At 39.1% G+C, this 125,061-nt stretch overlaps 5 protein-coding genes across 8 annotated transcripts; 2 read left to right on the forward strand and 3 right to left on the reverse strand.

The window, feature by feature from the left end:
• Nucleotides 1–6,461: 6,461 nt before the first annotated feature.
• On the reverse strand, nucleotides 6,462–11,818 carry MIP (major intrinsic protein of lens fiber). The gene is made up of 4 exons (XM_053455676.1): nucleotides 11,198–11,818; nucleotides 9,269–9,433; nucleotides 8,766–8,846; nucleotides 6,462–6,950 (listed from the first exon to the last, which is right to left on the reverse strand). The coding sequence occupies exons 1-4, from the start codon at nucleotides 11,555–11,557 to the stop codon at nucleotides 6,765–6,767; spliced, it is 792 nt and encodes a 263-aa protein (XP_053311651.1). The 5' UTR covers nucleotides 11,558–11,818; the 3' UTR covers nucleotides 6,462–6,764.
• Nucleotides 11,819–15,838: 4,020 nt separating this feature from the next.
• LOC128473460 (aquaporin-4-like) lies at nucleotides 15,839–20,756 on the reverse strand. Its single transcript, XM_053455678.1, has 5 exons — nucleotides 20,564–20,756; nucleotides 18,942–19,295; nucleotides 17,595–17,759; nucleotides 16,662–16,742; nucleotides 15,839–16,173 (listed from the first exon to the last, which is right to left on the reverse strand). Exons 1-5 carry the CDS (start codon nucleotides 20,576–20,578, stop codon nucleotides 15,955–15,957), a joined length of 834 nt encoding a protein of 277 aa, XP_053311653.1. The 5' UTR covers nucleotides 20,579–20,756; the 3' UTR covers nucleotides 15,839–15,954.
• Nucleotides 20,757–29,389: 8,633 nt separating this feature from the next.
• Nucleotides 29,390–31,950, forward strand: SPRYD4 (SPRY domain containing 4). Its single transcript, XM_053455679.1, has 2 exons — nucleotides 29,390–29,525; nucleotides 30,825–31,950. Exons 1-2 carry the CDS (start codon nucleotides 29,423–29,425, stop codon nucleotides 31,361–31,363), a joined length of 642 nt encoding a protein of 213 aa, XP_053311654.1. The 5' UTR covers nucleotides 29,390–29,422; the 3' UTR covers nucleotides 31,364–31,950.
• A 2,319-nt stretch (nucleotides 31,951–34,269) lies between these two features.
• On the reverse strand, nucleotides 34,270–54,795 carry GLS2 (glutaminase 2). Its single transcript, XM_053455677.1, has 18 exons — nucleotides 54,505–54,795; nucleotides 50,665–50,761; nucleotides 49,793–49,914; nucleotides 49,563–49,692; nucleotides 48,383–48,462; nucleotides 46,900–47,063; nucleotides 45,499–45,557; nucleotides 44,978–45,010; nucleotides 44,825–44,883; nucleotides 41,154–41,220; nucleotides 40,955–41,005; nucleotides 40,597–40,773; nucleotides 39,301–39,432; nucleotides 38,175–38,267; nucleotides 37,296–37,357; nucleotides 35,803–35,879; nucleotides 35,317–35,380; nucleotides 34,270–34,989 (listed from the first exon to the last, which is right to left on the reverse strand). The coding sequence occupies exons 1-18, from the start codon at nucleotides 54,657–54,659 to the stop codon at nucleotides 34,833–34,835; spliced, it is 1,779 nt and encodes a 592-aa protein (XP_053311652.1). The 5' UTR covers nucleotides 54,660–54,795; the 3' UTR covers nucleotides 34,270–34,832.
• A 17,969-nt stretch (nucleotides 54,796–72,764) lies between these two features.
• Nucleotides 72,765–116,356, forward strand: RBMS2 (RNA binding motif single stranded interacting protein 2). 4 transcript variants are annotated; one of them, XM_053455680.1, is made up of 14 exons: nucleotides 72,765–72,888; nucleotides 94,716–94,888; nucleotides 104,943–105,001; nucleotides 106,521–106,612; nucleotides 109,279–109,436; nucleotides 110,136–110,215; nucleotides 110,582–110,691; nucleotides 110,906–110,952; nucleotides 111,514–111,604; nucleotides 111,697–111,747; nucleotides 112,211–112,321; nucleotides 113,448–113,525; nucleotides 114,123–114,209; nucleotides 115,576–116,356. In XM_053455680.1, exons 1-13 carry the CDS (start codon nucleotides 72,823–72,825, stop codon nucleotides 114,192–114,194), a joined length of 1,188 nt encoding a protein of 395 aa, XP_053311655.1. In that variant the 5' UTR covers nucleotides 72,765–72,822; the 3' UTR covers nucleotides 114,195–114,209; nucleotides 115,576–116,356. The 4 variants fall into 4 exon arrangements, with proteins under 4 accessions (XP_053311655.1, XP_053311658.1, XP_053311656.1 ...); XM_053455683.1 differs by having other exon boundaries at nucleotides 112,256–112,321; XM_053455681.1 differs by lacking the exon at nucleotides 72,765–72,888 and adding an exon at nucleotides 86,601–86,874.
• The last annotated feature ends 8,705 nt before the right edge of the window (nucleotides 116,357–125,061 follow it).

Below are 125,061 nucleotides of genomic sequence, written 5' to 3' on the forward strand. Positions count from 1 at the left end.
GGGGGAAGAGGAAGTTCCCTGTGCTCCCAGGGCAAGGAGAGGCCCTGAAGAAGACAATCCCTTAGCCAAGTGAGGCAATACCTGCCTGGGCATTTTGTGTGCTGTCTGGGGGAGGTTTTCCAGAGCCTGGCGTAGCTGGGTCTGGCTGGGAGGTTGAGGTAGTGGGTGATTAGGCTGGTCAGTCTGGACCAGCATAGTTCAGTTAGAGAGGGCTCAAATTGGGAGCTAGGTTTTCTTTTGCAGGTTTCACAGATATGCGATACTTTTATCCAGCAAAAAGAAACTTCACGTCCGGATCATCAATAAGTCGTCACAAACACATCAAGGCCATCCTCCATAAGCATATGTATTTCAGCCAGCAATACACAAGGGCACATACCATGCAACAGTCAAACAGTGGTTTTTGGGGTTTGCCCTGGGGTGAAACAGGTGAGTGGGTCGCCAATTGCCCACTCATTCGCCTTTCCCATTTTTCAATGCTGCTGCTGGTGGTGGTGGTGCCAGCATCTCTTCTCTGCCAGTTCGCTTCCTGGCTAGAGTCATGCCCAAAATGTCCCTAATGGTAAGGGCAGTTTCTCCCCCCTGGCTGCGTCTGTTTGCGGTGTGGCAACGCCTGCTACCTCCGCCGGAGTAGCCAGCTTACGCTAGGGCCTTGTGTCTGAGCTCTGGAAGTCCACTGCCAAACGTCTAGGACTGACAGTGTTTGGATGCTTTGCCCTGGGGTGAAACAGGTGAGTGGGTCGCCAATTGCCCACTCATTCGCCTTTTCCATTTCCTTTTCCATTTCCATTTCATTATTTTCCTTCTGATACACAACCAACCAAACATAACACACACAATAACACAAATAACACAGCGACATAACACATAACACAGTGACAACACACATAACACACATAACACATACACGTACAATGCACAAATCACAAGGACCTTTCCTCTTGTTATTTGTCCTGGCCTTCACTTCTACACTCACTAGCATTAACGCTATAACTCACACTTCATACTATAACATTTTTCCATCCACATACCTGCCAACAGACCCAACTTTTTCAGGGACAGTCCTGCTTTTTTCCAGTCCTGTCCCATCTAATTTAGCTAAACTAGGTATGCAAATACACGTTGGTAGTTATAGCTCGGTAGGTAGCACTAGTATAAACATTAACTAAATATAATAAAGTACTAAATAATAAATCTAACTTTAAAATACATTTAAATAAACCCCAATTTTTTTTTAAAACCCATTAAAATTAAAATTAAATTATTATTTAGACATAATACATCTTTAACCAAACCAGTGCACTGCTACTAATCTTAAACTTAACCGTACATTAACCCTAAGCTATTTTTTAGTTCTTGTCCAACATTTTTCCATCCGCATACCTGCCAACACACCCAAGATTTTGGTGGACAGTCCTGCTTTTTTCCAGTCCTGCCCAGTAAAAGTTGGGTTGTTGCAAAGTATGCCATTGTAAATAGGTAGCAAATGTTAGGCATGTATTACAAGTGGTCCAAAATCAATTTAAAAATGTAAAATAATCCCTATTCTTTAATTAAACATCTATGGATGTGTGATTGTGTATGATAAACGGAGGCCAAGTTCCTTGGAGCATTTGTCTCTAGGTCATTTTGTGTACAGTACACCTCAGTACGTGTGTGCAACTCTATTGGTCGTTTCGGCAGGGGGCTGGCCTGCCATCAACAAATGAAGTGCGTTCTGCAATTCACTAGTTGATGCCAGACCAGCCCCCTGCTGAAACGACCAATAGAGTTGCACACACGTTCCTTCACGGCAGCTGCTGCTGCTCCGATGTGTTGTTAACCCCGTATTAACCCCTGCTAGGCAACCGGGAGGGAAACGAAGATTAAACGAGCACGAAGAATGTCCGCGAATATTCGCCCGAAGAGAAGACAGGAACGGGCGAATATTCGCGGAATACGAAGGTTTATTTTCCCCCGAAGACGAGCACGAAGACGAACACGAAGAGCCCCCTGGTGCCCAAGTCTAGTATTTAATAGTTCTGGAGGTGGTCCACCTGAAGGGGTGCTATAAGTGAGCTCAGCTAAGGACCCACCAAAGGCCAGATATGCCATCTAAAGTAGGGAAATGTAATAAGAACAAGGGTAGGGCGGGCAGGAGGCATGGGGGGACGCCACCCCGGTTGAGTGTGGGTGCCGGGGTTTTTGGTGAGAACATTAGGGAATACAAACACTTTCAGAACTCTGCAACATGCCTCAGTGACTGATCGCAAAGTATTAAGGAACCTGTGTCTATGCTCCCAGTTTCTATATGCTCTCGATATCACCGGGATACCCCGCTGGTTGGGTCTGTGCTGCAGCTGGGTTACCCTTTAATTTTAGGGCTTTCTGCTGCCCATATAAAAGAAGACACTGCTGAGTTTAAAGATTTACCAGTAAAATTTTTCCTATGTAGGAGTAGAGGTCCTCTCCTGTTGTTTGACGTCCCTCTCAGCTGTTGTAAGCTTGCATGAGCAGGGCCCCCTTCTCCTTTTGTACCAGTTTGTTATAGTGTGTGAATTTATATTCAGGATATATTTATGCCTGTCCCATAAATGTTTAATGAATTCCATGAATGTCCCATGAATGTTTAAATTCCCAAAATGGGTAGCCTCTACAACTTCTGATATGAGGTTGTTCCATTTATCGACAACCTCTCAGTAAAATAAAACTTCTTTACATGACATCTAAGGCTCTGTGTCACGACATCGGGACCCGTTGCATTGGTCCACAGTGTGCTTCACTGTCAGCTGGTAATGCTGTGAAGCATGGCTGGAGGTGGGGTTTGCCCAGGTACCCTGTTAAAGGTTCAGACTTTCTGCATGTTGATGTTAAATTCGTGTTTGCTGTTATTGATCCTAGGTTTGCCTGACTACTCTTCTGCCTAGTGGCTCTGTTCCTGCATTGCCCTACCTGTCCACTGTTGTGCACTGTACCTGGCTTGTCTGACTACCTGCACCGTGTACTGACCTCTGGCTTGTACGACTACCCGTTTAGTGTACCAAACCCTGCTGCATCTGACAATCCATGCCGCATTAACCCTTGGCATTTTGTATCATCCATCTGTGATTCCAGCCTAAAGGTTACCTATTTGGGTTCCTGTTTCTCAGCATTCAAATACAGTCTGATAAACCTCAGATGTTGGAGTTTGATAAGAGGTGAGCTGACTCTGCATAATGCATTTTTAAATCAGTAAATAGAGTATAAAGAAATCTCCCATGTTCAGCTCTCCTACAAATAGCTTCTTTAGAGAATACACCCAAAAATTGGTCCATAATCTGGACTAAAATGCAGTGTTATATTTTGACAACCTATGTCGAATTCAGTCTTGTAACAACTGTGTAAAAGTAGTATATTTAATTATACTGATTTTTTTAGCTGGAAACTGTGAAAGTTTGAAACTTTCAATTTCAGATGAGAGTAAGATTCTTTTGCTGAAAGATACTGAGAAATACATTTAAAAAAGATGGATTCTGTGGAAAAGCTTTTTATGAAGGCAGCTGCAGGAAGTTGTATATCTGAATAACTGAAACATTAAGCAATAATGAAAAAAATGGAACAATCACACATTGGCTATTTGGTTTTTAATAATGGATTCAGTTATGGTTTTATTTTACATGTTACAGTCCACAAATTAGGTGACACACTAGCATTTCTTCTTTTACCCATGTTCTGGAACCCATAGGATAACGTTTGCTCTCCAGCATACTTGGATTGCTTTGATACCAAATTGAAAAAAGCTACCATAGTATAGAGCCATGAATCTCTCATATTTTGGTTAATGTCCTACTATCATGATTTCCGTGTAATAGGTAGATTATAGGTGGATTGTTTTTATTCGTTAAGGGTCTTGTTTCCCATGGTAAAATTTTGTGTCAAGCAAAACACATGTTCATTTGAATATTGACAAGGCCAGATATCCACTACCGAGTCACCTTTTAGTTATTCAAACTTTTATTGAAGGAGTATCCAAATGACTGTTTAGGTAAACAGTGAGGAATTCCTATGTCCTGTGGCAAGCTAATGACCAGAGTTTCAGAAAAAGATATGTATACATCTAAGTGTTAAAATATATATACACATTTGTAAATGCATATGAATTTTTTAGTAGGCTAACAGGGAACAAAACAAAAATATATTTCTAGGACCCATTTAAATATGAATGCAAATAGCATTTGTAGAATTTCCTTAGAATTCCTGCAGAACTGTTTATTAAAAGATTCCATCAAGGATATTTTTCAATAATTCAACTACCATTAATTTTCCACAATTCTAACTGCTGTTCTGTAAGTCATCATAGTACCATTCTTTTGATGAAAACCAATAGTTTATTTAATAATACATTTTTTGGCACAAATGACCACACAACTGACAGTGAAAGAATGCATAAATTAACTATACTTATATACATATTTAATTTTGTTTGTAAACATCGCATTTTATCTTGAAACACAATCATTCTTATTTAACTGAATTGTTAAATATTTAGATAACTATTTTGTTGTAGACCTATGCATATTTCTTTGCGTTGTATATTGTGAAATCGACATATATTTGTAATTTCCTTAAATCCCTTTGCCACTGAAAGATGGATCGCCCCAAGAGGCAGAGACCAGACAGAACCTGAATTAAATAAGTACAGAGCAACCGAAGGTGAACAAGTCCAGAAGTGTAGTAAATCCTTCCACAGCAATGCAGTGAAAAATATCCAGGTATTTCATTTGAGGAAGCACTTCATTAGAATCATAGGCTACTGCGACCTACATATTTCTTCCTGTATATGTTTTCTAGACCAAAGAAGAACCCTTTTAATTTTTGAGTTTGACCATGAGTGGAGATGATTACTCTATAGTTTCTGAGCCATAAAATTCTTCGTTTTGCTCTCATAACATGGAAGCATTAGAGAGCCACTTCAAATATTTGGTTCTTCTTAGTTTGGATGTCAAGGAACCACATCTTTGCTGTCCCAGAAGATATTTAGGGTCCAATTTAATTGATATACAAGAATGGTGCATTCCCATAGATGCCCCAAAACTGTAGCTAGTACACATGCATATACAAAGGTATATTTTAAAACCGTAATTTACTCCTTTCATTGCTTGTTTCTGGAGTGTTCCTGCTAACAAAGCTATACATAGATAAAATGTTAAAATCAGTTCAGAAAATAATGTTAAAGGACCTATTTTTTTATATCCATACTCCAACAAGTAAGCTTGGTGCAAGGTGGATGGGTCTTGATTTATGTTATTTTATTTTGTGTTGAATTATGCTATTTTATTTTTGGTCACAATATTTAAAAGAGGAAAATTTAGACAGTTTGTTTGGAATAACCTTACATTTTGTTTAATTCATGTGAGATTAAATAACACTGATCTAGCCAAATTCCGCCAAAATGTGGACATCTTTATAATCGTTCTGAATATTATGGATTGCGGACTCAAGAATGATTATATATACACCTGTCCACACACATATATCTGGTGCCGTAGTTCACTCACAGATAAATATACATTACCTGAGTGTTTAGTAATGTATACAGATCAAGATGATGATCTGTGAATAAATATGATGTAACCCCCGCCAATACAAATGTGTGTGTGCATGTATAGATAAATATATAGATATTGCAGTAGTCACAAGCAATGAAGAAAAATAAAGGATTTTCTGCTGATATTCTAATATTTTGCCGCCTGCACATCTCAACTCTAGTGATTGTAGTTGGGCAATTCTAGAAAACATTTTTCGTCCTTTGTTATTATTCTACCAGCATGTGGGAAATTTGTATGTCCTAGATATTTGAGGAACACGTGGCTATAACTATGAAACATTCTGAGTTTATTTATGATAACATTTCTGCTAGCAAGGTTAGGTTCTCCTAATAAACTGCCTTTCATATGAATATTAAGCAGCCATTCTGTAACTAACACCCCCATTTGTCTCTGACATTATGGGAATATGAAAGGGTAGTTAACTAACCTGAGAAGTTCTAGGGGTCTGGAAAGCAATATGTTTCTTATGTTACAAGGCAAACAATGCCACAAAGAAGGATCTAAAAGGCAATATATATATATAAGTTAATGGGGATAACACCTTAGCTGTTACAGCATGTCTACAGATTTTTAGTGGGGCTTAAGGTTTTCGGCCCATTTGTTTCCTCCTCTTAAAAAAAAAAAAAAAACACAAAAAGAAAACATTTTCATAAACCAGCAAAAAATGAAACGCAGTAAAAAGAGAATAATGTGTCTGAGATGTACAGCAGCATCAGAGGAGCAGTTAGGAGGGCGGTTGGGAAGTTTTGATCAGGAACAGACAGTGCCTTTCTCTTTTATTTAAATATCCTTTGTTGACACAAGAACAATGCACTTAACTGCATTATATTATTGTGCCCACCTGTTTTTTTTTCTTATATTTATTTCTTTTTTTTTCCAGGGACGATGAATCCCTTTTTGTTACTGACAGTATTATGGGAAATAGATATTTGTTTGGCCCCTGAGTTTTGTGGCCCAATCAAACCCTCTCGCATCCATCCCCTCCATTTCCACTCCGATGAAAAAAAGTCAAGCACATTAACCGTTCTTTCTGTCTCTACTTCAACAAAATACCCACAGCCTGGTAAGAAAGTAAACATTTCTCAAAGATTATCCCGACCATCCCTCCCTTAACACACCTCTCACGACGGATATTATGCTATCTAGGCCCAAATGTGTGTGTCGGTGTGCTGCTACTTTGTTGTGAAGAGGTTTAGTTTATAGAGATTGTGTTTTCAGCTCTATAGGTTCGCCCGTCGCTTCCTGCTGGCCCTCAGGCTCTGCAGGCCGGGCCCCTTTGAGGATTGAAAGTCTCTCAGACAGGCCTCTCATCCTGGGGAAGAGGATAAAGTCATACACCAGACCCCCAAGTGCTCCACCGATGATAGGACCAACCCAATAGACCTGCAGCCAAGATGCAACAAAAAGTTAAGGCAAGACAACGTTCAATTGTTCAAAACACTAAGCAACATGTAAAAAAACACCTTTCCGATGTGTAATGTGTTATATTCTGGTTTGGTCTTTGTTATAAATAATGTTACCTGCATAATTTATGTTATAAAAAACCAGGGGAAATAATGATGATGAAGCACATGTATATAGTTACTCATTTACCCTGAAATTATCAACTTGGCCAAGGTGAAACTACTGGTCATTTAGTGAAAACCCTTTCTAAGAGTACAACTGTGCTGAAGTTGTTGCATATCTGCAACAGTGAAAATGGTCTGAAAACACAGAATTTCATACTTATCCCCAATTACCTTTAGATTAAACTAATAATGGCTATTTGTTACCTTTATGAAAAGTAAAATTAAGGTGGATCTGCCTTCCAAAGAAGTATGGATGACAGGGTCCACTGCAGGTAAGCATTAAACATTACATTGTTCTAGAAAAAGAATATATACATAGGAAGTTATGCTTACCTTCAAGCTGCTGGTGCTGGTTCCTGTGACTTTCCAATATGGCTGCCTGGGTGCTATGCATGCATGTATGCTCACCCAGCCTGCCTCCTGTTCAATTCCAATATGCTCTACACCAAGAGGATTGTGGGCGCATGCACAGCACACCCGACAGCCATATTTGCAGCCATGTTTTATATGCTGGCTTAGTGTTGTCAAAAATACATTGGATAGAAAATGTAAGATACTTTTCATCCATACACGTGTTAGATAATTGGCCAGCACACCATATATTTGATGAAAAGTTATTCTATAAATGTTACCACTTCATCTTTCCCTGCTTATCTATATTTAAGAATCCTCTAAATGTTGAGTTCATCAATATAAAGTTGGTGGTTTGCGTTGTCAGTCAATGATTGTAAGTCAGTCTAGTTTATACCATATAATATTACAAATTGTATTTATATGCATCAACATTTCTTTGTATATTGTACTTAACGTATCTTGTAGATTCATATGTTGCTCATAGCATAATACACTTCTTCAACGTATCCCTTATACACCTAGTACGTATCCCTTAACCCCAAATGCCCCGTCAATACTTTCATTTCCCTTCTTCACCCTATGACAACTTCCCCTTCCACTAACCGTACTAAACCGTAATAAATTTGAATTATCAGATGCTCAATATCTGCACAGTCCTCCTGTTGCCCCTGCCATCCCTTTGACTCTACATCCTCCCATATACTGAACTCTTCTTCCTTTGCTACATTAAGTCCTACCTGGATCCAACTGATCTGTCCAGCTATCATTCCACCTATCTACTTCCTCTTGCCTTCATGCATCTTGAACAAATTGTATACAATCAAATAACTAAGTTTCTTGATCCTCTTCAATCTCGATTCCGCTCTCGACATTCTACTGAGACCGCCCTTACTAAAGCTACTAATGACCTACTCACTACTAACTCCAAGGCCACTACTGTATGTTAATCCTACTGCTTTTGATGCTGTGCACCACCCTTTTCTCCTTCAAACTCTTCACCGTCTTGGTCTCAGTGACACTGCTCTCTCCTGCTTCTCATACTACCTTTCTAATCATTCCTTCAGCATATTCCTCTCCAGTAAGATGCCCCCTCTCGCAGTTGGTGTACCCCAAGACCCATTCTGTTTTCTCAAGGCCCCTACCCTCTAGAATGCCCTCCCATAGCCTATCCATCTTTCTCCCTAGCTTTGATCCTTCAGAGTATTCCACAGTATTCCTATGAGGAGTCTATTTGTACCCCAAATGAGTTCGCTATTATAATTCTCTTTATCCTTACCCAGTGGTTGGTGAAATTTCTGGTGAGTACTGCTGGGGCAAAAGATCGAGCTGGATTCATGCTGGCTCCAGTATAATACATCTAAACAAAGGCAAAAGGAGAACTTATACCCATGTGTAACAAATGTTTTGTTTTGAGAGCTGATTTGCTAATGCTAATAACTAGCTATGCACTTATCTCATACAAACCTCATTTGATCGTGTTTAGTGAATAAGCCCCTGACCAAAGAATTTGTTAGTGTTCTAAAAATAAAAAGAATCCGGTGGGGCAGTTAAATAGATAGATTAAACCAGAACATTCTTGTATGCACATTGTTGCAGAACCATCAATAATACTATGGATGGTTAATTGTTAATTACAGACTATATAAGACTGAATGTAAATGTACACTATTATGGCAATCTATTTGACAGTGGTGTGGCTGAGCTAGTATTTAACAGAAAACAGCACCTCTTGTCACAAGTCCAAATTATAATGAGCAGTTTGGTATGTCATGTACTTACCCCAAAGAGATGACCAAGTGTGAGGGAGAATCCAATAGCCAAAGCTACAGAACCCAAACGACCATTCCTCCTTTCATCATAAGTGGCAAAGATACAAAGCACAAACTGCAGGGTAAGGAAGATCTCCACTGTGGTTGCTTGTCCAAGGCTCACTCCAGGATGAAGCTATGGAAAGTGCCATAAAAAGAGTTAGCTTGGTTTAATTAAGCAGCACACAATACTTTTTAGGAAACTTTGTTCTCAGTCATAATCTGATCACTTTGACATACATTTTTTTCATCTTTAGTATAATATCATAGTTCATAAAACCTACATTGTCAGAGATAAATCACTTCAATCACACTGCGTACATTTATATTTCGTTAGCAGCAGGCACAATGCCTGTATTTACTTTAGCAGGTCAGAGGCTGTAGCCCTCAAATATATTGGCTCTTATGGAGTACTCCCATCTGATGTAGTTTTTCTTTTTCATTAAAAGTGACATGCAATTTCATATGGTAAATCAGGAAGCGCATATCCCATAAGGTCCAGTATTTTGCATCTATGTTGAAAATAAGGCTATTCTTTTACATGTGTAAGGACACTATTTTTTAAACAATTCATAGAAACATAGACATTTGATGGCAAGTAAGAGCCATTGCAGATTTGGTCTACATTTTTCCTTAAACATTATTTAGTCCTTGGTCTAAATTTCTCATGTATGAACCTCAGATACCTGCTGTATGGTTGCATTGCTTATTTAACACCTAAAACTTCCTTAAATTAAATCTAAGCCTGAAGTTCTAGTTTTAGAGTTTGACGTCTTGAATAAAAGGTGCACCTTTCACAATTTTATTATCTTTAACAAACATCTCACTGCTGCACCATAAACCTTCTCACTCATAGTGTTAGTTTGAATTTCCTTGGGGCCATAGATTACAGAATGATATTGAATTGGGGGGTGTACACGTGTATGACATCTCTCAATATATAATATCATATGATATCTCCCACAAACTGTAAAATTACCTTTTCTCTGCCACTTTTTTGTAAAATCATTAATCAGAATGTATGTTAATTTATCATGCTATGCTTTTCTGTTGCAGAACAATTGCCTTCCACACTAAAACATGGGGCATGGTAAGAAGTAGGATGCTGTGTTATAAAAAGATCATAACAGAGCCGTGCATTGAAAAAATGTGTTCACATGTAAATAAGCATGCACATTCACATTATGCGTCTATGCCATATTTGCATTTATAGTGAATTACTAACTGGAATGGCTCATTGTTTTTTAACTTTACAGTAAATCAACTATTTTCTGGAAGCTTTGCATCTTGTAATGTACACGTGCATAATTTTTAAATGCCTTTAAGCTGACCTTTTTAAGAAAAATGTATTAAACGAGTATATGCAATCTATCCTAAACATGTACTAAACTATTTACAAAAGGACGAGGCTCTTAAACACAATTTGGTATAAAGTATTACAATTCTAAATAATGTCGCCATGTAACAGCATATTTTCCATTCATTTTGTATAGATCAAAGAGTGTATTGTTTCTCTCTGTATTTAAGGAGGGACGGACAGTGCATTGATGCTTAAGCAACCAATCTGTTGGTGAGGAATAATTAGGCGGCTGATGATTTTTGACTAATGCCTTTGCTCTGAAATACAGCTCTGTGTTAATTCTTCTGCATGCCCCACACCTCAGTGAATTCAATAATTAACAAATAGAGGTTATATTCAAGTTATATTGAGTGACCGATAATTGTCAGAGAAAGGTTTTGTCTGACATTAGTCAAGTAGCATATTCCTCCTGTTAAGCATTTAAATTAGTAAAATAAGCAAAAATATAAGATCCACATACTGAGTAAGGCTAATCAATGGATACAATGTGAAAGCCTACACATTCTTCCTAAAACATATATACCCCTGGTGGGTAATTACCGTATTAAGAGCCAGGTTGCCACGGATTGCTGCAGGGGTAACGCCATACAGTACTGCAGCTCCAGCTACTGCTCCCAGCAGTTGTGCTGCGATGTAAAAAATGGCACGGAACAGCGACATCTGCGAGCCGATGAGGAAAGCAAAGGTGACTGCTGGGTTAATGTGGGCACCACTGACATGGCCAACAGATTGGACCATAGTTGCCAGGGCAAGACCAAAGGCTAGTGCGATGTGCAGGATGTTAGCTGGACCAGCTGCCCACTTCAGAGAGGCACCCAAACCAAAGAAAACATAGAACATGGTGGCAAAGAATTCTGCGAAAACCGCTCTCCAAAAGGAGAAGGAGCGGAATTCCCACATGATTGCGGGATGTGTGTTTGAGGGAAGGGGAAAAAAAACAAGGGTCAGGTAGAAGCTTAGGTAGTGGACGGGAGATACTCCAAAAAATGGAACTGGAGAATCCCCTGGATCCTTTTAAATAAAATGTAAATCAAAGTGTAACTTTGAATTTACTACTCAACAAAAAGATAACAAGAATTAAAACCTACAAGGAACTAAACGTTAAAAACAACTCAAAAAAAGCCACGGACAGAGTGACTGCTCCAAACTCCCAACTGCTGTGGAAACTTCCCCCCCAACCTGTTTATAGAGTGGCGGGGGGATTTATAAGGGGCAGAGGCTGTGACATATTTAATCCCCCCATAGAGGTTCACACCACCCCCAGATGGGTGGGGGTAAAGTGCATGTGAGCTGGTGTTTAACTCTTTGCTTAGATGCTGTCCCTCCCCTCGGTGGCACATGATATAAGGACACACAGAAAGGTTTGGTCAGATGTTAGTTTTAATTCATAGCTGTGTTCTAACGCTTAGGGAAAAGATGTAGCTCTGTTAAATTCATAACTACAGCTTTCATGAATGGGTTTACTCAAGGCAGCGGTGCCCTTTAACTAAACATTCATGGATGCTTTATAAACCACCAGCAGTATTTCCCTGACGATATATTTATCTTGAGCAATTACCATTTCTGGGTGCCTGTGTCCAGTTTTATCTTGCTGGGGAAGTGAAACGGTTACATTTTTCCCCACCGGAGGAAACTGTAGTGTCAAGCAATTTCAAAGGCATAAGCTAGATGCTGAAGTGCAGGTACTGCCTCGTGAATGTGTGGCCATCTCCCTAGATCTTGTCACCTTGTATATGGTGTAGAGGTGATCTCATTAAATATCATCTACTCTCAATTTGTGTTTTATAAAAAGGCATTAAAGGACATGTTTTGGAATTGTACCATAACAGGAATAATGTATTTTGAAAGTATAATGGCAATGACCCCTGGCTACCACATCCTTACATGTTTTAGTATCACAACAAATAGAAGATGCCATTACAGTCCAAGCCATAGCTACTGTGCCTTAAAGAGTTTACTGTGGACGGATATCTATAGGTGATTGTGTCACTGATGAATTCCGGAGCCACTGAAAAGAGACAGATGGATCGGTTTGTTTGACACTTAAGGAGTTGAATGTACCTGTATGTCACTGTGCTTTGAGTTGGCGTGTAGATTTTAACTTGTTAGAGGTGTCATGGGTTAACCCCCTTTCCACCCTCCTCATCTGGCATCCTTTACAGCTGATTTTGTTGCACCGGCAGTTTGTATCTGAGCTGGTATTTTGCTGCTTTGAATAATTATCTGGCTCCTCTTAGTCTGGGGGTGGTATCCGAAATCCACAGCTCCCCTATGGGATTATCCCGTGTGCAGTTGGGATTGTTTGGAAAGCGCTGTGCGAGCATCCTCTGGAACAAAGGCACTTGCTGTGTGAGAGGTTTCTTTCAGTTTAGATCCCTCTCTCTGTCTGTGTGCTGCACTGTCAGCATTCATCAGCCTCAAAACATAAATACCAATATGTATATATAAAGATAATATACACCTGAGTATAATTGCAGCCACAGGTATGTCACATACTGGTGTCTTTGCCACCAGAGGGGGTTGTAGAGCATTTGAAAGCATTGTGCAAATCAGAAGGCAAAATATATCTATCCTTTATTAAACTAATGAAAACAATTAAGATACAAATAAAATATGCAACATTTTAGCCACTAGTAATATAATAAATCATTGATTATACTGTATTTTTAAATTAGGCACATTGTGAAATGTTTATTTTCTTATTCAAATACATGCAGTCAAGAAGAATAAGAAGGCAGGTATGCTACATACCGTGTTCCTCCAGATGTTTGTTATGGCTTCTCCATTTTGGCTTTATTTTTGTTGAATACATCATGGCATAGTGTAATATGTCATATGTTATATTTACCCATTTTTAGACCAGAACAGATGATTGATATTATGTGTAATGTAAAACTATAGAATTCAAAGAGGGTGTACTTTCTTTTTCACACAATTGTATAAGTAGTGTGTAGATATACTGTATGTATAGTGTTAGAGTCTTTGTGTATATTATATATTAAAATACACACACTGACTAACACTTTTTATACATATTGATTCACAACAGTACAGTGCACAGAAATACACATATTCCCACATACACACACACTACTGCCTCTCTATGTAGTGGTATAACAAAAAATACTGAGGCCCTTTTGCACACACTCTACCTACATACTTACACACATATATATGCTTATACATATGCAGTGACATGTTCACAAACCTACACATACCAACACACAAACATACTTATAAACACAGTAACATACTGACACCCTTACTTACACACACATAGGAACATACTCACATACACTGTTCGGGGTTGGTGGAGCTGGTACTAGGGACCTGTGGGGCATTGGAGCTCAGCCTCCCTACTCTCAGGTAAGAGTCATATCCCCCTGATGTCAGCCCTGCATCTTAACATTTATTACTAAATACGAGCATCTTCTCCTTTCTACAGAAAACAGGGTATATGGCAGACTAAAGCCACCCTAATTAATTCAAAATTATTTTTTTTGAAAGGACCTTCCATATGTATGATACTGTCAAAAGTTTTACTATAACCAATGAGATTACTATCAAGTATTTAAAAAATGAACTCTATTGTTGTTCTGTTATGCTGTATGTATGCATGGTATGTTTTGTTTTTTATTTAACTTTATCTGCATTTCTTCTTAATTACTTATACCTTCCCCAAACCATCATTTCATCAGTACATCACTTGTCCTCTAGGGACACACCTGGCACGTCCATTGGTCACAAAGGGGTTAAGAGGTTTGTGGCCAGTGAAATATTCTTAGACTTCACAAAAGAAGTAAGCAGAGTCTCATAAGGTTTTGTTCTTTTCTTTTTAATTGGTTTGTTGAAGAGGAACTGTTCATCATTTTAGAAAAGACTGAGTATTTATTAAGACAGTGTATACCGTGTATTTTGTTCATGTCAATCATATGTGTTTGTTTGGGGGGGGGGTCTGGTTTACACATAGGGGCAATTTTCCTTACAGAAGCTGATATGTGAAGTGAAAGAGCCACATTATCAATTAATTTGCTGATTGGATGTTACCTCCCATTCTTCTTACCCTACCCAAACAAAGGCAAGGGGAAAAACTAAGAAACACAGTAAATGAGGGGAACATAATTTAGTGAGGAGGATAATAATTTAACTTCTGTAAGGAGGAAGTTAAAATGGCTGTTCCCACTGGTGTACATATAAGGTAGGTTTTCGATACATACCGTATTTCCCCATGTATTAGACACACCTTTTTTAGAAAAATTTGGGGTCTAAAAATTGGGTGCATCTTATACAGTGGTGGTAGATTTTTTTTTTACTGGAAAGGGGACCTTCTGCTTACCTGTGTTGCTCAGCAGCATCGTCGAGGCGACACAGGAACCCAGTGGAGTCACGTGAATGCACATCGCATCACATGACTCCGCTCCGTTCCTGTTTGAGCAACGCAGAGGGAAACAGCGGCCCCCACGGAAGTCTGCGAGCGGCACCAGAAGATCTGCAGTTCAGGTAATGGTGGGGGAGTAAATGAATGAATATATGTGTGTGTGATAGCATGGATCCGTGTGTACAGGGAGGCTGAAAGTGATGTGCATGTACTGGCTGCCTGAGCATAATAGCAGTGCGATTGCGAACAATTGCTAGCAGCTAACATCAATAACACTCATATTATGCCCAAGCAGCCAGTACAATAACTTTATGTAATTTATTTTTTTTTAAATTTCAGCCCCCAAAATTAAGGTGCGTCTTATTCTTGGGGAAATACGGTATATCTCGCATATTGAAACCTGTATACATCACTATGGTATGTTTATTAGTATGTTGAACTACACATTGTAATATCAGAGTCAATAAAAAGATCCATAGAACGCCCAAGCAGAAGGGTATGATATAAGGAGGGTATAAATACCCTGACACACATACATTGAAAGCCAATGCAGCCAACTCTCTGGGAACCTGTTCATCTAAAGTATCCAGAAAACATGCATTGAGGTTTGAGGTTAGTACATTTCAAACACAGCAACTGAAAGGGCAATTTACCGTAAGAACCATGAAATATATGGAATTTACCACCTACATATGGTTTTGTCAAATACCATAGACACATTAAAGAACAAACTCAATGTATTTTTAGATAAATTAACATTTAAGAGTGTTTTTATTCAGTTTAGTAGCAAAATAGGTTGATAGGTTGGATTTGATTGGCTTTTTTAATTGCTACATAAATATAACTATAGCTTTCTTTTGACCAATAGTTGTTTATAATGCTGCATTTAAGCCAATTGTTCTGAAAGCAAGATATTTGGTTAGGTCCGCTCCTGTTTGCGGTCAGATTGCTGGGTACGTGCTGCTGTTTGAGTGGCCGTAGAGAGGGAAGAGCGTGATACACTTGCTGTTTCCACTATTTCAATGTCCTTACAGGTGAGGCAGGCAACCAGTTTCTCACGTGAAGCACTTGAAGCAAAGAAGAACTCATAAGAAGCACCAGCAAGAAATGCACCAAGTATAGGACCTATCCAATATACCTAAGGAAAAATCAGAATGGGGTATAACAATACTGTGGGCACAAAAATTACCACTTCATATTACTTAAAGGATATCACCTGTGATTTATTAAGAAGTAGTGCTTAATGACTGACCATTCTATGCAAGACTCCTAAAAGCAAAAGATTAACTAAATACGTATTTTGCCGTATTTACATATAAGATATAGAATTTTACATACCTGGGAATTTGTGGGGATTCACCCGGAGACCCGGGAGAAGAGCCAGTTCTCCGGGTCGACACCTGAATCCCCACTCCCCGCCCATTTGGCCCTTAAATGGTGGTGTCTACTGACTCCGGGTATGGATTTTGGAACCAACCCTTCATCATGAGACTCTGAAATAAGGGTTGAACCCCGAGAGTTTCCAGGTATGCTTGTAGGTTATTGTTATCTTTACCTTTAAAGTTTTGACAGCTATTGTACCTTATTTTATTGAGACTTTTAACAAAAGCTTTTTACAGGACTCACCCAATGATTGTCCCAAATTCCTGTAACCACTGCTGGTCCTAATGATCGTGCTGGGTTCATACTGCCACCTGAAAAATGTCCCTAAGGTGAGAAAATAAAGGAAAACAAAAAAGGTAACCGGTAAAAGGACATAACATTTGGGTGTAGAATATGATGGATTCAGAAAACATACAGGCAACATTGGGTATTTAGTAGGGATACAGACTTAACAAGACCACAGTGTTACAGTCAAAAAATAAGACAGTAAACAAAATCATATTCAACTTTATTCTTAGTTTATTAAGTACTGTTACCCAACCAAAAAGGCTTTACATGATCCCCATGGCTTGTAGCATCTCTCTTTTACCTTAACAGCGATCTAAGATCCCATACATGACTAGTTAATGCTTGACTGTTTCTCCTACATTCTAGAATTCTGGTTATAATTATTATATTTTACTTATATAGCGCCAACAATTTACACAGTTATTGTAGACAAACGGCAGTGCGGTGTGGGCCGAGTGAAGGAATGAAGCCTCAGACTATTTTTGGAATGGTACCAAAATACTAATGGGAAACCATGTTCTTCACTATTACACACTATTTTTTCTAAATTATAGAACAATGTAATATCATTGTCCAAGCAAGATCGATAGATTTTAAACTTAATGCTGGTGGAGTTTGTTGATCACTATTAACTAAAAGCATTAAATAAAATTACCCCCAGAGAATATGTTTGTTCCTTCTGTATGCTCCTGTAAATCCTGCTTTGGTTAAGCTCAAATGTATGAATTGAGGGTGAAGTGCAAGATCACTATTTTTTTTTCCACATTCAGGGCACCTGCTAGGTAAAGGTTGTTTTGCTGCAGATGACATTAGGCAGGGTAAATGGGCCAAATGATCACATGTTTCTAATTATTTATTAGGTGTCAGCTTATGGAACACAATTCTTACCGCTGCTAGACTCCCTGCAGTGACAGAGAAGCCAATGGCAAGACTAACTGGCTCTGTAGTATCTCTACGCCGTCGATCATCCACAGCAAAGATCGTAAATGCCAGCTGGAAAGTTGAGAAAACTTCCATACCCAGCGCCTGTGCAGCATTACTGTGACTGCTCACCTGTGAACGAAAAAACACATTGGAGCATTTTGGTTCAAAGTTTTAAAAGTGTTACCACCATTGAAATCAATGGAAAGTATCCAGTGGGTGGTAACATTCTATTTATATTCTATATGTTACTACCGTGATAAGACTATATTTAAAATTCCTCCATAATTTATGTTCATAATCAAAACCTGTATTGTCAGAACAATGAGAACAACACCCTGTAGACTTTGGAGTTTAAGGTATATTACAGTCTCCAATTTCTTGACAAGTGGACTACTCACCAAGCATTTGTCAGTTCAGTTACCATTGCTTTTGAAAGGGACAAAATTAAGGAGCACAACTTATCTGTCCACAGCCAGTTGAAGAACTTATAAAAATGATGGATGTGTCTCCATGTGACCTCCATGAGTGTTTCTGTAAAAGTCCAGGTTGGCCTTCCAAACTCATTAGTAAATAACTCAAAATGATTATTCTCAGGCCAACTCTGTTAATGAATAGATCCATTTGTGGCCAATGCTAGTCTGGAAAGCAATGAGTTTTGAAGTATGATTAGAGTTAAATTTCCTTCCAGTATTTAAAAAAACCCGTACTATACAATGGACTCTATTCCATAGGTGATGAAAGGAAACTCAATTAATTCAGCAAAATGTTATGTCAAACTGAGTTCCCAAGCAGGACAAGCATAAACATGTAGGTGTTATGTAAATCCAACAAGTGTACACTGTAGTTTTTAACTGGAATTCCTCCATTAAGTATGATCTCTATGTAGTTTGGATGCCACCCACTAATTATATCTACTAAATCTTTATATCTGTCACCATGAAAGTTAGTAAGAACTCATCTTGGAATTCTTTTGATAAAAATGACAACAAAATAAGAATGTGCTGATTTATTCCTGCTGAAGGAACAACTGTTGGACACCTCGCATGCATAGGATTCAATAAACGAACCATACTAATGCCCTGGGACATAATGCAAATCTAGATCTACGGAAGGAATACCATTATGGCTGGAGCATCAAATCAACATGTATCAGATATTTCAACATGATTACATGTCATTTACACTATCTTATTGTAAATCATGCCACCAGTAAAGAAGGACATTTGGGGTTTAGGCAAGTGTAAGGGGAGTGTTATTTGATGATTTGAATTATGAATTGTATTACTTATTCCATGTACCTGCAGTACTTACACTGGTGACCAGCTGATTGCTGATGGCTGTTGGAACAGATATATAGAAAATGGCAGAAGAACATATGGCACCAAGACATTGAGCCAATGCAAAGGCCACTCCATGCAGCAGGTCCAATTTCCGAGCACACACTAGAGCAGATGTGATAGCCGGATTTAGCTGAGCGCCACTGATATCTCCAAAACATTGCACCAAGCTAACAGCTGATAGTCCTGCTGCTAGTGCTGGTTCCAGAGAGTGTGAATGTAGTGTTCCTAGAGCCAAACAGGATGCCCCCAGCACGACAGATACCAGCATAAAAGTTCCTAGAGCCTCTGCCAAAACTGAACGCCAAAAACGACGGCGCCTCAGTTCCTAGAACAGAAATTAGAAAAAAAAATTGTAAATTAAAACCTAGAATATACAAGTAAATGTTGTGCTAGTGTAAGTAATTAAATTACTTGTGATCTGAAACAGGGTCAGCCCTGGAGGGAACAGCGCCCCAGGCAAAAACGAAACCCTTTGCCGCTCTGCATCTTTTTCACAATTGTGCAGGCTTCTACTACAGACCTACTTCTACACATCAAGGACATTTTGTATAGTGACTGCTGGTGCCACCTTGGTCCAGGTACCTCAAGCAGCTGCCTGACTTGCCTGGCACTAAGACTAGCCCTGATCTGAAAGTAAACTACCTTCTTGTAGTACGTAGAACAGAAGAGACCTGCTGTATACTCTGATTTGAGATATTGTGCATCTAATGTAAATTGTTCCCTGTTCTGTATGCTGGATTTTCAGGGATGCCAAAATAGTTTTTGTTCTCCTTCTGTACAGTCACTGATTGATTTTATGTGTTACACAGGACCATCCAATGTACTTTCATATTGCTGTGAAGTATAAGTCTAATAATGGAGGGCTGTTTTGTTGGGATTAATACAGTAGCGCATGACTCTGCATGAGAGCTGTGGCTTCATACAACTTATTTGCTATGGTTTACGAAGAGCCAACCCTGGCAAGCTTCTACATCATAAACCACTGACATGGCTCATCTTAATGCCTTAATTGTGAGTTGACCTCAGATCTAGCAGCAACGGCTGTGATGCAGAATAGATGAGGGAAGGAGGACAATGGGGGTTAGAAAAAACACAGCCTCTTGTCTACACTCACCATCAGATTTTAAGGCCAAAAAATATGATAGTATTAAAATGTACTTTAGTCTTCAGTTTATGTTGTAAATGATAATATATCCCATTCTTTTATAATGGCTTTTTCATTTCCATATAGAGATCTATTGCAGTACACTATATCTCTTTTTGCTCCAACTTTACAACAAAAAGATGTAAAGTTACAGATGGAATGAGGAAGATATACCTGAGGTCCTGAAAGCTTATGTAACTTTACATCTAGCTTTTTTGTTAGCCCAATAAAAATGTCAATTAATGCAAGAGAAGGCAAGAACAATATAGGTAGACAAGGGACAACAAGCAAATAAGAGCAAAATGATAAGTGAAGAAGAGGGAAATGCCAGATGATAATAGAATAGTGATTCACATTAACACTATGAATTGCCTAAATCGAGTTTTCAATTTTGCGAGATTGTAACATATTGAACAAAATGAAACAGTGACTTGAGATGCTTCTCTTACCTCTTTGATAACCATCTTGTTGTAGTACCGACAGAGATGCAGCTGGCTTAGACAATGCTGTTTTGTTTAGTTCTTTTCCACATTATTATCATTGTCCATCCTATACTTACAAAGAAACATTTCTCTTAAAAAAGCAGAATCACTGTCACATCTGTCAATGGTTTTCTCACATTCCCACTTCTAACAACTTTTTCACATCTAGGAAAAAAAAATCTTCACACAATTTAATGATATAAAAAAAAAATGTTAGGAAAGTAACCATAACTTTTCAAATAAAGTATTTGATGAAAGTCATAGGTTTAACTGTAGCCCATAAAACATGATATGAAGAGAAGACTGTTAAATGTTACAGTCCTGCATTTCAGAAACATTCAAGCAGATTGATACCTTCTTTCCAGAGTGTCGTCAATTTACTGCCGGTTTTGTGATGGGGACAGTTTTAGAGATGTCTACTTCTCCATGTGAAGTGCTCTTAGCTATAGAAGGCCCCCAGTCGCTCAACTGACCAGATCCCATTAGAATGTGAAAGGAAAGGTAAGTACAGCAGATGTCTAGGACAGGGCTTCCTCTCTTAGGTTCTCTTGGAGACCATTGTGCCAGGTTTCACGTGTCACTTTCATCTTCACAAAAAACAACCATCAAAGCAAATTATTTCAAACATATTCAAATCCAAGATAATTAATTTGCATTTGTGTGGGCTATCACTCAATATCAGTGAGCATGATAATGAGGATTTCATAAAAAAAATCTTTTATCATTAGATATTATTGATTGTCCATTCTTTTATCTAAACAAAAAAAAATCAAAGCTGTTAAAATGAAATTTGAAAATGGTAAGGTAAAATACACAACATAAAGCCTTAAGCAGTACTGCAAACATAAGCATTGACCAAAATGTCTTGGTATGCTGAAGAATTAATATGTAATGAATGTTATATTAATAGTTTTTTTTTTTATCATTTAACAAAACGCAATGTGAGCGAACAAAGGAAAAATCTAAATCAAATCAATATTTGGTGTAAAGACCGATTGCTTTCAAAACAGCATCCATCACTTGCCAACAGCATTTTTAGGAACTCGGCAGGTAGTTCATTACAAACATCTTGGGAAACCTATTACAATTTTTCTGTGGATTTAAACAGCCTCAGTTGCTTCTTTTTATGTAATCTCAGACACACTTGATGATGTTGAAATCAGAGCTCTGTGGGGGGGAAATCCATTACTTCAATCAGATGCCTCCTTGATGGTATTGCATGATGCATAAGAATATATTAGTACTTCTCAGCATTGAGACCATTAATTCTGACCAAATACCCAACTCCATTTGCAGAAATGCAGCTCCAATCTTGCAGAGAACATGCACCATATTTCACTGTTTACTGCAAATACTCATTCTTGTATCGCTCTCCAGCCCTTAGAGAAACTATACAATGCTCCCACTGTTTAATAGGATGAAAATAATTTTAAAAATGTACACCGTAAATTGTATAGGCATGAAATAAGTAAAATTGTCACTGGTATGCTATTATGCATGAGAGGGGTGTTTTTTTCAGCTGTATATGGTGTGTTACATTTCTTACGACACATAGACATTATTTGATGGTCCAAAATGTGAGTGTAAAACATGTATCTACAATACATACGCTATTGCTCTGCACACCTCATTGAAATAATTTGCAGCTTCGTATTTGAGTTTGAAACACAAACCATGCATTTTCAAACACCTGATTACAGTGAAGGAGAAAAATATTTGATCCCCTGCTGATTTTGTATGTTTGCCTACTGACAAAGACATGATCAGTCTATAATTTTAATGGCAGGTTTATTTGAACAGTGAGAGACAGCATAACGAAAAAATTCAGAATATAACGCATTTCAAATAAGTTATACATTGATTTGCATTTTACTCAGTGAAATAAGTATTTGATCCCCTATAAATCAGCAAGATGTCTGGCTCTCAGGTGCCTTTTATACAGGTAACGAGCTGAGATTAGGAGCACTCTCTTACCATGATCAAAACTCTCCACCATGACCATGACCAGAGAGCTGTCCAAGGATGTCAGGGACAAGATTGTAGACCTACACAAGGCTGGAATGGGCTACAAGACCATCGCCAAGCAGCTTGGCGAGACGGTGACAACAGTTGGTGCGATTACTCGCACATGGAAGAAACACAAAATAACTGTCAATCTCCTTCTGCCTGGAGTTCCATGCAAGATCTCACCTTGTGGAGTTTCAATGATCATAAGAACGGTGAGGAATCAGCCCAGAACTACATGGGAGGATCTTGTCAATGATCTCAAGGCAGCTGGGACCATAGTCACAAAGAAAACAATTGGTAACACACTACCCCGTGAAATCCTGCAGCGCCCACAAGGTCCCCCTGCTCAAGAAAGCACATGTACAGGCCCGTCTGAAGTTTGCCAATGAACATCTGAATGATTCAGAGCAGAACCGGGTGAAAGTGTTATGGTCAAACGAGACCAATTTGGCATCAACTCAACTTGCTGTGTTTGGAGGATAAGCATAGTTACATAGTTATATAGGCTGAAAAAAGACATGCGTCCATCAAGTTCAGCCTATATCTGTTAATTTGTTGCTGCTGATCCAAAAGAAGGCAAAAAAAACCCAGTTTGGCTCTTTCCAATTTTGCACTAACCAGGGAAAACATTCCTTCTTGACCCCAAAATGGCAGTCAGATTTCTCCTTGGATCAATAAGCTGTTTCCCCATAATTAAAGATTATATCCCCGAATATTATGTTTTTCCAAGTATCCAGTTGCAGTTTAAACGTCTATACAGACTCCGATAAAACTACCTCCGCAGGCAGAGAATTCCACATCCTTATTGTCCTTACTGTAAAAACCCTTTCCTCTGCTTTAGACTAAATCTCCTTTCTTCCAGTCTAAACGCATGACCACGTGTCCTATGCATAGTCCTGTTTATGAACAGATTTCCACACAATGGTTTGTATTGGCCCCGAATATATTTATATAACGTTATCATATCCCCTCTGAGGCGCCGTTTTTCTAAACTAAACAGATTTAAATTTGTTAACCTTTCTTCATAACTATAGTGCTCCATTCTTTTTTTTTTTAATTTTGTAGCCCGCCTCTGCACCCTTTCTAGTGCTATGATATCCTTCTTTAGAATAGGTGCCAAAATTGCACAGCATATTCAAGGTGCTTGCATTGATTTATACAGAGGCAAAATTATATTTTTATCCCGCAAATTGATGCCCCCTTTTATACACGACAATACCTTACTGGCCTTAGCAACTGCTGACTGACATTGTTGCCTAGTTTGTTGTCTATAACAATTTCCAAATCCTTCTCATTTGCCGTTACCCCTAATTCACTACCGTTTAGGGTGTAGGTTGCTTGTGCATTCCCTACCCCGAAGTGCATAACTTTACATTTATCTACATTGAATTTCATCTGCCATTTGTGTGCCCAGTCCCCCAGTCTATCTAGATCGCTCTGCAGCACTGTAATATCCTGCTCGCCCTGAATAACTTTACCTAGTTTAGTGTCATATGCAAACACAGAAACATGACTTTCAACGCCTATTGCCAGGTCATATAACAACTCTCTGTACTCTATCTCTAAGTCAGTGTTTTACCCAACAACAAGAATTTGCATCTAGACCAATTTCCTCCAGTTTGAATACTAACCTATTGTGTGGAACCGTGTCAAACGCAAAATCCAAGTAGATTACATCCACTGCAACACCCTGATCTATACTTCTACTTACTTCTTTATAGAATGCAATTAAATTAGTTTCACAGGACCTATGTTTCATAAAACCATGCTGATTTTTGCTAATAATATTGTTCTTCCCTATGAATTCCTGAATATTATCCCTTAATAAGCCTTCAAATACTTTCCCAACCACAGAAGTTAAGCTCACAGGTCTATAATATCCGGGCACAGAGTTTGAACCCTTTTTGAATATAGGAACCACATCTGCCCTCCTCCAATCCTCTGGTACAATTCCTGAAAGAAAAGAATCCCGAAAGATTAGAAACAGAGGTTCAGTTATTTCCTGACTCAGCTCCTTAAGTACTCGAGGGTGAATACCGTCAGGCCCCGGAGCTTTTTAACATTAACTTTCTTTAGTTGCTGCAGCACCTTGTCCTGAGCCATCCAATCAGTTTGACTGCAATTTTTTTCAGTAGTCCTATGTATATCCATTGCCATTGGTTCCTCCTTCATATATACTGAGGAAAAATAGTTATTTAAAGTTTCTGCTTTTTCCTGGTCCTCCTCAACCAATACTCCCATCTGTTTTTAATGAACCTACATTTTCATTTTTTGTTTTAGAATGTATATACTTAAATAATTTTTTGGGGTTAGTTTTGCTCTCTTTGAGCAAAAAGACAGCAATGCTGCCTATGACCCCAAGAACACCATCACCAGGGGCGGGTTGGGCCAGGGGGCCTAAATGTTTATAAAACGGCCGGCCGAGTGGCCGTTGCGGCCGCACGACCGCCATGACGTCTTTAATGCGGGACAAAAGCCCACATTAACAGTGATCGCAGGGGTCACAACCCATGCGATCACTTCCACAGAGGCTCTGCCACTTACCTGTGCTGTGCAAGCAGCGTCTTTTATTCCACCCAGGACAAGCAGGAAACCAGCGGAGTCACATGACTTTACGCCATGTCACATGACTCGCTCCCTTCCTGCTTTCCCGGGCGGTACAAGAGAAGAACGCAAAAGTCTGCAAGTGGCACAGAGTGATCTGCAGTTAAGGTAAGGGAGTGGGGGAGGTGGTATGAATGAGTATGCGTGATTGAGGAAATGAATGAGTATCTGTCAATGAGTGAATGAACGAGTATCTGTAAATGATTAGTATCTGTAAATGAGGAAATTAATATATGATTGAGTGAATGAATGTTTGTGAATAATGAATGAATGAATGAATGAATACGTGTGATAACATGGATGTGTAAGCGGGCTGAAAGCATTGCACAGGGAGGCTGTTTGAGGATACCACAGGCAGGTTGTTTGGGGGCAAAGGTGGGAAGTCCTATGCTTCCATTCTAGGTGTTGATCCTGTGAGTGAAATCTGGGTGGTGGGGGGGGCATTAATTCATGAGAGGGTGCTGGCTGGGACATCACATAAATCAATACTAAAAGGTGGGAGGTGGGATAAATATACAATGTGGGGCTAGCTGGGGGCAATACACAAGGGTGTGGGCGCATTAGGGTGACTGCATTGGCCATATTTTCCAGGACACATATAGCTTTTACATTCTGCTAACCAGCCCAGATAAAATGCTACCCTGCAGCATGGGGGATTTATAGACTCATGGAAGGAACCAACTATAGGACTATAGTCACCAAGGACTATAGTCACTTTAAAGGACAACATTTTCTAGGCCCAGAAATTAGTGACCAGAAAAGTGAAGGTTTTGTGTTATTTAATCTATTTCGATCTGCATATTTTATTAAATTTGTAAGCTTGCGAGCAGGGCTCTCTCCACCTAATGTATCGGTTTGTCTTAGTCTGTATATTCTTGTCTTTTCATACCCCTTGAATATATGTATTGTATTAAGTGCTGCGTAAATTGTTGGCATTATATAAATAAAAGATAATAATAATATTTGTGGCTTTAGGCGTCCCATGTATGATGACTTTTTTTTAGTGTTCTGACTTACTCCCAATCCCATCACCATTACATCAACATGTGTTAGAAAATCAGGGAAAGATGGGCATGGATGGTGGGCTGATTCGGTGGCGCAATGGGCCAGCCCTCCCATCAAACATGGAGGTCGAAAGATTATGCTTTGGTGTTTTTCTGCTAAGGGGACAGGACAACTTCACCGCATCAAAGGGATGATGGATGGGGCCATGTACCATCAAATCTTGGGTGAGAACCTCCTTCTCTTAGCCAGGGCATTGAAAATTGGTCATGGATGGGTATTCCAGCATGACAAAGACCCAAAACACATGGCCAAGGCAACATAGTGGCTCAAGAAGAAGCACATTAATGTCCTGAAATGGCCTAGCCAGTCTCCAGACCTTAATCTCATAGAAAATCTGTGGAGGGAGCTGAAGGTTCCAGTTGCCAAACCTCAGCCTCAAAACCTTAATGACTTTGAGAGGATCTGCAAAGAGGAGCTGGACAAAATCCCTCCTGAGATGTGTGCAAACCTGGTGGCCAACTGCAAGAAACGTCTGACCTCTGTGATTGCCAACAAGGATTTTGCCACCAAGTACTAAGTCATGTTTTGCAAAGGGGTCAAATACTTATTTCACTGAGTAAAATGCAAATCAATTTATCACTTATTTGAAATGCATTATGCTGCATATTTGTTCAAATAAACCTACCATTAAAATTATAGACTGAACATATCTTTGTCAGTGGGCAAACATACAAAATCAGCATGGGATCAAATATTTTTTTCCTTCACTGTATATAGGTAACTAATTATGGGTATGCTCTGAATTCTTGCTTTGTTTTGTGTATTTATTGGTCATTGTAGCAGCAACCCAGGAATCTGAATATTGTATGCATTTTAGGTTGTGCACTCTCCCTTTTTTATATATAGTTTTACTGAATCATGGTGTCACATACTTGTCAGCACTGGGGAATCATATTGCACATTCCTTTGTAAGGACTATTTTTTTTTTTCCCTGCATTCATTCGTCATATGCTTATAACTTCCAAAAATTGTTACTGTACATATAAAGAGTAAGATCCCTGATATCACAATAAACTTTTTTTTCGATTTTGTTTTCCAGTGGATCAGGTCACAGAATCAGAGTACAGCTTTAAGCAAAACCACAAGCATCAGCAAAATGAGCCCAGTGTTAGGGTGAACCATACAGAGAGAAAATCTATTGTCATGTGGACCATTATTCTATTCTGGCATACAGGGTAACTGGAGTGGAGCGAGAGTGATAAAAGGTGGGGGCCTTTTTTAATTGTATTCCAGCAATACTGTGTGGTTATAATGCTGATGCATTGCGTTCTTCAATAGAAAACCCCCAGAACAATCAGACAACTGCTATAAGCATTAAACCCATAAAAAAACGATCAAGTTCTCTGCTAAAAACATGATCACAAACACTCCACCCCATTTTGTGATGTGTCAGGCCCTGTTAGGGTCACTTGCAATAGAACAGCTTGTTTGCTGCCAGTAGTTATGCATGGCATTTGCATAGGATTCTCTAGACACCAAAATAACTTTCTATATCTTTCGTTCCCTGATATTCGGATTCACTGGAACATAAAAAACCACTCCAGTCTTCTATCAGACAAGAGCTTCAGTATATTGTGTTAGAACTAAAAAGGCAAGATAGGCAGGTCCAATAGTAACCCTCTTTCCACCTGAAGCAGCTCTGGACAGGACTATTATGACCTGGCCTAAATTCAAGACAAAATTAACAGCCGTAGCATCACTTGATTTTACATATTGGTTGTTGAAACAAGATGATACTTTGATTAAATCTGCTTATAGGCATGAATTTATATCTCGTGTATATATATATATATATATATATATATATATATATATCTATAGGAGGTTTTCATTGTTATTCTTGGCATGATCCAAGAATCTGATGGTATGGCCTTTCCAAAAACATTATTGCCCCTTTGCGGCTTGGAATGGCTACAGACCACATGCCTGGTGGGCCTGTTTTTTAATTCCATATAATTATTTAATTGGGCTGGTGTCCTTCAAATGCCCAGGCAAGTTTTTGCACATTGTCCAACCCTCTCCTCTCGTTTCTCCTTGATCTTATCCGAGATACACTAATAGTGCAAACAAGATACGTGAGTTAATGTGAGCCCTAAATGACATAGTTTAAAAAGCACTGATCTTTATTTGGGGTATGCCTTTAAGTAGTAAAAGCTGATTAAATTATTATATATCCATTCCCATGAGAAAACATAGTCTATTTGATGACAAAGTGGAACATATTATGAGGAATGTATACAAATATAAGTACCAAAGGGTCAACCTACCTTCTTTTGAAGTTTGTTCGGACATAGTTTTTGTCTACTTGCCTAAATAGAGAAAACAGGCATTCATATATTTTTACGCCAGGTCACACTTCACTAAAGGGATGTTTTTTTAAGGTATTCCGAGAGAGGTGCAAAATAAATCTATAGGTAAAACGAAGCTAGAAGTGACCCTGTGGGCTAAGGAGGCTGAAGCCTTGTTGGGAATATGGGGGATGACATCAAGTAGAATGGAAGCCTCCATTGTTTAATAATGAGATGCGTTTCGTGAATGTTGAGGGTTCAAGTATAGTTTTTGTGTTATGTGTACAGAATGCACGCGTTAAAAAGTAGTTCTGTTGCATCTTTTCAGGTGTTCAAGCATTTATGTCCCACTTCTTCTTTTATACACTTTTTTTTTTTTTAAATCTCATTAAATAACGTCTTTTGCCCATACTATATCTCAGTCATTCCACTCACAATATACACGTTGCTAGGTGTTACTAACCTTTTGTGATCTACCGAGTAAAACATTTACAAAAAGAAAAATGTATGCTATTTAAGTAATTCACCTTCTAAACAGGTGTCAACAAATTACTATGAGTTTTATAGTTGTAGATCACTGATATCTTAATACCTTAACCTGGCAAATGCCCCAAAACAATAGGACTTTAGGGGAAAGGGAGACAGAAAGATTAAGTAATATAGTAATAAAATCCCATTCAAACCGCAATGCAAGTAAAGTTGTTTTAGTCAGCGCTAAACGTGTGTGACGCTGCAACCACAGCATAGCAACACAGAATACACCGAGCATAAAACTGGTCGTGCCTCCTCCAATATGGCCGACTGCTTTTCCACAGTTTTCAAATGTCAGGTGACGCTAAGGCGGATTCCGCTCACATGCAAGATGGCGTTGCCCATGAGGGCAGTGATGTCGGGGAGCCGTGCTTTGCGGTGTTTGGGGGCTCTCGCCCCTTTAAGGGATTTTTCCCGTGTCCCGTCGAGGCGGGGTAAGAATTGGCCCCGTGTATATAATACAGGGGGGTTAAATAAGACGGGGCGGACATTACATAATACGGATTTGGCGTAAACTTGTGTATAGTGGTGCTGAAGTCATTGCACTAGACTGAGCTTACTGTCCTCCTCAAAGTCATCGACTTTTATGTTTTCTCTCTGTTGTCCGGCCGGAAATAAGCATTTATTTTCCATGAAGCGGTTTAAAAACCTGGATCCTCAACACGTGACCTTTACTGGGGACTTTGGTAGAAAGTTGCAGTTCTTTCCCTGCCGTGTGTTTATTTAGTGGCGGCTTTAAAGCTTTTCCACATTCCATATTTAGCGCTATTATAATATATAAGCTCGTGTGTATTTAGTGCTATTATAACATAAGCTCGTGTATATTTAGTGCTATTATAATATATAAGCTCGTGTGTGTGTTAAATTGGCTATTTCCTAAATAACATGTGAAGCTGTTCGGGTGGAAATAAATAGGCACCCATGCTCCTGTAGGATTAACATATTGGAATGGGAAGGTTTATTGTAGTCCATTAAACACACACTACGGGTTTAGAGTATATTGAGTGTGAGCAACATATTTATAACTAGTCAAAAACACGTAAGGTACGCCTTCTAGAGTTAAGTGCCTCTAGCAACCCACCTAATAATTTAACTTTAAAAGCATCTTTTTTATAACAAATACAGATACCCTAATTTAATTGGGCTAAAACACATCACCGTTTGATAGAGCATCGTTTATCGAGCTTTAGGGGAGTCGCGTGTAAATTGATATAATTAAGATGAGCGTTGCATATGTTTTAAGAATTTAATTGATAAGTAATACATTAGAAATGATCAGAATGTATCTAAAATATTGCTTGTTTCTCAATGGTAGTATTTTAGATGTAATGAAAGGTCCGGATCCTGCTTCAAAACATGACAATAATTGTATTATTACCTAAAAAGGATGGAAAAATGAATACTTGACTGGGCTTTAAGGTTGATGGATCAGATTTCTTTTTGTACAGGGGCACTTTAAGTTTGTTGCTGCCTTGCAGGGGCATTCTTGACTAGCTTCCCGCCAATCTGGTCACCCTACTATAGGGTATATATCTTTTTGTTCTTAGTTTAATATAGCGTAAGCATCAGGCATATCATACTGTGCCCAGATATTAATACATAACAGTTACACATTTTTCCTCCACAGTGGCAATATCATTTTTCACACACAGTATCAGATAGTCTAGTGCTGGTAGATTGTGTATAAGCTTTGAAATAAGATAAATTATGTGCATGTGTTAATGTCATTTCAGAAATCTCCTTCAAACTTGATGAGAAGACTGCACATAGCAGCCTTGACTTGTTCAAGAAAGACACAGGCGTTATATATCGAATACTGGGCATAGACCCATCAAAGGTTTCCCAAAACCCTGAGCGTTTCCGTGAATGGGCAGTAGTCCTAGGTGACACTCACGTAGCGAGTGGACGCCATTATTGGGAAGTGACGGTGAAACGCTCACAAGAGTTTCGCATCGGTGTTGCGGATGCCGACATGTCCCGAGATGAATGCATTGGTGTCAACAACTGCTCTTGGGTCTTTGCCTACAGCCATAAAAAGTGGCATGGTATGCAGGCAAATAAACTAATCCCCATAACAAACATCGGCCATCCAAGCAAAGTGGGGCTGCTCCTTGACTATGAAGTGGGGAAGCTGAGCCTTGTGGACTCTGAAAAAGGCTCTCTAATCCACACTCTTACTGCCAAATTCCGAGGTCCAGTTGTGCCTGCGTTGGCCCTGTGGGACGGAGAACTAGTCACTCACTCAGGCTTGGATGTCCCTCATGACCTGTGAGACCGATAGGTGTTGACGCAAAGTGCCTCTTCTCCAAGCATCATGTATTCTGCAGTGTTATATTTCACAAACGTTATATTAACCATGTACAAAATTTACGTTTTCCAATGTAACAAAAAATGTCTGCACTACACAGCTTTCTCCTTTACAAAACAATGACTTTGAGCTGGTGATCAATGTACATGTACATCTTTCAATTGCCAAAGATACATATGCAGTAATAGCTCTGTTTTTTAAATGTAATTTCACATATACAGGAAAACATAGCAGTATCTATTATATACGGATAAGCCTCAGACAAATCTGTTTTGCTTTTGATGGATGATACATTTTTATATAGAATATTGCAAAAGAAGCCTATTGGCACTTTCCAGGCTTAGAGGTGTATAACCGACTGATTCAAGAGGTCACATTTATGAAGGGCAGTTGGGCAGATTCCTAAATGGTAGGAAAATCAGACATTTTTATTGGGACTTGCGCACATTTAGGAGCTGGTTTTGGAATTCAGTTTTGTTATTGCCTACTTCATGCAATCTAAAATACAAATATTTTAGACCAAAGTATTGGTTTCACTGCATCCCTCTCTGCTTTAACCCCTTAATGACAAAATGCAGTTTTCAATGGGTTTAGGGACCGCCCATTTTCCTTAAGGGGTTAATGTGGTCCTTTTGGTTTGCAGTTTGAAATTTACCTTAAATTACCTTAGTTTGATCAGTGATAATTGTATTAATTGTATTTGAGATGGAACACTGCATCTCAGTGGCTTAACTATGTATTATGAATGGTCTTCCACAGTGAGTTTCTTTTCCTGCAGTGGATCCTTCATAATGCGGCTTGGTTTAGTAAATAAACAAAACAGACAGACCTACCAGTACGGTATCAGGGACATTTGCTGACTAAAACGGTCAAACTGTTTTATAGGGTATCTTCTCGCTGTACCTCTGATGTTTAAAGTTTTCTACAGTTCCTATACATGCTGTAGAAATTGAATGCATTTATCACTTTATTATGTTCAGCAAATGGGGATAAAGTACATCAAGGGGTGGGTCTTTATCAGGGGTTGCCAATCTATGTTTGAGCTTTGTGCTAAACAAAAACCTGTTTGACATTATTAGTGTGTCTGGTTATTCATTTGACAGAACAGTAATAATCAATTTTATTGACAGACGTACATTTCCTATTAGTAGTACTACTTTCCCGTTCCCCTCATTCTTGATTCTTATTGTTGTGTGAGCTTTTATCATACTTGTTATACTTTACAGATGTTACAGCTGCCTTATTGTGAGGTTAGTTTGCATGTCAAGAGATTTTAATGTATTTTAACGGCTGCAAACCTGCTCCTACAATCTTAACAAAAACAATTATCTATACCAAACCCTAATATGTAAATAATAATCAGGCTTTTGATCAAAATCTTATATTGATTTATCTGATTGTATCACTTTTTGGCTGCTAAATTGTACTAATTTTGCCAAGCCCTATTTTTTCTTTTTGTTGCCTCCCTCAAATATGGGGCATACACTATTGCTAAAAAATGAAATATATAATCATTTTGGAACAGTAACATGCCTTTATGGTAGTATTCTTCATCTGTTTAACGATTGACACAAAATATGTATTTAACTGTGAAAGTCTCCATGTATCATCTGAATCTTTTTATAGTACCATCAGCTGTCCAACAAATCTCAAGTATTCCCAGTGACTTCTGGATCTCTAGCCAACTGGACATGGCTATATGAGCTGGAACCTGATTTGATTTAGAACATTTGCTGTAGAGTGCATTTAACTGAACCCCCTCGAAGGTTTGTTTTTTTTATACAGAATACCTGTTTGCATGGATTATTTGATGAAACTATGAACCAATGTAAAACAAACTGGTATGAGCAATTCTCTTTGTGGTTATTTGTCCCTAATACAAAAGATATTGTGTCCAAGTTTTATCTGTCTCCATTTTTTTCTTCTTTGGTCACTTAAATGGACCATGACCACCACCTAGTGGTCTTTTTTTTGTTTATTGATAAGCATTTTTCCTGTGGCTGTGATCTTTCGCCCTGCTCCTTCTCTCCCGTACAACTCAAGTAATGTGTTTTCAAGAGACACCAGTTAGTGTTTACTGTGGGACTCTGGCAGGCCCCCTGTTTTATCAGACCGCCTAGCTGGTTCAGCCCTGCAGGAGCCAGTCAAGTAAATGTTCATAAAATATTGAGGTGGCTAAAATATTTCTGGATCTAAAAGAAAAATTGTGTTGAGTCTTGAACGGTCCAGATGGAGTCATTGCCTGGTCGATCATAAATTCCATGCCGACTAGACTATTCATGACCTCTGGAAGGAAGCATACCTCCATTTTATAGAAGGTCATTCAACCTTTTTGTACATGGGATAGTACGGATTCCACATGGCAGTCTTTAGGACTTGGGAAAATATTTTGCATGGAAATCTGTTGAGAAGTTAGTCTGACGATGCTATGGGATGGCTTATGTCAACCATTAGGGTAACACTAAAAACACAGATACTCTTCGTAAGGTTTCCAATATCCTTTAAGGGCAGAGGATCTCTGCTGTTTTCATCCCAGGAATGGCCAATTATCAGATTTCGAAAATGAAACCGAGACATTTGAATATTTTATTTATAGAACCCTTGCCTGTTACAGGCAAAAGAACAGGATATATATGGAAAAGTATAGTATGCCTAATTCTCGTGTTCACAAGTGTTATTCAAAAATAAATAAAAGTGATAAAGTTTTGCTTTACTTCCCTAATGACCGCAGCAGCCCAAAAGACACTCTTCCTCAGGGTGTGAATATACAGATAAGCAAATGGTTGGGGCGCAGGTACATGTAAGGGAAGAAAATAAATATATAGTGTAAAGAGTATAAATTCTAATAAAATATATACCCTGAATTTGGTGAACAAGTAACACTTCCTTTATTATGGACATGTTATCAGAAATAAACATATTGTTTGATGAATAAACATAAGCAAATATTTTTTTTTTAAATCTCTTTCAGTATTACTGATCTTATTTACTCCCAACATTATCCTGAACCTGGTTTCCATGACTCAAGGCAAACTATATTTCTGATGTCTTGCTCCGTTATGTATTTGCTTGTAAACATAGCAAAGGACCTAATTTAAAAGACGTCTTTTAAAGTGTAATAATCTATACCAGGTTCAATGTGATTCTTTTATGATGAACTTTATAGGGACTGTTGAAGGCAGTGAATTGCATAGACCTAACAAGAAGTAGCCTGTGCGCCAATTAAGCACTGATTCTAATGCACACAGCTTTTTTTTTTTTTTTTTTTTTATAAAAATGTTAACCATCCTATTTTGGTTGAGCATTCTAAAATGAACCTCTATTACGAGGCAGTAGGAGGCTCTGTTTTTATACTCAACCACCTTGAATGTAAGCATGTTTTGTTTGTTATACAGTCTTTAGCTTTGGACTTGATCCATTTATTTAACTGTAGCTATACCATACTCTTAAATGTCTCCAGACTAATCTGTTCTTCTGGAATTCTGATTCCTATTTGACATTTTCTGTAGAATTCCTGGTATTCTGTAAGGAAGTTCACCACATCATGTCTGCCAAATCGAGTTGCATCTTGTAAAGGTGTGTTTCCCCACCTACGAGAGACAAGCAGCCGAGGACGCTAGTTACGCAGAAGTTATAAAACCATACCAATACAATAATAATAATGCAAACTCACTAGAGCAGGAGTATCCCTAATACTTTTTTAAATTTCTCAGCTATTTCTTGTTTAAATGATAAAATGTATAGCTAGTTACTGGCCACAAAATTTACATATTTGTGCAAAATTACTTTTTTATATGTACATGTTTTTAGGTACAATATGACAAAATAATGGCTGCTTTTAAAGCATGCAGACTGGGATTAGTCAACTACTGTCTATTGGTCTATCCAGCAGCAATAAAATATGACTTCAAGCTTACCGGTCTTCTACAAATGGGTTCACTCTGCAACCTTCTGCTAAGAATTTGACTACATCCAAATGTCCTTTAATGAAGAGAATAAAATATTTAGACTGACATCTCAGTATACCGTTGTACTGTATGTATGCCCAATCCACATTAGTCAGCTGGCAGTGTCTTAACACAAAATACTCCCTTGGTGTATGGAATATGTTGATGTGGAAATTAAGCAAATAAACTCAACAATCCAAATAGGAATGGAAAGAAGCCAATTATATGATGCCAAATACATGGCATACATAATTACAGAAACTACGTGCCTGCTTATACACCAAGAAGCCCTATGTTACACCTATGTCACCTTGGTTATACACAACATTGTTATAAAACCAGTAGCTTGATAGCTATGAAAATGTCTCAGTGGTGTGATGGTCTCCACCTTTATATATAAAAAAAATCCACTGATATTATAAAGCACCTTAAACAGGGGGGGGGGGAGGTATGTACCTTCAGCAGCTGCTACATGTATAGCAGATCTAAAATCATAGTCCTTCTGTTCCATGTCCACAGCTGCCAGTGCAAATCTGTAACACAAACAAAACATACAACTTATACATCTTTCCTCATACTTCCTGGAATGATATGCAATTATTGAAGTTGGATTTAAATTTAACTACAGATGGCTGAATGGGCATACGTAGTTACCAAATTTCCAAATTTGCACTTTTTACTCTCAAAAATGGTTCTCAAACTTCAGGATCAACTGTGTTCGAAGATCTGCCTTGTCTGTAACCACATGTAATAACCCACTCAGCATACTTTCCGTATGATATATTGACCAGTTGGTTCTTATCTGCAGTCACATACTGTCTCTCTCATGTCATCTATATAGGGCTGCAACAACTAATCGATAAAATAGATAATCGATAATGAAAGTCGTTGACAACGAATTTCATTATCGATTAGTTGAATCGATTTTATCAAATATAACATAAATTTTGTAATCCAGCTCAAACAAAAGTTGGATAATAACACTAAGATCCAGATCACCCACAGCGCTGCAGGGAACCTGGATCCTCCTCTCTGGCAGCCGGTGGGCGTCTGTGTGATGCGCGCAGGCATCCTCCGCTGCTGAAGGCACTTCCACCAGGTTTTCTTTGATGGAGCACCAGCGTGACATGACCTTCCGGTGCTCCACCATAGAAGCCCTGGCGAAAGTGCCGGCCAGCAGCAGAGGATTTTCTATGTGCATCGCGCAGGCGCCCACCGGCTGCCCCTACTAGACACCAAGGAGTATGGAGCACGGAGGGGTAAGTTTGGGGGGGGCAGAGTACCATATCAGGAGCACAGTGGCATATTTGGGGTTATAAAGCATATCAGGGGGCAGAGTGGCATATTTGGGGTATAAGGCATATCAGAGGGCACTATGGCATAAAGGAGGTCTGGGGGGGCAGAGGGGTATATCTGGGTGGGCAGAGTGGCATATCAGGGGGCAGAGGGGTATATCTGGGGGTGTAAGGCATATAGGAGGTATAAGGCATATCTGGGAGGCAGTGTGGCAGCCTGGGCTCAGATGTGCATAACTGGGGGGGGGGGTCAGGTTGGGATATAAAAACAAGAAATGCATTTTTCTCAGTTTTTTTTATTCTGCTGTTTGTTTAACAACCAGTCTGTTAATTAAATTATTTTAAATAAAACAAAAAAAAATTACTAATATTTTTTTTATCCGATTAATCGAAAAAGTAATCTGCCAACTAATCAATTATGAAAATAGTTAGTTGCAGCACTACATCTATATGCTGTGCAGTTTATAGTTTTTATGATGATTATCGCATTTTATTTATAGAGTACCAGCAGATACCACTGCAATTTTACAAGGAGGATAAATACAAATAAACAATAAGACATACTTATGTAATGAGAAGGTGGCTCTGATCTTTTGACCTAACAGTCTAATTGGAGGTTTAATAAAAATGAGGCAGAATGAAAGGGGTAGCTACCTTCTTAGGGCAGACACGTCACCACTGTAGGCTGCAAAGAGAAGATTCACTACTGTCGTCTTCTAGATAAAGAAAAAAGGATACACAAAAGAAACATTTACTTTCTGCAACACGGAGTAAGGAAGTGCATATAATAAATTACTAAATAACTAAATACTATTCGCCACCCTACCTACCTATCTGAATAGTTATTAATGATTTCTGGATTCTGCACATATTGATTGTAACTCTCTGGAATGAAGTGATTAATGAATTGCTTAAAAACGGTTTAATTAACTGTCAGGACTGAGTATGCCAGAGTGGCATATAGGGGTATAAGGCATATCATGGGGCAGAGGGGCATATAGGGGGTTAAAAGGCATATCATGCCGCACAGTGGCATATAGGAGGGTGTAAGATATTTCTGGAGGCAGAGTGGCATATAGAGGGTTCAAAGGCACAACATGGGGCAGAGTGGCAAATAGGGGGGTATAAGGCATTTCTGGGGGCAGAGTGGCAAGCCTGGGGGCAGATGTGCATAACTGGGGGGGGCATGTTGGCAAATAAAAAAATATATATTTTTCTCAATCATAGCTTTTATTGAATATGAAAATTAGTTTACATGAATTAATATTTACTAGTAAAACTTTTTTCCTATAGGGTAGTCTTATATTCAGGCTTTTTGTTTTTTTCCTAAATTAATATTTTGATTTTGGGGGGTCGTCTTATAATCAGGGTCGTCTTATAATCAAGCAAATACGGTAATACATTTAATTATTGCAATCTATAGCGTGAGCAACCCTAAATTTGCTTTCTATTTTTTCTACACAAAGCACCACATAACACCATCCTTTTTCTTTACGCCATGCTGAAAGATATCTGTATTCATATCCACTTTACCTGTACCTCCCCTCCTTCTCTTCTAGGGTCCAGTTTTTTAACACAATACTTCAGGTTGTCGTAATTATGGAAATTAAAGACAGAGACCAATTCCTGTATGGTAATGAATAATTGTATATGATTATCCATGTTCCACTCAATCCAGTTATTGCGTTAGTTACTTATAACTAACCTAGTTAGTTAATTATAACTAACTTTAGATCTTTATAAACTACTTAAAGATATATGTATCTCCACTCGCTATTTTTAGAAGGATTTTCATGAATTGACAACATACATTACATCATTGGGAATCAAAGTCCATTTAGCAGAGAGGGTAAGTTTGGCTCCACAGACACCTATTGAGGGCCATGCATTTGTAAATACAATTATTACACTATAAAAATAATCCAATCTAATTACAGCCATGTTTAGTTACATGATGCAAAATATACATCATAACCTAATAGGCAATAAAAACTCACAATGCTTACAGAAAAAGGACACCATTCACCATTCAGAGACAAACTTAGAAAAGGACAACTTATTGTGTTCATATACCCATGAAACACATAGTGAAACACAGGACAAGGTGTGAAATATATTTTGGATTTACACAACCCATTTGTAGACATGCGGTATAAATCTAGATGTCATTACAGCATGCATTTCATTGCATTGTGGAGTATGCGTAGATTACAATTGGGCATTACTGACATCCAGTCATCCATCTGGCCTTGTAAGAAAGAAGTCCTGCAAACTCTCACAAAGCAATTCACCGAGAACTGGAAAAGCTCAATTCATTTTATATGGAAAGATGATATCTCACAGACCATAGGACATTTCCATGAGTTGCATAACTGAAAAGAAACTGAAGCCAACATGGCTACTGTGAGAGGAACTCATCAGGTCACTCCATGGGAATTCACATGTTAGATACAATTGCATTAAATACATATTTAGAGTGTCCATAGAGATCCTTTATCCATTTTCCAAAAGTACTGCCCCAATCTATATGGAAAAGCAAATTATTATCCAGTGGAATTGTTGCTATAAAAGAATAAATAAGTTTTGGTTTCCAATGTAACGTTTGACAGCTAGTTTGAGATATGTCTTGCTCCAAATGACTGCCAATACTAGTTTTTACCTGGCAAAAATGAATTCCCCGCACACTGTTTCCAACTCTATCTAGAGGAGGAGACCAGCAGAATACTCCCATAATGTTAGGTACTACCAGCAAAATAGCTCCTGACACTCCAGACTTGGCAGGTAATCCTACCTAAGAGAACAAACACATTATGGACAAAAGCGAGTCAAGAAAACACATTTTTCATTTTCTATGCTGACTGAGACACACATGAAACTTTATTCTAGTTGTACGAAACCTATGTCGTGGAACACTGAAACGTTTATGCATGCTATAATACATGTGTTCGTCAGTAACTACAACTGACCATAAGAGGGCAGTAGTTGCACAGCTATAAATAGCATCAGTCCACATATTTCTATGCTATGTATTTTATGATTTACAGGTGTGTGTACAAGATATATCACTCCAGAAATACCTTGGTGCATATTTTTATGAGGTTATTAGAGTTTAACTGTCACAGAGAACTGTATAGTTTTTAGAAATTGAAGTTGTTAACATGTTTTGCTCTTTTTTAAGGGTAGTAGTGGAGGCATTTTTTGTATGCTCTGTAAATATATATAAGTTGAGTCTCTGTTACTTGGTTATTCATTAAAGGGAGATTTGAAATTAGTTGTGGTATCACCTCTCCACTTCACTTCACTTTTCTTTATGAAAGGCCAACACTGTCATGAAGGTCTGAGCTTGACCTGCAAAATGTATAATCTAATGAAATTAACTGCATTCTACAGGGCCAGCCAAGGCCTTTCATTATGCACGGTAAAGTTGGTGAGTGGAAATGTTGGACTTGTCTGCGAACTTTCAGCTGGGCAGTACATTTCATTAAATATTTCACAGACTAGCAGTTTGGGACCAGGACTGTGCATTGACCTTTTATGGCCTCTTGCTTTTCACCCATAAGATGAGTACCTATAGTCTGTTATGATGACTTCATGACTGCCAGGACAAGCCAAGAACAGGGTAACTGAAAAGAGGTTGGTGCCATCCTGCTCCCTCAAATAGATACTGCTGCCTTTACCATTTTACATTAAATCAGTACAGTCTAAAACTGCTACTACATAGATACAGGTTAATATGTTATACCATATCATTAACATTAGATAGACACAGGCAAGGCATCATTACATACAGTGGTGGTACTATATAGAATATGGCCCTGCTGCATGACTATTCTAGGGACCCTTTCTGGAAAAGTGAAAATACATTTTAATTTCAGCAGCATTTTCCAACGGGATGCTACTCATGGGGCCCAATGCACCAAACTAGATCAGTATGAAATGTATCAAGAAGACTCACATAAAAGGCAAATTGTCCGGAGAAGTCATACATTCCACATGAGTGCATCAGGCTGAGTGTGTTCCTCACTGCCTCAGCACTCAGGACTCGCTCTCCTGTGATAGGACAGATCCCACCATTAGCCAGAGTGGCAGCTATAACACTGCCCGATTCACAGGTCACTTCAATGGAGCACAGCTGGACAAGAAAGGAATTCATATTAAAAACTTTGCTACCAGCAAGCTGAATTTGTATGACTCCCATTTTATCATCTTTATGAAAAAACTGTTATCAGAAATCATGATTACAAATGAGATCTGGGGATCTGGAGATAACACTTTATGTTAACTTTAATAATTATTGTGTAAGCAACACTAACCTGAAAATAAAGGTCTAAGGCAGCCATCATATCAACTGTAGATGAAAAACACTATAACAGAGAAAATCAGAAATTAAGGTTGTGTGTGCTACACAAGTTAGCGTTATGTATACGTGTGATATTGATGTACCACAAGGCAGATATACATGTTCTTCATATATTAAAATGCCAAAAGACATATTTAAATCATGCCATTTACCTTCTTCTCTTTCAGATAATAGCCAATTGCATAGTTCCGATCTCCTGTCTCCTTCTCCGACTGGAAACTGCACAAAACACACCCATACATAATTATATACCGTTTGTTTATATTAAAAGTTGAAACAGATGACGTATATAAAGTCTTACCTGGTTTGATCACAGATACTTGGTTTGGAAGTCCAACCATTTTATTTTAGTTTGACCCTGTATTTCAGTTAGGATTTACCCCTCATGGGGTGCAGGGTCAGACTGGCCTACAGGGTACCAGGAAATTTCCTGGTGGGTTGCTTGCACTGGGGCTGGTCTCAAGGATGTTCATCAGGGGGAGGGGAGGATTACTGATTTTAAAAAAGGTGGGAACACGGCGAGGGCACAAACAGGATTATATGCGACCCTGTGGTCAAAGCACGGCTGCATGAGTGTGTACGTGTAAATATGTATGTAAGCATTAGAATGGGTGTGTGTGTATGTAAGTGCGAGAGTATATGTAAATATGTGTGCCATATGCAATTATAATGATTGTGGATGCAAATGATGATGGGGCTATGAATGTTATGGTTGCAGGGCAATGATTGTGATGAGGGATGAGAATGAATTACGATGTGCCTGGGCGTTATGATGGTCAGGGGCAGATCTACATTTACACATACACACCCGCACTCACATCATCCAAACTAAAGCTAGCCGGAGCGAGGTTTACATTTGGATGTTGCCTACCTGATGCCCGTCTCTTGCACGGCGATGTCGGAGAGCTGATGTGCTCTGTATACCGCACTTGGCTATCCCTGACTATGTCTGAATATCCTCTTAGTGTACCGAACCCAATACTCTTTACCTTTCCCCAGCATCCTGGGACTACCTGTTCTGTGTATCTACCTATTCTGTGTAAGTCCTTGGTCTCCCTTTTTGGGCTCAACACTTGGCTAGGTTAATCAGAGTGAGTAACTCCTGTGGTGTGCGCTCCTGGGTTGAGGTGTTGTGACACGCTCACTCTCTGTGATCATCCATGCAGCTCATACACTTCTCCCTACCTCAATCTTCTACTTTTTAGCACTACATTTTTTGGGGAAGCTTTGGAATGTTTATTATCTACTGTGAAAGTGATTTCTGTGTTTTTAAGAACTTTGTTTTAAAGATTTTTTACAAAAAAACCCTGAAAATGGTTAATTTCATAACAATGTTTTTGCATTATTCGGACTGTACCAGTGATCATCTAGTTGGTCTCAACTAGGGCTGCAACTAACGATTATTTTAATAATCGATTAGTTGGCCGATTATTTTTTCGATTAATCGATTAATCGGATAAAAAAAACCAATATGCAAATTTTTCGTTTATTTAAAAGAATTTAATGAACTGGATGTTAAAAAACAACTTACATTAACATTCTTATTTTGTTATGATGTAATAAAAAACAATATTTTCAAAGTACAAGAACCCAAACACAATATTTATGAAACAAAATAACCCCAAACATTCTGAAAAGAGGTGGACTATTACTGTTCAAGAAACTTTGCACCCAGCACTTTGCACTTTGCACCCAGCACTTTGCACCCAGCCCTGGCACTTTGCACCCAGCACTTTGCCCCAGCCCTGGCACTTTGCATCCAGCACTTTGCACCCAGCATTCAGCACTTTGCACCAGCACTTTGCACTTTGCACCCAGCCCTGGCACTTTGCACCCAGCACTTTGTACCCAGCACTCAGCACCCAGCACTTTGCCCCAGCCCTGGCACTTTGCATCCAGCACTTTGCACCCAGCACTTTGCACCAGCACTTTGCACTTTGCACCCAGCACTTTGTACCCAGCACTTTGCGCCCAGCACTTTGCCCCAGCCCTGGCACTTTGCACCCAGCACTTTGCACCCAGCCCTGGCACTTTACACCCAGCACTTTGCACCCAGCCCTGGCACTTTGCACCCAGCACTGGCACTTTGCACCCAGCACTTTGCACTGTGCCCCTGCACCCAGTCTCCAACTCTGCCCTGCACCCAGCCCTGCCCCCACATTCTGCCCTGCCCCCACACTCACACTCTGCCCTGCACCCACTCTGCCCTGCACCCACACTCACACCCTGCCCTGCATCCCCACCCCCACTCTGCCCTGCACCCAGTCTCCCACTCTGCTCTGCACCCACACTCACACCCTGCATCCCCACCCCCACTCTGCCCTGCACCCAGTCTCCTGCCCTGCACCCCCCACCCCCACTCTGCCCTGCACCCCCACTCTGCCCTGCACCCACACTCTGCCCTGCACCCACACTCACGAACCGCTCTGTGCGAATGGAGCCACTCGCACAGAGCGAACCGCTCTGTGCGAATGGAGCCACTCGCACAGAGCGAACCGCTCTGTGCGAATGGAGCCACTCGCACAGAGCGAACCGCTCTGTGCGAATGGAGCCACTCGCACAGAGCGAACCGCTCTGTGCGAGTGGCTCCATTCGCACAGAGCGATTCGCTCTGTGCGAGTGGCTCTGTGCGATCTGTGCACATAGACATGAAGAATACTTACCTCCGGAACGCGTCACATCCGTCACGTAGCTAAAAGAAGGCGGAGACTGCAGAGCGTGTAGCAGAAGCGGGGAACGCTCGCGGAGGTAAGTAAAAGGAGCCGAGTGCTCCAACAACGAATCGATCACTCGATTAATCGATAACGGAAATCGTCGACAACGATTTCCGTTATCGATTATTATCGATTTTATCGATTCGTTGTTTCAGCTCTAGTCTCAACCCATTACATGATGTCATGGGCCACAGTGATATTAGTGATTATGTGTTTTTATGTTTTCTTATTGATGTCTAACGCGTTCTTGAAATATACTTTGAAAATGTATGGTTTGGTCCTACTTATCACCCCTATTCAACAAAATGCCTTGTGTCAGTTGCCAGTCACACTGTTCAAGTAAAAAGATTCAAATGTGTAATATGTTTACAGAAAAATGCGGTGCTAGTTAATGTTTGTGGATATGTTTGATATGTGCAAAAGTGTATTATGTATATTATGCTGTGCTACGTTCTCCTTCTATAACCACTGCCAAATACCTCTAGTGTCCAATCTCTTTCTTATTATTCCCTGCGCCTTGTCCTGAGTTGCAGCTCAACCAACATACTTACATACATACACAGGCCTTTGTGTAACAGTTTCCAGGGGTTTGTGTTGCTTATTTGGAAACGTTGTTACAAGTTTCCCATCGCAATTCTATGTAATCAGCACTTTTTGCATTTTACCTTTGACCTAACTGGTGGTTAAAAGGTTTGGACGTTCTTACGGCACACGTTGTGGAGTGATTATGTGATATATTCACTTACTACTTATGTGCAGCTTGGTCGTTCATTTGCTTTTAGAATTGCTAAATTTATATTGTTTAGACTAAACTAAAATTCGCCCAATTAAACCGAGCCCAATGTAAGCCTATTTTTAGTATTTTTTTTATCTAGCTAGCTATGTGCATTTTAAAATACTGGAATTGTGCATGTTGAAAAGGTTTATTTTCAGTAGAAACTAAACCATTTATTGGAAGTTAAAACCAGCTTAAAATTTATATCAGAATCTTTGATTTTGTGTAATTAAACATAAGCCACCTGTAATAAGTGAGACATGTGGGCCCTCACACCATATTGTTGCCCCTCACACCATATTGCTGCCCACACAGACACATTTAGGGCACTTACGTTGCATTGCTGAAGCCAATGTGTTCATTTCCAGACATCTTTTTCAGTAACTGCATGATCTAATAATGTAGGCACAAAAAGTGGCAAGTGGGATGGGGTTTTGGTAGAATACGGATCCACTTCAATACATCATGTCAGGTAGTGTTTACTTACATAGTCAAATTTCTCTGCCTTATTTGAACCTGGCTAAATGAAAAGAAAAATATAAATGCATGCTTTAAGTCAGACGCATGGATATAACCGTTTTCTATTTATGTATATGTTTTTGGGGATATCATTTTATTACTCTTTTTTGTGTTTGTATTAAAGGAATAGGTGTGTTTGCGTGAAGGACAGAGAATGGCCCGACTAAGCTTGTAAGGAGATAGAAAGCTTCCCTGCTCTTGGTCATTGAGACATCCAAGAATCAACACCCTAAAATAGATACCGCCAATGCGGCACCTATGCCAGCAGTTCCAAGTCCTCTGCCTTAAGAAGTGTTTTTAATCCTCTCCACACCTTAGCAATATGAGGGAAACACATTGGATGTGCATCTTTTTCACCAAATAAGAAAAAAAGTCTGGCTACACCTGGATCAATATCTTCTAATCACTAAACGGGTACAATGACGCTGGCAAAATACATAATCCAAGCTGCGGTTCATAACACTGTATTTGTACAACATACTCACTCACCTTTACCAAAGAACACACAACAATGGCCCCGGCATTCACCATAGGATTGTGGGGTTTACCTGAAGCAAAGGATAGGGCTGTTAATATAATACATCAGTATCATTCTAAGGAAAGAAAATTATTTTGACATTATGTAATTACTATTATTATTATTCTTTTATTTACTTTGCACCAATAGTTTGCACTATTAACATAGTGCTTCTTACAAAACATAGATTAGACAAACCAATACAATATATAGGTTGCACATACGTCACCAAATGTACTTTTGTACACATTAGAAAGAGTCAGATAATGTAGAAACGCATTGAGAGGAGTGCAAGGAGTAAGGGAGTGTGTTTCAATAACGTTTTATGGGTGCTAGCTGTCAAAGAGCAAACCACTGAGACGTACAAGGTCCTTTGGCTCTATTGGCAATTTATTTGCAAAATGTCATGTTTTAACAAATTAGATATTAACATTTGGACTGTATGTTGTGGCAGTCTGAATCTTTGCCAGGTGCTATGTGATTACATAGGACTTGCCATTATAGAAGGGAATCACATGGCATCACCCCTACTACTCCCCAGGCAGTCGCCCAAAGGGTACATCGCTGACTTATTGAGATTGATTAAAGACTGTTACTATTCATTGGATGACACGTAGAAGTTGGTATTTAATAAAACAAGGAGAATAATACCGGTATAAGGATCAAACGTCATTTAACACTAACATTATTTCTGTATCTACATGGGTATTTCGATTTCAAATGTATACAACATACATGTTATAAACCCAATTTTGGCTCACGAATGGAGCGTGTGGGCTAGTTCAGTAATCTGCCAAGGGCCAATACAATTTCATCCAGGTTTTAAATTGAATAGGTCAGACACCATGAGTAGAGATGCATTTACAGGCTAACAGGGACTGATGTACTTCATATTTTGAACCAGTTCTGAAATTCCTTGCATTCTTTGTCTGCAATCAACAAAAATATTCCACCCCCCAAACAGTGCAGAAAAACCAGTTTTTTGTCCTTGTTGTTTTATAGTTTTCGTTCACAGTCAAACTGTAAGCTAAACGTTTTTATTGAAGTACAAAACAAAGTTATCATAGCACACCCTTTTCCTTCCCCACTCAACTGTACAAAGATCAACTGCCACAGTCACAGGGTACTCTCAAGTGTAGCAAACTGCTATTTACTGCCAAAATCCTCAAAGTATTTACCCCTTGTCTAATATATTCTCCATCATCACATCGATGAGCCTTTTTATTTCTGTGTCTACAGGGTATTTTGTTTTCAAATGTACACAAGGTTTCTATAATATCAGTAACAACTGCAAACAAGTTTTAGAAATATACTTTAATGGTAAACAATTCAACAATGAAGATTCAGATGGCTCTGTGAATCGACTTCCTTACCTTGGTGGTTCAGGGAAAGTTTGTTGAATCGGTGGCCACTGGGCTCTGTGCCCATATGCTGGTGGACATAGTCTGTACCAAGGTCATTTACAGCAATGGCATACTTAAGTGGCTTCACGCATGACTGCAAACAGAATGGAATACCTGTGTCTCCTATAGAGTACCTGGTAAAAAAGACAATGGGAAACAGATTAGGTCTTTCCTGGTTAAATATACCCTAAATAGCTTTTGGAACTCCTATAATTCAGATAAAATAAACACACATTCCATGACCTATAGCTGGACCCAAGATAAGCCTGGGTAAATTCCATGACCTATAGCTGGACCCAAGATAAGCCTGGCTTTGGTGACAAAAATACATACATGTTCCAGAAGATGCAGAATTCTAGGAATCTAGTGGCAGACACAGAAGTCATTGCATTATTTTTCATTACTGATACTAGCCTGTGACTATTACCTACATGCAGCAGAGAGGCCCAAATACTTATGAATTTGACAGGCAAACAGAAAACTTTTCAAAATCCAAAAGCACTCTTGTATCCCTATACAGACTTTAGGATTAGGATACTAATTGCAACTGGTTGGATTTTCACCTGTGACAACACTCTTTCCCTTTTTGGTTAATCCTTAAGGTTAATCCTTAAACTGGGACACGGCTGCCAACCACAAACTAGATACCTAGGCGGGAGGAGGTTCTTGGCAGCAGTTGTAGTAATGGGTAGTCTTTGGGCAGGATGCAGGGCTACTGGGTAATATTTAAGCATACCTGGGAAAAACCCAGATACTCTGGGTGAAGCACTGATACGGGGAAACTCTGGGTCGCGGGCTCACTGGCTGTCAAGCAGCAATCTATTCACGAAAGGGAAAGTTGACAGGAGTTGTGGTCTTAACTCTCACTTCACTATTCATTATGAAGGGCCAACACCACGAGGCCTCTTCAGCAACAGCTTAGCTGGGCCTGCATAATACATAATGTAATGGGTGTGGAGACTGGATTCGCTGATTTAACTATACATTATAAAGGGCCAGCTAAGCACCTCCTGTGGCAGAAGCTCACTGTGGATGGGTCTTCATAATGTATAGGAGCTGAAAACAACATCCTTTATCGAATAGATCCCAAAGTCTCAGATTTGTAAGATACCCAACGGTCTTGATATCCTTTCTACCATAATCATAAAAGTTTTTAAACACTGCAAAGTAGGGCTGAGAAATTTTGACAGATGAAAAGACCTAGGAGAAACCCCACTGAATTAGTACAGAAAGGTTTTAGCTAGATTCTAAAAAAACAGGTTACTTGCTATTCCAGGCGACCCTTCTCTTGATTGCTGTTAGGTATAAGACTAGAGAACTATTTCTGCAATTATGCTTGATGAGTACAGCACAGTTATCGCGACAGATTAAAGTTAGAACTGTTGCTAATTATATTGAAATAATAGGATAGTTTACAAAAAATAGATATTTTTTGCACTTATGGCATCCATACCGTTGCCCGTCTACTGTGCATAGAGACACACCCCACCGGTCAGGGCTAGATTTGGCCAACTGCGGAATATAGTTTGCCACCTATTTGTAAGGAACAGAAAGATCATAAACTATAAATAATTACGGTGAGAAATGAACAGATGCATAAGCATTCAATCAAAAAAAGATCAAAAGAGTATGTATGAAAAGAATGAGCCGAAAGCTAGTTTAAGATACAAAGAATAACAGGCAATGCTGTCCAAGCCTGGTAATCAGGTAAAAATGACAAATTTGTAGTACTTAGGCATTGTTGTTTGGCCAAAGCTTCAAAATTCCATCACCTGTCACCTGTTTTTTTATTTTTTTTTTAAAACAGCAACAGATACAGCCAAATAGCCCGGAGAATGCATTAGAATGCCTGTATTTATAAACTTCCATTATCATTCTCTTCTCTTTCCCCACTCCCCATTGTCCTGTCAACTTTGTGTTCTTGATTTTGTAATCCCTACCTCCCCCAGTCACATTCTCTTCCCTAATCATTTTTCCTTCTTTCCCAATGTCTCTCCGTTCTAGCCAATCTCTCTAAGCCACAATACGGTAAGGAAGGATTTTGGGACATTTTCCATCCCTATATACGGGACAGAAATAATGAAAGCATTGTCGTGAGATCAAGGACAGTAATATTATTTACTAAAAACCATAATATTGGTTTAGGGTGACAGCACCTATTTGAAATCAGTCATAACTGTCAATTTAATGATATGTGTATGAGTTCAAGTTCAGTCAGTGTTGTTCCAACCCTTTTTAGAATGTAGAAAAAAACCCAAAAACAATGGGGAATGATGAGTTTTTGCCATATCTTACATTATAAACAGGGTCTGAATAGGCCGTTCAAGAAAACATTGGGATAACTTCTGGTTCTGCTGGCTGTAGTTTACCCCATTATATGAACTACCCTGAGATGTTTGGTTCAACCAAATTATCTAAAACCCTGATAATTATCCCTATGATTAGTTCCCCAATTCTACCTGCTATCTTTTGTAGATTTACTAGTCCCCTTCAACACTTTAGTTTTCCATTTAACAGAAAGATTGATGACATGCTCCTTTAAATTTCATACAAAACAACTTGCACATCCACTTAAATAAAACACGGCCGCAAAAGAGAAAACTAAAGATGAGTTGTGGGTGCTATTTGCTTACCTCTCCTTTTTGTATGGTGTGAGCATTCTCGTATAATTGCTTAACATGTAATGTGAACTGTTCAAAGTCTGGAATCACAAACTTCTTGCAGACAGCCTGGGTCAGGAGTACAATATTACTCTGAACACACCTGTAAACAGGAGAGACTATCAGCCAATGCAGATAAAAAGGTTGTGGCCAGTGAGATGAGATGAGAAAGCAGTATAAATGGATGAGACTAAGGAGATTACTTCTGAAACGCTTCTTGGTCCATGGTAGCTCCTGCTACTGACTCTTGTACAATTTGACGCAGCATGTCCATGCAGTCTTTCAGTCTCGGGTCTGAAGTGAGGAGGCCATTTGCTTTTAGAGTCTGTAAAACATTAGCACGGAATTTCAGAATCCAAGTGTATTATGACTTTGTAGCTGTAATTGAGTCATTTGCTCTAATACGTAGGTCGAAATAGCTTGACCTAACATATACGAACTAGGAGGACACTCCAATCTGGCAAGGAGCTGTTGCTCCAGGTAGGATTTTCAGGTACATGTGGCCAAAATAATTATGCTATACATTGCCTAGATCTAGACCATTCATTACAGTATAAGATTATTTTTGTGTGAATAATATGAGTGTATAAAGGCCAGAAGCTTTTGCAAAACAGAACTTTATTGAATAGATGTGATTCTTCTTGCACTCGCATAAGGGTAAATATGACCATCCATGCAACTATGTTTTTGCACACTGCTCATTGACATGATTTAATTGAATTACTTCATTGATATTGTTCACATAGATCAACAATAACTTTTATATATGACAAAGACTTGCATTTAATTGACTTCTCTAGCAGTACCTACTACTATTTTTGCAACTTATGTTCCTTCTTCAGTGTTTACCATGCCTTGAAATTTAAATACCTCTAGCCAAAAATAATCAACCTAATACATTACATATATGTTTGTCATGTATTTTCTTCAAAGCAATTCTGTGGTTTTTTTTTTTGCTTAGGGCCCATAAATAACCTAGAGCCATTACACGATATTACATTTCAAGACAACCACTTCAAGTCGGCTGATTCTGAATCTCCTATGCTTCTAATCATTAAACAGATTATGATCTTACATTAATGAATTTGTGGACTGGGAGACACTCCTGTCCTTCCGATATGGTATAAAACAAAAGGTTGCTGAGACGCTGCAGCATTGAAACACTGTGCCCTCTAGAGAAAACAAGGAAAAAAAAGAGTTAATCTACAGATGCTTTTGTATACTACATAACAGACATGTGCAAATGGGCCAAAACCGATTTGACCACATTTTTTGCAGTTCATTTGTGGCCCATTCATTTCCCATTCAGTTCAGACAAAAATCAGGGGCATTTTTAATTCGGGAACAAAATTCATTGCTTGGTGCCCACATTCACTCTCACTCTATCACACAATCTTGCTCACTCTCTCTCTCTCTCACACTCCCTAAACCAGGCAGCCACTTCCGCTTCCACTTCGCATCTTCTCGTTTTTTTGTCTTCTACCTTCTCTCTTTTATCTTCCCTCTTCATCCGCATCTTTGTGGCTATAACCTGGGGTGAACCCCACCAAAGCGCGGCGATTGGAGGATCACGGGAGAGGACATCACCAGAAGCACTGCCCTTTTCACGCCAGGTTATGTCCACAGAGATGCAGAAGCAGAAATGATAAGGTTGGGAGAGCATGAGAGAGTGAACAAGAATGAAAGTGTGAGAGAGTAAGTGAGAGTGTCAGAGAGTGAAAGGACCCATGAATTTCAGATAAAAGTTATGAGCTTTTTGCAGCGTTTTTGTCCACTTCGTGGCTTTGTTTTTTGTGTCTTTCTACGAATCACCGAATTTGTCAAAATTCAGGGAAATTTGCAATTCATACGAATCCGAATGCACAAATCTACTACATGAAAGAAAATATTGAATAACTTATAGATTTATATAGCACCATCATATTTTGCCGCCACGTACAATGGGTAAACAGGACATACCAAGTAGTAGGTTAACCTTGGGAAAGAACAGAAAAATTGATTGTAAGAGGGCAAGACGGATATGAGGGAGACTAGCTAAGAAAGAGAAAATTACAGTAGTCAAGACAGGAGATAATGAGGGCATGAACAAGAGACTAAGTTGCAAATGTTTGTTAAGATATATACGTTCCAGGCTGGAGTGAAGGGTGGCCAAAACAGTAAGCATGTCAGAGCAGAGTAATGTTTGCACCGTTGAGATTGAGGGAAAGAGAGAGGGAAGATAAATTCAGTTTTGGAGAGACTGAGGTTTCAAAATTGTGCAGACATCCAGTTAGAAACAAACGCAAGACACTGAAGACAGTTAGTGATACAATCAAGGAAGGAAGGGAGAAAAAGAAAATCAGGGAGGATAGGTCAGGGTCATCAGAATACAGGTAGTACTGACAGCCTAACAAATAACAAAAGCTTTGTGTAAAAAAAGGCTAGATGGCAAACTCACAGACAGAGTTCTTAATCTCTGATGAGTCTGTATGTATTAATGTATATTTCTTATGTATATGGTACCTGCCCCATTTAAATTGTACAGCTCTGCATAATTTGCGAGCACTAAATAAATAAAAAGGTAATATTAAATAATAATATAAAATAAATAATATGCTTCCCATGAAAGTTTAAATTCCCTCATTGTGTTAGCCTCTACTAGTTTACCTAGAAGATTGTTCCACTTATCTACAGTATCTCAGTAAAATAATGACTTGTATGGCAACACAACTATTAGAGAATCAAATAAACAAATTATATTCTATAATACCTAATAATTCAGATTTCAAACTAAGTAGCCAAGTTATTCAGTTGGACAAGATACAGAATACACTACGCAAGGACACTATGTGGGAATTCTAGAGAAAAGGGCATATGATGTGGACACATGCCTGGCCTCTACCTGCTCAATCATTCACCTCCAGTAAAAAAAGGCATAGCAGGCTTCAATATGGTCTTTGTTTAAACAATTTTAAATTATGCAATGTTGTGCTTTTTCTGTCCTATACAGGCTCACAGAAAGAATGGCAGGCCAGATTTAACTTTTATTATTTTGTGGAACTACCACACTCCAGATTTTATCTTATACCGATCTCTCTCTATATAATACCCTTGTCACTGTGGGAATGGTCAGTCAGATTTGATGGGTCTTAAGGTGAAGGTCCAGTGAGTGAAGGTGGTGGAGCATGATTGGATGTTCACAGTAAGCCCAGCACGGTGTTGAGGCAATTCAGACTGTAATGTTGAAGAAAAAAAAGAGATGGGTGGTAGGACGTGATGAAGTTATGATAGGTGGTGTGGTAAATACCGGTAATAACGCAGAAGAAGAGGTGGTGTTGGGGTGGTACAAAGTAATCTGGACAGTAGGTGTGGATAGGCATGGGCAATTTGTGATGAAGATGGAGAGGTTGCTACACGATGCATGGGATGAGATGGATGGTAGGCATGAAATTAAAATTGTCAATCCAGAATGGAGTGGAATTAGAGGAGATATGTGGCGTTGAGCAGAATGGCGAGCAGATAAGTGGGGTGGAAAGTTGGGCAATGGAGAGACGTGAAGAGGAAAGAAGTAGCGTTGAGCGGCGTGAAGAGGACAAGAAGAAAATGTACATCATTTTAATGATGTGCAGATAAACTATTATACATTTTTGTTTTAAATGAAACCTGAGGTGAAGATGTAGAAGTGAAACAAAGTGCCCATAGGAGCCACAGTGGATAACCAGTTCCCCATATCTTCATCTCCTTGGGACCACACTCCACAAAGGAATATGCGACCCCTTCCTTCCCTCCAGGCCAAGGCTCCTGCAAGAGGGCTGGATATTCTTGTAAAAGGAAACCACTAAAATCTTTCCAAAAGGGCCACAAAAAAAAAAAAAAAAAAAATGGGGATCCAGGGCCACTGTGGCCTTTTCAGTAAATAAAAAAAATCTGAATAAACAATTTTTAATCAAAAACTTAAACATTCCATAAGCACAAGGGCCCAGTAAAAAACAATGCAATACATAACAGGCAAATTACAAAATAAAAGCCTCCAGTCCTAAGGCTGGCATTATAAAATGTACTTTCACCTGTGAACCAAATGGGGAGGGCCGAGGAGGTGAAGGAAACTTGAGTACCCTGCACCAACACACTCATGCAACATATGCTAAGATTGGACATTTTATGGGGGGCTTCAAAAGCATGCTGAGCTTCACGCAATCCTGCATCAACCTTAAGGCTAAAAGAATGCCCACAGAGCCCTTGATGAGTCTTTCACTTCCAACATTGTTGTATGATTGTCCTACAGTGGGATCATGGGAACGAAAAGAAATGTTCATAAAATGCACTGATTATGCCTTTCAAAATTATAAATTCCTCAAATCCTTCTGTTCCTCTTGTCTACGAGTTTTCATAAAATTCTATAAATATTCACAACTTAAGCACCATTTTCCATTCTGAGATTCTAGATTTATGGATGATAATACTTTTAAATTCTACAGGATTTCCAATTCTTGATTCCGCAATGTTAATTGGATCAGCATGGAGTTTTCTTTTGTTCTTTGACACCCAGACAACCTCTGCCTGCAGCACATTGTATCAGTAGCCACATTATTAACCCATTAAAGCCGGCACCAAGGAATTACTAATATATCAGCTGCTGTGGACTAAAACTTTCATCATACTCATCTAGACCTAGAGCTAGTTGTAGCCATAGCAGCTGCATGATTAGAGCTTTGGTGGACATTCACTGCACTAAAAAAGTAAAACATCCTGCATTTAGGAATTCAAAATGTTAGAGCACACAGGTAATAAGTAATTCATATTATAAAACAGGTATGACCAACAGCTAGATTCAATCAGATACATATAACATGAGAGTTAGTACTCCCGAAAAGGGAGAGAGTTAATACCCCTATCATAAAACACATGTAAGTCCCCTATCCCTTTCAATGCTCACTTCTCTGGGATGCGTTGGGAAGATGTTCCTGGGATGCCTGTAGTGTATTTGTGGCTGATGTGCCAGGTTGTCATCTGCTCCTTCCCAGAAAGAGACTTCAAGAACCTGGGCAGCTTCTTCATGTTGCTTTTTCTTATCCATGTAAGGAACGGCATTGCAGTCTCAAGAAGCAGAGGATTTACAGTACACTGCCTTTTAAAGACTCCAGTTAGACACAAGGGCAACTTTCAAATGAGCTTCGCTGGGAGACAATATCACAGTTTGGTGGGCTTTCAGAGGCGCTGCTCAAGAACTGACATTAAAATATATGAATAAATTCCAGGACCACGTGAAGTGGAATGGAGGTAATGCTCACTGTGCACTCTTTGCTCATACGGTCAAGTAAGTTTCGGATGATCTGGTATATCCTTCTAAAGCATAGGGTCCCTTTAAGGAGCAAACAACTGCTACACCGTCGCTATTTCAAGACATGTGGCAAGCCTCCCGTAAATGCCTTCCACGCGCCCAATCAGAGGAGAGTACAGGCGGGACCAAATTAGTACTAACTCAAGCACGGGCAGGTGGGAGGAAATGGAATTTATGATCCTGTTCTGAACTCCACGCGTCCCTGATTCCTTTCATCATGTGCTGACATTCACCGTTTCAGACACCAGCCTGCTTTATATTATATATATATATATATATATATATATATATATATATATATATATATATACATACATACATATATACATACATACATATACATACACACACATACATATATACACACACACATATATATATATATACACACACATACATATATACACACACACACATATATATATATATATATATAACACACATATACATACATACACATATACACACACACACACACACACACATATATACACACACACACACACACACACATATATATACACACACATATATATATATACACACACACATGTATAGAGAGAGAGAGAGAGAGAGAGAAAAGTATAGTTAAAGTGTGAATTGTGCTTCTGTATTTAGAAACTTGGTCTCGAAAGCTCGCAATTAAACTCTCAGTTAGCCAATAAATGGTATCATATATATATATATATACATACACACCCACATATACACGCAACTTATACAGGGATTACAACTGAACCCCAGCTGGCCACCACTTCAGCCAGAGGGACCATTCCCTACTACACATACTACACTAACTTCTATTGAGTTAGTTTCAAAATACATTTAAAAAAACCTTAAAACCAGCTTTTGTTTAGGAAGTTCTTTGTCACTATTACGTTTGTGTTTATCACTATGACTTGCTTAATGACAATATTAATGATAATATTTTAGGTGGCAAGCATATATTTTCCAAGAGTCCCGTTGTTATGAGGGACATCCCTCTTTCTTCATCCTTATTTTCTAGGAGCTCACTTTGTTGTTACAAGTGTTTTAAAAACCTAAACATAACAATAACGTATATATAAACAACACATGTCCCAATGCAGTTTTTCTGATTTGAATTATATTGTATGGAATGCCCAACTCATGGCGGCCACGTAGCCCAACAGTCATTATGTCTGTATTGAAACGCCATGGCAGGCACACAATGTGAAGACCCTGGTCTGACAGTTCAACTACAACTGGAAACATTGGTAATGTCAATCAATAAGCCCTTGCCCATAGCTTCCATGTACCAGGGGAGGGCTAGCAGTATTTAGCCCAAGGGATAAGTCCAGCCTAGTGACACAATGATTAAGCAGTCCAAAATAGACTTGGCAGACGTTGTGCACTTGTATCCTATTGTGTCCAAAACACATTGGCACAAAGTGACTGCATGAAAAACCCCTGCAAAGAGCACAGAAAGGAACTAGTTATCAAGTAATGCTGCCTAAAGTCTTTACTCTACAACCCCTGGTAGCAACCTTGACCCAAAATCAAAGCAGCGCGGTGGGGTTATTGCCCCTCATACTAGCCCTCCCCTGCCAGGTACAATATTGTAACATAATCTTGGATCCCATGGGCATCTGTTTACAGATTTCTGACAGGCTATGCTCTTAGTCCCCAGTGGCTGAGATACACTATTGCAGTGATATGATGTTCATGGCATTATGTTCTTTTATTTATATAGCAATTTATATAATAATTTACGCAGTGCTTCTTACAACAAATATAACAAAACTAGAACTGACAGACCAAGACAAAGCAATATATTAGGTAAATATAAATTAGGTAAAGTTTGATCGCAAACTTACAACCTAGAGGCTGGTTGACGTGCTACATCCTGTTAAGGCATTATGGTGCCTCAGTATCACAATAAAACTGGTGTTATATTACCTTCTATTTTTACCAACAAAAGAAGACATTATCCATGAATTGGATTCTTCACAATAAATAATAAAATGAAGGAAAAAAGTCAGAATACAATTTATAATAATTGTACTTTATAACACACCTGATAATGCTGATAAAAAAGAAGTAACTAAAAAAGTATTACCTGGAGCTCTACCCTAAATTTTTATTCACTTTTGACATTGTTTTCTCAACCCTGAAAAAAAAACCTGTGTCCACTGGATGGCACCATTGTACTTTATATCAACAGGACAAAAATAGCATTAAAGGGACAATGTTCCATGCATCCGCAACAAGAGTGGAAGTACGTTAATATGAATTCTTCTTCAACCTTTTATAATTAATATATGACTTGCCTTAAGGAGAAGCAATAGCTCCAGAGCTGCAGTGCAATGACTCGTCCATGGTCATATTTTCATGTCACTGATTGGCTGCTTGAAAGCAATGGGAGAGCTTTTTGCGTACATGTGTGATGGGTCTTGTTAGAGCCCCTGGAACTCCCGCTTAGCTAGTGCTGGAGATGACTTGTAGTGTCTACACCATGTGGGAGCAGGCAGCAGGAAATGCCTTTGTTGGCATTACAAAAATTAATCTTCGACCTGCCAGCCAACAATGCTGGTATAGAAAAAGAAAATATATAGTATGAAGGTCCCCAAAGTGCTCAATGTGCTTACTAGTGACTGTTATTGGTGAAATGTGCTTGCCCAGGTTGAACCTCCCTAGGGGTTCATAAGCACTTTGTGCTTCAAGCTATCGCAACCTTAAGACCAGTGGATCAAATGTTTCTCCCCCATAGGCTTTTATTTTAAGATGTTTTTCTTTTATAAGCCTGATGACTTTTAGTTCATCAATGAAAATTGTAAATAAGGTACTCCAAAAGGTGTAGGGCCTCAGTGTGTACCAGATCCTCAATCTTCACCTTCCGGGGATCTGCGCTCCTTACAGGGGACATGCAGCCCCTTCCCTCCATGACTGAAGTCCCGGGAGGGCCAGATCTTCTAGGTTCTCCCCAAAGAGGGAGCCACTGAAGTCTTTAAGGAGAAATGGAGGGCAAAAGGCTCAGCCAACCCTTACCAAAAAACAGATCTTTGAGTGACCAAAAAATGAAGTGTCAAATTAAAAACCAAATGTGCAAGATATGACATTTTAAGTGATGGGTGAATGCAAAAAACGTGGTGCACTGAAGGGTCCAAAGTGCTCTTACCGACATAGTGTGCAATGCAAAAAAATACCCCCATAATAATGTCACTTTGTTAGCACCCTGGTGGACAAAACCAGTGGGCTATGTAAGCACCCCAGGCTTCAAATAACCCAATCGGCTGGATTAGCCATACTTTTTTTTATACAAGGCAGTGCAGAATGCAAAGACTGTCAGCTTCACCATGTATATACATGCATATAATTTGTAAGATCATCATCATCTTTCCCATCATAAACAGTTATACAATTGTAGGTACTTTTTGTGTTGCAGCATTGCACCAACATTCATTTTAACATTAGTGTGGAACATATTATTAAGAAGAAACAGTCTTTGTTAGCAGCCTGAAGGCTTCACCATGAATTGAGTCTGAGGCAACCGCTCTGAGCAACCTGGCCTGGCAACCTGGCAAAGGGCAGGGAGAGGTACACCTCAGAGCAACTTGGCCTGGGGAGACCAGGCTTTGGCTCCAGGATTTAAAAGGTCCGTAAGAGCGACTCTAACGGTCGCCAACAGGGAGCTCATCTAGCATCAACCAATGAAGGACAGCTGTTCTTAATTGGTTGGTGCCAGACCTGCCCCCTGCCAGTGACCAGTAAAGTCAGACCTTTAAATCCTGGCACGATCCTACAGATTCCTGTATTAACCCCTGCTACAGAAGACAGGATAGAGGCATTGACTTATATGGGGGGGGGGATTAGCTAGGAGATATTTAGGACTTTTGTCTTAACTAATAGGCTAGCCTTGTATATATACGAAGACAAACAAGAAGATTCTTTGTGTTGTATGTCTGCCGCCATATTAGTTTGTTCTTTATTCGGTTTCAACAACGAAAACGCAACATTCGTGTTCGTTTTCATGTTCTCCCGAATACAAATGCAGTCTAGTTTTGTCTCAGTTGGGAGGAAGTAACCTTCAATAAGAACCAGCAACCTGATGAACACATAAAGGTGAGCTGACCATTTTTCTGGGGACAAAATACAACACTATTGTTGCCAGCTGATTAAATATGTTCCCACCTGAAATTCTTCGGAAAACATATTATATCACACAAGGCCACCAAAACATTTATTGCTCGTTTGTAGAGGAACTTAATCTCTTCCTTCTTTATGATTCATACCGTAAATAATACTTCACTTATCTGCCTAACATTTTAACGACCACTGTTTTTGTCGGCAACTGGTAAAATATGTTCCCACCTATTATTCCTTGTAAAATGCATAGTGTAGTACATACTGCCACCAAGACATTTATTGTCGTCCCCCCCCCAACCACCTTCACCGGTATATAATAATAATTATCATACCTCCCAAAATTTCAAAATGTGAAAGAGGGACACTTTTTTTTTTTTGTTTAAATCTCGCGGAACTCACCGATACAAGCAATTGCACTTTACAATGTCACGCTTGTATCGCCAATTAAAACACGCTTTGTTTTTGTTAGCAGTCATGCATATTAAAAATAATCAACACATTGAATTGAATTCCCATGAGGCTCAGCCAGACATACTACTTCCATGATGATGGCTGAGATGCAGATGCTAGCTGTGAACTAAAATCCCCATGATTCTCTGCCACCATAATGCTGGCTGAGCATCATTGGAAGAGGAGTCCACAGCAACAGATATTTTTTTTTAAATGAAAAAAGCCTAATGTTAGCCTCCCTCCCAGGACCCTTACACACTGCCTTTACACACACCTGCCCATAAACACACCTATACACATACACTGCCCTTACACACACACGTATACATATACTCTGCCTTTACACACACACACACATATATATATATACACATACACGTTCACTGCCCTTACACACACACACACACATATACATGTACACTACCCTTACACACACATATACACATACACTGCCCTTAGACACACACATATACACGTACACTGCCCTTATACACATATAGATGTACACTGCCCTTAGACACACAAACATACATGTACACTGCCCTCACACACACATATATACACTGCCCTTACACACACACATATATACACTGCCCTTACACACACATATATACACATACACTACCTTTACACACCAGCTAACAAATACACCGGCTGTCACGACCGAGGTACGGGTTCTGGAACCGCGCTGCAGAATCGGCGCCTCCTGGTGGAGAGAGGACGCACTGCCACCAGGGCACAGGAGATACAGGCCGTTCACCACCGAGAGTAATGAGTAGGTGAAACACAGGAACAGTAAAATAAAAAATAATAACGGTATCCAAGGGGTCAGGCAATAGAGTAGTCGGGGTCACAGGCAAAGGTCAGGGCAGGCAGCAAAACAACGGAGGTCAGGTTCAAGCAGGAGTCAATACCAGAGAGATAAATCAGGATTCAGAACGCTAGTGCAGGCAAAAAGGTACTAACACAGGCAAGGGTGTAGTGCCAAATGAGGGTTTAAATATCCCTCCAACAATACAGATCCTCCTACCCTCCTAATTAGGGGGAGGAGGAAAAATGATAAATGTCACTTCATTATCTACGACGTAGAGGCGCGCGCCCCGTCACGATCCCTCAAACTCGCCAGGGACGCGCGTCTCGAAGGAGGACGGACCCGGTGGCAGCTCACCGCGACGGCGCGAGCAGGGAGTCGACCGTACGGGCTGCGTCTCGGCGTCCCTGCCGGCGGCAACACGACGGGAGCGATAACACCGGCCCATACACACACATACATACACATACGCTGCCCTTACACCCCTTTCTCCCCATCTCTTACCTCTTCCACCATCCTTCATCCTTCTTCCTCCATCCTGTATCCTGCAGTGGAAGCTCGAGGTCTGTCACTTCAGACCTCGCTTTACTACTCCCTTATCACTACGTGCCGGCTATTGCTGCCGAGCACAGGGATGATTTCATATCTCTGCTCTCGGCATTATTTGCCGGTGGGTAGTGATTAGGGAGCAGTAAAGCGAGGTCTGAAGTGACAGTGGCTGTAAACATCTAGGAGTAACAACAGGTCAGCCACAAAGTGGTAGACCACATGCACTCACAGAGTAGGACTACCAAGTGCTGGAGTGCAAATCACATAAAAAAATTGCCTGTCCTCTGTAGCATCACTCACTACAGAGTTCCAAACTGCCTCTCGAAGCAACATAAGCACAAGCACTGTGCATCGGGAGCCTCATGAAATGGGTTTCCATGGTCGAGCAGCTGCCTGCAAGCCCAGGGGACGGATGGCACCTTTTGGCCCAGAGGGGGCATATTATTTGTGCGGGTAAAGTAAATAGGTGAGAGGGAAATCATAGTTCAAAGAATACAAAGCAAAATAAATACAAATGCTTTGGTCCTTAAGGGTAACGACATGTAAAACAGGCTTGGTCGTTAAGGGGTAAACGTTTTCCATGGAACTTCCTCTTTAAAATAATTTAAAACAGTTTTATTATCACCAACAAAATCTTATTGTTACATATAGTAAGTGGCGTCTCCAACTTTCATATTTAGGGGGGCACAGGGACCAAAGTGGGGAGGGCAATTATAAAACGTTATATATATATTTATGCAATAAAAAAGAACAAGAAAAGAACAATACAGCGCTGTTATTACTAGTGTATATAGATAATAGGTGTGATTCATGTGTATAAATTAAATATAAAGTGTATTAGGTGGAGAGAAAAAAGGAGGCCCCCATATTATTCAAAAGCAAATCTATTAATAGAGAGATCAAGTGATAATTACCGATATTATCATTGTCGGTAGCAATAATGTGAAAGGGATAAATAATATTCAATGTTTGGGGGCTTGTGAACAGAGCAGCTAGTCCTTAGAAAGATGTGGAATTCCTCTTGACATGGGAAGACCTATGGTAACAAAGAATTAACTAAAAGAAGACAGGGCTCCAGCAAAATGTTAATATAAAAATATATAATTTATTAAAAGAAAAAATACACATATTGTACAAAAAAAATAAAATAATAAAGACATACAATAAAAATCTAAATATAAAAATTAAACAATGTAAAGAACAAGTAATCAATAAAAAAATGCAAATGAGGTCCTCTCCTCTGTACTCATCCCCAGAGTCTCTTTGTCCCTCATTCACTAATCCATACCTCTCATTTACTTAATCCCTGCAGTTCAGGTATAGATCAAATAAACAATTGATCAATGTGAACAGCACATGCATGTATAGATCAACTGAATAAGACATAAAAACTCTGTATTTGCAGGTATACACAAATAATGTATGGAAACATAGCATAGCGGGTATAGATCAACATAACACACAAACCCAGCATTGCAGTTATAGATCAACTGGAAATCACATGTAAACTCAGCACTGAGGGTATAGATCAAATAAACAATACATGAAAACAGCTTTGCAGGTATCCATCAACTGAATAAGACAAACAAGCCCTGTATTTGCAGGTATACATAAATCATGTATGGAAACATACCATAGCAGATATAGATCAACAGAATAGCACAAGAAAACAGCTTTGCAGATATAGATCAATTGGAATTCACACCAGCACACAGATAACACACATAGGATTTGCCATCTTTGTCCCCAAACAGCCCAGCATATGACATCTTTGTCCCCAAACAGTCCACCCTGTGCCATCTTTGTCCCATAAACACGCTACCTGTGCCACCTTTTACCCCATAAAGACCCTGCCCGTGCCATCTTTGCTTTTCCAAAAATCATTATTACATCTATAATACACACAGATGCTTTTACAGTCACTCACTAATTCACACAATCATTAATTCTCTCACTCTTTCACACAATTTAGTTACACATATTTATGAATACATTCTCACAAATTAATTCATTCTTTCACTCATTCACACAATTCTTCCACACATTAATTTATTCTCTAACTCATTTACACAATTCATACACAAATTAATTTGTTCATTCTCTCACTCATTTTGACTCTGACTTTATTACAATATTCTTATTACCCTCTTTTCTCACAATCTACCCCCTCTCCCCTTCTTACTATCTACCCCCCTCCTTCTCACTATCTACCCTCTCCCACCTTTGTAGTTCACTTACCTTCAGACGTCCTGTGGTAGGAGCGCAAGGCTTCTGTCTTCAGTGTCTTTGTCGCGGTGCGCGCTGCTTCATTGCTCAGCATGAAATGCTGGCACTGCGACGAAGACACTGAAGACAGAAGCCTCGCTGAGGAGAGTGAGGGGCAACCTCTTGGCGCCACTCTCTCTCCTCCGCATCTAGCGCTTCCTCCAGGCTGCAAAAATAAACAAAAAATGGCGTTTCATTTGGGGGGGCACAGCATGATGTAGGGGGGCCATGGCCCCGTCTTCCCCCCCTGCATATACTCCACTAAACATGCAGTGATGATAGTATCAGTCCCATTCAGCTTAAGCAAGAAAGAGGGAATGGTTTAAGTCCTTTCAACGGGTAAAAATTAGACAGACTAGATTGTTCTTATATGCCATCAAATAATATTTTTCTATGTTAAAGAAATATCACAGCTACCAGCTACCTAACCTCGGCATTGGTATGGCTTAACCTGAACTCCGGCTTCCTCACTACTTTACGTGTGCACCCTTAAAAAATGGCTTGTAAACAGCTTGTAATGGCGACTACACTTTTGCAATTTGTTTTTACCACTTTCGTCAAGGATCTCCCCCGTTACTGGAGATTCATAAGAAACAGGCAATTTTCATTAAATAAAAAAACAAGTTCGTACAAATCCGAATGCACAAGTCTAGTGCTGTCCCTGTCTTGCAATGCAATCTACTGTTCAGGGTACCATTTGAGACATGCAACTCAGGGGCTCCAGAGGAAGACAAGATCCTATTTGCATTTTCCAAAATTCCAAAAGAGATTTAGCTTGTTGTCAGAAGTTTGACATATTGCATTAGGGGAATTTATTTAGTATATGTCAGGAGAGAGATGTTTGGCCACTAGCGTCACCCATGCATTTAAGAGATGTATGCTGGTAAAGCTTGTATTCTCATAACACAGAGTTATATGACGCCCAATAATGTATCAGAGAAAACATCTAAAAACAGAACATGTGGAACCAATTTCCAGTTGATGGTGTGAACTGTAAGCATACTAATGGCCTTAACCATTTGTAGACCAAAGAGCTGGGAAGATACTGCCTAGCACTGCATTTCTAACCTCTGAAATATACAAATACACATCGCCTGGGGGGTCTGGGAATCTCCTAGAGGTGAATGTAGCAAAGGGATCAGTAACAGCCAGTAACTGATGTAGTTTACACTAAAAGCCCTGCCTTCACTCCAAACATAAGCTGTTGGTGATGGCCTCTACCATGTAAAGTCATTCTTTCAATGGTTGAGTGTGATGGCAGTTCAATTATTTGATGCTGAGTTTTTCCTTTCTTTGGTTTATTCAACACCAAATGGTATAATATGCCTGAAAAAGAGACCCAACCTCAAAGGCTTCTGATCTATCATAAGTCAGTTAGCCAATAAAGGCATCATCTTTAACAAATGTGCTTTCTTTCTATGGCAAACATTTTTTCTTTGCTTGAGCTGGACAAATTGTAAAGGCCATTGGTTAAACTTAATTTCCCTCTCTTATGGTAGTTGATGATATTTCTTAAACTGATCCTGTATTATGATAGACCACAGAAGGGTCCATTACTGTAGAACTACAGTTAAACCATAGAAAGCAACAACAGCCAAACAATAAATGCCCACATAATTTTTTTGGGATGTAAGATATAAAAGTTAAGATGGCAGCATTCATGTTGCACACATAATTACTAAATATTTATTGCTTTCTTTATCGACAAACATTATTTAATGCACAGAATTGCAAAATGTTTGATCAAGAAAACTACCAAATCCAGCTGTGCTGTGCGGTGAATCATATTTGGATTACTCAGTGCATGTGATATCAGGTTCTGGTATATTTGGGTGACATAATGCTCTCACAAGGTTTTTACCCACAGAATGCCCTGCCTCGCAGTGCTAGGGCTCAGGGTATAACCAATTGTGCTGGTCAGCAACCTCTGAAAATTATCCAAAGCACATTTTGTGATTTTCTCTTCATTTGAAAAGATGATGTTATCACCGGGCACATTCTGCATAGTCATAACCGTACTGATTCCTTTTTTCAAATACAATCGCCTGGAATATTTCCTAAGGTTGTTCAAGAATAATTTGTCCCATAAGATCTATCCCTATGACTAGTATTTTCATATCAGCTATTTGTTCCAGGACACATTTAATGTATTACTATCAACTGTAAAGTACTTCATTGCAGTATATAGCATGCACAAACATGATTAAGTGGCCATGTAAAAATTAGATGTGTCCTGGAAAACATGGCTTATATGACAACCCTACCTATAACATCTATTCTTTTGATATATAAAAATATATGGTATTTGCAATAATTTTGCACTTGGTCCTGGTTAACACAAATGAAAGACATTGTCCTAACATGGACACAATTAACTCACCATTGGTCACCACCTGTGAATTATTAATATTGCTGTGAAATTTCAGGTGCAAAATCTCCACATAGAAGGATCACTTGCTAGTTGTCTACTTAAAGGAAAATTAAGACCAATGAAGAGCATTCTAGAGAAATTAAGGATAACAACACAAATGCATAGATTATCAAACAGTTAGATTGCTTAAATACCATAGTGAGGACATCAACAATGATAAAGTGGAAGCTCAATTAAATCAGTGAAAATTTGGTATATACTTACCCAAAATTACCCAAAGTGCATTAGAATTAGTGCCTGGAAGGGGTTAAAGTACCAGTATTTAAAATACCCTGGGGGTCATTTTAACCATGGTTTGATGGGGGTAAATTAAAGTGGCTGGCTTCAAAGATGTCCCAAATAGGGCATGGGGGCTGTATGACCATATTGGAAAAAACAAATGGTTTTGAAACAGCAATATGCTACTTAGGTACGTATTCCCTATAATGTGCAAAAAAAAAAAAACAACATAAAAACATTGGTTATTTCTAAACTCAGGACAAATATTGGAATCTTTTTAGCAGTCTTTTTGTTAGCTTTTGTAGATTTTTTTATGCTTTATATAATAAAATCAAAATGATGGCATCTAAAGAAAGCCCTTATTGAAAAAATAATATATAACTTCTGTGGGTATAATTAATGACAAAGAAGAAAATTACAGCAAAACACAAGCACTGAAGAAATGTTAAAACAGCCACTGTCATGAAAAAATATTAGCTATTGTCACGAAGGGGTTAAAAGACACGCGCACGCACGCACACACACACACATACATATATTTCTAAATAGACCAACATAATAAGGAAAACTTGCACACATTGATAAATCATAATTTTATTTCAGGATCTGAGACAAAGGAGGGCTTGTAGCTTTTAATTCAAGTGATAAACCCAGCCAAGCTCATATCTGGACCTGTCATGCACAATTACCAAGAAAAACCCCATTAAAAGCCTAAAAAGGTTAGAAAAAGAAATGGAAAAAAAATGCTACTGAAATTTACCCTAGATATATAGGTGGCTGTGTTTGGAATTAAACAAATAATAACTTTCTTGCCTAAAATTATCAATTTTGCCTTTTGCCCATTGGCTAAACGTACTCTAATCTGAGACGTAATACACAGTCTGTTGGTGTGTCAAATCTTAACTAGAAGTGTTAGTTTTACTATTATTGTGCTTTAATGAAACAAAGTTGAAAAAAAGTTATACTACCCTGTGCAGTAATCCTGATATTCACAATAGACATTGTATCTCTTGCTGCATCATTTTTAATAAATGCAGATAATAAATGCAGATATGATAGTTCAAAATTCTTAACTGGTGCATCAGAAATGTAATTTGGTTGTCTTATTAATAATTTTAAGCAAAACCTGGTGCACAATATCAATAGTTAATTTACCAGCACTAGTTTGTCAATGTATTTTCAGTTTGAAGAATTCTTAAACTATTTTGCTTTCAACAAAAAAATGTATTGACTAATGTCTGAACATTAATCCCTTTACTGGGCCCCAATGGTTCAAAGGACTGCGAGAGGCCCCTGAAATCTGTGAACTTGGAGATATGCATGGAATTTTGTTTGGGGGGGGGGTCTGAATGGGTCCCAGCTGTACTTACTTAAGCTTAGAAATGTTCTCCCCACCACTCCCACAAAACAGTCACAACACACAGGCAACACAACACATAGTGTGTTATAGCTGCCACATGCCCCCAATTTCAGGGGACAGTCCCTGGAATGAGACTTTCACCCTAGCTCCTTTTTGTCCCTTGAATACTTTTTTTAATTCTGAAGGTGAAGTACCGTATTTATCGGCGTATAACACGCACTTTTTAAACCTAAATACGAAGCTGAAACCCTACCTGCGTGTTATACGCCGATAAATCCTAGAGCTGCACGATTTGCAGCGACGTCTCCCTCACTTCCGGTCCTGGGGAGGGTGCGTGTTATACGCCAGTGCGTGTTATACGTCGGCAAGTACGGTATATTTCAAAAGATAATTTTGCTTTAAATGTTAACAAATATATCCCGCATTATCAATGTCATATTAATCCTTGCCATACAATCTAGTTTATAGAATATGACCCTGAAATAATATATGAGTAATAGCAAATTTGAAAGAAGCTTGAATTTAACTGCTTCAATGCCAGCTACATGTATAGCAGTCAAAGTGGGATCAGACAGCCAACTGCATATCAGAAATGTAGCAGCACTCTCATTCCTCTAATATGCAATTACTCAAATCAGTTTTCTGTAGTGTAATGAGGCTCCTCAGTGCCTTCCCCTACCTCCCCCAGTGCAAGTCATGCATCTTCATAGAGACTTTTTTAAAGACAGGTGCCTCACATTTATTCTTAAAGTTGAGAAGCACACCAATCACTCAATGCAAGCTACTGCAAATTTTTTTACAAGACAAGGCCCCAGGAAGGCTTGACATAATACTTTAAACCTAGGAGTGTTCAGGCATTTTGGCTCACAGAACCTGTACACCTCATACTCTACACGTTAAACTGGAAAGTGTTAACTACATAAGTGTCCAATAAATCATGGTAATTCTAAGGAATTGTGTGTTACTAGTCTGCTGGGAGACTAGATCTAAATTGATCCAAGCGTCACTTCCCTTTGCCATTCCTTATGGTCCTTTCTGCCCTTTTTGACACTGTAGAAAACACTTCTTCTACTTCATCCCCATCACAATCTTGAAAAATTAAAGTTTCAGTGACTCCTTTCATGAAATCGTATCCTCTTAAATAGTGTACCCCAAGGCTCTGCATTAGAGGACACCCAGATTTATCACCAGAACTCAATGATTTCCTCCATAGCATGGTGTACGCAGTGCTGCGAGTCCTTCTAAGTAAACTGCCAACACATAGTGTTATATTTCTGTACCCAGCAGTACGGACAGTGACCTCGGGCAGCTGTCTGATGCTCTGGTTAAGACCTGTTACAACACTCAATGTACTTTACATCACCACTTCCAGTGCTAACATTCCATTGACAGTTTCCCTTATTGCCAATGATGCAACCCTCATTACCACTCCATAAGCTTTCTGTCTCTGTGTCACTATTGACTGCAACCTCTCATTCCTTGCCCCTCACATTCAATCTCTAAACTGATGTGCATATCTTAAAAAAAAACATTTTATTTGCCCCTTCCAAGATTCAACTAAATCTCTTATTCATGTACAGTACCTCTCACATTTTTGTAAATATTTTATTATATCTTTTCATGTGATAACACTGAAGAAATGACTCTGCTACAATGTAAAGTAGTGAGTGTACAGTCTATATAACAGTGTACATTTGCAGTCCCCTCAAAATAACTCAACACACAGCCATTGATGTCTAAACCTTGGCAACAAAAGTGAGTACACCCCTAAGTAGAAATGTCCAAATTGGGCCAAATTAGCCATTTCACCTCCCCAGTTTCATGTGACTTGTTAGTGTTACAAGGACTCAGGTGTGAATGGGGAGCAGGTGTGTTGAATTTGGTGTTATCGCTCTCACACTCTCTCATTCTGATCACTGGAAGTTCAACATGGCAGCTCATGGCAACTCTCTGAGGATCTGAAAAAAAGAACTGCTGCTCTACGAAAGATGGCCTAGGCTATAAGAAGATTGCCAAGACCCTGAAACCGAGCTGCAGCACGATGAGCAAGACCATACAGCGGTTCCGCAGGACAGGTTCCACTCAGAACAGGCCTCGCCATGGTCGACCAAAGAAGTTGAGTGCACATGCTCAGCGTCATATCCAGAGGTTGTCTTTGGGAAATAGACGTATGAGTGCTGCCAGCATTGCTGCAGAGTTTGAAAGGGTGGGGGGCTAGCCTGTCAGTGCTCAGACCTTACGCCACACACTGCATCAAATTGGTCTGCATGGCTGTCGCCCCAGAAGGAAGCCTCTTCTAAAGATGATGCACAAGAAAGCCGTTTTGCTGAAGACAAGCAGGCTAAGGACATGGATTACTGGAATCATGTCCTGTGGTTTGATGAGACCAAGAAAAACGTATTTGGTTCAGATGGTGTCAAGGGTGTGTGGCGGCAATCAGACGAGGAGTACAAAGACAAGGGTGTCTTGCCTATAGTCAAGCATGGTGGTGGGAGTGTCATGGTCTGGGCCTGCATGAGTACTGTCGGCACTGGGGAGCTACAGTTCATTGAGGGAACCATGAATGCCAACATGTACTGTGACATACTGAAGCACAGCATGATCCCCTCCCTTCCGCGACTGGGTATTCCAACATGATTATGACCCCAAACACACCTCCAAGACGACCACTGCCTTGCTAAAGAAGCTAAGGGTAAAGGTGATTGACTGGCCAAGCATGTCTCCAGACCTAAACCCTATTGAGCATCTGTGGGGCATCCTCAAATGGAAAGTGGGGAGCGCAAGGTCTCTAACATCCCTCAAGATTGTAAGCTCCCTCAAGATTGTAAGCTTGCGAGCAGGGCTCTCTCCACCTAATGTATCGGTTTGTCTTAGACTGTCAATTCTTGTCTTGTCATACCCCTTGAATTTATGTATTGTATTATGCGATGCGTAAACTGTTGGCGCTATATAAATAAAAGATAATAATAAGAATCCACCAGCTCCGTTATGTCGTCATGGAGGAGTGGAAGAGGACTCCAGTGGCAACCTGTGAATCTCTGGTGAACTCCATGCCCAAGAGGGTTGAGGCAGTGCTGGAAAATAATGGTAGCCACACAAAATATTGACACTTTGGGCCCAATTTGGACATTTCCACTTAGGGGTGTACTCGCTTTTGTTGCCAAGGCATGGACCTTAATGGCTGTGTGTCGAGTTATATTTGAGGACAGCAAATTTACACTGTTATACAGGCTGTACACTCACTACTTTACATTGTAGCAGAGTGTAATTTCTTCAGTGTTGTCACATGAAAAGATATTAAAAAAAAATTACAAAAATGTGAGGGGTGTATTCACCTTTGTTAGATACTGTACTTGTCATCTAAAATCAAGAGTACTACATGTGAAGTCCATCATGAACCGTCAGGCTCTTCACTCTCAATATAAAATCCTTACTCTCCCCTACACGGCTCTTCTTAGGAATTCCAATACCCACACCTCCTCACTTATTTCCATGTGTATCTGCTTGGGCCCTCAGTTCATCTGATAATCTTGGCCGGTCCTCTGCTCTGATTTTGTTTTACCTCTCAGGCGTGTATAATACTTCTCAGGTGCTGTCCCTGTCCTTTGGAAAGTCCTACCCTGTCTAATCAGACTCTTCCCTAGTCTCCAGTCCTTCAAAAATCACTTCTCTCTCACCATAGATTCTTACTTTTTAGTCAGTCTATACATGTGCCCTGGGATATATTTGTGTGGCTTAAACGGTTCCACTTGTGTAGTATACCCTCACCTCCTTCTTCATTGTAATCTCGTGTAAGCAGGTCCTTCCTACACTTTTGTTTCTATAAATCCAATGTACTACTCTTTATGTCCTGTTTGCCTATTTATAGTGCTGCAGTATATGATGCAATATATTTATCTGTTTATCAATAAATAAAAATAATACATTGCACACCAGCATGCAGAAGATTTAGAACACGCTAATTTCTGAACAGGTAAGATTTAAATATAAATATCAACTAATCAGAGAAATACTGGACAATTCTACCATTAAAATAAAAATGTATAAATACATTTTTTCTTAATCGATTGCTGTTCTCTCTGTTTCCTTGCTGTGATACTGTAAATCATGCATGCATTATGTTATTTGAACTGTATAAAGAATGCACGGAGTTGTGTTGAAAGTATAAAGATACATATGAAAAAAATGGGAGCATTGTCTGTTTTGATGAATGAACCAATGTCCTCCTGTCTGTACCTGCCTAGAGTCTGCTCAGTGTCGGTAACTATCATCCTGCTTCCCACAGCTGCAGTGCTAAGAGCTGCTTTCAGAAACAATCCGCTATGCTTTTTGGCTGTAACAAAAACATTCTTCACTATGGTGTTAATTTGAGGAATTTGAGCTATACATACAGTCAGGTCCATAAATACTTGGATCACCACAATGGATTTGAAATGAAGAAACCAAGATGTGATTGAAGTGCAGCCTTTGGGTTTTGAGTTGAGGGTATTTACTTCCAAATTGGGTGAATTGCAGCTCTTATTATATGTAGTCAACTCCTTTTCACGAGAAAGTAATTGGACAATTGACTGAGAGGTTGTTTCATGGCCAGGTGTGCGCTGTTTCTGCTTTATTTCATTAACAATTAAGCAGTTAACCGGTCTGGAGTTGATTCCAAATGTGGAATTTGCATTTGGAAGCTTTTTCTTTGAACTCTCCATACGAGGTCCAAAGAGCTGTCAATGAAAGTGAAGTAGGTCATCATTAGGCTGGCAAAAAAAACAAACACATCAGAGAGATTGGGGAAACGTTAGGGGTGGCTAAATCAACAATCTGGTACATTCTGAAAAAAGAACGCACTGACGAGCCCATCCACACCAGCCACAAAGCCTGGACCCTGTTAGATAAATGTAGAGGGTGATCGCAGAATTGGAGAGACTGGGCATGTTGTAGAACAGATGGAGGCATAGCGGAGAAAGAGTGGGTCGAGTAAGAGAGAAACTGCATAATGGTGGATAATTTAGCAGAGAGTGAAAAAGAAAGAAAAAATGTTTTTAGGCACACAATTAATTTAATTACATGCACATACACTAATAATGATAATATTTTAGAATCACCAGGAAACCTCACCCATTATACATCCTATCAACGGGACTCGTAAACCAATAGGTGCCCAAACCAGATAGTTTATCTGTCGTTATTCTGGCAATACCTCTTAATAGAAGTTAACTATTTGGAAGAGTAATTTTGATGGTAGCTTACCTTCCACTGATTGGCTGCTCCGCACCGGTTAGATGAATGCATATGAAAGTGTTTACAAAGTACTTTAATGTGCATTTATTGTTCTGGGACACCAGATAAACCTTAGCGGATCTGTCATTTCTACTACAAAAGCCTATCCGTGCCTTTACGTCAAACCACTAGCATTCCATTATGGGACTCTTTAGCTAAATGTTTGATATTATACCCATCCTGTCATGTCTTTTTTCTATTATGAAAAAAAAGACTTCCACACACACCAAAAATATATCAATATATTATTATTATTCTGTAAAATATATTTATAATTATATTATTATTATTATTATTTCCCAGCGTATGCAGAACCAAAAACGTCCACACACCAACAATAATAGTAGACGGCACTAGGACCCCGAAGACACCTCCTGTAGTTTGTGTGACGTCAGAGGGCTGGACAGATCTGCCAGTCTCCTGTGTCCCATCTCCCTGTACCTTAAAGGAAAAATGCTGCTGTCTGTCCCTCCAAGGGCAGGAATCTCGTCTTTCAGCTACACCAGGAGCCATAAGAAGGTAACCCAGCTCGCCATATCCGCCCCGGATATACCCAGATGTTATATACCCAGACACATACACACAGCAGCAGGCCTCCACGCATGATCAGCCCGTGGGTCAGTGTACCCTTGTCCGTGGAGCTGCTGTGTAGCGGAGCTTCTTGTGACAGCGTGTACTCTCTGTGTGCATTGTGTGTGCGCGTATGTACCTACATACGTGCATTTGCGTGTTATGTGTCGCTCGCCAGGAAGTTAAGGCAACTGCGTATAGGAGATATGCGCTATGTACGATTCTAAAGGGCAATGCTATTCAGTTGACTGTTATGTAACGTACATTGTGTTGGCAGCTATGGAAATAATCAGATTAGAGACGCTGCATACGTTGTGTGACTTGTTGTGTGTGCGTGTCTGCTGTGTGCGTGTTGCTAGACGGTCTGGTAGTAACATTGAGAGACACAGAGGAAGGGCATTGAGAGAGGCGCACCCAGAGGCAGGCAGACAGGGAAGAGACAGTGTGGCAGAGCAAGGACAGGAGGCAGCCAACAAAGCCCAATGAATCAAGAGACCGAGCAAGGCTGCTGTGAAATAGCAACTTTTATCCTGAGGAAGGAATAGAGAGATGAAGAAGTGGGTTGTTTGCAGTCACTTGGGATTTGAAATGATGGATCCAATGAGACCTGTACATAGGAACAGAGAGGGCCACATAGGTAACAAAGAGATAGATACTGGGTCCAAGGACTGGACACAGGCAGACTCTGGGTGTAGGGAGGTGCTGCTGGCTGGGGACCCTCAACATGGCAGGATGCCTGGCTGGGGGTGGGAAGGGGTAGATCTGCACATCTGGCCAAATCTTGTGGCTGCTACTATATCTTAAAAGTCATACTGAGGATTTTAAGGAGAGGGTCACCTGTTGACATCTATACATGCGTCACCATTCGCACTACCAAATAACTTCCCTACATTTCTAAGAAAAAAGGAAATGAGGTTTATTGTAATTTAGAAGTACTTATTTTTCATTGTGAATGTTTATGTCCTATAATCCATTGTGAGTTATAAACATTATTTCTGAATGTCTGTATTACGCTATATTGGAAAGGCGGCTAATTATGAGCTTATACTCGTCGGCAATAATTAAAAAAAAAAAAAAACATTTTGCAGATCCACCTAGAAATGGTTATGTGCTTATATGAGAAATTTTAATTAGAATGCTATTTGAGAAAAAAGTGGTTTTTTTTTAAAGAAATTTGTTTTAGAAGCTGTATTCGGGGGTCACGAGGCAGGACTGTTAATTCTGACTGTGGCAAATAGGCATGTAACACATTGCGAATCAATGAGTCTTCACCCACCTGGCACTCATAGGCATACATTCCTAATTACGGGGTCATTGGGCATTGCACAAATTTGTGAAATTGAGCCAAAGATTGTGAAATAATTTATGAGATGGATGCAGAGTGCCGCAGTTTGCTTACTATTTGTCTCTTTGTGGAGGAACATGCATGGATGGCATTTTTTTTGGGGGGGGTACGCTTTGCACAGTATATGTAAGTTACTAATGGTGGTTACAATGAAGCTTTACAGCGATAAAAGGAATGGCACACAATGTATGTTAAGCCCAGCACCCTAAAAAGTTATGTTATACTTGCACACAATGTATTGTTATCTTTCAGTCATTTCCCGATTCTGGTACTTACCAAGACACACAGTAGTTAAACTATATTAATGAATTGAAACACATGATATAGATTTTAAATGACTCTTAGTAGGCCTTTTTTTCTTTGATCTTGAGCATTTGTGGAATGTATTAAGATTAAGGAATGTATTAAAAGTAGCGTTTACCAGAAGATGCTCATGTGGGTAAAGAGCTGTAAAGAGCAGCGGTCAGCTCCATATTGCATTCCAAATGGATTGGCCATTTGGTAAGGTAGGCTGTAGCTGAGGAAAGGTCAACTTTCAAGCCACCGACTTAGTAACACATTGTGAAGGACCATGGTTAAATCCTTGAAGAAATCTTAGTGAGATAACTATGCATTATGCAGGGGCATCTCTTTATGGAGAAACTCACCAGAAGCATTCAAGTAGGCGAGATAAGACATTTTTCCCTGTATTCAACTTTCTTTTTATGGCATAAACTTATGAGGTGATTTGTGGCTCAGTGATAAACAGCTTTTATAAATGTATATCTCTGATGGTAAAGTGATACCCTATTTAAGTTGTGGAGTACATTTTTTCAGTCCATTTTATTTATTGATTTTCAAATATGCCAATGTAATCAAGACACATGATAGTAATAATAATTGAAATAATACAAAATGAATCCAGTGTTTACATGCATCAAGATAAACATAGAAAAACCTGTGTACAGCCATTGTTCTTCTATTAAATGAGCAGGCATCTCTTAGACCTGTCTTCTTTTTCTTTGACTTGTGTTGTCACCTAATCAGATTGTGGGGGGTATGGTCCCCATTCCTTGGACAGTTCTGTATTAGGGTTCTGGGGCCGTTGAGAGCCAACATACCTATGGTGTCCAGACTGTATAAAGTGCCTCAGGTGTCTTATTTCAAGTTATAATCTACAAAAATACAGTTTAAGCTGTTAATAGAAGAGTTACTTAACTATACCAAAACTATGAAAATTGGCTCAGCCTCCCACAGGGAAAAAACATTAGGCCTAAATCATATAATAGAAAATCTAAATTTACCAAAAATAGACAATAATACACATGTTCCTAGACAATACTAAGAAATATGACCCCATGGCATGACAAAATATCCATAAAATTATTATTTGTGTTGGAGCATACAAAACGGATTCATTTATATCTGCCCAGAATCTGTTAATGGTGCTGCTTTACAGAAAACATTTTTAAAAAGGCAATCTACAACATACAACTGAAATGGAATATTAATGGAAGATTAAATAAAAAATAAAAAAACTCAAAAATGCCAGCTGGCTCTTATGATTAATAACACTCACGCTGAAATAATTCAGTAACATTTAGTGGCTCATTCGGCTGCTGTTTGGAATATTTGATACGTTTTCAATATAATGATTTCTAAATAAAGTAATGTTGAATGCCACAAAAAAAATCACTGTGGTCAATGTATTAATCTTCCCCAAATGATTTTAGTTTCTATTCTTCTACATGACTTGAAAAGGGTTGCTTGACCTCAAAACTTCCTGTTTCTTAAGCTGAATTCTTGCTGGAGGTTTATCCGTATGGCAAACAGGGGGTTCTCTTTGTATTGTTTTGTTTTGTTTTTTTTTTACTTTCCAGTATCCAAAGTTCATTGCATCTCTTCTCTGATTGCTGAATTGTTATACCAGTCGATACCATGAAAAAAATGTCAGTGTCCCATGTAATAATAAAGAATAGGAATAACCAGTGCCATACTAGTGCCACTAGACATGGCATGGCATACAGACGGGAATGTACTTGCCACTAGAAACACCTTATCTCGAGCACAACCTTTGATGTACCGAGTCGAAAACAATGGTTTAATGTCATGATTTATTTAAATAAATAAGATTGATTTACTAAAAAAGAAAAAGGGAAAGACAAGTAAATGGCAACTATCCACTGTGATACAGTAAAAGGTTAATTATTCACTGCATAGTTAGGATCAGACTGAATTACTTCCTTTGAACAATTTCAGTGAACCCCAAATTAAAATAACAAAATGATAGGATTTTTTTTTCTAAAAATGAGGCATTCATGGGATGTAGACTTAACCTAGTGCAAACCTAAAGGGGTCTATTCACCGAACGAGTGATTTTAACCTTATGAAGGGCTGTATAATAGTATAATACATTTAAATGGGCGAGGATACTTTCAAGAAACATCACTGCTTTAACTGTACATTGTATAGCGCCAGCAAACTCTTACTGCAGCAGAAGTTCACTGGGGTTGGGTCTCCATAATGTATGGTGAAGTCAAGGAGCTGAAAGGCTATCCCTTTAGTGAATAGACCACCGAGAGATAATATAATTTATAACAATATCTATATATTATTGGAATATCATAAAATCACATAATATTCGAACAATAAAATAAAAAATATACGGATAAACCATTCATTTCATGCCAGATGGTTGCCACACACACATTGGGGGCTATTCACTAAAGAATCAGTTTGCAGTTTAGAATTTCAGGTCCTTGTTTCCACTTTGTGTTATCAAAGACCTGCTTAGCCCTTCAGAAATAGCTTACTGGGATTTGTCCCCAATATGTTGGCATTCAATTTATGGTGTTAAAACATGTCAACTGACCACAAAATCCTATCCACAGCCCAAGAATTTGATACATAGTTTCACTTTGAGCTACCAAGTTCCCTAGAAAATACAAAGGACAAAGTGAGCCTAAGGCATTTCAACACAATGGCTGCACGCAATACTTATACTGGAATTCAAAGCATACATGTGAACCATGATCCTTGTACATTGTTATAATTAGACTTGTGCATTTTCATTCGAATTTTAATGAAATATGTGTCTAAAAACAAGGAGGGACTCCCAATAAAACAAATCGAAGCGGAGAAATCAGAATTTTTGATTGCATTTTGTTGTTTTTGTTGCTTTCACACTCTTACACACTCTCTCACACTCTCTGTCAATGTCTCACTTCCCCTGGAACTTGCTTCTTCTATTGCCTCTTCTTGTTCTTCTGTCTTCTGCTTCTCCCTAGTATCAGCTCTATTAATGCCTCCCAGAGATCTTCTGCAAAAGGATGGAGCCTCCGCGCACACCCTATACCTGTGTGGTACGCTGTGGCTCCGCCTTTTTTGTGGAAAAGCTCCAAAATGCCTGAATATTGTGGTCGGAGAAGCGTTTCTGCACATCTCTTTCTCTGCCCTATTGCAGAAGTGCCTCTGGAGGCCTGGTTAACAGAGCGGATACCGGGGAGAAACAAACTATAAGAGAAGGCAGAAGAAAAAGAAGAGGCAAACGAAGAAACAGCTTCGGAAAAGGAGACAAGGACACAGAAGCAGTACGGCGGAGAAGATGGAAGACATTGAGAGAAAGCGTGAGGGAGAGTGAATGAGAGCATGGGAGAGTGAGAAAGCATAAGTGAGGGTGAGTGAAACAAATTTCAGATGGAAAAGCCCTTTGAATTTCATCTGAACTGAAAGGGCAAGTGACAAAATTTGTTGCTTTAAAATGAATGGACCAAAAACTAGTTATAGATCAGTTTACGCCAACACTGATATTAATTGTGAAAGCATAACATGAGGCATGGTGTGCCACCCAATAAAACACTTCAACAGTAATGGTTTTATCTGATCATTAGCTGATGAAAAAATGGCTATGCACCTATTTTAATATAATTTACCCTACAAGTCTGTGCCTGCCTGATGAATAATACAATAATACAATGGCAGACAGGAACACAACTTCTCCTTGGACCTTGCAAGAGGGATAACCAGTGACAATGATGAAGGTTTAACCCTCGCAACTTTGGTTCCCATCATATTATCATTTAGCAGTTGTTTTCTTTATATTAAAACAACAGCGTTTTTATGATGCCAGCATTATGCCTGAAGCGTACTGAACCTACCAGGAGGGTTCCTTCTCAAGACCCATTCACATACTGCTAGCATTTCCCCACCCAAAACTCACTGCCGGAAATGGGAGACCATGAGCCTCTTAATTAGGGATTTGTGTTGAACCATCAGAGATACTCTGATATGTGAACACTTTAGAGGGATGCTTTTCTAGGGGCTCACCAATAGGTGATGCCGATTTTAAAGTTTACATTCAAGAAGGAGTAGGACTTGGAGGATCGGCTCTTCGGTCCTGTGCTTACCGCACCAAGGTCTACTTTACCCTAATTCTGCTAGTCCCTGATTATTCTGGGAAGGCTGACACTACAATGTGAATTTTGAAACAAATGCTCATTTTTTGAAGACCTGGTATAGCCACCAGCATCTTCTGAAGTTGGGTAATACCCCTGAACTGCGGGTAAAGCTTGTCCACGCAGAGAGAGACATCTAGAGCCATGCTAAAGGCGCTAATTGAGGATGAGCTGTTGATAACTGTTCTGGGCCAACAAGCTGTGCGGTCTTGCCTGAAACCATGGGGTGTTGTTCCTTTGGGCGGAGCTCCATGGCTTGGCTTAGCAGGTGCCGGCATGTGAGGTGTAAGAGTGTCATTCAGAGCTGTAGTGTGAGATGCCAGGATGTAGGGTGGGAGGGCCTTATCCAGAATCGCAGTATGAGATACTGGCATACGAGGCAGGAGATCCTTATCCAGAGCAGCAGATTGGTATGATGGTGTGCAAGACAGGAGATCCTTATCCAGAGCAGCAGTTTGAAGCAGCTGGATGTGAGGTAGGAGAGACTCATCAAAAGCTGCAGTTTGAGATGCCAGGGTGCAAGGAAAGAGCCTCATCCAGATCAGCAATATCATATACAAAGATGTGAGGCAAAAGACTTTTCCAGAGCTGCACTTTGAGAGCCTGGGGTGCAAGGTGGGCGAGCCTCATCCACAGCAAAATTGTATAAAGCAATAGTTTATTTATCATAATTACACTCTCTGCTTTGAACTGTACACACAGCTAGGTTTTATTTTATGACTTTGTTTCTTCAGATGCTTAAATATTGGTCAATGACTCAGTTTGCAAATTTGAATGTATAGGGCATCTCCTGTGAGTTATTCCTGATTTCTGTCATTAGGTTTTTTCCCTAAATTGCTGGGTTCTGCATACTTAAAAAGTACCGCTTTCCCAGATAATGCATTTTAGTTTATTATACTTAATAAACCTGTGTAATATTTACAGTTAAAAAAGATCATTTGTATGTAATTAAAAAAGCAGGAAACGCTTTTCTCTGGATTTGAATAGTTATTTTCCTGCAATACAATCAGATGGTGATAACAAGAATCATGCACAGAACTTTTATTTAAGATTGTACTTCTTAAGTATACCTCCTCTACATGGACAGACCCATTTTGGGACCCAAATGGTTCTGCCCCTCTTTCCATTTATGTAACTAGATTGTTTATTTTTGCAATAGGGTAGGTCATTTATAAGGTAGCTATAGATAGGTCATGAAGTCATCAAAAAGAAATGACCCACTTTGGCCTTTTGAAATGCGCACAAACTTCTTAAGAAAGGATGCTTGCTTTACGAGTATCAGAATATAAATAAGCAGTAAGTTGGAGGTCATTATGACCCTCTCCTCCCCTCCTCAAAATTGCATTTTATTTTATTTTACTACCATTAGCTTTCATAATTTCAAGACTTTTACTCATTCTAATCAGTAACAGACATTTCAAGTCCCATACCCTAGATGGTTATACACATTCTGTCAGAGAGTGTTTTACAATGCTCTCTTCACACAACAGACACTCTAAAATCAGTCTCGGGATAGGAAGAGACAGTGGGTGGATATTTGTTTTCTGTTTCAGGCCCTGATCCAACTACATTGTACTATCATTTTACAAGGATAGACAGAAACCCTGGAGTGGAGTCTCCATATATTAACAAACATGCCTTATGATATTAATAAATATTTTCATATACGTGAAAGTAGCTATACCACATTGGGGGGTGAATTTTCTATTTTTTTCAAGTACTATGATAGTATCTAATAGGAAAAAAATAAGGTTTATCCAATACACAGAAACAGAAAACTTTGTAATAGTGCACACACCTTGTGCTAAAACAGTGATTTGCATTTTGGTGAAGTAACATGACATGAAGCATTTCAGGTCCTCACTTTCCTATGCATTATGAAGGGCCCATCCCAGTTATATTCTCCTTCAAGAAGCCTGTGCTGGTCCTGCATATTGCTTTGTTAAGGTGATTAGTTGTGTTTTGAGAGTCATCTGAACAATTATGCTGTTGTCTGTCACAAACTAAGGTGTATTGTTCTTAAATATATTGTTGATGTGGACATCACCTTATCAGCACTACATTCAGTTATTGACTCCAGTGTTCCCTTAGAGATACCTCTGATTATTATTGTTTTTAGTGAGATCTCAAAGGTGGATCTTGAGGGTTTTTTTCAAGGACCATAGGCAGAGGAAAGATGAATAAACCAGGGAAGTGCTTTCCAGAGGATGGGCCATTGAGAATTCTCCTAAGCGTGCATGAGAACTTGAAATCAGAAAGGACAGACAAAGATCATCAAATGATGAGAACAGTTAGGAGTATATTAGGAGATGAGTGAGGAATTGTAAGTAGGGGAACCACTTAACCCCTGAAGGTGAGGGTGAATGAAAGGTCAGAGTCAAGGCTTACACCAAGGGAGCAGGCATGTGGGGACGCGGTGATGATTGCACCATTGACATTTAGGAAAACTGTTGAAGCAATGTTAGGGAAGATAAGTAGTTCGGGTTTTGGAAAGGTAGAGTTTTAGGAATCGTGTAGACATCCAGTTAGAAAAAATGACAAAGCACAGGGAGGGAATGAGTTCAGGAGAGGATAGGTCACTGGTGTAACTACTGGGGCCCATGCCTCTAAGGGCGACCCCTTCTTCCTGTCTCCTCTTACTGGTTCAAAATTGTTTAGAAAGGGCCCTTCCGACCTGGACCGCACTGATTTTGGAACCAGCACGAGGAGGTCACATAAATCCGGGTCACGTTATGTCACATGACCCCACAGAGAAAAAAGTCCTGAAATTAAGTCAGCAATCGAAAATGAGTGGATTAAAATCTAAATACAAAATTTGTCCACATTTTTTTTGGTCCATTCGCACGAGTGTAATAGGTAGATCTCCAAACTGCAACTGGCCCCAACGTGATGCCTTCATTAATTTCATAGGCACACTTCAGCTATCATGTGCACTTAAATGCAAATTATAGCTGAGTGGTCCTTTAAAGTTTTGTGGTGTCCCCTTGCAAATACATCAAAGGATTCTGCTAAATTTCCAATACGTATTTGCTCCTTTCGCCACCTCTCCGCTGTTTGCAATGCAAGAGATGTGTTCGGCCAACATGTGATATACTTACCACTAGTCAGCTTCAGTGCTGGCTCTTTGTTTAGAGGGCAGAATCTAAACAAAGACCTACCTATACAGATGCATAGATAGGGACCCCACAGATTTCAATGGGAGCTTTTTTCATGCCACCAACAGGCTGCTTTAGCCAATAAGTTCAAAACGTCAGACCATGGAGGGTGCATTCTATTGCCCTAGAGCTGCAGCTTCTGCCTAAGTAATTTACTTTTTTTGCAAATCAAATAAATGTATATGAAAATATGAAAGTACTTACAAAGTACTTTTAGGTACATTCATTGTTTAGGAGGCTGGAGTGAGCTTTTTAAAAGAGATGAGGGTATTTAGCACTGGGTATACCGTAGAAACCGTATTGAGTAATCATATCTGATCGGGAACAGTTAGACGTTCTGCTTCCAGAGCCTATAGCCCTCTCTGTGTCCCTTGATCAGCACTAGAGCCTGCGTGTCAGACGATGCTATCTCTGTGTAAGTGGAAGACACCTCTGGCGACAGGAATATGGCAGGAAGTGGTTCAGAGAAGTAGAGAGATGTTCTTTTTATTCAGCCCCTCCCAAAAACCTTTCCTGAAACATCCGTGTGTGCAAAATTAAAGCTGCATTGCAGGGTTGTAGCAATGAAGCAGAATTTGCCTTCTTTTTATGACAGCGCTCTGATTTTTCACACATCCCTCCACTAGTGTGAACTACATTTCAAAACTAGAGTGCATAAATTCAATTTTAAAAGTGCAGCAAACCCATTTCACACACACATTTATGTGTACACCTACTAATATAGTGTTTTTTTTTTACATTTGAAGTGTTGTGCTGCTATATTATCTAACTATATATATATAATTTTATAAAGTGCATTGGTGGCACTTTTCAGTATCAAAATCCAGAAGGCATTTTACATACGCCATATTAAATCATGGACAGCTAATTAAAAAGCCCCATTTGTTAAATAAAAACCCGGGAATGTATTATGGATTACAGGATACATTAATTATTCATTATTCACCCATTTGCTTTTTTGAAATGGATTGCATTATGTTAGTTCAATAAGAAGGCACCTAGGGCCAGATCAATGATCCTTTCAGGGAGCACAGGGTAGGTTGTTGACCATGGATGCAGTTAAAACGGTTAACAAAATGTGTTTTGCCGTCCTTAATCACCAAGGGGTTCTATGGCTGTCGCGTCCTTAGCCTAGGGCTGGCCCTTTTAAATATTGAACTGTTTGTAGAAGAAGATTTATAAGTTACCATATTTAAAAATTTTGTTCTATTGTACGAAATATATCTATATATTTATTGAAAGCCTACGCAGGGTTAACATGTCCTTGTCATGAAAAATGGCATGCTTGCGCATGCAATTTTTGTCTTACAAATGTATAGGTGTATTGTGTTCTTTGTGCAAAGTTTGTAGATTGTACACGTGTGCATTGTGTGCAGCCAATAAAGGAAACGTAAAGAAAAGAACTGCAAAGACTTGGTAAGACCGTGTTGTGCTACCTAAAGCCGTCTTAATCAGTCACACATTTGTAGAAAATAAGCCAACCTAAAGAAAAAGATTTAAAATGGACGTTGTTAATATGATGCTACAATAAAACATTATTATTATTACAAGAAAAAAATAATTTTTTAATAATATTATTGGTAAATTCCGGATATTAACCCCTTAAGGACAATGGGCGGTGCCAAACCCCATTGAAAACAATGCATTTTGAGCCCGTACATGTATGGGCTTTGTCATTAAGGGGTTACATATTTCTTTGTTTTGTGAGCATTATTAAATGAACCAAAGATGTTAAAAGGCAATAGATCATAATTAAATGGCAATTAAAAGAAAAGCGGAAAAAGACTTGCCATAAAAATACATAGACATAGAAGAATATGTTACCTACGTTTAAAGGGGCAGTCATGCAATTGTTATTTTCATGGGATCATTGTGCCTCTGGGATTTCGGTTTCCTTGCAATCTCAGAGTTTCACTGCTTGCTTAGTGACTTTCTGGTATATGTCACTGGTACGCTGCTATACACGCTAACGCCAGATTGAATGGAAACAGAACAGGCTTTAGGCACTAAGCATTGGGTTGGAGGACCCAATAAAAATCTTAAATGTTAAGAAATTCCCTATACATACAAAGCTTGTTGTCTCTTTAAAGTGGATTGGTCATAAAAGGGAAAATCTTGGCTTTGTCCCATGTAACACTTTGCCACATGAAATGTGCTTTGCGCGCTCGCTTGTATTTGTGCTAGCAGAACTTATAGCTTTGCTGATAAAATGCATGCAAATAACTGTTACTGGATTATGGGCCCCCATGAAGAATTTTGACACCCCTGCTGTTGAGTCATGCTGTTTCAAAATGTTTAGTTCTCAGATGATGGTCCATTTAGCATCACAATCCCCTAAATCATTTCATTATGGTTCAAAACACTTCAATGTACTCCTTATGAAATACCGCACCAAAATCCGTACAGCTGCCACAAATTAGGACAATGTTTGGTTGATAAGACTTTTGTAATACGTGGACATCCCTACCTTTGTCCAGTTTTTTGAAGTGGTAGGTAGAGTGATTAGAGCTCAATGGCTAATTAGTCCTCCTATACATGTCTATTTAGTAACATTTCCATCCAGAGACGAAAAATCATGTTTACCATGATTTAAGGTCCAATCGTTTCCTTGATGACGGAGTACCTTTATCAGCTTACCTTCACCAACCTGAACGAGTCATATTTTTACAACCTAATAGAACAATCAAAATGCCTACTTGTTCTGACTTTTATGTCTCACCAAGATGTCTATTTATGTGTTTCTTAATAGAACCCTCTTGTTCTTCAGCGACAATATTGCTGTTTTTTTCTCATCCTACATTGTGCTTATCACAGAGCGAGGGCTGATAAAGAGAGGGTGAAGCAAGACTATTAGCCACGTGCTCGGTCACATCAGAACAGGGAGAAGAAACCATAGAACCTACAATATAGCCCTGTAGAGCGAGGGGGTAGAGATACTCTTAACTTAGGTGGTAATCTGTTGACCATTATGCTTAACTAACTTTTGGTAAAGATGATACCTTTATTGGCTGACATTTAATGGATTGCAAGCTTTCGAGACTATCTAGGTCTCTTCTTCAGGCATATTATACCCTGAGGAAAGGGACCTTGATAGTCTTGAAAAGCTTCCAATCCATTGTACGTCAGTTAGCCAATAAAGGTATCATCTTTTCCAAATGCGCTTTCTCTCTTTCTATGGCTAACACGGTGCAACTCTATGCAAAAGTAAAATAAGAAGATGGGGAAAGGTATGGCAAAAAAATACACATATTCATATTTCAAGGGCCCCTACATTAGGTAGTAATTTACATTCAGTCATATAAGCTTAATCGTTATTAACACAGCTATATATATGTGTTGTAAGAAATATCCTTCATCTTTTTAAAAAAGAAATACATGGCGCTGCGTCTAATAGGATCAGCTGGAAGCCATCTACAAATATCTTCCTTATCCTCAGGAATGACCTCGGGTTCTCCCCCTTCTCTCTGTATTTCCTATATAGTAATTGTTATTGATTTGTTTGAGCTGTTGCCTTTCCTCGTTCCCTCTCCCCTTCTAGATTCTCAGTGCTTCCAGAGCACATTACCAAAAAAAAAAAAAAGCAATTGCTAATGTACCCCTACCCCATAGATTTAACCAGTTGGGTCCGAAGGGAGGTGGCTATGGCATGGCGAACGTCTAGATCTCGCATGCTTATTGGGGAAAACAAAGTGGAGTTTCTGCTTTATGTGAACTCTGGAGCTGAGGCTTGGAAGCTTGCTTGGTGGTTATGACTCAAGGATCCAAGACGTAAATGGGGCAGGGAGTAAAACCCAACATCCTCCTTGGTATTATTATTATTATTGACAAGATATATTGGAAATTGTTTTACTGATATCTAGCGGATCATGCAAATGGCAGTACACATCACTGTTCTCTTTAATCTGACCCTAGTTATAGGCCAAGGATGTGCAAACTAAAACATTCCTGTAATTCATGGACCACTGCTCCCATCACCGCAGCCATCTCTGGCTGTATCTGAGTCAGCGTGGATGGTATGAAATATAAACCAGCAGCAGATAGGTTCTCAGCAAATTTACAGTCGGCTGGCTAAGAGTGGTGAGTGTTATAATCAGAACTCTGGTGGTTTCAGGAGTGGGAAGGTAGTAGATAAGTCAATAATAAATGCATGTCTAGAGTGTGTGTGTGTGTTACTGTTACATTGATCCTTCCGCAGACACAGGGTAAAGAGGTCGGCTATTACCTTGTTGCTGGATCTTTCTTAAGTGATTGTTCCCTGCTAGTGGCACGGCCATGGGAAGCCACAGGAAGCTAATCATTGTGAAGGAGGGAGGGTTGTGGGTCTGTCTCTGGCTCAGCTCCTGATCTGCTGATTAAATCCTCAAGAATGCCAGGAATCCCTGCTCTAGAACAATGCACCGCCCAGCAGCAGGGAAAACCCACGTGGAATGAGCCACAGAGGAGGAGGGGGGGATCAGGACGGAGGAGGGTTTCTCTGCCCTTATTATCGCTCCCACATGATACACTCCACCGCCGCCCTGCGCTCCATCCCCATTAGGTCAGCACTGCTTGTGTCAGGATCGCACAGGGCGGCATTAATGCGCGGGGCCTGTCTCTTCCTGTACCATCACCCAGCTTTGGGACAGCCCGTCACGTGTGGGCTGGGCTTGTGGTAGCCAGAGCCCAGCCCTTCTCTTTTTTTGTTAATGAAACTTACGGGAACATTGTATTCCTGCCTTACCAGTTGATCCAATAGCTGTTACTACCCTGATCTGACCCTTACTAGCAGGGCACAGGAGGCAGGGTCACGTCTGAGCCACGGTGCAGGCACTGCTGGCACATCTGGCGAGGGTGGCACCGGCATCAGAAGACCGCGGCTGGGCATCTACACTGAACCCTCGCTTATTTGTCTGGATATTGCCCTAAACTTGTTTCTTCTTAATCATCATTTCATTCCACTAAAGCTGCAGTGTACAGGATGATCTTTTCCAGTATGCCCGTGAGGATACCCACCGGGAAGCTGGTAGGCCGTGGGGGTTTATAAATCGGGTCTGCCAGGGAGGGAGCCGTGCCGTGATGTGTGCTAATAGTGATTGGCACGGAAGAGGCTGCACGGTGGTCAGGGATTGGGTGAGGGTGGGGGGCAGTAGGGGGGTGTGAGTGGAACAGCCTGGGGTTGACTCCTAGTGACGCACTCACTGATTGATGTGTGTGCTGCTGCTGGGTGAGCACGTTAGCGAGTAACCCATTCGTGGGCAGCCTGACACTAGCAGAATGAAGAATGGGTGTTTTTGGTGTTAGTGTGTGTATGTATGTATGTATGTTTGTATAGATTTATATATATATATATATATATATATATATATATATATTGTAATATTTTATTAAGTTTTGTACCGGTTTGTTATTGTTTGTGATTTTAAAAACAGACTCTTGATTGTAAAGCGCTACGGAATCTGCTAGCGCCATATAAATAAATGGCTGGGCGGCTATATTTGTTTCCACCCAATTGGTTTTGTGAGTGAATATGAAATGGCTTATAGGTACATTTATGTTTAGCTTGGTTATATAGAGAGGGTGACCATTGGTGACCAGGACTATAACATCGTTGTTTGTACGCTTCATTGTGTCTTGTTCTCTTGCTTAGTTGTATTGTTCTCGACACTTAGATCTGAAAACGTTCTACACTTTTAGAACTGGAAGCAGCTATTGCTTAATACCCAGATAAAATGAGTCATAGGTTTCGCTGGCGCTGCTTTAATCCATGTGTTTCTCACTCCTCTTAAGGATCTGAAGTCCTCCAGTAGACCTTTATTGTCATTAAAGCAGTCATTGATTCAGTAATTATTATGTGCATCCTTCATAGTAAACTTCAACAGCTACATAACTACACTTTACAACTTGTGCGTCATTAGGATGTAACCCAAATTGTCACATTTATTACCGCTGTTTTTTTTTTTTTAATAGATAAATTTAATGTGCATTTCACAGTAAATCCACTGGTGCTAATCAGTGTCTGGGTTACCATTAAATAAACTCAATAAAAGTACATCTAGTTTTATATAGGTAGCATATAATAAGATGTGGACATTGTATTAAAATATACAAGGGATGCTGCATAGTCTTCCTGTACACAATTGTATAACGCTTTGTATAATACATTTTTTAATAGAGAAAATAGATGTTTATCTAAGCACAGAAAATGGAAGAAATGTAAAACCTAACCTTTAATTAAATCCTTTAAAAAAAATAATCAAAATGAACCAAGACGCTAAGAAAAGATGAAGGTGATGGTATTTCTGCATAAACATAGTTCTGCTGCAGTCTGCTATAGGTTGCCTGCATTCTCTCTTGTGTTAGGTATGCATATGGAATGCAGATTGCAGGGATGGATTAGAAGAATTGCTGTAATGCACAATGCATGGTTATGCATGTCCTCAGGAACCATCTGGTCATGCATAGAAACTTTATCTTACTTACCTCTGACAACCTTTCCCCTTCACACATCAAAGGTGTCAGGGGCTCTAGTTCTTAGGTGCAGTCGATTGAGGCATACATTTAATTTAATAAAAGTGAATATTTTTTATGGCCAGATCAGTCTCTATCCCTGTCTTTTAGCGCACAAGCCCAATTAGCATGTCTATATGCGTGTGTAGCTGCAGTGTATTTCCATGTGATCACCAATTTCAAATGCATTTATATGATCATCTATGTTTTTGAAAGAAACGTTCATTTTCATTTAGCAGTTGAATCCTATCCCTTGATTCCCCTGAATCTGCACGCATAAAAGCAGTGCTTCTGAGGTCACAACATAGCTTCCTACACACTCATGGGAACTAATGGGGAGGAAAATATATTTGCCACAGATGTGCAACACACGTTCCCACTCAGTTGGCACTTTGACAAGTGGCTATAGATGCATCAAACTGGCTTTCGGCTGTTAGCATAGGAATCTCTAACATGTGGGTTTTATAGGTATCGGACATTTATGGCAATTTAATTGAGCACCATTTTTGTATAAGGAAATGTATGATAAAGAGTTTCTGCATATCCTTTGGATTGCTTTCATATTCCGCCCAGTAAAAATGATGCTGGGAATGGTGCCATCACCCTGCTTCTACCACCCATGGTAAGAACTCTTGCCCTCTAAGGTCGCTTCCCTAGTGATTCCAATGTAGGAGGCTGTTGTAAGGTAAGTCAGAAACAAGGAATGTAATCAAAAGTAGTCCCCTCCACTTGTAATGCAATTTGAACTATATCTTCACCATATATATTTGCGTGGATTGTCGTCCCGTGTAGTTTTCATTCTTGTGATTTGTGTGTTAATATCTTTAGATTAACACTTGATGCTTTATTATACATTGTTGATGGGTACAGGAAGGGCCACACCCCGATTTCTGAGAACGGCAAACCTTATGCTCCAAACTGATATAGAAGTGTAGTTGTAGTTGGGTTTGGAATATATGTTGGTACGTAGCCATCTTATATATAAAAACACGTTGGTGGTTTATAGGGCTAATTAAGAAGCCACAGAGCAGCATTTGTTAATCTTTTTGGGTAAGGTATAGCTAATGCATGATTTCTTCCACCAAGTTCTTAGTAAATAAAACTTTTCTCTATCATGCACTTGAACTTGCGAACCTTTTAATCATTTTTCTTGGAAGCTCCTATATCGGCTGCAATTCGTTTCCAGCTTTGAAACTATCAAAGATGCTGTATTTTTAGGTAAAATAGTAAAATAGTGAAATTTAACATTTTTCTAATCTGATGCAGCATCAGAAACACAATTCCTAGTACTAAATACCCATTGCTGCATGTGACACCAAGACAGCTATTGATAGGTTGTTGTCATAGGAACAGAAAATGCTTCTTAATTGTACTATGTAATTGAACATAGTTTATCCTTAAAAGGAAATAATAAAATGACATATCTGTATACCTTCCTAGTCATTTCCATCAGACGGTCCAGATTTTGGGGTGCTGTTCCACCGATCTCCCTTTACCAGTCCAGGGAGCTGGAGAAGCACCTTTTTTATAGTATGACTGTTTGTTTAAATAAACAATTGTAAATAATTGTTTTGACACTTAATGAGCAAGCCATGCTCAAACCTATCATGGGCATTAAAAAAAATGTCACTGGAATTCGTTACCATGAGTGTCTATTAGATTTAGAGCCTGATGTCATGTAATAATCCTGAATGAGCAGTTCTGGAATTTACTTCACAAGAAAACCTGTTAGTCTTTTGTTAGCCTGAATGACACACAAGGCCAACACCTAGATACATACCTGTATCTTCCCTACGTTAGTCAGCTGGCTGTCCTTCATAAACGTGATTGATGAATCAAGGCTCCAGGATTTGTTAAAATAAACACACCAAACACAAACAGAGAAGAACAAGAAGAAAGAACACAGAATGATAGAGGTCCCCGCCATCTCGGTGGCAGAAGGGTATGAATGCACCTCTGGGTTGAATTGACCGCTTAATGTTTAAATCTGCACTTTGCAGGCAACTTTCTCATTGACATGTTAAAGGTAAAAAAAAGCAGGAAACATTCCTAATTCATTGTGAAAAATGCATTCAAACGATTAAAAAAGCTTGCTGTGAAGTATCAGTTTATAATACACCTTTCTGGGATACACCTTGTATATGTAGGTGTTTGCATTCTAAGTAATCCAGTACTATAGGAGTAACATACATATATGAGATTGTACTACCCCCAGGGTAACTTGCAAATGGGCCTTTAATCGCCAGCACAAGTTTTGCAAAACAAACATGCCCCGGGCATTTGCCAAGTAAACAGGATGGGGACAGTACTTGTGCTGCCATGGTAGAGATAATCTGTTGCCAGTGTGCGGAAAAATGCATATTGCTGCCTTAAACCAAGAGAAAGCGTAGTCTATATTAAAAGTTGATATCTATTACCGTATTAGTAACTTTTGCTGCATTTCATTTTTTACATCTAGATTTATCACTGATTATACCATAATAAGTCAGGCTGAGAACAAATACGTACACGTTCAAATATCTATGCATCACACCCAGAAATATTAAACCACAATCACAAAGAGGAAAAGAATTCATAGTTGCGGATGAGGTTTAGGTGCTTTAGGTATTTTTTGCATCATTAATATCTGAATAGTATTAAAACAAATCGTATAAGTAGAATCATCTGGTTTTTACAGGTGCCATGACTAGGGTGATAACGTATCCGAGATCGCCTGGGACGTGTCTCAGATCCTGCATTTTGATGCACTGTGCCGGGTCCCAGGCACCTTCATTCTGGGACAATCTCATGCCCAGATAGGTAGACTGACAGAGCTCACTGAGGCTTCAGAAGATCCCATCCAGCTATAAGAAAAGTCTCATCTGGTGCTTCTGATGCAGTCACGCAGGATGCTTTATGGCAATGCTAATGAAGTCTGTTTCTCCATAGACTCAATGTAGTTGCGGGGTCAGACTGGGTGATTAAGACAGGATTGTTCTGTTTCTCATAGACAGTATGATAAGGTGGGCAGGGATAGCAGAGCTAGGACATATACCAATAACTAATACGCAGCTGCCTGAAAGGGTTAAAAACATGTTATAGCTGGTGGCATTTCTCTTTAAATCAAAACACAATTTAAAAAGTGTTATTTAGTGTATAAAATGATTTTTTATTACTTTCTAATTAACAATGTTGTTAGGACCCCATAAAAAATATTGTCTATTATGTAAAATAAAAAGAACGGGCTCTGTATCTACCCATGCGATACAGATGAATAAGCAGTGCAGGAAATGTCCCTCGCAACTTTTAGTCTAATAGTACTGCCTATGGTTGGCTGGTTGGCACTTGGCAGCTCAGCGCTCTGGATGACAGCTCAGCCTCTGGTTGGTTGGTTGGCTGGCTGGTTGGCTAACTGGCAGTTCAGCCGTCGGTTGGCAGGTGAGCTTTTCGTTGGCTTTACATGTCCGCTGCTGGCTGCTGCAGCGCTTCACTGCACCACCCCTCTGTGTGTTGGAGGCAAAGTGTTGTTCCAATAAGTGTCCCAGTATACCACTAAACTTCTAACAACATACAAATATTAAAGAGCCTGTCCGATCATAGTTGAAATAGTTGTCTAACATGTATACAAGTATGACCTTAGTAGCCAGTGATTGGTTGCACAAATACTGAAAACATCACAACTTTGATGGCCACCCTAGGCACCCTAGCCATGACATAGGAGAACAGCAATCTTTTCATGATCCAGGGTACTCAACTTTGTGCGGACATCTTTTATTGTTGAAAATAGACAGCGCTAATATAAGTATAAATACGAGTCAATGTGAATAATTTTACGCTCCATAGTAGATCTTTATCAAACCATCCATTCTTAAATATGATCATATAAAATAATAATATCCATATCATATATATTACTGTTTAATATTCTTCAATAATCTTGTATTTGCAGTAATTCATATTTATCCCATCCTTTTTTTCTGTACTAAAATTGAATGAAGTGAGTTGAGATATACTCTAATTAAAAATAACGACATAGTAAGGATGGGACGATTGTGTTGAAAAATGCCCAGTTTCAAGGAAGCAGCATGCTATCGCACACCTGTCCTTTTTTACACAGGACAGGTATACTTTTTGCACTGGTGTCAAGGTCTGTGCCAACCTAGACATCCTTTTACTCCCTTGCCTTTTTTCTTTAAATGCAGCAGGGATCTCCCAAGCCAGCAACAACCCCCCTGAGCCTCAGACATGGCGGGTCTGACTTGGGACAGCCCTCTATCAAAGCAAAAACTCATTAGGTTCATGCCTGTCAGGATTCTGGGGACTAATACATGTTGTCATTTTTATTACTTTCTATTGAAATGAGAAGAAAAGACCAAACATTACACTTAGGAGTCTATTCACTAAAGAGAGAGTTGTCAGGAGAGTTGTTGTTCCAGTCCTTTGACTTCACTATACATAATGACGGTCCAACACCTACCACACACTTTCCTTGAATAAAACCTTTTTGTGGGATATATTTGCCTTTAACTCTATAAATGCAGGAGATATGGGTTTTATTGCACCATTTTTGTAATCTGAGGTATATGATCCCTAGAATATTGAAATGGATGTGCATTTCCATAGTAAGCTCTTCGCTGTCATTGCTATCCAGGGTTGACTTAGTTATCGCTTGTACTTGAGTGTTTGGAGTAATGACAGAGCCGCTATTCCCATCTAGGACTGGCAATGATGAGGCTGCCTTGGCAATTAAGGCCAGCGGCAGCTTGATAATGTTGGTGTGGCCGATGAGTGGATATGCTCAGGCACACGCTACGTGTTTATGCTCATTTAGCATGTGGGTGCGCATGAAGGGGCAGATCAAGTGAGTATGGGGTGCTTATGGCCAGCAGCCAACCATTTGCCAAATTTGCCGGATTGCCAGTCCAGGCCTGTTCTCATCCCATGTTTGTGTTTTTTGTACCTTAAGTATTTTACCTAAAGCTTGTAAGATTTGGCTGGGCTTGCTGTCGGCTCTGGCTGCTTGGGTCCCCTCCTCCAGTCTGCGTAGCTTTACCACTGCAGCTTCTCCCCAGGCTCCGCTCTGCCATCACTCCAGGGCAGCATTATGCAGTAAGAGCCTCTCAAAGTGCTTTATCATAAGGGTGCCAGGCAACTGAAACTACTAAGTGCTCTTTAAAAAGGCTCTTAAAGCTGCAGTGCATTAGTAGGAGTAACTGTACAAGGTGTGGCAAGAGCACCGATTACCGAGGAGGAATTACTCATCAGCTGTATTGTTTTCAGATCTACCTGCCAACATGCAGTTCCATGAAAATATTGTATTATTATCATTTATAAAATTATGTACTATCCCTTTAGTTATAGTAGAACATTGCCATGATCAGCTTGTAGTACTTTTCTGCCTAAAGAACAAGCAAATATCCAAGAGGTCACCGTTAGAACAATCTCTAACAGGTACTCTGGAATTGTTCCGATCACAGGGATTACTGTTTAGGAAGTTCACATGAATTACTTTCATTAACACTTTGTCTGCCAACATAACCTGCAGTAAATGATCTTATTATAAAGTAACTCCAAATACATTCTGCAAACGCCAATTGGAAACACAGTCAACCTGATGTTAACAATTGTGTTTTTTTCCTGCTCTGTCAAGATACAAGATGAATAAATATATGCATACAATGTTTACAATTTTTATTTTGGTTTCTAGATGAAAGATTTCCAAATGTAACTTTTATAGAAAACGAAAAATCTAAATGTTTTAAAAGGGTTTGAATTTTTTTTTACCTTACACTAAATCAATGTCAATGCATGTACATATTAAACACATAAGCAATATAAAGTATATTTATTAAAATCTATCTTATGTATATACAATTTATAAAGGTATTTCAGCTTCCTGAGATCAGGATCTGAATGATTATTCCATTGTTGAGTATTGGTTCAGGTAAGCTTTGTATAGGTTAGTCAAGGAGAAGGAAGAGAATTTTAGGACAGGGAAATGATTAGATAATAATTGGCCGTGCTGCTTCGCGGCTTTCATGAGGTTAACGTTTAAACAAAGGATCTGCGAAACGTATATGGATTGCCCAATAAAAAGCACAAGCTACAGGGTTCCTTTTCTTCTTCTAATTGACTCAGTTTATGTTAGATGATATGACAGCGTCAGAAATATATTAATGTCTTACCGCTAGCTAGTATTGTCAGTTGCCCAGATCCTTAATGATATAACAGGGTTATATGTATTATTTGTGATAAAACCAATTTATTTGTGGGTTGTTTTTTTTTACTATCCAAATTAATAATCTGATGTAGTATAACTAGACAGTGGGTTTTTTAAAACAAAATTCTGAATGTTCTGTATTTTTTCTTCTTCTTCAGCAGTCCTATGTTTCCCCATCGCAGCACATGGCTCCTCCTAGCCCCAGTAACAGCAGTGGTGGGGGTGAAGGAGGTGGTGGTGGAGGTGGAGAGCAGCTGAGTAAAACCAACCTGTACATAAGAGGTCTTCTTCCCAGCACCACGGACCAAGACTTGGTGAAGCTATGTCAACCGTAAGAAGCATTTCATTTTTTTTCCATATTTATATATGGGGTACATCATGACTTTGCAGCCAAGTCCAACAATAAGATTGCCCCTGTATTCCTTATTGTGACTCCTGTTTAGATTTATTGCTGAAGAAGTTGTATCACCTAGGCTTCTCTACAAAGATTCTATAAGAAAATGTGAGAGTGGGGACTCCTCATATGGCAAGCTGCTTAAGCAATGTCAGCTTAAGGTTGAGGTAGTATTGCACTTTTTGTGCATTTAGAGATAAGAGTTACGTTGGATATATTAACAAGTTAATACTTTGCTGGAATAGTATGGTCTATTGCAGTGGTGTCCAACCTGCCGCCCTCCAGCTGCTGCAGGACTACATCTCCCGTACTGCTCTTTCAGCTAAGGACCTGGCAGAGGAGTATGGGAGATGCAGTCTTGCAGCAGCTGCAGGGCCGCATGTTGGACACCCCTGGTCTATTGGAAGCATTTCCCAAGGCAAAAGCAACACATTGCGTTGGAAGCGAGTTGTTGAGGGAAAAATGAAAAACAAATCCTTTTTCCTTTTTGTTATTGGCTGAAAATTTTAGATTTTGAGAACAAAAACAAAGGTAAACCAACTGATTATCCATTTGAGTGCCAATCACATATGTGATAGGTACAAAAGGTCAATCATGCACCCCCTTTATGATTGCTACAGGAGTTTAAATGCGTGAGACTTCTGTATGGAGCGTGGATACTGCAGGTCATCTGCTGTTGAATGGAAAAGCTGCACATTTAGTGTTACATCTAGCGGCTTCCTGTGTGGATAACAAAAACTGCAGAGTGGTCATATGCAATCAATCCATCAACAACGTATCTGAGCATAAAAAAAACATAAAATGAAGATCTGATCGCTGCCTTTAGCGCCCCAAAAATTGTGAAAAGATAAGAGACGTTTGTGGTCCAGGATGTTGGCTAGGGTGATGGGAACCTTTCAACATTTCCAGTGCAACTTAAGCTTTCTCTACTGAGCCCTACAACATAGGAAACCAAAGTTTCCACGTGCGAACACCAGATTCATGAGAATAGCTATTTCTTTCCTTCTGAATCAAAGGATGACTGTACCTGTACATGTACATATGGGTGCTGGGTCAGGGGTGTTTGGCTAGCTATACCAGTTGGCCTGACTAGCCACCTATATGGAAGGGTCTGAGTAGAGCTAAATGCTGCCCGTCCTACGTGCAGATAAAAAGAATGGGTTATATGGTGCCAAACACAGAGCTTCTGGGGTACTTACACCCCCCACACACACCTGGTTCTGTTGGTATATCCAGTATGTTGACTGGAGAAATCATACCTCAGGCAACGATACGTGTGTAGCATTTCTCTGTAGAGATTATGCCTGAGAATTATAATTTTCCCAACTTTGACTGAGTTTCTCCATTGAGTCATAGGTTGTTCATCTTCTAAAAATGTTTATGTCAATTCGGCCATGACACGGCCTTACTTTCAAACTATTTGTTTTCTGAAATGAACTGTAGGCTTAGCAAGTGAAAGTCTGTGTCTTATAATGTCCTTCTTTTGCTTCCCAGATGTTTGAAAATGTATCGTCTTTAAGCTTTTTAGTTACGTTTAGCAAAACAAAGCTGAAGTTAAATGGGGACAGGCCTAGGAGGAATCGGCTCTGGTCCCATATAGTAAAGTAATTGGCTAGTGTAAACAGTAGACTATCCTAAACGCGATTGAAAGCCAAGTGTGTAGTGTTGGTGTGGAGTTTCACAACACGCAGGAAAATTGGCAGACTGAGTAAGCTGAGTGACCCCCACCTTCTTAAGATCTATCTTTTCACATGCAGGACAGAGCCAGCAAAAGAGGGAAGAAAAAGGAGCTCATTTTTATCTCGCCCACACAATTTATATGCTTCTACAGACTAAAGTTGAAGAGTTATTAAAGGGAAGCTAACCTGTTTAAGAGTTACGGATGAAAGAAAGTCATATCCACGTCGTGGTTCTTTTATTCCCAGCCAAAAGCCGTAATAATGACTGCACAAGTTCTGTACTCTGATCATAAGGAAGCACTTTCTGACCTTAAATACAAACTAGGTTAGGAAGAGTCACTTGACCTACCTAGTTTCCTGTTCCATCCTAGGAGGATTCTGATTGCATTTCCAACTAAGGACAGCCATCTCAAGGCACTCAGGTTCTGAGCATTGTGCATACCTGGGAACTTTCCAGGTTTGACCTGAGTCTCTGGGTGAAGCACTTTGCCCTCTTTCTCAAGGCAGTGGTATTGCATTTGACCACATCCAATACCTGCCGTTTTAAGCAGTCTTGGGCTAGTACCTCCTCACACATAGCTACCTTCACTCCTGCTGGTGGCTAGCCCCACCTCCTTGTGAAGCACCCCCTTTCCTAAGAAGTTCCCAGGTATGTCGAAGATGACCACATAGAAGCTGCAGGCACCGACCTCCATCAATTTTATGGCTCCCTTGGCTGGTTAGAGGAGATCTAAAGAATAGCAGTGGAGTGCCCAAAAAACGGCACTGTCCCATCAAAAATAGGATGTTGGGAGGTATGCCAATGCCATAAGGCAGTATAACCACAACCCTTATTGCATATGCATATATTCAGGGACGTAACTAGAAACCACGGGGACCTGGTGCTAAAATTGCCCCAGGGCCCCCCAACTTCAAACAGATATGTTCCTGTCTCCCCGTGCCGGTTCAAAATAGTTTAGAAAGGGCCCTTTCGACCTGGATCAGCACGAGGAGACAGGAAGAAGGGGTCGCACTGGGCCCCCTTAGAGGCACGGGCCCCCGTCGCAGCTGCAACCCCTGTAGTTACGCCAGTGCATATATTATAAACGCGGTCAGTGTGTATGATTATTCCTCCCCATTAAAATCTCCCCTTATGTAATTCTTGTGATCTTGTCCTGCCCCCCTTTCACCAGATAAATCAGCCCCTTATTTATACTCCAAAAATGTTTCTGTTTAAGAGGGCCAGCCCTGTAATGTTTGGACTCTACAGCCCTAAAAGTTACAAAGAAATAGTATATATTTCAGCTAAAACATGTTAAAAATGTACATAAATACTTAAATATATAGGTTACAAAGTCACCTAAAAAAGTATTTACAAAGCCTCCCACCCTCTCTGCACTTTAAACCATGTCCGCTAATACAAAAGCATCACTGTTTGCCAAAGTAGGAGTAATGCTTACACAAAAACAGTAACATTGATAGATAAACTTTAAGGCCAGCGGCCGCTAAACGACGGACACTATCGTTCAAAGGTTTGGGGTCAATTAGCTGTTTTAATAGAAAACAAGGACTTTTTTAACTTTTTTAATGGGAGGAATAGAAGGCCTCTGTACACCTATAAAGATATTCCATTAAAAATCAGCCTTTTCCAGCTAAGATTTACAACAATAACAACGTCTGCTCTGTATTTCTGATCCGTTTCATGTTAGTTTAATGGACAAAATGTGCTTCTCTTACAAAAAATAAGGACATTTCTAAGTGACCCAAAACATTTGAATGGTACTGTACATGTTGCTGCTGGATGGATACACATGGCTTCATTCTTACACTCATCCAGTGCGTGACCGCATTATAACTGCGGCCACACAAATTATCAAAGCAATATTTGGCCATGTAGATAGTAGGTTGCCAAAAAAATAAGAAAGTCAGGAAACAGAAAGTGAAACATGTTTGGTTGTGTATAAATATATTCGTGCTGTAAATTTGGAAGATAATTGTTCCTTGGTCATTACGCCACGCACACTGCCCTCTTTAATATGTGCGTCTTCTCTTTAAGTGGTTGGGGATAAAAGGCAACAAGCATTACTATTCACCAAAACATTGCAGATCGGCGGATTGGTCAATCATACCAAAGTAGAGAGATGGAAGACTCTAAATGGATACTAGTCAAAGAAATTTGTAGTTTTCATTTCGCTGAAAAGAACATGATGTCATGTTTCCCAACCCAGCTGTGATGACAGCCAGGACACAAAGCACATATTGTGGCTTTTAGGTGATGTCATCTGGCCTTGTGGGCAAGAAAGTGATTTTTTCTAATTTTTTTTCTTACTTATCTATTAAGGTGAAATTAACCTAATTTCCATAATTAGCCATTATTGGTAGAGAGATTTTATTTGGATTTAAAAGGGTTAATCAAAAACTCTCAGGGGTTTTTGCATTTCTTACCAAATGAATCAAGCAAAAAAATCACAGTACTTCTAAATGGCCGGTGCAGCTCCAGCATTACCACTTGGCTCACAAAATCCTACTCAATTTGTGTTAATAGAAAGTTAAGAAATCAGAGGTTGAGTGGGTTCTAAAGTGAAAGGAGTCTAAAAAGAGGTTGAATACATATGTAAAATGTGTAAAATGGAAGAAAGAGAAAAAACAGAAAAATCGGACGAAGGAGGAGCTGGGAATTGGAGACGTGGGGGGAGTGGACTTCTTGTAACCTCATTTCACCCCAGCCAAAGAATGCAATGAACATCCCCAGAGCCCCAAGGAGATCTGCACATGTCGCTCACAGACTGGGGGAATGTTGTTTGGATGAAGCAAGATGTTCATAGGGGAGCACAGAGCAGATGGGAGCACAATTAATACCAGACCTCCGTTTTAGCGTAGACCTGAGCTTCTAGGAAACCTTAGATATTTTTCCTGTGCACAATATTCCCCATTCTCTCTCTGTTCTGGCGGTAATATTTGATAACCACTAAAAGAGATTTAAATATTGTCCCTTTTTCTATAGTGGTATTTTAACCTAATGTAGTCATAGTCACGTTAACCTCAGCTCAACCTGTATACTTTTGTTTTTTACTGTATCTGAATTCCAGACCGACACGGATTATGTCACATGTTTACACTTATTAAATAGTTAATTTTCTATTCTCATTGTTGCATACACAGCACCGATATGGCCTCATATACTCAAGTGCGTCAGAAATGTCTTATCTATACAGTCAGTGATCCATATTTCTAGTCTGAAGCACAGGCCTCGCACAGCAGTAAAGGGTTTCGCTTGTAACAGAATCTGCCCAGCTCAGTAATTTCCTGTCCGCTGTCAGTGAATAGTTGGGAGGAGGTGGGGGATGGGACTGGTAGGAAGTAACATTTAGTTCCTTCATAACCAGAAAGCAGTGTTCCGATTCCCGTTTGGATGAGGGCTCTTGTGCTAATAAGGGTTAAAGATCCCCAATGTGTTCTTGTCATTCATGCGGGAGTGGCTAGCACAAGGGACAGAAGGACTAGGGAAAGGAGAAATGGGTGGGAAGCAGTGTTGTCAGTTGAGGCTATTCTTAGTTACATGGATAAACGTAGAGGAAGGAAGCACAAAATAAAAGAGAGCACTCCCTGATTCTATACTGGATTTACCAGAATGTTTGAAAGACAGAGGCTGGGTATTGTCTCGCGTGCAGATGCCTCATAAATGTGTGTAATATATATATATATATATATATATATATATATATATATATATATATGTGTGTGTGTGTGTAAATGCTCGTACGTAGTAGTTTTATTATGATAGTGATCATACATTAAAAACTATAGAATTTGGACCTACTCTTGTTAGAACATCTGTTTTGCATAGGCAGGGCCGGTCCAAGACATTATGCTGCCTGGGACCAAGGATTAAATGGTGCCCCACCACCAAAGCCATGCCCACATCCATTATGCTATACCATGATTAATACATTCTCTTATACAAGGGCGCCATCAGGGGATACAACTATTACAATTGTAAGGGGCCCTGTTCTGGGGGGCTTGCGTGGGGAGACAGTCTCCCTCGATTTTTTTCGAAAAGAAAAAAAGCTCAGCAGCAGCTCTGCCGATCTTGTGATCCCAATACTCAAGGGCAGCCAATTAGAGGGGGCTGGAGGAGCCCCGACTAGCAGAGGCATCATTAGCGTCCAGCGACAACTCAATGAAGCATGCTTGCTGGGACTGGATGTGATTTTCAGACATGATCTAAGAGTAGCAGCAAGGTGGTTGAAAATCCTGCAAATAAGGGAGGATCAGGGAGGAGTGCATTGTAACATAATAAATTACAATTTGTAATGAGACCTCTGTATACCATCTGTACCTGTGCCAGTTTGTCAGTGTCATCCTATCCTCAAACAGTTTGCTCTTAGCTTATCAGTGCCCCAAACAGATTGTCTGTGCCATATTTGCCCCCAAGCAATCCTGGTGGTGTGAGGATCATGTGGGGAAGTGAGGGGGTCCTCTGGGTAGGGGCCACCAAAATTTCTGATGGTGGCCCTTCTCTCTCTCACGCTGTTAGACTCTCACACTCTCTCAATGTCTTCCTACATTCTCTGTTGACTGCTTCTTTATCCCCGTCTCCTTTTCTACTTCTTCTCTTGCCTCTTCTTCTTCTTCTTCTTTCTTTGCACCCTTCTCCCCGTATCTTCTTTCTTCTGCCTGTGAACCGGGCCTCCCAGTACATCCCTGGCAAGAATAATTAAGAGATAGATTTCCAGAGAAAGAGAGGTACAGGAACGCTTCTCTTTTTCCACAAATCTATTCCTAAAGAACATGCCTTGGGGTGGCAAATTGTACATGGGACCCATATAAGGGCCAGCTAAGTGCATAGAACTTTTATACAACATATTATTGTACCATTGCATCAACCTACTCTTTGCAAAACAGTGTACAGGGAAACTTTTATAAAGAACTAGGGGGGTAGGTAGATTTATAAACTTCACCTCATGCAGAACCTTATTCCAAAAAGAATAAAGAATGGATTAAATTGCCTATGACTGTTTATTAGCAGTGATATGTGTTATTTCAAAAAATTATCATGTTCATTTAAAACATAGCGTTTTACAGCATTAATAGAGCATTATAAAATATACAGTTAACTGCACTAATTTTCACTTTTATAACAACCTCTATGGAAGTGATAAACAAGGCATGTTTTGAATTCATGGTGATACTGTTGAGCACAAATGGGTACATTTTCTGTTTCCCATAATCTCATCCTTAGTTCTCAGCTTGTAATAATGCCCTTGAGAAATTGAGTAGACAAAACAAGCTGCCTCCTCTCATTGTCCTAAACCTGCCATGTGCTGACCCTGAATGAATCCCCTATAGCTCGGAAGTGAATGATTCCTGTGCTTGCTAAGCAGTGTCCTAATGGACTCTTGCTGTGAAATGGATTGACTTATAAAAAGCTCATCAGCACAGAGCTGACATATCTCAGCAGAACATCATTTCCAGTTTTTCACTTTTGTTTAACACAGAATTCTAATGTATTCACTGTTTTGGGTCTACTCATATAAAACAAACGAATATACACTTTTATTTTGCATTAGTTATGTTTTGCTAGGGTTCCATCAACCATTATTGCTCTTAACCACCCTAATGTCAACCGATTGTATATGTATACATTAACAGGCTGTTCATTCTCTTATTTTGAAAGGAGCTTAAAATACTGTAAGTGCTAATGAATATGAATTTTACCATGAGATTGATAATAATTGATAATTTACAGATTGTTACAAGAGAGAAACTAAGAGATACTCTCTAAAATACGCATTTGTGGAAAAATGCTAAATTGATGACCTTACTGTCATTATGAAGGACAGATGCATGTGATCTTCTCCTGCATGAAAAGCTGAGCCTGCTCTATATAAAGCGGGCTTAGTTTACTGTCCCACACACCCCACTAAAGAAGAATGCAAGACTCTATGAGATCTCTCTTGTAACCAAGCCCATCGTGTAGCAGCCGGTCAGGATGGGCCACTGGTTGATTGTGCTACTTATGATATTTATGAAACATCTGTTTGACCTCTTTTTGCAATATCCTTTCTCAGAAACCCATTTGTATTTACATAAATCATTTCTATCATATTTTATAATTTCTATAGTCCCTCTTTAAGAAAGATAGTCCCTCTTTGAGATTCAAAATTATTTGCCCCACTTTCTTCCCCTGGATGTCCCTCTTTTACTAGGAGCTCTGAATGATTGCTGTGTTTGAGTCTGTTACAGTGTTCTATAGCACTAAAAGTAACAATAATGAGCAGAGAAACAGCAGAAAATGAATTTACAGCCTCATGTGAATAAAACAAATGGTTCTTCCTCTAAATGCCTCTCTCTTATACAAATAGTTACAGTAGTTAAGATGAAAAAGTTTCAATAAAACCTTAATGGGTTTTGCTTTTTAAAGCAAGTTTTACTCTTTGGTCACTGAAAATGTTGGGAGGTGCACAATGTCTGTTTGGGTCCCCTTTGTACTTATTTTGTACAGAGGGGGAAGCACCATGGGCATCCAGTGAGATAAGAGCAGGAACTCTGCCTCTAATATCCATATCCTTTCACATGCCATCATAAGCACTTTAATGGGATACTGCAGCCATTATATGGACTTTAGTGCATACAATAGCTGTGTGGTCACTTTAAATTTTCGTGGTGCCCCCTTTGTAAATGCATGTGATATACTTACCTTGAGTCCGCTCGAGGGAAAGGGTGTTCCCTTTCTAGAAGGTGGAGTCTGGCACACCATCAAGATATAACCGTACAATTAGAGGAATCATGGAACTTCCATTTCCACTCCCTTACATTTATTTCACCGGGTAGGTAATTTAAAACCAATAATAATCTGGATTCACAGTTGCAATACATTACATTTATTTATATAGCCCATGCAGATTCTGTAGCGCTGGTACAATTAGAGGAATAATTTTAAATCACACACAATGACAACACAGGTACTTTCTTGCAAGCTTACAAACTAGTGGGTGGTTGATTGGACGGTAAAACAGTAGGAGAGGACTGCTTGGATAAGGATGAGTTGATGGGGTTCGGATGATCTCTAGAGGTTGTTTATCCTTCATATGGCTTGATTAGGATGGTAGCTGAGGGTGTTAGGAGGAAAGGTATACGTCTCGAAAAAGGTGTGTTTTCAGAGAGCTTTTGAAAGTCTTGTACAAGGGAGAAATTATGAAGGAACAGGAAAGGGAATTCCGCAGAAGGGGTAAAGCACGGGTAAAATCCTGAATACGGGAGTAAGAAGAAGTAATGATGGTAGGAAAGAGATGCTGGTCATGAGAGGAACGAAGAGAGCTGTTACGGGTGTACTTGGAAGGAGGGTAGGGCAGTCTAAATTAATTACTCCTGCATTAACACTACATCTGCTAATTGTTGCCCAAATCAGATTATGCCAATTTTCCCTGCACGCATTTTCTCAGGTACAGCAGAATGAGAAGTGAACCTTTTAGCCAAAAGTAAAGCTGGTCTGATGGACCTTATTTTGATGTACACTTTATGCTAGATACGTAGCTAGATTTTACTCTACAAAGCAATAACTCACATGTCTAAGTCTAAAATAAGAATCCTGTTGTTTCTTAAAAAATACGAAATGGCCCAATAGTCCTTCAAAAAACTGCTCTTAAAGAGACAGTAAACTTTATTTTTAACAGTTAAGGAAAGATTAAGCAAATTTGCTTAGATATTCAATTCCTGCCACCTGCTCTCTCTCTTGCTGACATGTGCAGGCAGCGTCTGTAACGTGCTGTGCATAATTTTGACAATTAAAATAACATCAACTGCATCAGAAGTACAGCGTAGACGTTGTTAATGTAAATGACTAGCTGGAAACAGCTGATTTTTTTAATGGAATATCTTCATAGTCGTACACCAACCATTATTCTGTGTTCTAATGGCACGTTGTGTTCGCATATCTAAATTTGGTTAGCAGAGCAAGAAATTTCCTTGTTTTCCATGAAAACAGCTAAGTGGCCCAAACTTTTGAATGTTAGTGTATATTCCAGGTATTAGAAGCTATATTTTAAAATATACTGTAAACTGTTATGAAGAAGAATGCACCCCACTGTGAAATATATAGTTCAATATTTTCAGATTTTTATCAGTATGTTAAACGATATTATATACCCTTTTTCCTGAATTTTTATACTGTAGGTTTTTGTACTGTAATTCCTAGTATTGACATATTGCTATGAAATATGATTATAGAAATGAGAACAATTCACTGTTTGTTTTTTTTTTTGGTATTTTAGTTTAGCTCTATAGTGAATTTGTTTCAATTGTTAAACGTATGCTAATATGTATTTTCATAGGTATGGAAAAATTGTCTCTACTAAGGCCATTTTGGATAAAACAACCAACAAATGTAAAGGTGAGTGCCTTGTCTTTTCCTATGTTTAGTTATGGACTGGTTTTCTAGATCTGGTTAACTGGAACATTCCACTCATGTTGGACTATGACTCTTAGCACACATCATGCTCTCGGTGGAGCTGGTATACATCTGCATGGGTGTCCTTAGGCAGGGGCAATGGTCGACATCCTGTCCCTCCTGTTGGAATTTTGCCTGCAGCAACAACACCCCTTAAAGGTGCTGTATATCAAGAGCTTGAGAAAACCAGACACATGAGATGACCTGAGAGGGCTTAAATGATTGGAATATCTTTCATTTTGGTTTTTGCTCCCTCTGATGGTTCTGGAAATGTCCATCAAAGTTTAGATTAAGCACATGATAAATGACTTCCTTTATCAGTTACCAGTATGTTGACCTTTTTATAACACACACAGTTTAGCACTGATGTATCCTCTTTATTTAGAAGGTTGATCTAGTAAACTAGATTACATGATGACATGGAGATCAGAAGTGCAGATCTTTATTTGTGGTTCTGCTAATTAAATGTTTGTTTATATATATGTAGTGTTGGCTTATATATATATATATATATATATATATATATATATATATATATATATATATATAAACTGGCTTCAACTTTAAAAAATGCCTCTATGTTACATTATGTTATGGGGCAAGTTGGACAAATGCTTCTGGTCTACAAAACCTATATTTTATGCTTGTCTACCTTTAAATGGATGAAAATGCCCTATTTCTTATTTATTCTTGTTGGGGAGAGTTTATTGTTATCGGTTTGACCAATCTACGACCACTACATGAGTAGTGTTGCACAACTTGCACTGCCACTAGGTCCGGAGTGCCAACCTAGCCTACTAGATAGGCATAAGGTCCTTATAATATTAGACTCCAGCTTTCTCCAAACTTAGCTTGCGCATTGTGATTGAGGTTGTAGTTAATAAACGTGTTGGGGTGCACATACCAACACTAGATTATACAATGGGAAATCCGATTATATTGCTTTACTGTCAGAGTCTCTGCCTTTCATTGGTTCGAATTCCACATGGCTGATGTGCAGATTCCTTGATCTCACTATAATTGGTTTGGTCTATGGATGTGAGCGATACCCCATTTTCTGGAGTGCAGAATTATTGGATGGTCAGGGATTTAAACAATAAGTGTCTGGGAAGGCTGTTAGATGAGATTATGTGATGGAGGTCACTAACCTGTTATCTAAATTCCAAGAAGAGCTTCTGTTATCAGGTCAAGAGGCAAACTCAAGAAAAAGCAGAATACCACACATTCTTTGCATTTCTAATGTCATGGGAGCAGGAAGAAAGCTGCACGGAGATGAAAGGGTAGATGTTTAGTAGGTGGAGGAGGTAGTGATTGTTTGCAGAATGTGGACATAATAAATCTCACCTTAATTAGACAAAATTAATGGTGGTTATATAAAATGGGCAAAAAATCTAATTTTAAAATAGATTTGGGCATGCCTGCTGAATGAATGTTTAAACTTTGCATTTGTCTCTCTTCTCAGGTTATGGGTTTGTGGACTTTGACAGCCCTGGAGCTGCTCAGAAAGCAGTCACAGCCCTGAAAGCTAGTGGAGTGCAAGCTCAAATGGCAAAGGTGAGAAACTATTTTTATATTTTTATAAATTATATTTAATTATATTTTATTTAATTCACTAACACATCTATAAAAATAAGTGTGCACTAGTAATCAATTAGACATACCCACTGGCATACTTGAGGGATCTCTCATCAGGGGGGTGACACCATGGCACAGAACTCCTGCTAGGAGCGTTACGCATGTGTCACGACTGGGGCTGCCACTCTAGGGGGCACAAGTGTGGAGAGTGTGGAGATCATCCGATCAGATGATCTCTTACGCTCTTTCCCTGCACTCTGTGTCTGACTGATACAGCGGGCTGGAAGTGACATCACATCCACTTCCTGAATGCTGAATCAGTCTGCACATGGCAAGAAGGAAGAGAGAAACATCAATCATGCAGATAAGTGTTGTAAGCAGGGGCACTGACAAGCTAGGGACAAAAATGGCACAGGCAAGCTATCTGGGGGCACTGGCAAGCTATTTGAGATTTGAGAGGTGGAAAAGGCAAGTAGAAGATCCCTGATCTTGGTGGGGAATCTGGATTGGCCTTTTGGCTCCCACATCCCCTTGAGGATTTCAGTGACCTCCCCACTTTGGGAGAGAGAGACCAAGAAGACCAAGCTATCTCAGGAAGGGGCTACATATACCTTTAGGGTGTTTACCCTAAAATGAAGAGGATTTGAAACCCAGTGTCCTCTTTGGCCTTATATGGAGCACAGTTACCTTTCATCATTGTCATCTAGGGCTTTAAAAAACATTTTCTTTGGGGGTTTCTTTGTTGCTTTTATTATCTTATATATGTTTACTGCTTTCTGTTAAATAGTTACAGAACACTAGACACGTAAGACATAAATTATGCAAACATATGAAACGTAGTGCAGCACTTTGTAGAGATAGTGCTTCTAAAAGCATGCAAATGCATATGAGTACAGGGTATAACACGCAAACAGAGGAGATAGCATTCCATTTCTTGCACACAATTTTATCTGTGTGTTTTACTTTTCTTTTCACAGTATCTGATAGCCTTCAGAATATACATAGAGAAATGAGCAGTAGATTACAAATAAATTACATTACCTTTACGCACATTATGACATACAGGTACAGAAGGAGACTTTATAATCTGTTAATGCAAAAAAATAGGTTAAGTAGTGAAAAGTACCTCCAGACCATGTTCATGGAGTCTGAGGATTTTATTGGCTTGCAGACCTGGGACACACATGGTCAGTCATATTTCCTCTATTCTGTAATTGTAGTGTGGTCCTGGGCATAACCATGAGTCATGGTTATACTGGAATATGAGTCCTATAACATGATATACATGGTAGGGGGTAAAAACAGATCAGACTGTTGTAGTAATTACCACTTAAAGGGCATTAGTGGGGCAAATTGTCATTTCCTTTTATAATGGTCAGCTCTGTGTGGAAATCTGGTTAAAGTTGATGTCTGTGCTCTATCAAAGAACCTTCCAAGCTCTATAAACCCTTGTAGAGAAACCATTGACACTGTATCACTTCAGCATGTCCTAAATATTATCCTGACAACCTGGTGACCGGACCTTATTCTCCGGAGAAAGTCAGAGTTCCCTTCTAGATTTAAGAGTTCTCTTTTGAGGTTAATGCTTTCTGGGATTTAAAATTATTATTGCAGTAAGAACTAAATGTACAGCGTTAAAAATAAAGAACATTAATAAGAAACAGAAACATCTTCAGCGCCCCCCCGTGGGTTATCAGAATGAATATTTAATATCCTAAGATGCGGGCTAAGTAAGTAAGAAAAAAAATGTTATAAAAAATAATAAAGGAAAACAAAAATGGAAATGCTGAGCTATGTGAACCTTGTCTGGGAGCCAGGGATAGGAAATCAATGTGTTTGTATTTTTATTGCCCCCCCTTGAGGGGTAACTGTTCACTGGCATCCATCTGATGCCAGCCATGAAGCCCTTAAAGACGTATTCTATAATGCATATTCCCCCACATGATGTACCATCCCATAAGTAAACTCTGAGTACGTGAGATATGTTTAGATGTCTAAACCGTTGCGGCCCCAGACTCTTTTCAGCGCCACATATACAGAATACTCAGAAGAGACGTTTTAGTCCCTTTATGGGGCCCCACTAACAGCAAAACAGGTTAACTTTCCCATGTGTGGGTTGGAAGGCGGGGGAGAAAAAGGGAAATGGACCCTTTGAGTTCCTGACATAAGAAGAATTGCTTAACTTTTCCAGCATATATTTCGGAGGGGGGGGGGGATTCATTAACACTTTAAACCCTGAAAGAACAGAACAGTATCTTTGGTAGGAGCAGCTAACATAGTTAAATTGGTAAGCTGACTAGTTTGTAAAAGAGAAGATTGAAAATCTAAAAGTTGATACCATGTGCGCAAATAATATACAACCCTTTAGGACAGTATTTGATCATGCGATGTTCTGGTACCTATATAATAAATTGTACAAGAGTTCAGGAATGTTTTTTTCTCACCATAGGACATTGTAGGAACCTTCAAAAAAGTAAAGTTTGTGGTACATTTTATAAGAGTACCATATTCATTGAACAAACATTTTCTACCATTTTCAACGTAGCCTTCATATTCGGACCAGTAGTTTTTCTAGCTGGTAGCCTGGTGGATTTGAAGTCACTTATTTGCATGTTCTAACCTATGTCCAATTTTTGACTTCATAGCAACAGGAACAGGACCCCACTAACCTGTACATCTCCAACTTGCCGATCAATATGGACGAGCAGGAGCTAGAGTCGTTGCTAAAACCCTTTGGGCAGGTCATATCAACTCGTATCCTGCGCGATGCTAATGGCACCAGTCGAGGGGTTGGGTTTGCAAGGTGAGATTTGTTTCATCATAAAGTTAATGAATTCTCTGTGTCTTTCTAATTAATGTGAACAGCTTGTTCATTGGGTTACACTTGTCGGCATACTCACACTTAACTCACCCTTATTATGTAAATGGTTCTCTTTACTATTTTTTGAAACAGATGTTAAATTTGCAGTTTATCAGACTTGTACTTTCCACAATGAGTGAACAAGTCTGTGAGGAGGCTGAGTTCTCCACCACCCCCATATTCAATTTTCTTCTCCCAAGGCCCTTTTCCCTTTATGTTTTTTGTGTGAAGAAATAGCAACTCTGCAAAAGCTTCAAAAGCATGCAAAAAAAACACCACTTAAGTGTAACAATACAGTGACTTGCATATTATGACTTCACATTTCATATCAGAACTCCTCTAAATTGCACCCAATCAAACTAGAAAATGATTAATACATCTATTAGCACTCAATTAATATACATACAAACATACAATCAGTTCCCCTCTTGGAACTGTTTATGACAACCTAACTTGTTAAGGCTTTGGCTCTAACGGTACCTCATCCCCAAAACGTATAGCTATGTATGGATCAAACAGTTTAGTGGACTCCCCGAAGCCCTTTGTTTTCAGGCTTTTGACCATGGAGGCATTTTTAATTTAAACCGAAGTAGTATGTGGTTTCTATTGTGATTGTAATGCATTGGTGTTTGTTACTTTTAGGATGGAATCTACCGAAAAGTGTGAAGCTGTAATCCTTCATTTTAATGGCAAATATATCAAAACGCCTCCAGGGGTCCCAGGTAAGGTTAAAGTTCATAATTTGTTCATTTATAGATTAAACAGCAGATAAAAAAGTGTTCTTGTAATGGTAATGTCATGCTAATTGTTTTTCCTTCTTGTTTTTAAAAGGGGTGTTGTGGTTATATGTAACCTCAGTACTAATCTGCATTAAAGTAGACCGTCTGGGATGCTTGTAGCTTGGTAGCATTTTGAGAATTTAAGATTCATAATAAGGCTAGAAAATCAGATTATATACATAATGCTCTTGTTACAGTCCCATATATCGTGAAATAAGAAAATTACTATAAAAATATAGGAAAACTTTTATATGTGTCCATCTTGGAAAGGCCCATAAGTAACCTGATTACATTGTCCCTTTAACTCAGCTCCCCAAGAGCCTTTGCTCTGCAAGTTTGCAGATGGTGGACAGAAAAAAAGACAGACTCAAGGAAAATACATACAGAATGGACGTGGCTGGCCACGTGAAGGAGAGACGGTAATAAAGATTTTTTTTTCCTTTGTTTGTGTTACATTTTATAAACAGTACAAATTCCTTTTTATTTGTCTATTTTTTAATTTTACCTTCTTCCTTATTTGCTTCTTTCCTTTCTTTTGTCTTCATACCTCTCCATCTTTTCTCCAACCATTAGTTATTCTACCCCATGTCCCATTTCTTTTATTGACATCTCACTTTTTCCTCACCTCTGAAGGGTGGTATGACCTTGGCATATGATCCTACAACTGCTCTGCAGAATGGGTAAGTTTTCTTACCATTAACATTTTGTAATGGAATGATTATTGTTATTTATTATTTTATATAGCGCCATCATATTCCACAGCGCTGTAAAATGTGTATAATAATCTGGAACAGAGTGATGGTTATTTACACAAGAGATAAAAGTGCCACTGTTAGGGATGGACCAGCCACACTAGTATCAGTATTGCAAGAGCGGTACTACAAAAGTTGAGCAAGGAATATGGAGGAAGAGCATTAATATTTAAGTTCATAGGAAACCATAAAGAAGTGTGTTTTAAGGACTGAAGGCAAGGGGAAAGACAGAGAAGCCGGACAGGGCGTTCCAGGCATGCATGTGAACTAGTACTCAGTGGAGAGGACAAATGGAGATCATTGGATGAGGGCAGAGACCAGTTAGGGATGTATGTAGAGTGAGGAGATGTAGGGGAACTGCTATGAAGAACCTTGAAAAATAAGATTTGGAAATGAATCCTGAAACGGCAGGCAGACAGTGAAGAGACTGACAGAGGTGAATGATGTTCTTTTCTTGGATACTCAATTATCTGTCTTTGCATATCTTAGGTTCTACACCCCATACAGTATTGCTCCAAACAGGGTTATTGCTCAGGCAGCCCTCTCCCCGTACCTGCCATCACCTGTATCTTCTTATCAGGTATGAGCTGCCATTGCTTCACATTGTCAATATGTTGAATGCCATGAATCAAGTAAAGGGCATATTTATGATGATACATGTTTTCTGTATAGGTTCACAGTCCCTCCTGGATGCATCATCAGTCATACCTCATGCAGCCTGCAGTGAGTAGATTTTCCTGTTTTACTTGAGTTTCTGATAAACTAAACACCATCTGTTTTATCATCCACACGTACTGTATATATATATATATATGCCCTTTTCTATTCCTTTGCCTTAATGAACTATGTTCATCGTGCCCACTGATGATACCTTCTGCTGTGCCCCAACATATCTGGATGCCATTTGTGATTAGTACTTTTATGATTGTTTTCATAAACACTCATATTTCTCTGACTGTTTGAAATTTAATATTTTTACATTACATTTGGAAAATATTGTTGTCCAAATTATATATCTGTGGGTCCTGCACGTCCCTAGTATTCCAATTGTATCATTAAACAAGGAGCTATATAGACAGTGTACAGAACAGCATAGTGCTTGCAGTCTAGGTTTCCGTCCCAGCTCAAAGATTTTGCAGTCATTTAGTTGTGTACTGTTGCCCTTTGAACCTTCACTCTTCGGTAGGGAACTGTCCTCACACCCACTATGGACCATGCTATTTCCATCCAGCCTGCTTCCATCATGGGACCTCTGGCTCAACAGCTGGGACACCTGTCACTGGGCAGCACTGGAGCGGTAAGTAAATAGTTGTTCTCTGTAGTGTTGAATAATGCCCAATGAGTTCTAGAACATATCACTTTTTGATGATATACCAAATAATCAGATATCCTATATTTACAATACTGAAGAGAAAGAATGCAGAGTAATGTCATAATGGAAATAGTCTATTGTATTATTGTCATTTGTATCCATAATTTTCATAAAGTTACCTATAATGGTTACTGCAAATCTCCATTGCACTTGCAGCCTCTGGAATTTAACCGTACGAAAGGATAGGGCTTTTCATACAAAGACAATGTCTAGGACAGGGGCGCCTGGGCCATGTGTATACCCTAAAAGTACTGTTTTTTCTGTGTACCTTCACAGCGGTGGCTCTTGATCTGCACAGATTTGTTATACAAACATTTCGATCCACCTATGCTAATTTGAGCAGATCCTGCAATCCTAAATGACTGGTGGTGTAAGAGGGCTGTAATAGAAAAGCTCTAAGCGGTTCTAGGTTCACTTTACACAGTGGTAGATACATTTAAAGGCCATCTAGCAGAATAGGGGCAAATAAACAATATCAAATCATTTCCTGGATAGGCACAAACATGTAATTGGAAATACCGAGATACTTAATGTAGACTTATAGATTTGCTTGAATAGCCAATGTAATTTCTCAAAGGACTAATTATATCTTTTTTACGTTACTTTTTCTTTACATTAAATACACACAACCCCCTCCACCTCAACATGCTTTGTAGAACATTCTTTTGATTGATGGAACATTGGCCTCATCAGTAGGCTGGTATGATATTGGCACAAAAATTTATTGGCATGGTTCAATTGCTAACCCGGTTATTAGGTGAGAAAGTATCAGGAGCTCTTGAACATGACACTTTCACAGTAGACCTGGCAGTACTGCTTGTTGATTTCATAAGCCACTGGTAAATAAACGAGTGGTAGGTCGCAATGAAGCACCACTCATACAGTGATACAAAAATTGTTTATTTAACTGATGCCTGTCTTTTTATTTTCTGCCCATTTAATCCAATGTAGGTTTCATATATATATATATATATATATATATATATATATATATATATATATATATATATATATTTTTATTGTTATTTATTTTTTTATTATATTGTTCTAGTATATGCCTGCTGCAGCCGCTATGCAGGGGGCTTACATCCCCCAGTTTCCGTCCGTGCCTTCTACTGTCTCCATAGAGGTGAGATGATGTGTTTTATGGAGGGATATTGTGGGGTGAAGTTTGATGGGCATTTATTGGAGAACTGTGCACTATAACTGTTCCTACCTCCACATGTTAAGTGCACGGATTCTATCTTATCTATAAATGTCATCCATAAGAGAAATAAATATGTATCTACTATAACGTACATGCAGAATGTTGTCTGCGATAAAGGACCCAGTGTTCTGTACCCTGTTTAATGCCCACAAAGAGGAAAACGTCTATTGAAGTGAGTTTTCATCATCAATATATCTGACAAAAAGTCTACATAGGAGAGGTTCATGTCTCATATGTGACAGCAGCTAGAGGGTCTTTTAAAAAAACAAAAACATTTAGAATAATTAATTTATTCCATTGTTACCATGCAGTGTGCTGATTAGCATATAAGTAAGCCATTCTTGTAGAATATTTTTTTATTTTATATATTTTTTATACACATCATTATCTTAATAGTCCGCCACATGTTGAGAAACACAATTGTTAAAAACAAGGCATCCCATTCTTGTGTGTTGCTTTAACAAGATAGAAATGTAACATCATCTGTGATGGACCTTCCTAATTGTTTGTTTTGCTCAGGAGAGCAGCGGGCAGCCTCAACAAGTTGCTGTGGAAGCCACCACAGAACACGCCACTTATTCCTACCAGTGAAACCAATTAAGCGGGGTAAGAACCATTCTAGCTGCTTAACCAGAATCTCTGCAATAAAACACGCCTAGATGAAGAGCAAATGATGAATCAGATTGACATTGATATGTGGTTATTTATCAGACCAAGTTACATATCCTCGATAATGAAGATACAGCTAGATCGCAACTAGGGTTCTACACGTAATTATGTTTTTACTATGTTGCTGAAACAGATGCTGTCAAATTTCTTTTAAGATCTCTGTTATTAGAACTAACTAGCAATTTTCACCGTGAAGAGTATCTGTCACTTTTCCAGAATCATTTTTCCTGGTTCTCTACTCTAAATAAACCCATGTTAAGTGATTAAATGAAACAAGATATATTTATAAGAAAACCACCTCATGGATATCTCATGGGAACTTCCTGTTCTGCAAGATCAAGATTTCGCTTTGGGTTATTGATAACCGTGTGTTCAGTTTCTAATTGTTGGCCGGGACAGCTTTTGTTGGGGCAGTGTGATTGAAAAGGAGATGATCTGTGAACAAGTTATAGATTCGTCACAGGTCACTGTTCCCCTGGGGGAAATGTTCCCTTTCAGATGGTCTTAAAAACACATGCATTGACAAACAAAAAGCATATGCTGTAGTTATTTCAATTACTTATGCTAAGAGCTCTGAAGGTGACAGTTCCACTTCACGTCTACTCTGTCTAATCTTTCTGTAGAATTGGGCAAAAAGAAATTTCATTTAAGATAGCAGTCATGATAATTATTTTAGTAATTATTAGGCCAAACTCCACTGGTCAGTGGAGGGCTGGCCCCATTCACTGGAGAGCAAGTCCAACCATGTAGCCCAGTAATATGGTGACCAAAACACATTCAGCAGGCAACATGCTCAACGTGCTCCATCCAGTTCTCTCCAAAGCACATTCACAGAAAGGAACTACGTAGAAAAACGTAAAAAGTAGTAGAGAATCATCCCCACAGAGTGCAAATGCTGCCTAAAGTAACTGTTAGCTTAGAACCTTGGGGGCTATATGGGGAATTTCAAGTTAAACACATGAAAATTCTTCAGGTAGGAGCCACAAATCAAAGCTCCTGGGGGGGGGCAGCCTTGGCAACTCCTCCGCTTCTGCCCTTGCCAGCTCACCCCTGCTTCTGGTCGAAAGCTGATGTTGTAGGTGGAGAAGTCTGGTTCAATTAACATTAGTTAGCAGTCAATAATTATCCTGAAGAGATGCAAATTACTATCGTTTACTTCTATAATATTAACTATAGATAATGCAGATATGTATATATAAAGTTATACATAAAATGAAATGTAAACAATATTGTAACGGGTTTATGTTTTTTTGTATATTATTGGCAACTCCATGATTGAAAATGTATTGTTACAATCCCACAGGCTCACATGTGGCAGTGAATCTACACAGGGCATGACGGGATGAAATCTGCGCAGGATTTAAAGCAAGAGGCTTTACTGAAACATGAGAAAACTGAACAACATAAATATTTGGGGAGGGAATGAACGAAGAAAAAAAACAACAATTTATTTTTCTCTTTCTTTTGCAAAAAAAAAAAGCATTTTTACTGCAATAAACTTTTAACTTCCGAGGAACCAAAGCAGCTAGAAAACAAGAGAACTCAACAAACCATATGAAACCAGAACAGACTGACATATTTTAAATGAAAAACTAAAAAAAAAGTAAAAAAGAAGAAATAAAAAAAAAAAGAAAAAACACAAGAAAGCAGAAAAAAAAAACAAATTCTATTTTAATAAGAAGATTTTTTTGGTCATTTTTTACAGTAGATTTTTTTTGTTCTTTGTGGTTTTTTTAATTTAAATGCATACCAGATGAGGAAATCGCAGAAACAGTACATAAGCCGGCGGATAGAATGCAAAAGAGAGACTGCAAAAGGGGAAGTTGCAATTTTGCTGCCTGACGCCATTTTATTTTTGATGAATTTATTTTTTGTTTGTTCTTTTTTAAAAGACTATGGCAAGATTGTTTTTTTTTAATCTTATTTTATGTTTATTGGATTGGGGGGAGCTATATGCAAAGCTATTTTTTAGTTATTTTAATGTCCGTTTGTGATCATGTTTTGGATCTTTCTTGTCACTCGTATTGATTACTTGTCAATTTTGTCAGAATGGAAGCCACAGCACAGCATACTAGAAAAGAAAATGGATGTCAGAATGGTAGAGGCTGAACTTGTAGGTGGATAGGAATGGTAGGTGAATAGGAACTAAACAGTCTTTGACTTAACTCCTTACTCAATATGGTGGGATGCTGAATAAAAGTGTAGCCAATTACTAATGTTTGAATGATTTAGGGACATGCTGTCATAATCTGCTTCTCACAGTATTGAATGGGGACTACATATATGTTGATAGCTCTGCAAAGTGGCTAGAGCCTGGGGAATTGCTTCCTAAGTTATGGGAAAATCCCCAAACTGGAGGGGTCTTAACTAGTGTGGGCAAAACTGGCTCCCAACCTAGACATTTAGAGTTGGTCCCGGTGGCCGAGCAATGAGCTGTGGTTTCCAGGATCTGGGATATTCCAAAAGTCTCATTACACAGTAATTTAAGATTTAGCCTGGGTCTGTGTGGAACTGAAAACAGATGTGACAGGTTCTTGATGGAATTACCATTGGGGTAATTGTTTCCGAAGCAAATTTGGAGAAGTAGGCACAGGTGACTAGAACAACTTTAGCAAACAATCACATTATTACAAAAGAAATCACCTAATAACATATAGTGGTGGTTATTTGCTTAAGCCATGCTAGAGGTAACATCCACGGTCCTGAAACTGCGACCTGCCCATGAACCATAAAAAAAACAGCTGTTTCCAGAGTGTGATCATCTGCACTATTTTGTGAGGTCAGGATGATTTTTATCCATGAGGAAACGGTTTTCTCGGTTTGGTTCTAAAAAGCCTTAAAAGCTTACTCTGTTATGGCTTCTACTGACAAAGCTCATGATATGTTGCTTGTGTTTATTGATTATTTTTCAGGGTGAGAAATGCACAAAGACGTAGATGTCACCCTTGTAGAGCCTGCATTTTGGTTAAGAAATAGTAATGGGATAACATGATTTTTCATCTCTTGGAAAATCTGCGTGTTTGCGTGGATTCTGCCACAGGGTGAGAGTTGTTGGCCACGCCAGAACACCATAAGAAATTGTAACTATTGCATATACCATTACTCCTACCAATTGTATGTGATCTGTGCTTAGATGGCGACTTACGTTGTGTCAAGGGGAACTTTTTTTTTTACCCTTGCTTGTATATTACCTCTTCTGTAAATATGTGGATATTTTATGAGGGCATTGTGGGTGGGAATTTTTCTCTATTAGTAATCTATATTATTTAGTAATGTGCCTCAACATTTTCAAGATAATTTGACCTCCTTTGAAGCAATAAGATGAAATTTTCATAGGCAAATAATGTTAAGAACTGTGTAGCTGTTCTAAAAGGTTTTGGAATGCTCTGCATCTGAGGTTACTCAGCCATTGTCCTGTCATGCTAATCTGTTACTAGTGTTTTAATACCATCAAAAACACAGATCGATGTCTCTCAGCATGTGAAAAAAGAAATGTAGCCACCATAAGAACCTCCTGAAAGGTTAGGATTTAAGGATGTCCAACCTTAAATACAAACTAATCCAAGTAACTGATCCGTTGATTGGCATAGCCATGATTAAGTAGGAATGTTTCCGAACTATGGCCAGCTCTATGCTTAGAATTGGCCACCACCACCCTGACACCTTTAGGAGCCTCGTGTAAATGGCTTGGGTCTATTATGATCATCAAAGACGTGCAGTGTATTAATATTAAACCTGCTTTTGACCAGGTGGGAAGATGGTTTGAAATATCTTTTAAATTCCAGTAAATCATGACATAAATTCATCAAAAGAGAAAAAGGTAAAACAGTGGTTTTCACCTATTGTCTAGTGAGATGAATATCTCTAGAAATGGACAGTGTGCAATACATTTTTAAATAACCAAAATATCACATGACTGATAGGAACACCAAACCTCTACCCTGATTTTTGAAAATCCAAGGAACAGGTGCTCAGACCTGTACAGCAGAATTAACTGACTTATTATAGTCAGTTAATTCTGATAAAACACGCAAATCAGTGGCTCATGTTGATTATCATTAATTGTCAGTGATTTTTTACTAGCCTATTTTTTCCTGTTTTTACAAGCCCATTTTTAATAATTATATTTTTTAAGGTTCTGATTTTGGGATTTTATTGAGGTTTTTCTTTCAGTTTAAACCACCTTTTTTTTTTTTTTGCGAGTGTTTGGTGCCATCTTTTCAAATAGATTTTTACATACTGTGTGACAGAAATAGGCTTCTTTGGAAAATCATGAGAAAACCCTAAGCTCCAACCCACATCCAGGTTGTCATAGGATGGGAAATAAATGAAATATTTATTTTAGGAAGTGCTGAGGCAATACGTTTCCTATTATATCCTGATCCGCTTGCTCACCCCTCTGTCACTGAAAGGGCTCTTTGCCTAGCTTGATAATAAATTACATTTTCAAGACTGTCTTTTGCTTTTCATAGGAATTTTAGCACCTAGAGATTAAATGTGGATTCACTTTTGCATCACTTAAAATTTTGTTGGGGTTACTATGATTCTTTGTAGAGGTGACGTTAACCAAGGAAACCTTGATACTATGGTTGTGTTGAGTGTAGTTATGTAGAATTTGTTTTGTTGTTTTGTTTTTTCGCTTGTTTATATCACTTTGTTACCAAAGACTTTGAAAAAAAGCCATAAAAAGGGATGATGGATGCTTTCATCCCTCTATGTATCCCATCAGTGCAATATAATACATCTACATTAGAGAACACGGACATTGTAATTCTGAATAATCTGGTTATACAACAAACAAACATATAAATCATATTATACGGTGAGCATATTGAGAAAAGAAAATGTCACCCATTGTTTAGTCTTCCTTCTGTGTAATAAACGGGTTTAACTAGTCTTGAATCCTCACCTCAGCTATTAGGATATTTTTTGGAAAATGATATTAAACCAGTAAACTCCAAATTACTGCAGATATAACCTAGTAATTTATCGCTTCCTGTATTATCCTTTCACACCCTTTCTTGTGGCTTGTGTATTAGTGCACTAAGTGTGCATATCTTCTAAACAGAGGTCAAAATAATTATGCAGACAATAGTGTGGTTTTTATTATGCTTCCTTAAGAATCTATAAACACTGCTCAGAAAATCAGCTTCCACTTAAAAAGAGCTTCAGGTTTAGCTGGGGGTGTAGTGTATCACTGGTTTTGTTCAATAATAAGGGTGTTCATCGGGGTGTATTGCATCGTTGCTGTCTAATAGGGTTCTGATCATTCTCTGTGATGTATAAAGAATTGTGATTCATCAGGGTTGGTCATACCGTGTAGGATTTTTTGAGGCTAGACAGATGCTTCCTCACTATTGAGATCAAGACATCATCTCTGCTTTTCAGAATGCAAGATAGTAAGCTTTTTGGTGCCACATACAATTGTATGACTTCATAATTGTCTAAAAATACAATAGGAAGCCTTTAAATTACAAAGATTCAGAATTCAAAAAACCTTCTTTTACGGTGCCTTATTAATTTTGTGAATAAAAAGCCGCTTTCTAGGTGGACTTATGACTCCAAAATGGGGGAAGGGGGTGATTTATTTATTTGTGTTTTTGCATGGATGTCAGGGGGCTCTAAGTGGTGTACCTTTTAAAGCTACGTGTTGTTGACTCACTCTGCTGCTACATCACATGGTGATGACATTATGAAGAAGACGTGTTAAGGCAGAAATTATTGGTTGTCTTCTCTGTCTCTTCATTATGTGGTTTATATTTAATTTACTAAAACTAACGACCACTTTCAAAAATAGGATGGTTTAATTCATTGTTTGAGACACTTGTGTCTAGTCTGGTGGAAAAGATGAGTTTCATTTTATAGACTTTTCTATGATAGTCATCCTGAAGCCCATTTTAGGGAGGTATTGTTACACTTAAAGTCTTCCTTTTGTGGCAGCAGTGTAGACAGGCTGAATTGACTGATCATGTTAGTCATATTGTCATACCCTGTTTCTTCTGGATTCTGAACAACATACCCAGAGATTTAAGGTACCTTGCAAACTGCAGGCTTAGAACTACCTAGCCTTTCCATCTGGCCTAAACATATTTTTACTATAGCCAAGGAACATCCATCTTATCAAATGTTTTAAAAATATAATAGACTGATCTAGCAAAGCCAAGGTGTTGATGGTGGGAAGAGAGCATAGAAACAATAAAGGAAACTGTAAGGGGGCACAGGTGAAACAGAGAACGTTGGGAGAGAGATGGTATTCCGGGAGACTAGAGTGAGGGACAGAATGAAGCTGTAGAGTGGTGGTCTGCTAGACAGCAGACAGCATGGAAGAGCAAAGCAGAGTAATGGAGAGTCCATGAGAGGAAGGTAGGGGTCTTAGGGAAGGAGCAGAGAACACAGATACAATAAAAAGCTGATTTAAGGAGACCCACAATTGTTTTAAATTGTTAGATTCAGCCAACCAACCTTTAAATATAGAACTTTCCATGAACACATCAATGTCAACCTCAGGTTTGACAAAACTAGTTCATGTTTATTATTTGGTGTTGATAAATTTCCAGATCTGTGTACCATTTTTTGCATGTTAGAAGGGGGTATAGGAAGCAATAAAGTCGAGAAAATATGAGATGCAGAGAGGGTGTTCTAATGGTGAGGGGCATGCTCAGATCATTTTAGAGAGATAACAGGATTTTAACCCATGCATGCCACCTTGGCCTGTATGCAATTTTCCTGGCTGTGCCATTAGACTGCATTAGCCACATGGGGTTATTTTTAGCTCTGTCTACCTCAGGAGAGTCATTGGTCGAGGCAACTTGGTTATGTTTTGTAGAATAAAGATCATACTCGGTTTACCCTTTCTATTTAAAAACAAACAAAAACATACTGAACCAATTGCCAAAGGTTTGCAATATCAGGATAATGATGTGTAATTTGTGGACTGGACCTGTGCTTATAATTATTAGACCTATGTCTATAAGTCAGAATACATATGCAGCTGGTTGGACATGTTCTGCAGCTCTCCATCCTGTTCCATCACAGTAACAATGCCTGTGAGGTTCTTCTAAACTGTTTGCCATTGCTGGGAGATGGAAAATGTTCTTCTGTGTCTCTTTGGTTGTTCTGCTTTGTCATTTGGAACATTGATATCCAGATTATACTGCTTACCATTGCCCTTTTTAAATGCCAATTAACTCTCCATGATTTTCTGCTTCTGACATCATTTGTTGTCTGCAACCAAATGTAATCTCTTGGCTGTCAAAGGTAAAGGTCAAACTGCAATGATACTTTACTGCGCAAAATATGAACATTGAGGTGACATATTTTGCCCAAAGTCCTGTTTCTGCTTTTGGTGAATAGGGTAGGTTAAAGAATAAGATGAAATGTGATCATGTATAATATGGTGATTGCTTGTGTATAGCACACTTAGCAGAAGCTGGTGGCTGCTTAAACTGACAGGAATGCTGATTTGCTTTTCTTGGTGATAAATGTTGCTGTTCCCAATGTGTGAGCCACAGAAAGGTGAACACCCTTTAACTCCCGTTGACTATGTACACAATGAACATAGTACATTGTTTACCAAAGTTTGGAGCTCATAAATGGGTTGGAGTAATGGCTTAATGAAGCCATTTTATTTGTTGTATACACTAAGGGAGGTTATGAAGTAATTATAATGAAATCATATATGAGGAGTCAATGTTTCATCTGGAAAGATATTCTGCTGAAGCCATTCAAAGGTAGCACCTAGTGAGCAATAGCTGAACACCAGAAGATTCACTATAGGACACTGAATCAAACAAGTTACTAACACGGCTCTGTCACTATGTCTGTTGACACATTTATGTTTTTGAGGGACCTGTCATATTCACATTTCCTAAACTGTCCTGCATTTAATGGGCTGTCTGGTCATTTTGTCCAAAGGATTGGGGGTATCTTGGGGCTGGTCTCCATCACCACAATCAGCCTTCTTCATAATGATATCCATGTTTATACCGCCATCTATTAAACAAGTTAAAGCAACATCCAATACATTTGGCTATGGTTCATGGGAATTGTTTCCATGAACGATTGTACAGCTGCACGTTAAAAACAACCACCCCATCCCACACCTATTAGTGGTACCCTATGCTGTAGTATATCTCATGCCCTTTGAAGGAAAACAAAAAGAATGGGAAACAATGGACATTCCCCACTAGTATTTTGGGTACACGAAAACAAGCTAAAGTACATGGATACGTTCTAAGGATTTTCTGTTTTTAATTTATGTATTTTTACATACCATGTAAACTGGTGCTTTAAGTTAAAGATGTCTGTATATGTTTGAACCTTAGCTGCCAAAAATGTTAGCCTCGTACAAACTACAGTCTTCCTATCTTTCTCTCTGGAGCTGTGCTATACCATGAAGGAGGTTCGCTGCTACAGTTCCAGCAGCCAAGGAGTTTAGCTTTATTCTCTCCGAAGACATAACTACAGTGTGTGTGTGTGTGTTTGTGGCTTCCAAACCTTTCTGTTGCTGCTAAATGTTCCAGAAAGACTGTAACACGTGGATGAGGGTATATTTGTTAGCAGACTGTTTTTACCAAGGCGTCCTGTGGGTAGAACCTATAACCTGGAAGGCCTTTTTTTTCTGGACACAAGGGGTTGGACATTGGGGAAAGGAGAGACATTTAACACTATAAGTGATTAAACATGAAGCACTGCATATCTCTTCCACTATATAAAGAGAAATTATGTTTCTGGAAGAAATAGGATTCCCTTAAGTTCATTCGTTGCTTTTGGAGACGGACGTTTCAGCAAGAAATGAAAGCGTCATCTGGCAAGAAACATGAAGAAGGATAAATATCACTTGTAATTCTTGCTCATTTTCCTGGCAGAAATAGGCCAATAGTTATACAATGCGGTCACTATAAAGGCGTCTGTTTTAGCATTAAGATGCTTCAGACATGACTTCCTTGCTGTCTGGAAAGAAAAGAAATGTCAAATGATTTTACATTTGTTTTCCGTGTGGAGGACAAGAACTTTACTGCTGCGGCAAAGTCTTCCACGAGGTAGCGCTTTTATGTCAAGAAGATTCATCATCAGTAGAGGCTGAATGAGAGTTGCAGTCACATTTTTTTTTATTTTAGAGTAAGGTCTACAAAGCATACGTCTAATACTTGGGTTTAATAGGACATCTTCTAATGTACTAAAAAAAAAAAAAAGGTGCGGTGCCTTGGACCTGACATGTTAAAAAGCCTCAAAGCTGTACATTACAAAGTGTCGGGTAACTGAACTTTGAATTTACCATTTACTGCTGATTGGTTTACTTGGCAATAAAAAAATAAAAAGTATCACGTATGCAGAAATATCATGCACTTTTGCTCATAAAAAATGTATTTGCCATGTGTAGCATAATTTGATGTTTATAAAAAAAAATCTAATAAAAATTAGGTTAAGATTAAATCCCTAATTTGCTTTCTATATGGAAGCAAATCAAAGTGGCTGACACCTCTGTACCAATTAAAACTATTGTACCAGAATGCGTGATATTATCAATGTTTGGTGTTACTGCACCCTTAAGGCATTTTGGACCTATTCAGAAAATGCAGTATGCAAGCTATAAACAACCTGCCATGTGTTGCTGACTCACTCATTGATCCAGAGTAATGCAAATGAGACTATTCTTAAATGTGTTTTGTATAGATTGTTTTTCTAATGCATCACAATTCCCACATTGCTTCTGTGCTTAAAAATACATCTTAGTCCATTGTTTTCTTTTGCAATGATTTTGTGAAGCTCGAATTTGAAAAAAAACTTTGTTGTTTTTAAATAAACAAACCAACCATATACCTGTGTCTTTGTGTGAACATTTTAGAAGACAAAGTGTCTTCTACAGTTTGAGAAAATTACAGCTTTACAAAATGCAAACCTAACAGCCATTGACACAGGTACAAGCATTTAAAAATGCTGTCATTAAGGGGTTAATGTGCATAAGAACATACATACTCTTTAACATACATTTCAATTGTACTAACCAACATAAAAATGTGTTTACTGACTCGTGTAAAGACACTCCCTGAAAAGAAACCTGTGATAAAGTTCTCAAAACTGTGCTCTAATCATTAATGCTGGTCCTCCATCAAAGAACGCATATTAAAGTGCTTTGTAAGTACTTTAAATGGGACACCAATGTCCCTGACACCACTAGAAAAAAAAAAGTGTATATTAAAGTACACTGAACACTGATTTGGTGGAGAAGGAAATGCAACATCTGAGTGAATATTTATAGATGAATGATGTATTTGTAAAACAGTTATTTAGAATCAGACACCCACAGCAGCAGATATTGAAAGTGGGTAGCTTAGCTTCAGTTTACTGAATGATCTCCAGCTCTTCATCAGTTGGACTGCTGATGTGTGATTGCAGACCAAAGTGGCAAAGAATAAAAACCTAACTTTTAAATTAACAAACTTGTCAGTCTAGCAAAATACAAAGGATTAAAAAAAATTGCAGCACTTGGATGACTACAGATGGATACCCCAAGTCCACCTATTCTGCCCCTCACATTCAGATGTATATCCAGCACGGTGAAATATACCCTTTATGGCTGGAGTCCTGCAGGCATAACCTTTGAACACACCGATCAGCCATAACATTATGGCTACCTGCCTAATATTGTGTAGGTCCCCTTATGCCACCAAAGCAGCCCTGACCCGTTGAGGCATGGACTCCACTAGACCTCTGAAGGTGTGCTGTGGTATCTGCACCAAGACGTTAGCAGCAGAGCCTTTAAGTCCTGTAGTGCCATGTGTTCTCC

The sequence above is a fragment of the Spea bombifrons genome, chromosome 2 (assembly GCF_027358695.1).
Source record: "Spea bombifrons isolate aSpeBom1 chromosome 2, aSpeBom1.2.pri, whole genome shotgun sequence".
In the NCBI taxonomy this organism is placed as follows: domain Eukaryota; kingdom Metazoa; phylum Chordata; class Amphibia; order Anura; family Pelobatidae; genus Spea; species Spea bombifrons.

Coding starts and splice junctions, on each gene's coding strand:
- MIP (XM_053455676.1), bottom strand. CDS start 11,557: ATGTGGGAATTCCGCTCCTTCTCCTTTTGGAGAGCGGTTTTCGCAGAA. Junction 8,847..9,268: donor CACTTGGTCATCTCTTTGGG/GTAAGTACATGA, acceptor GCCTTTGTTTAG/ATGTATTATACTGGAGCCAG. Junction 6,951..8,765: donor GAAATTTCACCAACCACTGG/GTAAGGATAAAG, acceptor TCTTGGCTGCAG/GTCTATTGGGTTGGTCCTAT.
- LOC128473460 (XM_053455678.1), bottom strand. Junction 16,743..17,594: donor CTGCAGGGAGTCTAGCAGCG/GTAAGAATTGTG, acceptor TTCTCACCTTAG/GGACATTTTTCAGGTGGCAG. Junction 16,174..16,661: donor GAATTTGGGACAATCATTGG/GTGAGTCCTGTA, acceptor ATTTTTCCTTAG/GTATATTGGATAGGTCCTAT.
- SPRYD4 (XM_053455679.1), top strand. CDS start 29,423: ATGGCGTTGCCCATGAGGGCAGTGATGTCGGGGAGCCGTGCTTTGCGG. Junction 29,526..30,824: donor CCGTGTCCCGTCGAGGCGGG/GTAAGAATTGGC, acceptor ATGTCATTTCAG/AAATCTCCTTCAAACTTGAT.
- GLS2 (XM_053455677.1), bottom strand. CDS start 54,659: ATGCCGTTCCTTACATGGATAAGAAAAAGCAACATGAAGAAGCTGCCC. Junction 41,006..41,153: donor ATTATCTGAAAGAGAAGAAG/GTAAATGGCATG, acceptor TCTCTGTTATAG/TGTTTTTCATCTACAGTTGA. Junction 37,358..38,174: donor GAGAAGGAGGGGAGGTACAG/GTAAAGTGGATA, acceptor TTCTTTATCTAG/AAGACGACAGTAGTGAATCT.
- RBMS2 (XM_053455680.1), top strand. CDS start 72,823: ATGCTGCTGTCTGTCCCTCCAAGGGCAGGAATCTCGTCTTTCAGCTAC. Junction 94,889..104,942: donor TTGGTGAAGCTATGTCAACC/GTAAGAAGCATT, acceptor GTATTTTCATAG/GTATGGAAAAATTGTCTCTA. Junction 110,692..110,905: donor GGCCACGTGAAGGAGAGACG/GTAATAAAGATT, acceptor TCACCTCTGAAG/GGTGGTATGACCTTGGCATA.